At 40.7% G+C, this 144,179-nt stretch overlaps 7 protein-coding genes, 1 long non-coding RNA gene and 2 pseudogenes across 13 annotated transcripts in view; 8 read left to right on the top strand and 2 right to left on the bottom strand.

Annotated features, from left to right (window-relative positions):
* The first annotated feature begins 10,126 nt into the window (after positions 1–10,126).
* Positions 10,127–16,325, top strand: LOC146496896 (uncharacterized). The gene is made up of 2 exons (XM_085140929.1): positions 10,127–10,398; positions 15,230–16,325. The coding sequence occupies exons 1-2, from the start codon at positions 10,227–10,229 to the stop codon at positions 16,063–16,065; spliced, it is 1,008 nt and encodes a 335-aa protein (XP_084997055.1). The 5' UTR covers positions 10,127–10,226; the 3' UTR covers positions 16,066–16,325.
* Positions 16,326–22,270: 5,945 nt separating this feature from the next.
* On the top strand, positions 22,271–28,492 carry LOC146496897 (uncharacterized). 2 transcript variants are annotated; one of them, XM_085140932.1, is made up of 3 exons: positions 22,290–22,552; positions 25,216–25,394; positions 25,466–25,582. In XM_085140932.1, exons 1-3 carry the CDS (start codon positions 22,381–22,383, stop codon positions 25,478–25,480), a joined length of 366 nt encoding a protein of 121 aa, XP_084997058.1. In that variant the 5' UTR covers positions 22,290–22,380; the 3' UTR covers positions 25,481–25,582. The 2 variants fall into 2 exon arrangements, with proteins under 2 accessions (XP_084997057.1, XP_084997058.1); XM_085140931.1 differs by having other exon boundaries at positions 22,271–22,552; positions 25,216–28,492.
* A 4,763-nt stretch (positions 28,493–33,255) lies between these two features.
* Positions 33,256–60,535, top strand: LOC146496898 (uncharacterized). 2 transcript variants are annotated; one of them, XM_085141056.1, is made up of 5 exons: positions 33,256–33,472; positions 42,540–42,743; positions 52,150–52,157; positions 55,292–55,388; positions 58,830–60,535. In XM_085141056.1, the coding sequence occupies exons 1-5, from the start codon at positions 33,301–33,303 to the stop codon at positions 59,804–59,806; spliced, it is 1,458 nt and encodes a 485-aa protein (XP_084997182.1). In that variant the 5' UTR covers positions 33,256–33,300; the 3' UTR covers positions 59,807–60,535. The 2 variants fall into 2 exon arrangements, with proteins under 2 accessions (XP_084997182.1, XP_084997183.1); XM_085141057.1 differs by lacking the exon at positions 52,150–52,157 and adding an exon at positions 52,456–52,467 and having other exon boundaries at positions 33,267–33,472; positions 42,540–42,799; positions 55,244–55,388.
* Positions 60,366–61,449, bottom strand: LOC146496899 (uncharacterized). The gene is made up of 2 exons (XR_014870777.1): positions 61,359–61,449; positions 60,366–61,273 (listed from the first exon to the last, which is right to left on the bottom strand). It is a non-coding gene; the product is annotated as an uncharacterized LOC146496899 (long non-coding RNA).
* Positions 61,450–61,458: 9 nt separating this feature from the next.
* On the top strand, positions 61,459–79,830 carry LOC146496900 (uncharacterized; annotated as a pseudogene). The gene is made up of 5 exons (XR_014870657.1): positions 61,459–62,680; positions 66,239–66,432; positions 70,986–71,003; positions 73,375–73,471; positions 77,818–79,830. The product of XR_014870657.1 is annotated as an uncharacterized LOC146496900 (transcript).
* Positions 66,430–71,837, top strand: LOC146496901 (uncharacterized). The gene has a single exon (XM_085141054.1). The coding sequence runs from the start codon at positions 66,430–66,432 to the stop codon at positions 67,255–67,257; it is 828 nt and encodes a 275-aa protein (XP_084997180.1). The 3' UTR covers positions 67,258–71,837.
* Positions 79,831–82,143: 2,313 nt separating the features above from the next.
* LOC146496902 (uncharacterized) lies at positions 82,144–110,099 on the top strand. 2 transcript variants are annotated; one of them, XM_085140951.1, is made up of 4 exons: positions 82,144–82,450; positions 93,531–93,721; positions 106,282–106,414; positions 107,900–110,099. In XM_085140951.1, the coding sequence occupies exons 1-4, from the start codon at positions 82,279–82,281 to the stop codon at positions 108,877–108,879; spliced, it is 1,476 nt and encodes a 491-aa protein (XP_084997077.1). In that variant the 5' UTR covers positions 82,144–82,278; the 3' UTR covers positions 108,880–110,099. The 2 variants fall into 2 exon arrangements, with proteins under 2 accessions (XP_084997077.1, XP_084997076.1); XM_085140950.1 differs by lacking the exons at positions 82,144–82,450; positions 93,531–93,721 and having other exon boundaries at positions 106,125–106,414; positions 107,900–108,457; positions 108,710–110,099.
* A 5,772-nt stretch (positions 110,100–115,871) lies between these two features.
* LOC146496903 (uncharacterized) lies at positions 115,872–122,517 on the top strand. Its single transcript, XM_085140915.1, has 2 exons — positions 115,872–116,175; positions 117,667–122,517. The coding sequence occupies exons 1-2, from the start codon at positions 116,004–116,006 to the stop codon at positions 118,560–118,562; spliced, it is 1,068 nt and encodes a 355-aa protein (XP_084997041.1). The 5' UTR covers positions 115,872–116,003; the 3' UTR covers positions 118,563–122,517.
* A 2,984-nt stretch (positions 122,518–125,501) lies between these two features.
* LOC146496904 (uncharacterized) lies at positions 125,502–131,812 on the top strand. Its single transcript, XM_085140892.1, has 4 exons — positions 125,502–125,691; positions 125,849–125,923; positions 126,001–126,539; positions 130,480–131,812. The coding sequence occupies exons 3-4, from the start codon at positions 126,368–126,370 to the stop codon at positions 131,454–131,456; spliced, it is 1,149 nt and encodes a 382-aa protein (XP_084997018.1). The 5' UTR covers positions 125,502–125,691; positions 125,849–125,923; positions 126,001–126,367; the 3' UTR covers positions 131,457–131,812.
* A 9,359-nt stretch (positions 131,813–141,171) lies between these two features.
* LOC146496905 (caspase-1-like) overlaps positions 141,172–144,179 on the bottom strand; it is a 5,824-nt pseudogene continuing 2,816 nt past the window's right edge. Inside the window, exons 6-9 of the transcript XR_014870658.1 lie at positions 143,823–143,916; positions 142,610–142,678; positions 142,430–142,477; positions 141,172–142,270 (exon numbers count right to left, since the gene is read on the bottom strand). The product of XR_014870658.1 is annotated as a caspase-1-like (transcript). The remainder of the gene's footprint in view (positions 142,271–142,429; positions 142,478–142,609; positions 142,679–143,822; positions 143,917–144,179) is intronic.

Consider the following 144,179-nt stretch of genomic DNA (forward strand, 5'->3'; position numbering starts at 1 on the left):
AATAATTGATTACACAGCAGTGGAGAGTAGACTTTATCACAGTAGATGTCTTTCTGAAAGTGCTGTAACTAAGTTTAAGAATATAATCCACCCACTGTTATCATCGTCAATGCCCTGTACCAACACAGAGCAGAGCAGCTATCTGAACCCTGCTCCAACAGAGGTTGATCATCTTGTTAATAATTTTACCTCCTCACTACGTACGACTCTGGATACTGTAGCTCCTGTGAAAACTAAGGTCTCTAATCAGAAGTACCTGACTCTGTGGTATAATTCTCAAACACTGGGGTTAGTGCAAGTCTAATCCAAGGACCTGGAGTCTGTCCTTTTTCTGTCTTCATCTACTAAAGGTCGTTGGTTCGATCCCAACTGCTCCAGTCTGCTGACAAATATCTGTCATGGTCTGGGTGAGTCACAGTAATTTTCCACAGTTCCTGCTCTCCTCCTCTGGGTGGTGTCTTCATCATTTCTCGCAGGATCACCACTAATCAAGCTGTATTTAAGACCAGAGTTCACAACCAGCCTTCACCAGATTGTCTGCTAACCTAAGTTAGCGTATGGCTCCATGATGCTCATGTTTCTCATAGTTCATGTCCTTACCTCTGTTCTCTTGTGTCTTCAGTGGTTCCTTGGAAAACTCTGCCATCCTCGGAATAACCTGACTCACCTGGACGCTGGTCTCTCCTCACGTCTCTACAGCCGGTAAAACTCTGAGTTTTTCTTCTTGAGTCTCATCTCCCCGTCCTCCCGCCGTCTCCGTTTGGAATCTTGGATCATTAATCCTCTGGACTCACCCAGGCCTCCTCACCTCCCCCTCCTGTAAAACTCCCCCTGTGAACAAGTAAGGCTGTTTCATGCTTTAACTGTGGATCTGCTTAAGTCATATTCCCAAACCAACTCTGAGTCCGCTCTGCCTCTGTTTCACTGCCTCTACACCATCGGCTCCCGTACCACTGTTCCCCTTGCTGAGCTTCACATTAATCTCATAGTATTTTCCCATTCACGTTCATAGCATTGAATTCACTTTGTCTAAGACCTCATAGTTCATGTTCATTCAGCCTCATTCCTAGCCACGGCACCTGTAGATATTGTAACAATACCATTGTAAATAAAACTTTTGTTCACTTCACTCTGAGCCTCCGTTTGAGTCTGCTTTTGGGTCCACGTTCTGGCTTTGGCCTTGACAATATCACAGGGCAAGATACTGACCCCAAATTGCTCTCTGATGCATCAGAGTATGAATGTGGGAGAATGTTAGAAATGTAATGGCTAGTATTTGTCTTAGTTATGCTGTTTCGAGCTTGATTATTAGATTCCCCCTTGTGTCTTTGCCCTGTGTGCCTTTGTGTTTCTGTGAGGTCCCCAGAGTTTCCTGAACTTTCCCAGTTTTGTATTATTTTTCCATTCAGCCAATAAAGCTGTGTTTTTGAGTTAATGTTCTGCTAATGAGTCTGCATTTGGGTCCTATCCTACCTGAAGCTGAACATCCTTAAAATGGAAGAACTCTTGATGGAGTCCAGACGCTTTTCTTCCAAAGCTCCTTAGACTTCAATGACCTGGATGACTGAGAACCTTCACAAACAAATTCATAATGGACTTGAAGACATGTCCACTCCTCTCTCATTATAAATGGAGAACAGGTGAAATCTGCCTTTACCTTCAGATTTCTGGGCACCCACATCTCTGCTGATCTCACCTGGACCCACAACACCAGCTATGCATATATATGTAAGAATATACGTAGACCTTCAGGGTCACCTGATCAAGCCCAGCAGTAGCTGCACTTCCTCTGTGTCCTCTCCTCCTGCCTGGTTTTTGGTCCTCGGGGCCACAACTGAGAACAGAAAGGCTACACAGTGGGTCATTAACACCTCCCCTGAAGACCAGATCCTCCTGTTTAAGGTAACCCAGGGCCATCACAGATGAGCCCTACACCCCGCCCACTACCTGTTTGGCCTGCTGCCCTGTGGTTTGAGCCTCAGGTCAATCAAGTCCCACACCTCCAGACTCACTAACAGCTTCTTCCCCTGGGCCAGGTTAACAAGGTTAACAAACACTACCCACTACAGGAACACCATCTGCAGGTTTCCCAGCATGAAACTAAATTTCACAGACATAACCTGCCACTGAATACTGAACACAAGGACTCCCCAAGGTTGTGTGTTGATCCCCCTGCTCCTAACTCTGCTGACCCACGACTGCACACCATCACACAGCTCCAACCTCTTCATCAAATGTGCAGACGACACAACTGTGGTAGGTCACATCAGCAACAACGATGAGACCTACAACAGGAGTAAAGTTAACCACCTGGCTGAGTGGTGCAGCAACAACAACCTGTCCCTGAATGTGAAGAAGACTGAGGAGATCATCGCAGACTTCAGGAGAACCCTCACCCTGCACAACCATCAGTGGTGCTGCTGTGGAGAGGGTAAGCTGCACCAAATTCCTGGGTATGCACATCTCAGAAGATCTCTCCTGGTCAAAAAACACACCATCACTGGTCAGCAAAGCCCAACAATGACTCTACTTCCTCTGCAAACTGAGGAGAGCGAGAGCCTCAACCCCCATTATGAGCACCTTCTGCAGAGGAACTATTGAGAGCATCCTCACCAGCTACATCACTGTGTGGTATGACTGCTGCACTAGGTCCTGCTGGAAACAGCTACAACGAGTAGAGGAAGCAGCAGGTACTTCTCTTCCCTCCCTCCAGGTGATCTACTGCACCTCACCCGCAAAGCCCTCTGCATCACAGGTGACTCCACCCATCCGTCCAACAGCTTCTTCGGTTTGCTGCGATGAGGAAGGAGACTGAAGAGCCTCCCGGCTAGAAAAAGCAGACTGAGAGACTTCGTCCATCAGGCTGTCAGGATGCTGGAGTCTCTCCCTGCTCTCACACATGAACTCCAGACCTGCATCCACCTCTTCCCTCTGAACCCCCAAACATACAAACTCTGAACCACCACCACCCTTCACTGACTGTCCCACCGCCACTTGCACATGAACTTCCCACAATCACTATGATTGTGTTGAACACTGCTTTTTATATAGTATTGTATAGTATTGTATTGTGTTGTACATAAGACTATTTTCTTTTTATCTTTTTATCTTTAAATTGTCTTAGTGTACGCTGAGGGCCAGGGGAGCATTGCAGTTTCAGTTTGATATTAAAGCTGACTTTGCTGTTGGCTGGATCCTTATGCTACATTCAGACTGCCTGCTTGGCATATTCTGTTTGAAAGGACATGTTGGAGGAGACGTTTCTGATCTCTGCTGAATATTTCAGTCTTGTCTCTTCTGTAGTTCAGTAACATCTCGGCTCCTCCCTGAATCTCTGAGACTCCTCTGTGATCTTCATGTTCACATCTCTGTTTCACTTCTTGCTGCTGAACAGAGTAACATTGATAGGTTTGTAGCATGAACCTATTCGCTGGAACGTTAAGGACAATTCAACTACACAGCAAAAAGCATTAAACACCAAGTAGGCAAAGTTCTTCATGTTACTCATGCATGAGGGAGAGAACCACGACAAGCGCCGTTCCTTCGCTTGACCCCAGTCGCTCTCGTCCTCTACCTCGTAACACTGCTCTTTATTGAGGTTACATGAATATACATGTGTGTGTGTGTGTGTGTGTGTGGTCAGAGTGTGACCCCATAAAGACTTCCCTAAACCTGCTGGTTTGGAAGTCCAACAGTTCATCTAAACAAAAGGCACTTAGCCTAAAACAGCTATAGACACGTTTATCCGACCATAAAACAATAAGAGAAGGTACGACCTCTCCCATGCTCCCAGGATGTGGGTGTGAATGCCAGAACACTCTGGAATGCACACAAAGCCTTTGCACATTATTAAGGATCACACATCCTATCATTACACAATCGATTATACACCTCTAAGCATATATGGTTATATATTTCTAAGCATAAATGACAATCAACAATGCAAATCTAACAAACATCACTCCATGGTCTTGCTTGTTTCCAGAGTATAAACCGAGGAGCCTGAAGGTTACAATGACGTCTGTACCAGTAAAGGGCTGGATAACCATAACCAAGGTTCGGTGGGTGGGGCCAGTTACCTCGTGACATCACTGGGGCCAGTTTAATAGCTCAGCCAATCAAATAGTTTTGTGCTTCCAAAGCAGCTCTGTCTCTGTCTCTGATCTTTACTGCTTCATTTCTCTGTTGTCTTTGTCATCAGTCCAATGACACAAGAATCAGAGGTTTAACAGTGTGTGGCTCCCTCTAGTGGATGTTGTGGAGTATTCTGTTGTCTTTGCTCCAAAGGTTTTTGTACAGAGTTTTGCTGTTTCCTGTCACTGTGGGCCTCACAGCACAGTAGTAAACAGCAGAGTCAGACACTGCAGCAGAGGAGATCTGAAGATCCATTTTTGTTTCTTCCTTTCTGACTCCAACAGAGAGTTGGGAGCTGCTGGGAGATGTTAATATTTTTCCTGACTCCAAATGAGAGATCAGGAGCTCTGGTGTTTTTCCTGGATGTTGTCGATACCAGAAGAAATAATCAGCAGCACCTTTGGTGTACGTGCAGGTCAGAGTAACTGTGCTGCCCTCTAAACTGGACTCTTCATCTTTGACTGGAGTGAGCTGATCACATGTGACACCTGAAGGAAGAGAGAACGTTTTCAATCAATAATTGACGTTAATGAATCATTTGAATTGAACATAGTTTCCTGTGTAGGTGAGCAGACCTGTGAGAGTGAGAAGAATCAGAGGAAACACACAGTGATGTAATGACAGCATGTTGAGGAACATAAAGTTTGTTTTGTGTTGAACTCTGTTGAATGTGGAGGTTTTTCTCTCTTCTATAGTTCAGTAACAGCTCAGCTCCTCCCTGAATCTCTGCTCCTCCTCTCTGCTCTCAGTCACTCCTCCTCCTGTGGTTTGCAAACTTGAAACCCTGTGAGGTGGGAGGGTCACTGGAGTTAAAAATACAGGGATGTCTCCCCCCCCCAATTTGTCTTCCACTTTGAGCCAAAAATTATTTCCAGATTGTGTCACCTTTGAGCTGATATTGAAAAAACAGCTGGGGTAGAACATAAAGTACGATGTTGTCGGGTAAACAGTGGAAATAGATCCCAATAAATTTCAGCATCAGACAATATGTCAATAAAACATATCTATTTATGCCATGAAGTTGTTGTGCAGATGCTAATCATGGACGAGGTTTGGACCTAGCAGAGCTGTGACGTCAATTCATTCAGCATCCCTCTCTACAGTTATGAGCTGCTTAAAACTGTTCACCTTTTAAGCAGGTCTGGTGTGTTTCTTATTCACTCACTATGAGTTTTGATAACTGTCTCCATTTTAATCATTAGTTATTATTATACTCTGGCTCTCTTCAACAGCATTTCTTTATTGTGTCTTCCTCCCCCTTTACCAACTTGTTGCATTGGTTGTCTCAGGTGGACTCAGACGATAACTTTTCCTTCAGTATGTAAGGATGTGTCTCAAAGTGTGTTTAAAAGAGAAGAACGGGTTTATAAGAGGGCGGGAAATGTGTGGGAGGTTTTTATGGCTTAAAATATATAAAAATATCAGAATAAACATCTGGATTCTTCTTTTTGGATTTTAACCTATTGTTGGGGTTCCCAGAACTTAACCCCCACAATAATCGAAGGAATACTGTATAGATTTAGACAAAGATATATAGATATATATAATAGATATATAGATATAGATAACAATGAATTAAACTGACAAACACAAGCTTAAACATCTCACCTCAACAAGTTGATGAAGGCAAAATATTGGCTGTGGTATCATTTTAACATCTCAGACACGGAATAACAATTATTAAAGGACGGCAGCAAAATGATTTGCTGCTTCTGAAGGACTTTCCACAAAAGCTTCAACTTATTGCAGCCACTGCTTATCTGACTCTGATTTGACTCCAATAATTTTCTTTCTGATTAAGATTTGCACACCATTAGGCACAAAATTAGGCACATTTTAAATATGCTAAATCTGATACATTTGTTTATCAAATATAGCTTTTGCTGTTTGACTGTATTCCCTAATTTCTTTGTGCTTGAACGTTTCTGCAGTTGGTTTGTGGTTGATGTGGATTTGCTGCTCATGTGAATCCTCCCACAGTGTTTCATTAGCAGCTGTAACCACAGTGACTCTGATAAAACAGGAATTAGCAGAATCCATCTGATATGAAGCTGTGCTTTGAATACCACTTCCCTCCTCTTTGAAGAGTAGTCAGATATCTGTGTTCAGGTTTTTGTACAGCCTCTTCTACACTTTGTATCACTGTGTTTGTAGAGCACAGTAGTAGAGAGCTGTGTCTGCCAGGGTTAGGGCTGCTATGGTCAGATTAGTTGATCGATCTGATGTTTCTGATCTATATCGTTTATCAGGAATATACTGAACACCACTCTGTGATCTTTCCCCTTTCCAGAGTATAAACTGAGGAGCCTGAAGGTCAGAATGATGTCTGTACCAATAAAGCCAAACATCACTATCACTTGTCTCATAGCTACATGTGAGTTTGACAGATTCTCCTTCTGTTTCAGTGACTTCAGGTTGTTGAGGAGTGATTGAGTCTCCAGCTGTTAGTCCTGGAAAAAGAAAGAAGAAAAGTAGTGAAATGCAGTCTGTATATCTGCTTAATGCAGCAGCTTCAACTAAACTTTAATCCTGTTCTTAAACTCACCTATAATGTGAGATAGAAGCAAAAAGAGGTGCAGCAACATGTCTTTGGAGTTATTAAAGCCAGACAGACAGCACATGAACAATGTTCTTCCACTGCAGCACAATGACCAACAAATAATGTCATTGCTCAACTTCAGTGGGCGGGGCCAGTTTAATAGCTCAGCCAATCAGATAGTTTTGTGCTTCCACAGCAGCTCTGTCTCTGTCTCTGATCTTTACTGCTTCATTTCTCTGTTGTCTTTGTCATCAGTCCAATGACACAAGAATCTGAGGTTTAACAGTGTGTGGCTCCCTCTAGTGGATGTTGTGGAGTATTCTGTTGTCTTTGCTCCAAAGGTTTTTGTACAGAGTTTTGCTGTTTCCTGTCACTGTGGGCTGCAGAGCACAGTAGTACACAGCAGAGTCAGACACTGCAGCAGAGGAGATGCTCATCTTGATTTCTTTTCCCTCCACTTTAATCTTCAGTCCAGGAGTTTTTTCTTCTCCTACTAATCCTGATGGTGAGTGTGAGATCAGGAACTCTGGTGGTTTTCCTGGATGTTGTCGATACCAGAAGAAATAATTAGCAGCAACTTTAGAGTAAGTGTAGGTCAGAGTAACTGTGCTGTCTTCTACACTGGACTCTTCATCTTTGACTGGAGTGAGGTCTTCACAGCCGACACCTGAAAGATGAGATGACAGTATTAAATGTGGGGACGTTAATGAATCATTTGAATTGAACATAGTTTCCTGTGTAGGTGAGCAGACCTGTGAGAGTGAGAAGAATCAGAGGAAACACACAGTGATGTAATGACAGCATGTTGAGGAACATAAAGTTTGTTTTGTGTTGAACTCTGTTGAATGTGGAGGTTTTTCTCTCTTCTATAGTTCAGTAACAGCTCAGCTCCTCCCTGAATCTCTGCTCCTCCTCTCTGCTCTCAGTCACTCCTCCTCCTGTGGTTTGCAAACTTGAAACCCTGTGAGGTGGGAGGGTCACTGGAGTTAAAAATACAGGGATGTGTCTCCCCCCCATTTGTCTTCCACTTTGGGCCAAATATTATTTCCAGATTATGTCACCTTTGAGCTGAGCTTCTTCAAAAATATTTAATATATTTAAAAAACAGCTGCGGTAGAATATAAAGTATGATGTTGTCGGGTAAACAGTGGAAATAGATCCCAATAAATTTCAGCATCAGACAATATGTCAATAAAACATATCTATTTATGCCATGAAGTTGTTGTGCAGATGCTAATCATGGACGAGGTTTGGACCTAGCAGAGCTGTGACGTCAATTCATTCAGCATCCCTCTCTACAGTTATGAGCTGCTTAAAACTGTTCACCTTTTAAGCAGGTCTGGTGTGTTTCTTATTCACTCACTATGAGTTTAGATAACTGTCTCCATTTTAATCATTAGTTATTATTATACTCTGGCTCTCTTCAACAGCATTTCTTTATTGTGTCTTCCTCCCCCTTTACCAACTTGTTGCATTGGTTGTCTCAGGTGGACTCAGACGATAACTTTTCACTCAGTATGTAAGGATGTGTCTCAAAGTGTGTTTAAAAGAGAAGAACGGGTTTATAAGAGGGCAGGAAATGTGTGGGAGGTTTTTATGGCTTAAAATATATAAAAATATCAGAATAAACATCTGGATTCTTCTTTTTGGATTTTAACCTATTGTTGGGGTTCCCAGAACTTAACCCCCACAATAATCGAAGGAATACTGTATAGATTTAGACAAAGATATATAGATATATATAATAGATATATAGATATAGATAACAATGAATTAAACTGACAAACACAAGCTTAAACATCTCACCTCAACAAGTTGATGAAGGCAAAATATTGGCTGTGGTATCATTTTAACATCTCAGACACGGAATAACAATTATTAAAGGACGGCAGCAAAATGATTTGCTGCTTCTGAAGGACTTTCCACAAAAGCTTCAACTTATTGCAGCCACTGCTTATCTGACTCTGATTTGACTCCAATAATTTTCTTTCTGATTAAGATTTGCACCATTAAGCACAAAATTAGGCACATTTTAAATATGCTAAATCTGATACATTTGTTTATCAAATATAGCTTTTGCTGTTTGACTGTATTCCCTAATTTCTTTGTGTCTGAACGTTCCTACAGTTGGTTTGTGGTTGATGTGGATTTGCTGCTCATGTGAATCCTCCCACAGTGTTTCATTAGCAGCTGTAACCACAGTGACTCTGATAAAACAGGAATTAGCAGAATCCATCTGATATGAAGCTGTGCTTTGAATACCACTTCCCTCCTCTTTGAAGAGTAGTCAGATATCTGTGTTCAGGTTTTTGTACAGCCTCTTCTACACTTTGTATCACTGTGTTTGTAGAGCACAGTAGTAGAGAGCTGTGTCTGCCAGGGTTAGGGCTGCTATGCTCAGATTAGTTGATGTAGAAGATGTTTCTGATCGATATCGATCATCAGGAATATATTCACCACCACTGTTGTCCTTTGCTCCTTTCCAGAGTATAAACTGAGGAGCCTGAAGGTCAGAATGATGTCTGTACCAGTGAAGTAGAGGATAACTTGATGTTGTCTCATAGCTACATGTGAGTGTGACAGATTCTCCTTCTGTTTCAGTGACTTCATCTCGTTCAGGAGTGATTGATTCTCCAGCTGTTAGTCCTGGAAAAAGTAGAGAAATGAAGCCATCAGATTAACATTGTCCATGAGGCTGAGAGGAGAAGACAGTGGAAATGAAGAAAAGTAGGACAGAAGTATAGATCTAAAATCCTCCAGACCAATGATTCATTTCTAGCACAGAGTTCAGAGCAGAGAAAGAAATGTTGCGTTCTGAGAAAAGAGACAAAAGTTCACCTATGAACTGAGATAGAAGCAAAAAGAGGTGCAGCAACATGTCTTTGAGCTGCTGAAGCCAGACTGACAGCACATGAACAATGTTCTTGCACTGCAGCAGATTCACCAGGTTGTGCTTTTATATCTTGAAACATTTTGCTCTGCAGACAGAAATCATCTCATTGGTTGAGCTGGACGTATGTGGGCGGGGCCTGTGGATGATTTTGAACCTCCAACATCGAAGTGAGCGAAACAGTAAAATATACAGTGATGTTAAGTATTAAACATTACTGACAGGCCAGATTCAGTAGGATTGATCACTCTTTCTGTTAGCAAATACATGAATAAACCTTTTTCTATTTTACGCAGCTCGTGTACGCCGACACTAACACAAAAACTTGAGACATGAGTTGAATATCATTAGACAGTTTGCAAGATGAAATTCACAGTGTTTTATTCATGAACGATCTTTTTCGTCACTGTTTCATGTTTAGAATCTGTTCGGATGTATTTTTGTTATTAAGAAATCCAGAAAAAATATCCCAACTAAAACCTCAATGATAAGAACTTTTTTAAAGGCGGAACAACGAGTAAAATGTCCTGTTTTGGCGGAACTTTCCTTGTGCAACACTAGACGGAAGTGGACTACACAAATGCGGAAGTAGCATTAGCTTTGTTCCTATGTGACCGAGCCGAGTGTTGTTGTGTGTGAACTGTGTGAGCTGTGTCAGTAACAATGCCTTCAGTTCAGTATCTGAGAGAGTTTATCAACGAGCGACTAACTGCTGCTGCTGAACAAATATTCTTGGAGTTTGAAAAAACGATCGTCCAGTACGAGGAAGAGATCGACCGTCAGCGCAGACTGCTGGATATCACCTGGAAACCCGAAATCAAGCTGCACAGGACAGGTGAGTGTCCCTCTGAGGGAGGATCCTGATCACAGCTCTGCGGGACGTTTCTGATTGTGAGGACTTTTTGGAGATGTGAGCTAACAAAGAGCAAACAGAGGACAGGACTGCACTGCGCTCCATTCTTTGCTTGAAGTCGATTCTCCTGTGTGTAAGGGTTTCGGTCGTATACTTTCCATCTCCATGCTGAGAAAAACACCTCAATAGGGTTCAAAAGGGAGAGTGTGGTGGAAGAAACACACTGATAAAATGCTCATTGTGAAACCAGTTGCATGATTTTGAACCACATGGGATGCTCTGCCTGCTCGCGGTCGCTCTACTCAAGCAAAGCGTCCTGTAGCCCATCCAGGAATGTTGCTATAAGCTCGTTGTTGTACAGCCCAACAGTAACATGACTGTGGAGAAACTCACAGCTGCTGATGGCAGCACAGTTACATTTCCACCACGCTGGCCATGCAGTTCAATAGTGGCACATTGACCTCTGACATCGCAACCTTTTTTTTCTCCTTTTTGCTAGATTCAACATGTATGTTGTCTTCTATATTCTCTGCTGCATTTCATTCAGTCAAATTGCATTATTTTGACGGACCATATCCACAATAAGTGTCTCCTGGTGTTTAGGGCTGGGACGACGTCGACGTTAAAAAAAAACGTGCGTCGATGCGTCGTCACTTTCAAAACAGACATGGCGGCAGCGAGTAGCAGCAGCATGATTGAGGCAGCCGCAGTCGACTTAAATCAATCCACCCGAATACGCAGTTCTACAGTGTGAGGATATTTTAACAGAACAGGAAGTGTTTCAGTCATTTGCAGGTGTTGTGCCAAAAACTGATTTCCAATGTTTCCGTGTAGTTTTTTATGTGTAATATCTTTATGTATGTTGGTAAATAGACTTCGATGAACAGGGTTTACAAAGGGGTTATATATAGAATTTTAAAAATATCTGTTTTTTACAGCTGTATCTTTACAGCTCTGTGTTATTATACTTACATTATAACCAATCCGGTCCTTTATCCTCATTTAAAATATTTTTACAGAACTATTGTCATATTTGCTGCCATTTCTTCTCCTCTTGGCCAGCTTACTCTTACAAAATACATTTTTAATGTTAATGAGATTTTTTTTTAACTGCATAAATAAAGGTTATATAAAAGTCACTGCCAAAAACTGATTGCGGCTTCTACCTTGTTACACTAATGTTGTTTGTAGCTCAGTATGACTTTATGTCATCCATGAGGGATGCATTTAACATATGTTTCACATATTATAGCCCAACAAGTTACTTATAGCAGTTTAAATACGAGCAATCAGTTTTTAGCAAATACCAGAAATCACTTTTTGGCACAACATCGGCTTTGTAAGGTGGAAATGGCCTATCATAAAAGCACGGCGGCTATGCACCAGCACCTCAAACGACAGCATCCAGGAGCAGCTTCTGCAAAGGACAAACCACCGTATGTTTTCAACTTTTTTACCAACACTGCTTTTTACCCTTTAATTCATCCAGAAACCCCCCTCGTAGGCCTACACTCACTCATAGACACAGAGAAAAACACCCCACCTCCGTAAATGCAAAACTCATTTAAGCTGCTTAGCAGTAAGCTGCTGTTTAGTTGGTTTTTATTTGCGGCTGGCAAAATGAGTCGGAATGTGCGCAGGCTGATTATGGGAATCTGCGAAAGACAAAAATGTGAGACAGCGAATTGGCCGCAGGAAAACTGTTAACGAGGATAATGCACCACCTGCTAAACGTTGTCGTCGTGGACACTATTACAACATTGTTAAAGTGCTTATAATCGAATAAAATTAAAATAGAATCGGATTGTAAAATTAATCACTAGATTCATCGATTAGGGAAAATAATCATTTTGCCCAGCCCTACTGGTGTTTTAGCACATGCGTGTTCTTCCACCCTCATTTGGCCATCTTTCAATTCTAAGCAAAATACCATTTAGTTATAAGTATTGTTAAATCTCCCAAATCTTTGATCTTTGGGCTGAAGGAAGAACAACACCTGGTGTATAAATGCTCAATCAACAATTCTCTTTATTCCATCCAACACTTTGAGCGTTAAAAATGTCTAGACGGGAGATGTGGACAGGAAGGTGTCTGCCAGATCTCAAAGGCTACGTTCACTCTGCAGGTCTTAATGCTCAATTCTGATTTTTTGATCAAATCCAATTTTTTTTGTCTGCTTGTTCACACAATAAATAAAATGCGACAGCAAACGCGCTCTAGTGTGAACGCTCAAAGCGGCCGCATGCGCAAAAGAAGACGTCACACACAACACGCTCTGTTTAGACCCAGACCAACAGTGTTGTTTGACTGATGGCCTTAATATAAAGACTTCGGACTTCACGTTTCCCAATTTTTGCTTTAAGTTATTAGGTTATTTACATAATAATGTAAATAACCTAATAATGATCCTTATTGCTGTTTTAGAGGAGCGCTGCTTCAAAGGATAGTTGCAGATTTCTGTCAGAATCTGCAGATTATACAGACAAATAAAATGTTCACGTTTCTCCAACGTTGTCTTCCCAACAGTTTCACCGACATCTACACTGGATGTACAGGAAGCGTTCGCGATGTCTTCGCTGATAATTGGCGTCTGTCTTGTGTCGGTGACGTAAAAGACGTATTTAATGCGACATGACCATCAAAGAGCAGCTTTCTGAAACATCGGATATGTATCGGATTCAGGACCACATACGAAAGTGACCCAGATCAGATTTGAGAATATCGGATTTGTGCCGTTCACACTGTCATACTATGATGGGATATGGGTCGCATAGGGTCAAAAAAGTCGGATTTGATGCACTTTCGCCTGCAGTGTGAACATAGCCTTAGTGTCTGACCGTTTCTCACATTCTTATAGCTTTGGCCCCCCTTCCACAGTCATAAAACCTAAACATCCACATTCTTACTCTCTCTCAGTGAGCCTAAGTTCTGACCTTGGCTTCCTGTGCAGTATGTTCTGTTCTTCCTAATCAGACAAATAAGGCCATGATTCTCTGAAAACAGTATTTCTTATGAATCAGCAGTATAATGCATCATAAACAATGTAATTCATTCACAATAAATCAGCAGTCTCGTGTATTACAAATCAGTTTAATAAATGTAATAGTCAGGAGAATAATGCAAACTAAAACTACATAATGATTTCACAATCTTTAATTAGAGGTATAACGTGGCATAAGATAGTCTGATATACTTGCATAGCACATGTTTACATCATACTATTTCATTTACAGAGTTTGTTGTGTACAGAGAGTCTTTGAGCTTGACTCAATGGTTAGGCCTCATGAATACATCTTTGTGGATGAAGCTGGATTCAATCTAGCAAAAAGCAGAAGAAGAGGTTGCAACATGTTTTCAATTTTGAGTGGTAGTGTGTTAGTTGTGTTTTACTTCTGTTGCCTGTGTCCATCATTCTGGGTACAAGTGCACCACACTGCTAAATGTGTTTAGAGTTTTGGTAAATGGGAGATCCAGATCCAGATTTGCAAATGGTGTCCTGACCAGATGAATAGTGTTTAAGATTTTGGCATCTGTGGGATTGATTTAATGAAAGAGTTTTCATAGTTGGAAGTATAGTTTTTACAATGGGATTTAGTGTTTTAGCAATTCAGCGAAACTGTAATCGCCCGTCTATATGTCGGAGCCGAATCTTTAGCCTGTTTAGAATCCATGCAGACAGGGGTGGGACTTTATTTTGATGGGCACACCATGTGGCCAATCACATGGAAAGACAGACTGGGACCATACCATTACGTGGAAGAATGAAGGGGGGCAGACGTTTTGAAGACAGCATATGTAGTGCTACAGGCAGGCACACAGAGAGACGGGATTTCAATTCAAGCATGTCGGGAAAAAGTGAAGAAACATAGAACAAACATCTGGCTGCATTTCAGTGATACTGGAGACTGCAAAGCTGCAGAACTGATCCAACTAGGAGCTGCTTTTATTTTCAGCCATTTTTCACTGTGGAGGACAAAAGGTTTCAAACGTGTCTGCTCTTAAAATGTGCGTTCTCTCTATTAGTAACAAATGCACTAAATAAGACTTATGGAAACACAAAATGAAAAGTGCTTGAGAAAGACAACATTTGAATATTACGTAAAATAAACTATATATGACGTGTGTTTGAATAGCAGCGATGCAGAAATGTGTGCATATATCACAGAGCCATGGCTCAGTGTGTCTAAATGAGTCTCACAGGCCTGAATGTGCGCTTGAAGCCACTGGGACAGCTTGTGATCTGACGGCACTTTCTTTTGTCTTTTAGTTCTTTATAGGTCGTATAGGTCAAAAAATCAAAATTGTATTTAGAGAAAAAAAAATCAATGTGAAGATTAGTTGTTTCAAGACAAACTATTCTCTGAGTTAGTGAGGCCGTACTTGAAAATCAGTTTTAGTTAAAGGAAAGATGATGATGATTTGGCTTTCAGTTTATAAACTCAGGGCTGAAGAGATGGTACAGAAAGCTGTGCATGCTCAGAAGGAAAAAAAACAAACATGAAGGAGATTTACACAAAATGAAACAGCTAGTCATGGACAAATGTGAGGTCATCGGTGGTTACAGCCTCGTAGAGTAAAGAGGATCGATGTTGTCTCACAGGACTCATCTACACAAGGCATTTTATAGAGTACAGCAGCAACGGCTGTTTCTTAAAACATCTCCACATTTTGACTTTTTCTCAAAACGATCAATGACATATATATTTTTTGATATGTCCCTAATACTCCATTGCATCATTTTGCTTTCTCCACCCTTAAAATTAGTGACTTAGAGAATCTCAAGTGTATTTGTTTTCTCCTTTCGTCCCTCTAGATGTCCCACAGCAACACATCTCCTCGGAGGAGGAGGTTCTCCCTGAGCAGCAGCTTTGTAACCAGGAGAGGAGCTCCAGTGTGGACCAGGAGGAACCAAAAGCTCCACAGATTAAAGAGGAAGAGGAGGAACTGTGCAGCAGTCAGGAGGGAGAGCAGCTGGGACTGAAGGAAGAGACGGATACCTTCATGGTGACTTTTATTCATAAGGAAAGTGACCACAGCAAACCAGACCCAGTCAGCTGGGATCAACTTCTCTCTCACAGCTCTGATGTAACTGAAAGACAGCCTCAGGAAAGAAGCAAGACTGTAGATTCAGGATCAACTAGAAATAGAAAAAAAAGTCACAAGAATGCAGATAATTCACCTACATCAGGGAAACACTCTGACACAAGTAAAAGGGCTTTCAAATGTGATGTTTGTGGAAAAGCCTTTAAGCAGAATTATGAAATCAAAAGACATTATAGAATCCATACTGGTGAGAAACCATATCCTTGTAAAACATGCAACAAAATGTTTGCATGGAGTGGTGATTTACTGAAGCACATGAGAGTTCACACTGGTGAGAAACCATTTCCTTGTAAAACCTGTTTGAAAATGTTTGCAAGTACAAGTTCTTTATCGAGCCACATGAGAACTCACACGGGAGAGAAGCCATATGGTTGTAAAGCATGTGGGAAAATGTTTGCGTACAGTAGTGATGTAAGGAAGCACATGAGAACTCACACTGGTGAGAAGCCATATCATTGTAAAGCATGTGGGAAAATGTTTGGTTTTAGTTGTTCATTGTTGCGCCACATGAAAACTCACAAAAGTCAGAAGTCGTACTCTTTCTAGAGAGAAAATGATGTCATGGAAGCCAAGGTCTTCCAGTTTATTACATGTGAGATTGGTCTAACCTGTTCCAAAACTTTAAGTTTTGTTTTTTTGGAAATGTTTTCCTTTACTTGCTGTATATTGGATAACTGTCAATTTCTGTGTTGTGTAATTAAAGTTAGTATGTTGTGATAATGATATGAAATAATAATACAGTGGTCCCTCGCTATGTGGTTCACCTTTCACAGATTTCTTTTGTGCAATTTTACATGTTTTTTTTTTTTTTTAAAGCGTATTGTGTCCTGCATCCTGATTGGCTGTAGACCATTGTCAAGCAATCTCCTGCAGTGTTTCCTGTACAGTACAGAATGCTTTCAGCTTGTCAAATTTACCTAAATCTTCAGTCACTAGCAGTGTGACTCTAAAGTGTACTCTAATAATTGTAAAAAATAAAGTTGGCTACTTCGTGGATTTCACCTATCGCGGGTTATTTTTAGACGCAACTACCGCAATAAATGAGGGACCACAATATATAGAACTATTTGTGTGTCTACATACATTCATCGATTTTTCTTCCACTCTCCAGCGCTGCCTGGAGCTGCGTAAAGACTATCACAGCTCAATACCGCCTTGAACAGGTTGCCAGCCTATCACAGGGCTAACAGAGAGGCCGACAATTTGTGAGAATGACAGCCTGTGGCAGCAGCTCTGTTTCTTTTCTTTTTTTCATATTTGTTGCTAATCTTTTTTCTTTTTTTATGATTACGTTTTAATAAACCATGAATATATGTTGTTTTCTGCAATTTTATGGAACTCTGTCGTTTTTAAAAAAAAAATTATAACGTCATACTGGCCAGAGTTGCACTGTATTTACATATACTCGGGTGCTAGCACTCCCGAAACACTTCTGTTGTCCGGAGAAAGAACAATCATCCCGTGGGAACTCGAGCTGAGATGTCAAGGGTACTAATCCAGAGCAAGACTTTAACAATGGAGAAGGAAATATAAACCCTTAGTTTCATAGTGGTGAATGAGAGGTCTCTGGTTAATAAGATGGATGAGCTGTACTATCCAGGTGAGTATCATCTCATGGAGCATCACTTTGAAACACTGCCTAGCATGACTCTGAATTCACAGACCTACAGGTTACCTGAGCACAAGAGACAAATTGCATAAAAGGAATTGACTGAAATGTTTAGCTGGGAGTAACAGAAGAGTCGCACAGTGCTTGGTGTATCCCCATAGTTCTTGTAGTGAAGGAAGATGGTTCTCTGTGTGGACTACTGAAAGGTGAGTGAAGTGTCTCGCTTTGATGCTTATCCCATGCGCTCGGTCGACGAGCTCCTGGACCGGTTATGCACTGCTGGGTTTTTTTCACAATGCTGCATTTAACCAAGGGCAACTGGCAGATTCCCTTGTTTGCAAAATCTAAAAAAAACTGCCTTTTCCACGCCGTACGGGTTGTATTAATTCATCACACTTCAGTTCAGCTTATTTGGACTATTACTTTCTAGCACCTCATGGACCGGGTGCTGTGACTGCACGCTACATATGCTGCTGCCTACCTGGATGATGTTATCATCCAAAGCAACATCTGGGCAGAGCATGTGCAAGGATCGCTGGGGTCCTGGAGTCTTTGAGGGGGGCGGGGCTCAAGGCCAACCCGGAGAAGTGCGCATTTACACAGAGGGATGTATACTATTGGAGGTGGGCAGGTGCGTCCGCATCCCAAGACAAAAAGGAGGTGAGTCGGTTCTTGGGGGTGGACGGTTACTACTATTGGTTCATGCCTGGCTTTGTGGAGCTGACCAGCCCCTTGACTGATCTCACCTGAAAGGGTGCCCCACATCTGGTGTGGTGGATGGAGCAGTGCCAGGTGGCGTTTGCGCAGGTGGAGAAAGCTCTTTGAGGGGAACCTCTGCTACACACACCTAACTTGTCCCTCCCTTTTATTCTGCTGACCGACGCTTTGAACAGAAGGCTGGGGCCGTTTTGTACCAGCAGGTAAGGTGGGTTGACTGCCCCATCGTGTACATCAGCCAGAAACTCTCGGAGGAGGAGGCCAGGTTTTTGATATGTTTATGATGTGTTTTGATAAATTATGCATTTTCATATTGTGAAGCATACTGATATACTAACGTTGTTATTGAAATTATGTGTGAAAATAATGTTTAGTAGTTTTGTGGAGGATACACAGGTTAGTTTGCAGCATTGTGTTAAAATCACAATAAGGGATCGAAAATCAGAGAGGACAGCTGTGAAACATCTGCTGACATCTAAAATCTGTTGTTTAAATCGACAAAGAGCAGCAGGTCAGCTGATCATAGCCTGTACATTGACAGGTTCATGAGTATGTTCCAGGTATGTGGAGGGTGCTCGGGAGATGCTTTTGTCCCATTGTAATGAAAAAGAGGAGAACCTCTTCCACTATGTAGAAGAAACATATTTGGCAGGGGGAGGTTTGCCTGTGACACCATCCATCATTGCATGCAGGTAGTTTATATTCATATTTATCGATTGAGTGTGTATGGAAATATTACTGTTCTTCATCATACAGTAAATGTTCTTCTCCGTATGAGTGTAAAAATTCCTTGAAGTTTGAACTTTGAGATCCTTCAGTTTGGTGTGGATAAATCTCCATGTTGTGGGTCGTTAATTTATTATTGTTTTCATGACACTATGGATTATCCTTCATATTTATAATGTGCAAAGATTTCAACACTGCTTTATGAATTTGTATCTTGGTTTACAATAGATCTATGATTTCTGCGATTTCCTTTGGAATTAACCATAAGCATTGTTGGCTGTAAAATGCCAGCCAACTCTAATGTTCTTTACTGAGAACCATTCAAAAATGTGAAATACATAAAATTGACAAAAACCAACAGTAATATCTTATTCCCCTGTGGTTATGGTAAAGTTCTAGCAACCACAGCTGCCAGTATTTTATGGTAAATCTAACTACATTTTTTAACACATGACACCAGAGAAGACACTAAACTCTCATTTGTCAGAGTGTCCTGTGACCAGAGACACTAAAACTTTCACATTTAAATATCAGATTCTTTTCATTTCAGGACCAAAGACAGCGACGATGTTTCCTCCTGACTGTTGATGCTGATATAAAGTGTTGGTTTGTGGTTGATGTGGATTTGCTGCTCATGTGAATCCTCCCACAGTGTTTCATTAGCAGCTGTAACCACAGTGACTCTGATAAAACAGGAATTAGCAGAATCCATCTGATATGAAGCTGTGCTTTGAATACCACTTCCCTCCTCTTTGAAGAGTAGTCAGATATCTGTGTTCAGGTTTTTGTACAGCCTCTTCTACACTTTGTATCACTGTGTTTGTAGAGCACAGTAGTAGAGAGCTGTGTCTGCCAGGGTTAGGGCTGCTATGGTCAGATTAGTTGTTGTTGGTGATGTTTGGGATCCATATCGTTTATCAGGAATATATTGGCGATCACTCCGTGATCTTGCTCCTTTCCAGAGTATAAACTGAGGAGCCTGAAGGTCAGAATGATGTTTGTACCAGTGAAGGTAAACTATGTCATTACTTGTCTCATAGCTACATGTGAGTGTGACAGATTCTCCTTCTGTTTCAGTGACTTCAGGTTGTTGAGGAGTGATTGAGTCTCCAGCTGTTAGTCCTGGAAAAAGAAAGAAGAAAAGTAGTGAAATGCAGTCTGTATATCTGCTTAATGCAGCAGCTTCAACTAAACTTTAATCCTGTTCTTAAACTCACCTATAATGTGAGATAGAAGCAAAAAGAGGTGCAGCAACATGTCTTTGGAGTTATTAAAGCCAGACAGACAGCACATGAACAATGTTCTTCCACTGCAGCACAATGACCAACAAATAATGTCATTGGATGAGCTCAACTTCAGTGGGCGGGGCCAGTGCAATAGCTCAGCCAATCAAATAGTTTTGTGCTTCCACAGCAGCTCTGTCTCTGTCTCTGATCTTTACTGCTTCATTTCTCTGTTGTCTTTGTCATCAGTCCAATGACACAAGAATCAGAGGTTTAGCAGTGTGTGGCTCCCTCTAGTGGATGTTGTGGAGTATTCTGTTGTCTTTGCTCCAAAGGTTTGTGTACAGAGTTTTGCTGTTTCCTGTCACTGTGGGCTGCAGAGCACAGTAGTACACAGCAGAGTCTGTTACTGCAGCAGAGGAGATCTCCAGATTGACTCGATTTCTCTCCTTGTTCAGTGCAGCAGTCAGTCGAGGGTTTGGGGGGGTTGCTCTCACCACACTCAGCTCACTCGTATCAGTGATGAGGAGAAGGAACTGAGGAGCTGATCCAGGATCGTGTCGATACCACTGGAGATTATCAGCTTGAACTGAATAGTTACAGGACACAGTAACTGTACGGCCTTCTGATGAAAACACTTCAGCACTGCTGGCAGTGATATCATCTTCCAAGCTGTTACCTGCTGATGAAACAACATGTTATATTTACAGCTCTGTTCCACAGTCACATGTCCATCATTGGAAAAACACAGTGAGCTCAAAGAAAGTCCAAACTGGATCTGTAACGCTGTAAACGTGTCTTTGAATTTCAGGTGTTCCTGTCAGAAACATACGTACCTACGAGAGCTGCAAAGATCCAAATCACAGCCAGTTTTTCCATGTTTCCAGAGGAGAAATGTTGGAAGTGATGTTCACTGGGAGTTAGCTGTGAGTGGTCTGATGTTCACAGCTGGAGTCAGACAGGTTTCTGCAGTCAGGAGGAGGAGCTGCTTTTGTTCTCATGTGATGTGATGCTGCTCTTTAAAGTTTTCCTGCTTCAACTTTGTTCACACAGAGCATCTGGTTCTTCTCTCTGTGGTGTCTGAGCCAAAGAACATCCACTAAACACTCACGTCTGGGCTCCACTTTGAAAATAAAATGTTACATTTATGTAAATCTGTAAAAAATAAACATTTACAGCCTGTGTAATAATAAATGTAACACTGAGAAAACTGTTGGATTCAGATTTGAAAGACCTGAAAACTAACGCAGTGACACAGATGAAGGAGGTTTTGCTCCTTTTATTTGATACAGCAGCCAAAAAATACACTGCTGCAGTTTCTGCTCTTTTGTCTTTGATGTTTTTGTATGAGTATGATGGATTTATTTAGTTATGTATCAAAAATTAAATGAAAGTCAGCACTGAAAGCTAAACAGTGAAAATAATTTCCTTTGTTTTTATTCCACAGCCTGCGTGGAGTTTAATTCATTCATGGATCTGTTTTCTCTTCTCACTGCAGCCTTGCTGCTCACAATCATTTATTCATTTACTGCAACAAACCGAGACATCCTTCCACTGCCACGCAGATGACTGCCTAATTTACCTTCCTTTAACACCTAATAATCCAGGCTCCATACAACTCCTTTTAAACTGCCTTGAAGAGGTCAAAGCTCGGATGGCTCTGAACTTTTTGAGCTTCAATGAAAGCAAAACAGAAGTAATTATATCCAGCACTAATAATAACTCGTGCAATCTGCTTATTAATGGTGGTTGACTTGGGTCATACATCGAACAGCATGTCACAAATCTGGGAGTTATTGTGGACTCGGATTATAAATATAATAAAGAAATCAGTTCTGTGTCGTCTCTTAACTGGTACACACAGGCATCAACATATCTCACCCGTCCTCTCTTCACTGGCTTCCTGTTTATCACTGAATTAATTTCAAAGTCCTAACGTTGGCTCATAAATGCCTAAATAGTCTTGCTCCTACATACCTTTCTGATACCTTTGCCAGGTCTCTCTTGGAAACGAAAATTTTAATCTCAGTGAGATTTTTAACTGGAAAAATAAAGGACAAATAATATACTTCAGCCTCATATTCCCTTAGATCAGCCTCCGGCTGCTTTTTGGTTGTCCCCAAAAACTAGACTGGAACTTGGAGGAGAACGAGCTTTTTCAGTTGAGGCTCCCAAACCTGGAAAACGTTGCCTTCAAATATTAGACGGCGATCTTTGCTTCCAGCTTTTAATTCTCTTTTGAAACACATCTTTTCTTTCAATAGTGTTTGGACCGGTGTGAGCTGATGTAATCTTTTTATTCTCTTAGTTTTATTTTATGTGAGTGTCTTTATCTTTTTTTCTTTGTGCAGAACTTTGGGCAAACTTTCTGTTTTTTAAATGTACTTTAAAAATAAATTGGATTTGGACTGCCACAAGATTAGACTTTAACCAGGAACAAAAGGTAGCTATTGTCTACTGCCGGAACCTCACCATGTGACACAGGCGGAAGTAAACAAACAAAGGCGTCATTACCGTACCACGTGTGTGTGCCTAAGCACAGAGACTGTTGTGTGATCGCTGAGTGTGTGAGCTGTGTCAGCAACAATGCCTTCCGTTCAGTATCTGAGAGAGTTTATCAACGAGCGACTAACTGCTGCTGCTGAACAAATATTCTTGGAGTTTGAAAAAACGATCGTCCAGTACGAGGAAGAGATCGACCGTCAGCGCAGACTGCTGGATATCACCTGGAAACCCGAAATCAAGCTGCACAGGACAGGTGAGTGTCCCTCTGAGGGAGGATCCTGATCACAGCTCTGCGGGACGTTTCTGATTGTGAGGACTTTTTGGAGATGTGAGCTAACAAAGAGCAAACAGAGGACAGGACTGCACTGCGCTCCATTCAAACAGCAGGCGCTGAAATCAGCCTGGATTTGAGCCTTTAATCAGAACTTTCTCTCTTAATTATTTAGTGAAACAAAGTCAGGATTAGGAGATTTGTCTGGTTTACAGGGGGACCCATGTGCCGAAAAGCTCCCGGAAGTGTCGTGGTTGGAGTCCACCCTGGGCGTTTCCTCCCCGCTCTGTCCCTCTTTTCCTGTTTGCGCTCCAAAAGAATATTCCTATAGAATAATTCATGTAATGCTTTGAAATCAGGCCGGATTTGAGTATTTTATTCAACCTGAATCCATCATTGAATGAGTTTGTTTAGGGGGAATCATGTTAAACAGTTTCATGTTTCCTGTGAAACTTGTGAAAGTTGCAAACATCATAAATTTAAAAAAAGGATCCAGTTGAAGTCTTTCACGTGGCAGCAGCACTTCATTTGGTTCTTGCTGCTTCAGTTTTCTAATATGAGAATATTAATGAGGAGGATGAGGAGGATGTGGAGGATGAATGTATATATGTATATATATACATTCATCCTCCTCATCCTCCACATCATTAATATTCTCATATTAGAAATAATTAGAATAAAGGATGTTGTTGATGATGTTGTTTGTGGATGAGTCTGGAAGCAGGTGATCGAAGCAGTGAAAGAAAGTAAAAAAAGAAAGAAATCAAGGACAAGGGTTAGCAGCATAAAAACAAGAGGGGGGAGAAAGAGGGGGGGGGGGGACGAGAAAAAAAACCCCGGAAACATTGCAATTAAACCATTGACGGAGAGTGACGGAGTTCATTCTGCTATGAAATCACACTTAAGATGCGTTTTGATACCGGTAAGTTAAACAGATATTAATGCAAGTTAGTGTGAGTGGATGGGGAAAGGGTGTAGCGGATTCCTATCTGGTCTGAAGTTAATACAGCCACGGAGTGATGCCGGGGTCGTGGTAAAGCTGTCCTTCCACGTAGAGCCGGTCCACTGCGATGACAGCGTGTGAGCCCTCCTGGATGAAGCCGCGTCGGAATGGGAAGAAGACCCTGTGTCGTTCCAGGATCTTTTTGGGGAACTGGTCGTTCACGCTGAAGTCTGTTCCTTTGAATTCCCTGCCGCGACTTTTCACCTGTTCCTTTTGTTTGAAGTGGCCGAATTTGGCCACAATAGGACGTGGTCTCCCGGCCGTAGCCTGCATGGGGCCGATGCAATGCACTCTATCAAAGGTGATGTTCTTCACCGTGTCCTCCGGCAGCTTCAGGTGGGTTTTGATGAAGCTTTTTACCGTGGTCTCCGCGTCTTCTCCAGCGGCTTCTGGAATACCAGAAAATACAAGATTATCACGCATGCCACGAGCTTGTAGATCAATAACTGTCCGTTTTATTTTTTTATTTTCTCTATTTAGCTGAGTAACATTGTCTGTGAGACATTTCATCGACTCCCTTAGCGTGGCATTTTCAGCAGCGAGCGTTTCCACCTGCTACTGGCTGAACTCCAGGGATTCTCGACATCTTTTCGACAACGGTGTCTCAGATTTGGCCGGGGAAGATGCACTTTGAGCCTTCTTCATAACAAGATCCTGAAAGCACTGATCAATGTGATTTTAGAGAGCCTCTAAACTCTCCCCGTTGTTCTCCAGGGTGTTGGAGATGATTTGGACAAGTATTGTTAGTTATAAGACAATTGATAAGTGCATTTGGATAAGTGCATAATACTGAAGCTCAAAGGAACTTGTTCAATTCTAAACTACCATTTGCTTTAATTTTCCGCCAAAATCTCTGGCGTCTGACGTCACTTACAACATGAGTCGCTTACCTTGTCCGTCACTTCCGTCACTTACCTCCTCTTTTCACTCCCACATTGGGTTGGCAGCTGCGGGGGTTTGTCCATTCCTCTGCAGATGATCTGTTAGCTGTTTGACAATTACTCTGTCAAGGATGTTTGATATAAAGGAAGGTTGGAGATTGGCCTATAATTAGCTAAGACTGCTGGGTCTAGAGATGCTTTTTAAGTAAAGGTTTAACTACAGCCAGCTTGAAGGCCTGTGGTACATAGCTGAATATTAGAGATAGGTTGATCATATTTAAGATCGAAGAATTAATTAATTATTAATTAATTAATTAATTCTAATTAATTAAGAAAAAGAGTCTAACTTAACATCAATGGTACTAAGAGTAGCTTTAGATAATATTACATCTGTGGGATGGTTATTGGTCATTTTTTCTCTAAAGGTTAAAATTTTATTTGTGAAGAAGTTCATGAAGTCGTTACTAGTTAACGTTAAAGGGATGGTTGGCTCCACAGAGCTCTGACTGTTTGTCAGCCTGGCTACAGAGCTGAAGAGAAACCTGGGGTTGTTCTTATTTTCTTCAATCAGTGACGAATAGTAAGATGTTCTGGCTTTGTGGAGGGCTTTCTTATAAAGCAACAAACTATCTTCTACAGCAGCTCATAGTATAATGTGTGTCTATTCTTACTGCTGTACTTTTGCTGGTTTTTACAGTATATTTCCTCACATGTGTTTTTCTTGTATCATTTCTTTGTCTTGTCTCCTTTTGTCCCTCCAGATGTCCCACAGCAGCATGTCTGTAAGGAGGAGCTTCTCACTGACCAGCAGCTCTGTAACCAAGAGAGTCTCAACCAGAAGGAATCAGAACTTCCTCATATTAAGGAGGAACAGGAGCAACTTTGCAGCAGTCAGGAGAGAAGACAGGTTATACTGAAGGAGGAGACTGATACCTTCATGGTGACTGCTGATTATGGGGAAAGTGACCACAGTAAACCAGAACAAAAGAGTAACCAGCTTCTCTCTCACAGCTCTGCTGTAGGTGAGAGCCAATATCAGGAAATAAGGAAGAAGTTTGATTCAGGATCAGCTGGAAATAGAAACAAAAGTCTCAACAACGCTGAATATCCACCTACTTCAGGAAGTCATTGTAACTCTGATAAAAGTAAAAAGTCTTCAAACTGTGATGTTTGTGGAAAAGCCTTTAAGTATGATTATATAATGAGAAGGCATTATCGAATCCACACAGGTGAGAGGCCGTTCTCTTGTAAAATGTGTGGGAAAACGTTTATATCTGCTAGTTCTTTGTTGAAGCACACAAAAACTCACTCAGGTGTTAAGCCATTGTGTTGCACAACTTGTGGAAAAAGGTTTGCATATAACAGTGATTTACTGAAGCACACAATATCACACACTGGGGAGAAACCATATCATTGTGCAACATGTGGGAAAGTGTTTGGATATAGTAGTTCTTTAATGACGCATATGAGAATGCACACAGGTGTGAAACCATATAATTGTAAAACATGTGGGAAGACGTTCAAACGTAACTGTCATTTAACGGAGCACATAAAAACTCACACAGGTGAGGAACTCAGGACTTAGAACTCTTTTATTGTCAATGTATAGTTGCTTGCACACTGAAATTTGGAAGCAATACCACATAGTGTGAAAATAAAGACAACAATATACTAGGAAGAAGAAGAACAGACAATATAAGAACACTATGTACACTATAAACATGATGTACATGTCATAATAAAACATTGTAAATAATAAATAAGGGTGTAAGGGCTATGGTCATTAAGGGATGGAGATTGCACATATAGCTGAAATATTGCACAGCAGGAGCAGAATATTGTATGGGAACAAAAAGAAACTCACACACAAAGCAGCAGGAAGCTGTCCTTCTCAACTACATAAACCGGGGCCATGCCTTTACAAATGTAATGTGAGACGGCTCCTGTGATTTGTTTATGGCGCTGGGATGTTTTCTCATGAGGGACTTGTGTGAAAGACTGCTGTATCTTCAGCTGGTATAGTTTTTCTTTTCCCAACTTGCTCCCATCGTTCCACAACTTGGTTTAGCTTGGATTTTCTGGATTCTTGAGTATTCTTTTTTGTGGACCTTCTATAAGTGATAGAAGAGATTTGTTGTGTTGCCATCAGGTGCAGGAATAGTTTTATAGCATAGCTTGCAAATGGGCGTCTTCTGCTCCGTGTTGGTGCTGTTGAACCCAAAATGTCACCAAATTACAGACGTACCCCCTTTTTTCAGTAAAAGTGCTTCTTCTCGGGCTGCCTGTGTAGCTGTCTCTGCCTGTTGCATGTCCGGGCATGAAACTGCTACCTGTCACACGTCCATCATTTTGAGTTACCGTAAAGCATGTCGCAAATCCGGGTGCACGTAAAGCAGCACCATGTCGCAAAACCACAAGACGGAGTTTCTGTGCAAAAAATATCTTTTTTTTTAATACTTTATTTTCTCTTGCATAAAGTTAAGAGTATGTATAGTGAGAAGCGAACACTAATATATTTGCCACAGTCTATTTAACCCTTTAAGACCTATCATAGAACCAAGTCTGCCAGAGCTTACTTTTATATTTTTTACATGCTGTAGTGCCATTTGTGGAAGCATTTCAAGTTGCTATACATCAATACAACCATTATAGACCAAATTTTAAAAATATCATCATCATCATTTATTTGTATAGCACTTTAAGAACACACCAGGCAGACCAAAGTGCTGAACAACACAGATCAAAACTACTACCAAATTAAAAATACCATAAAATCATTACATACAATAAAATAAAATATGTCTGCATTAAGTCCATAGTAACTACATAAATTGCAAAAAAGTGCAATAAACTACAAAAAAATTGAAAATCATTTTTGTTTTTAACATATATTTCTAGTTAGAGAAATTTAAGAGGCTTATCCTTCAAAACTGTAAATACAAAAAAGTTGCACAAAATAGTTTCCCACCACAGGAAATTTATTTTGAGTGTCTTTATAATTTTATTTTTGAGATACGCAAAATTTTATATACTGCAGGAAAAATGAAAATAAATATTATATTGCAAATTTGCAAAAAGACCCAGCATGTGCATCAAAATAAACTATTTCCAGCAGTGCAATTTGAGTTCTAAGCATCCTAAAAATGATTCAGAAAAGCATAAAGACATACATGACTTTTAAAAACACCAGCATAGGCTTTTAAGGCCCTGAAGGTAAAAAAAACAACAACAACAAAACACTACATTTTCCTGGAAAATGACATCACTTCCAGTTTTGGGTAGGTAATGGCGGACATGCGATAGTTCGCGATGACATCTATTTTAACCTAGGAAGTGTTATGAACAGCTGATCAGATCGGCAAAACGTGTTTCTGGAATTTTATGTTTTTGTTGCTGCAAGTGCTTTTTATGCAGTTTTTGCAAAGCTATATGTGGAAGGAAACTGTGACCGAGGGCAAGCTGATGGCAACTCTTCCGGTTTCATATGCAAAAAAAATTATTGCGCTAGCTTACGTGGTTCCTGTTCTACTGGGATTTAAAAATAGTTTAGGCAAAATGGAGTGTGCCCACTTCGACCGTTTTTAAAGGGTTAATGGTATATTTTATGTAATTATTTATAAAATTAGGTTAGAAACGATAGAAGACAAATGGCACGATTGACACTTCTCTATCGTCCACACGATATATATCGTCATATCGCCCAGCACTAGTGGGGGTGCAGTCACTGGTGTAGATGGTGTACAGGAGTGGACTCAGCACACATCCCTGTGGTGAGCCAGTGCTGAGAGACAGGGTGGATGATCTCTGGTTGTGATCAGTTTCTAAGAAAGCTGTGGGATTATTGTTGCTGATTTGAGGCAATGCGAGACAGTAGCATGTGACAGGGAGAGGTTGAATAGTCTGGTGAACACAGGAGCCAGCAAGCGCAGGTTTTGAGGACACTCCCAGGTATTCCACTTGGCCAGTGGCTTTGTTGTCAAAGATGTGAAAAAAGGTTCAAAACCAGAACACAGTTGTGGCGCAATATGAGAACTCACACTGAGAGGTGGACTTTTGACACAAGGTTAATTGCTCAGTGAGCTGTGTTGAGCTAAAAGTCAGAGGTTTGTGTCACAAAAGTAGCTGTTTTTATCTAATTCGCTGTGGTAACTTACACTGAATAACCTGGTCAGGAGCAGGTAATGTGTTCAGAGTTTCACTTTAAAAGTGACTGTGCTGTTATACCTCATTCTAATCTGCTGCTAAATCTCTTTAACACTAATAAAATGGCAGCAATTAGAACACACGACACAAGAAAGTAATACAATTAATTTAGATTTGCAACAAGCTAAAGCAAATCTTTTCTTACTTTTTACTGCTGTAAGTTTCAGGTCTCTAATGTGCAGTTGTTCCCTTAATATCATCTTCATAATCTACCCCTCAGGTTAGAAGTCTTTTTAGAGAAAACAGGGTCTAGGTAGAGAGTTTCTAAGGGTTTGAAGTTAAACCACCTTAACGCAGTAGTATACCTGCTGTAACGGTCATTTTGCTCACCACCACGACCGTTTTTTTACAGAAACTTGTTGTACACCCACTGTTACGGCGCAGGAAGCCTCTGCATTATTTTCCTGAACAGTCAGATCAGCCTGACGTCTTCAGCTGTCAGACTGCGATGTGAACAATTTTTAATTTTTGTTGTTGTTTTATCTTTTCCATGTGTATCAAAAACTGAAATCTACTGTGTTGTTGAATTAAAGTTAGAATTTTACAATTATGATATAAATCAAAAATGCACAACAGCTGTTTGTTTTCTTTCTTTCTTTGTTTTTTATCCATGGGGTGGCTGTAGCTCAGCAGATAGAGCTGATCACCTACTGATCAGAAAGTTGGAGGTTTGATCCCTGGCTTCTCCATGCCAAGTATCCTTGGGCAAGTTACTAACCCCAAATTGCTCTCCGATGCATCCACACGAGTGTGAATGTGCACTTAGCACTTAGAAAATGTGCTTGTGCAAATAGGTGAATGCACAGGTTGGGTAAAGCACTTTGAGTGCTCAGAAGAGTAAAAAAGTGCTATATAAGAACCAGTCCATTTACCATTTATCATTTATCCATCCAAAACTCAAACATGTGATGCTGCCCACTGTGGTGATCACTGAGTAAGGGAGCAGGTTGGCCGTCTATCACAGATCTAACAGAGACAGAATATTCACACTCACAAGTTTGTCTGTGTGATTTTAAGTTTGACTTTTGTGATCTCACAGGTAAAACTGTTACAGCAGCAGGATGAGAAAGAGTAAAAACTGTACGGTATACAATAAACAACAAATAACAGAGTTAAAACAAAAGTGTCTGGTAAGGGTCTAACACTATGAGATACAACAGGAATGTAAGACTGGCATTGTGTACGACACTGGTGGAAATTGCATTAATAAATAATATTTGCAATGTAAATTACATTTTAAGTGTGACAAACACAAAAAACTGGAAAATCACGAAGCGGGCAAACACCTTCTCACACCACTGTATGCTGCCCTCCAGCAGAATAGATTCAGTCACTACCACAGACTGATGGAAGATGGTGGTGACTGCACATATTTAAGCACCTGAGCTTCCTTAGAAAGTAGAGTGATTGTGCTCTTCTCTCATCACTGTTGGTTCTTCAGTCCAGTCTGTCATTCAGGTCGACACCCAGGTACCTGCAGCCGTCCACTGTTTCCACCACCTCATTCATGATGTTGATGGGTCAAGTTGCAGGTTGTATTCACCAGAAGTCAAGCACTCTCTCCTTTGTCTTGCTGGAATTTAAAAGGAGGTGAGTTCTCACGGACCACTTCACAAAGTTCTTCGCCAGCTCCCTGTACCTTAACACACCCAACCACTCGAGTGTGATTAAGACTTCTGCAAGTGGCGCGTTCTGCTCTTGTACCGGAAATCAGAGGCGTACGCTGTAAACAGCAATGGAGATAGGATCATCTGCTGTGGTGTCCTAGTATTGCTGATCGCCACAGATATTTCTACTCTTAAGTAAAGATAAAAATACAAATTTGATCAATATGTTCACAAAAACCAGTCCGACTACTGAAATTCTCTATTCCATGTCTGAATTTTGTGTGTAGATATCAGAGACGTTTAAAATGAGAGCATGTTCACTTAAGAGGGCTGTCGCAATAAACATGAATAAACACGAACGCAAAGGAAAAGACAATGAATTGCTCAACTGCAGTCAATGAATTTAAACTTTATTGCTTGTTACAACTTGCTGCAGGATGTTAATTTACTTAGTTTGTAGCTCAACTTTCTGATTCATAGGCCCCTCTTTACCTCACTAAGCGTCTGACCTATCAGGGTGTGATTTGAGATAATGTATGAATTTGACATTGAGCCTGCATCCGTTATAACTGGTTTAAAGGGGATTGTGCTAAAATGATTTGCATAAAATGAAGGCATGAAATGAAATCGCTTTGCCTTAGTTAAAAGTGGGTGAAAGGGTGTGGCTGGATATCAGCAGATTTTATCTTAAAACAATGTTGGATATCTAAGGAGGAGAGGTGTAGACAAGCAGGCACTTGACAGAGCATAAAACGGGAGGTCTGCGGGCGTTCTGGGTCTGTTCCTGGCAGATGATCATATGATTGCATCTGAGAGGTCCACCGTTGGAAATCCTGGCAGAGACACTAGGAGGGAGCAGACCACCACTCAAATTGTGGCCTTGCAAATTGGACTTGGATTTGGCTCTATCGCCAAGCTTCTTGCTGATTCTCTCAACACTGAGAAGATGTGGGGTCTCTCAGTACTCCCGAAGGATCGAATATTAAAGAAATCCTGCTTTCCTGTTAGATTATTTCCAGTAACATGGGACACAGAGATGGGTGGCCAAGGCGTGTTCATCCTTTCCTCCCAAAGATAAAAACAAAATCAGCATTAGCTCAGAATAGGTTAATTAACCTACATTATTATTATTGTTGTTGTTGTTATAATCAGGGGTGCACATAAATGGTCCGCAGGTGCGCATTCGCTGTCAAAATAAAAGACGTGCACCAGATAAGAAGTTGCAACACGTGTTTGCGTACATAAGATTTTCTGGAGGAGGACAGACATTTGTTTAGAACTCTTAAAGATATCGAAGAAGCTCCTTTAAGCAATTACTTTGGTGTTCCTCCACCTCCAAAGAAATGTCAGGAGTCCAAACCACAAAAGAAGCGCGTATTTTCGGAAAAGTGGTTGCAGGAGGTGAGCTGGCTTCAAACAAATGATGAACGCACAGAGATGTGGTGCAGAATGTGCCGTGAAAATCCCACTCTAGCGGACAAAAACAGCCTTTTATATGGACGCAAACGCGCATTGCAACTTCTTATCTGGTGCGTGTCTTTTATTTTGAAAGCGAATGTGCACCCCTGATTATAAAGAAGTACAAATGATGTTGAACTTGATTATTGTTTTTTGAATATTAGTATTTTTTATTTCTGCTTTTGCTTTAACAACATTTCCTGCAATTAAAGTTTAAATTGTGGAGGTGCATGTTTTAACTCTTTATGAAACAGTAAAAGGACAAATCTGGGTATTAATTAATTTTAGTATAAATAGCTCTTGCAGGTTCCCGGCGCTACGTCGGGGCAAGACGGGGCAATGTCCACTTAAACAAACAACCTTAAATCAAACTTTTAGAAGGTGGAAGAAAATAATAGATTACCCACAAAATGAATATTGAGGAGATTTACTACAGTAACAGATTTGCTCCTTCGCTCTTCCCCTCCATGGTCTTGTCTATGCGCAGGCTCAGACAGCACTCGGCAGAAATCCCTCCCCCCAGCTCAACATCCAATCACTGTTAGTATGCAAACGACAGGCAGGTTTCTCAGTAGGCAGGGCAGAGCAAAATGAAGCAGCAAGTCAATAACAACTAAAAAAGTACAACCACATTTGTACAGTCAAAGGGAAACTAATCCATATATATATATATATATACATACATATATATATGTATATATGTATGTATATGTATATATATATATATATATGTATATATGTGTGTGTGTATATATATATATATATATATATATATATATATATATATAGCTGTATATATATATATATACATATATAGCTGTATATATATATGTATACATATATAGCTGTATATATATATATATACAGCTATATATGTATATATATATATATACAGCTATATATGTATATATATATATACAGCTATATATGTGTATATATATATATATACAGCTGTATATATATATATATAGCTGTATATATATATATATATACAGCTATATATATATATATATATATATATATATATATATATATATATATATATATATATATATATATATATATATATATATATATATATATATATATATATATATATATATATATATATATATCTTAGCTGTCCTGGGAACAGCTAAGATACTGCGCAGGACCCTCAAGCTCCCAGGACCCACCGGGTATATGGTTACATATGACAGCCAAACACTTTTAAATCTTTGTTCTTTCCATTCGTTTTGGGCCAACCCCTGCTGGAGTGTGGGCAGCGCTAACTTACCACAACTGGATTCGTCTTGCGAGTTAACAACAAAGCATCTCCAACTCATGTTTGCATTGAGTTGGAGATGCTCTGTATCTCATTTTACAACTGTTTAGTGACAATAAAGACATTCTATTCTAAAAGATGCTCCGATCCACACTCCAGTCCAGAAGGTGGCGGCAATGCACCTGAAGTTGTTTGCCAACCGCCAAAAAAGATAGAAGAAGAGATTCTGCCGGAAGTTCACTGGCACAGGCGGAAGTAAACAAATAAAAGGGCGGCATTGATATTACAGTCCCACGTGTGCTGTGTGAGTAACAATGCCTTCAGTTCAGTATCTGAGAGAGTTTATCAACGAGCGACTAACTGCTGCTGCTGAACAAATATTCTTGGAGTTTGAAAAAACGATCGTCCAGTACGAGGAAGAGATCGACCGTCAGCGCAGACTGCTGGATATCACCTGGAAACCCGAAATCAAGCTGCACAGGACAGGTGAGTGTCCCTCTGAGGGAGGATCCTGATCACAGCTCTGCGGGACGTTTCTGATTGTGAGGACTTTTTGGAGATGTGAGCTAACAAAGAGCAAACAGAGGACAGGACTGCACTGCGCTCCATTCAAACAGCAGGCGCTGAAATCAGCCTGGATTTCTCTCTTGATTATTCAGTGAAACAAAGTTAGGATTAGGAGATTTGTGAGTCTGGTTCAGAGGGGGACCCATGTGCCGAAAAACTCCCGGACGTGTCGTGGTTGCATTCCGTCCTGGGCCGTTTCCTCCCCGCTCACTCCCGCTTTTCCTTTCTATAGAATAATTCATGTAAAGCTTTGTAATCAGGCCGGATTTTAGCATTTTATTCAACCTGAATTCATCACTGAATGAGTTTGTTTAGGCGGAATCATTTTAAACAGCTTCATGTTTCCTGTTAAGCTTTTTTTAAGTGAACTTTATTCATCAACAACAATATAAACAAATACGGCACCATTAGTTGTGCAATACATCTGTATATACACAAGGCTGAGCACTACAACGAGAGAGAGAGAGAGGGCGCGATGCAAAGCATGAGAACACAGGCACCAACAGTGTGAACAAAAAGCGAATATTTCTTTTTTTTTTTTCAATATTTTATTTACATTTTTCCAGCATAGAAAACCCATCAACGAACAAATACAGCTCCAGCGCTCAGACAATAGGACAAGAAATAGCACAATAATAATAATCAATAGAGAAACACAAAAAAAGGGGAACATAGAAACTACCAGTATCCATGATGAATTAAATGTCATGAATATGTACTAAACAGGAAAATTGCAGTGCCATGGTACAATTTTATATAACGTGAGCCTTCTCAAGGTGAGTACAAAACGGAGTCCAGGATTTTGAGAAAATATTTGCTGCAGGTGTTTGCGGGTATCTAACCTTTTCCAATTGAATGACTGATAACATGTCATTGAGCCAGACACTGAAGGAGGGCGGAGCAGCGGACTTCCATTCCCTTAGAATAAGCCTTTTCGCAATCATCATTCCGAGATCAATTGGCACCCGCACAGTCGCAGGGATAGTTCTGGAACGTACACAGCCAAAAACTGCAATTTCTGGATTGGGTGAGATTAGGGCTGTGCGATATGACCAAAATCTCATATCCCGATATAAGACATCTATCGTCCAATAACGATATAAATCACAAAAATGTAACATTTTCTGTAAATTCTGTGAATCTCGGGCAGCTCGACTTGCGTGAAGTGTTTCCAGCTGGGCGTCGCGTACCTGGAGTCGAGTGTTTTAACTGATGCATGAAACGATACATTTTTAGACATAAGTTGTAACGGCCGCTGTTTTCTTTGTGAGTATTTATTACACGGCGTGCTGCGGGGAAAAGCCTGTTCTAACGTTTGAGTCTGAGGTTTATTTTTTAGCACCTGACGGCTCTTTTTTGCTTCTCATCTGTAAACACTCTGCATCTTTCACGTGATTCAGTTTATTTTGAAAAGTCTCAACAGGAACAAGCGGACACGCGGTGGTTTTACCGTTGTTGTTGCTAACGACAACGCATAAAAACAAACGCTTGTCTGTCTGTAGTGTGGTTATATTAAATGTAAGAGAAAGAGAGAACTTTAAGAAATTAATAACTACAGTGACCATCAAAATAATGAAAAAATATTGCCATAAACAGTTTATTTTGTTACACCACGAAACAAACGATAGCGTAAAATGAAACGATAGACGTTTTTATATTGTCATCCGATATATATCGTTATATCGAACAGCCCTAGCTGTACGTTTTCATTTGTTTCAAAACATGGTATGTCATGTTTAGGTGGAAACTAGAGAGCTAACTTCTAATTCCGTTAAATTTAGATAAATTAAATTTAAATAAATTCTGTTTTCATGGATGCCTGGATGTTAAACTTAATTGTTACACCTGGTAAAGCAGCAACGCTGATCATTTTATTAAAGATGAAAGAATTTAGACAGTTTTTAACTCTGTGTTCATTTGACTTTGGGACCTGAAGCGGACAGAGTTTTGGACCCAGATACTCGAAGATACGCGAAGCTCCGTACTATGGCAGATGTAATGCTTTGACAGTCCATCAAGCAGTGCGGCTTTGTAGCTTACCAAAGTTGTACTAAAGCATTTTATGACAGATTTCTGCACGCCGTGTACTACATAAAATCGGTTCGAGGTCAGTAAACACAACCAGATTTCATACATAAGGCGTACTCTAGATTTTTGATATATATACCGTGATATGGATTGTGGATCATATCGCCCAGCCCTAGTTAGTCGCCAAACCAACACCAACTAGATTTTTAAATCTTAATATACAATGAGTAACAGTAGGGTGGACATTAGGTAAGGCGGCACTTTTAGCAGCGATCTCTTATAGAAAACCTTTCTGCGCATATATAAAAAAGGTCAGCAGCTCCAAACCGTAGTAAAGGGACCTCTGGCTAATATGTCGGGTTCCTTGTTGGGCTCATAGCCAAAAACTAGCTTTAATATGTTGTCTGGGTCAACTTTGCTAGCAGAGACAGAGAGAGGCATTGAAAGGCTGCTCCAACAAAACGTATTGTTTTGGAGGAAAACACGAACACGGTGTACAGTCAAGTCCTAATAGCTTACTTACAACTGGGCTTGTCAGGCACTCTTTTTGGCTGCAGTGGTTATTATTATATTTACATGCTTCCAACTCCCGTTTCTGCTCGGTGACAACTCGTCAACTCTTTTCCCCTCTCCCTTTTCTCCCTCCCTCACGCTCACAGACATGGTGGCTGTAGCTCAGGAGGTAGAGGTGGTCACCTACTGATTGGGAGGTTGGTGGTTTGATCCCTGGCTCTTCCAGTCTGCATGTCAACATACTAACCCCGGAGTATGAATGTGTGTGAATATGTATAGATAAAGTGCTTGTGAGAATGGGTGTGATTGGGTGAATGAGGCATGTTGTATAGAGCGCTTTGAGCACTCCGTGAGAGTACAAAAGCGCTATCTAAGAATCAGTCCATTTACCATTTACATAACTGGTATGGCAGTTTGAATAATAATTAAAAAAAATATTTTAAATTATTAAAAAGTATTTCTTCACTTCATGGGCCGCAAGATTGAGACACAGGCATTAGAGCCTCTTAATGCGGGTTTAGTTTGGGTTTCCACCGATGTGGAATTACCAAAAATAGAGAGGGCATAGCCTAACATGAAACAGGAAAAGTGTAATCCATTTATTTCAACAAAGTAACTGTATTCTGAATAACTTTTTAAAAATGGTGACTGTAACAGAATATAGTCACTCAAATTTTGTATTTGAAACACACAATGCCAGTACATGTATTCCGTTACTCCCCAACACTGATTATCTGACTTACTGTGGCTTTTAAAGTAATGATTAAGTTAGCGCAGACCTGTGGTACAAAACTTACAAGTAGAGAGGTTTACCATATTTACCGCCAAGTCTTGTCCCATGGAGGTGTTCCGTGGAGGACCCAACTCCATGGGACAAGACTCAACGGTCAATCTGCATCTAAAGGACAAAGGTCACTCTTTCAGGGATACCAATGTACACATATTGAACAGAGAAGAATAATGGTTTGAATGAGGAGTAAAAGAAGCCATTTATATCCACTGTGCGCGACCATCTTTGAACAGAGAAGGTGATTTACGACACTGTGCCATCTATAATCCAGTTTTCAGATCCCTTCCCAGACACCTAAACACCCACTCACATCTTGGGCCATCTGACCTAAGGACATCACATGATAAGGTAGACCTACACCCATTTTTACACCTTGGCTCATGTGACTAGGTAGAGGATCATTAGGGGGTCCACTGTCCCTCTCAGTGAGGGGGGGGGGCACTCCCACAGGGCTGAAATCTGGGACTCCCCACCACTTGACCCTAGAACTGAAGAAGCTTCTCGGATGAGAGGTGAAACGTCTTCAAGCAACTTAAAGGAGTCCAGACACTTTTTTTCCATGCTCCTCAGACCACTGAGGCAGTTAAACAACTCCTTGGTGGCAGAGCCCCTGGGGTGGATGAGGTCCACCCCAGGGGCTCTAATGCTTCAATCTTAAATATGATCAACCTATCTCTAATAATCGGCTATGTACCACAGGCCTTCAAGGTGGCTGCAGTTAAACCTTTACTCAAAAAGCCATCTCTAGACCCAGCAGTCTTAGCTAATTATAGGCCAATCTCCAACCTTCCTTTCATATCAAACATCCTTGAAAGAGTAGTTGTCAAACAGCTAACAGATCATCTGCAGAGGAATGGTTTATTTGAAGAGTTTCAGTCAGGTTTCAGAGCTCATCACAGCACAGAAACAGCTTTAGTGAAGGTTACAAATGATCTTCTTATGGCCTCTGACAGTGGACTCATCTCTGTGCTTGTCCTGCTAGACCTCAGTGCAGTGTTCGATACTGTCGACCATAATATCCTATTAGAGCGATTAGAACATGCTGTAGGTGTTACAGGTATTGCACTGCAGTGGTTTGTATCATATCTATCTAATAGACTCCAGTTTGTGCATGTAAATGGAGAGTCCTCTTCACACACTGAGGTTAATTATGGAGTTCCACAGGGTTCAGTGCTAGGACCAATTCTGTTTACATTATACATGCTTCCCCTAGGCAGCATCATTAGAAGACATAGCATACATTTACACTGCTATGCAGATGACACCCAGCTCTATCTGTACATGAAGCCAGACAACACACACCAATGAGTTAAACTGCAGGAATGTCTTAAAGACATAAAGACCTGGATGGCCACTAACTTTCTGCTTCTTAATTCAGATCAAACTGAGGTTATTGTACTCGGCCCTGAAAAGCTTAGAAATATGGTATCTAAGCAGATTCTTACTCTGGATGGCATTACCTTGGCCTCCAGTAACACTGTGAGGAACCTTGGAGTCGTTTTTGACCAGGATATGTCCTTCAACGCACATATTAAACAAATATGTAAGACTGCTTTCTTCCATTTGCGCAATATCTCTAAAGTTAGAAATATCCTGTCTCAGAGTGACGCTGAAAAACTAGTTCATGCATTTATTACTTCCAGGCTGGACTACTGTAATTCATTATTATCAGGAAGTCCTAAAAACTCCCTGAAAAGCCTTCAGCTAATCCAAAATGCTGCAGCAAGAGTCCTGACAGGGACTAGAAAGAGAGAGCAGATTTCTCCTGTTTTGGCTTCCTGTTAAATCCAGAATTCAAAATCCTGCTCCTCACATACAAGGTCTTAAATAATCAGGCCCCATCTTATCTTAATGACCTTGTAGTACCATATCACCCTATTAGAGCACTTCGCTCTCGCTCTGCAGGCCTACTTGTTGTTCCTAGAGTATTTAAAAGTAGAATGGGAGGCAGAGCCTTCAGTTTTCAGGCCCCTCTTCTGTGGAACCAGCTTCCAGTTTGGATTCGGGAGACAGACACTATCTCTACTTTTAAGATTAGGCTTCAAACTTTCCTTTTTGCTAAAGCATATAGTTAGGGCTGGACCAGGGGACCCTGAATCCTCCCTTAGTTATGCTGCAATAGACGTAGGCTGCCGGGGGATTCCCATGATGCATTGAGTTTTTCCTTTCCAGTCACTTTTCTCACTCACTCTGTGTTAACAGACCTCTCTGCACTGAATCATATCTGTTATTAATCTCTGTCTCTCTTCCACAGCATGTCTTTATCCTGTCTTCCTTCTCTCACCCCAACCAATCACAGCAGATGGCCCCGCCCCTCCCTGAGCCTGGTTCTGCCGGAGGTTTCTTCCTGTTAAAAGGGGTTTTTTCCTTCCCGCTGTCGCCAAAGTGCTTGCTCATAGGGGGTCATATGATTGTTGGGTTTTTCTCTGTATCTATTATTGTACGATCTACTGTACAATATAAAGCGCCTTGAGGCAACTGTTGTTGTGATGGGGTGGTGGTTCCCATCTTTAAGAAGGGGGACCGGAGGGTGTGTTCCAACTGTAGGGGAATCACACTCAGGAAACAATATGACAATTGTTTGAAACAAAAACTAGCCACGAAATAACATACTAGTTTAAATCAAAAGCGACACTAAAATAATAAGTTTTAATAAGACTCGGAGGAACAAATATAAGGAGGGAGGTTATTCCAGAGTCTGGGAGCTACGACAGCAAAGGCCCGATCACCTCTGGACTTCAGACGAGACCTTGGTTGCATCAGGAGCATTTGATTGGAAGATCTAAGTGCCTTATTAGGGATATACAAATGAACGAGTTCGCATACATAGCTGGGATCCAAATTATTAAAAATTTTAAAGGTAAGCAAAAGAATTTTGAAATTGATACAATAATCAACAGGGAGCCAATGTAGGTTGGCTAAAACTGGTGTGATGTGGGCATAATTTCTAGTACCAGTTAAGAGACATGCAGCTGCGTTTTGAACTAACTGGAGCCGGTGAATAGAGAAAAATAGGAGGCCCAAGTAGAGAGAATTACAGTAGTCTAATTTGGAAGTGATAAAAGCGTGAATGAGCTTTTCAAGGTCCTTCAAAGTGAGGTATGGTTTTGCTTTAGATGTCTGACGCAGGTGGTAGAAACAGTTTTTTCCCACAGAAGAGATCTGTTTCTCGAGTTTAAAAGAGCTGTCCAGGAAAACACCAAGGTTTCTAACAGTGGGTGAGAGATGGCTAGCAAGGAGCCCTAAGGCATCAGTTAGTTGTTCCAGCGGGGTGTGACTATCAAAAACTATAACTTCTGTCTTATCCTCGTTCAGTGTGAGCGAGCTACATGATAACCAAGTTTCAGCCTCATTTAGACAGTCAAATAGGGGTTGCAAGGAAGTAGAGACATCCGATGTCAAAGGGAAATAAAATTGTATCTCGTCGGCGTAGCAGTGAAAGGAAGTGTAATCCCAACAGCAGCATGTGTTCTTTTTCTTTGTAATGGGTTGCACGACAGCGTGCTTAAACACTGACGGTACACAACCTGATGACAGTGATATATTCAGTAACAGTTGGATACAGGGACCAACAGTGGGCAAAGCTTCCTTAAGAAAACGAGAGGGAAGGATATCATGGGGGGAATTCGAGATTTTGAGATGATCAATTATAGCTGTTAAATCAGAATCAGACAGTGGCTGGAACTGTTGAAAGACAGTCAGGGACTGGAACAGGGTCAGAAACTAACAATGATTGAGATGAGAGAGATGCCCTCAGAACTGAAATTTTGTCGGTGAAATATTTAAAAATTTATTACAAAGTACAGGGGAGGCATCCCTATAAGTAAAGGGGCAAGGGTTTATCAAGAAATTAAAAATACTAAAAAGGGCTCGGGAATTATGGCAGTTAGACCTAATAATACCAGAGAAGAAGGCAGATTTAGCAGCATGTCCAGAGAGACATGGAGTTTAAATTTTTTTCCATTTTCGCTCAGTGCGCTGACATTCACACCCAAGGGCGCGGGTAGTGTCATTAAGCCAGGGTTGGCGTAACAATTTGGCACATTTTGTCCTCAGAGGTGCCACCGAATTAAGAATGTCGGCGCATCTAGTATTAAAAAGGTTGGTAAGTTCCTCCGCTGATAAATCCGCAATACCATTAACATCAGAAAGAGGGGAATCAAGAAAAGCAGCAGTGAAATGAGCAATTGACTGAGAGCTCATCGAGCGCGTTTGCCGTAGAGAACCATCACTATACAAATCAACATTGTTAATAACAGTATTAAACAAAATGGTCCGAAATCCTGAGGTTCTCCCAATTTAAAGCGATCACCGATCGGAGAAAAGAAAAGGATAATGTTTAATCGTTTCCCATACAACTTTATCCGTGATGTCCGTGATGCAGATAACCAAACCATTTGACAGTACCAAGTCGAGTGTGTGACCTTTTGTGTGAGTTGGATCACTTACCCACTGGGTGAGATTAAACGAATTAATAAGAGTAAGGAAGTCTTTGACTAGTGAGTCGTCTTTGCAACAAAGATGAATGTTAAAATCGCCAACAATTAAAATACGATCATAGCGTAAGACAACACTCCCCAGTAAGTCAGCAAATTCAGAAATAAAATCCTTAACAAATTTCGGGGGGCGATACACCACAGCACAAATAAATGAAGGGATGCGGTTCAGTTCCAATAACTGCACCTCGAAGCTGGGGTACAGAACAGATGACAGCTGCCGACATCGAAATTTGTTTTTAAAAACTGAAGCTAGCCCTCCACCTCTGCCAGTGGTCTGGGGTGAGCTCAGAACAGTGAAATTGGGTGGAAGCAGTTCTGAGAATGAAACTTGGCTTCACCAGGGCGAAGCCAAGTCCCAATCTGGGTTGGAGATTAGTTCTTGCCTCAAGTGGAGGAGTTTAACTATCTCGTGGTCTTGTTCACGGTTGAAGGGAAAAGGGTGCAGGAGATCAACAGATGGGATTGGTGCTGTGGCCACAGTAATGTGGACGCTGTACCGCTCTGTTGTGGTGAAGAAGGAGCTGACTGTAAAAGCGAAGCTCTAAATTTACTGATCAATCTACATCTCTACCCTCACCTATGGTCACGAGCTGTGGGTAGTGACTGAAAGAATATGATTGTGGATACAAGCGGCGGAAATGAGCTTACTCCAAAGGGTTGCTAGCCTCTCCCTTAGAGAGAGGATGAGATGGTAAAATGTTCTAAAAGAAAGAAAACAAGGATTGACCAAATAATGTTTTGTATTTTGGTAGTTAGCAGTGTCCATGTGCTGCTCTTCTACTGCGACTCCTGCGCTGCTGACTTTTGAAATCATTCTGCTCACTAACTGTGGGGCAAGGCCATTGATACATGTAAAACTCAGTTTTTAAAAAAAGAGCAAAAGGAATCATTGGCTCAACAGTGCTTGCACTTTTTGTCAGGCAGGCTACAGTGCTAAAGAGAAACCGTTCATTTTATTCTCAGGTAAATAATGCAATGTTCTAGCTTCATGGAGTGCTCTTTTTAAAGAGTGGAAACATTTTTTTTCCAACATCAGCTTGTACTTTAATGTTGGTTTACCCTTATTGCTGTTCTTTAGTTGATTTGACAGCAAATTTGCTTCTGTTTTTCTGATATCATATCAGTTTCTTTGTGTTGTCTCCTTTTGTCCCTCCAGATGTCCCACAGCAACATGTTCTTAAGAAGGAGGAGGTACCGACTAAGCGGCAGGTCTGTAATCAGGAGAACAACTCCAGTCTGGAACAGGGGGAATCAGAATCTCCACAGGTTAAGGAGGAACCGGAGGAACTCTGCAGCAGTCAGGGGGGAGAGCAGCTTGTACTGAAGGAGGAGACGGATACCTTTATGGTGACTGCTACTTGTGACAAAAGTGACCAAAACGAAACAGGTGGGCAGCAGCTCCTGTTTCTAAGCTCTGCTGTAGCTGAGAACCAAGATCAGGGACAAAGCGAGAAACTTGATTTACAATCAATTCGATTTACGAACAAAAGTCACAAGAATGAAGAAGACCCGACAACATCAGGGAGTAGGTGTAACTCTGATAAAAGTACAAAGTATCTAAAATGTGATGTTTGTGGAAAAGTATTCCGGTATAATTATGAAATGACAAGGCATTATAGAATCCACACAGGCGAGAAACCGTATTCATGCATTATTTGTGGCAAAGGTTTCGTGTCTACTGGCTCTTTGGCAAAGCACAGAAGAGCTCACACAGGTGAGAAGCCTTATTCTTGTGTAACATGTGGGAAAATGTTTGCTTATAACAGTGATTTACTGAAGCACCTGAAGACGCACACTGGTGAGAAACGACATCATTGTAAAACATGTGGGAAAATGTTTGCTTATAATAGTGATTTACTGAAACACATGAGGACTCACACAGGTGAGAAACCATATGGATGTAAAACATGTGGGAAAATGTTTGCTTATAATAGTGATTTACTGAAGCACACAAGATCTCATACAGGTGAAAAGCCATATCATTGTAAAACATGTGGGAAAATGTTCGGATACAGTAGTTCTCTGCTAAAACACATGGGAATTCACACAGGTGTGAAACCACATCATTGTAAAACATGTGGGAAAATGTTTGCTTCTAATAGTGATTTAGTAAAACACACGAGGATGCACACTGGTGAGACACCATACCATTGTAAAACTTGTGGGAAAGTATTTGGATATAGTAGTTCCTTATTGAAACACATGAGAATACATACAGGTGTTAAACCATTTCATTGTAAAACTTGTGGGAAATCGTTCACCCGTAACTCTATTTTGACAGAACACATAAGAACGCACACAGGTGAGAAACCGTATGAATGTAAAACATGTGGGAAAAGGTTTAACTCTAGAACTCATTTGTTGCGCCACATGAAAACTCACGCCAAGCGGTGCACTATCAATACAAGATTACTGGCTCAGTGAGCTGCATTGAGCTAAAAGTCAGAGGTTTGTGTCACAAAAGTTGCTTTTTTTAAATCTGGTTTTAATTACCCTATTCAGCTATGAATAATTGAAAGAGGTATGAATATAAATATTGATTTAAAAATTATGGTAACTTACACTGAACACACAAGCTGTTAAAGAGCAGGTAAAGTTGAGAGGTTTAACTGGAATGTGCATATATTCATTAAGTATGCAGAAAACGTGGAAATGTTGTTGTACTTGATTCTCTGCTGAATCTGCTGCTAAATCTGTTGCACTAATTTAATTGTAGCTATTAGAAGATGGATCACAAAAAACAATACAATTAATTTAGTTTGCAACAAAGTAAAGCAAATATTTTCTTGGGCTTTGGAACTATAAGCTTTAACATTTAAATGGGTCCAGTTTAAAGTATCAGAGCTCTAGTGAGAGCCGAGCGCACACTCTTGTCATATTTTCAGCAAGTGTTTTATTGGTATATTTTCTTTATGTTTTCTATAAATTTTTAATCATTTTATCGACATCTGATAATGTCTGTTTATTCTGACTGAGATTTTAGTTTTGTTAATTCAGTTTATATAAAGGAAGCCTGGTGTGTTGATCTTCAATGATTGTATATGCTTTTTTTTTCTAAAGAGGGGTGCTCTGTATCGTAAAACTGAAATCTGGGAGCTGTTTCTATGTTTTTCCATCTAAATCTTAAACATGATGCTGTCCACTGTGGTGATGATGTGGTTGACAGTTTATCAGAGAGTAAACCATTTACACTCTCACCTGTGGTAAATATAATCACTGTTTAGAACAACATTCATGTCTTTGGACTGTGGGAGGAAGCTGGAGTACCCAGAGAGAACATGCAGACTCCACACAGGGAGGCCTGAGCCCACCAGGACCTTCTTACTGTGATGGGACAGTGCAAACCACTGCGACAACGTGCTGCTAGTTTGTTTTTGAATAAATAGAAGATCTTTGTTTTGTTTTAATTGGAGTGGTCTTTTGTATTCATATTTGTTTTCTTTATTTAGCTCATTTAGTGCATTTATATTAATTTACTGTTAATTTTAAGTTGTTTAAGAATCCAGACTTGCTGTGAGAACCTCAGGTTCAAAGATAGATTGGTGTAAGCGTAACATTTTCATTTGTTGTTCTGCACGCATTAAATAAAGCACTAAACCTGTAGTTAAACTCTCCTGTACTTATTGTATATGACCAAAATGTTTCTTAAATGTCTGTCTTCAGTAAATACAGATTTTTTTCTGTCTAAATCAGGTCTTTATTTGAGGCTTCTAAGCAGTAAATTGCTAAGCCTTTTCCTGCTCTCTCTCTCTCTCTGTATGTATGTATCTATGTATGAAAGCCATAATAAAAATGTGGAAATATAGTGTATATACAGTATCATGTATATTTTACAAAGCCTCTTGTTCATGGTTTTGGTTTTCTTTAGTTCTTTGTAATTCTAGTCCTTCCTTACTTAGTATTTATCTTAGCCTGTGTTTAGTCTCTGGTCCCATGTCTACTCGGGGTTTTCAGCCTTACACAGTCTTAATGGTCCACAAGGGCCACGGACCCCATAACCGCTAAGGCCGGAAGTGCGAGGCTTGTGAAATGGGACGGTCTAGCCTTGGTCGCGCTGCCCAGGTTGCCTAGCAACCATCATACTAACAGCTGGAAATGTTTCACACAGCTTTGTTTGACAGAAATGAAGGAGAAAACCTTTTGTTCATTTGTTTCTACATGAGCTTTGTGTGATTTTAATAAGTAACTGAGGCTGAGACCACGGGACTGTGAAAACATGATTATTGGGCTTCATTACTGCACTGAACACCCATTTTAAGATTAGCTAGTAAATAACAATTAGCTAATGTTCATGAGACTAAAGTCATCTCACTTTGGTAATGTGAATATAATATGGCCAATATTAAAGTTTTTACAGCAGTGAACTTGGACTCTGTGTCAAATACTGAGCTTCAGTAAAGATTCAAGTTGCATTTATTCAAATTTCCCATCACCTTAAATCTTTACTCAAAGATAAGTATCTTTGACAGTGTATGTCTAGATGTATTATATAGAAGAGACAAATATATTGTTCATTTAATATGTTGCCATTATTACATTTGGCTCAATCCTTACATATATGTGTAAAAAGAAAATGTACGAGCTGTGATAACTGTTTCTGATAGAATGAAGAGTAGACTGATATATTAAATATTCCTTTATTGGGTGAGAAAATCATGCCATGTCATAACTAGGGATGGGTATAGTTTACGTTTTATCCGATACCAGTACCAAACCGGTACTTTTGAAACGGTGCCGGTGCTTAAACGGTGCTCGAACCGGTGCTTAAAGAATGAAGAACACAAACTTTGTCCAAAAACCTCTTATGTTTAACTGTTTTTTTTGTAAAAAGATAATGTTAGCCTTTTCTGCAGCAATAGGGGATTTATGGTATCACTCTTGGCTGGAAGCAGTGCTTAAGCAATGGGGGGGAAAAAAACACCAACTTTGTCCAAAAACCTCTCATGTTTAGCTGTTTTCCACTTTTTCTTTGGTCATTTTAGCCTTTTTGGCCAGGGTGAAGGGAGTATCTGCCATCAAACAAGAAGACAGCTGCATGTAACTACGACGGTGTTTGCTAGTTCACCTTACATGCATTAATGTAATAACGTGGTTAGCCTACTCAATGTAAATTACACACAAACAACATTAAGCTACTCACGCAGAGAAGAACGGCTGCTGCTGCATCATCATCCTCATCATTTCTGCTACACTGGCAGGGCTAGGGGCTAGGACTCTCCTCTTCGGGTTTTTGGGGGATGTTGCTAACTCCGGGTCCGATAACAGGCACCACACCCGCAGTAGATGTGCTCGGTGTGAGGTCTCGCAGCAAGCTATCAAATACGGTGCATTTCTAGGCTTTTAAAAAAACACTATGCGTCGCCAGGTGTTTCATCAGATTTGAGGTGTTACCTCCTTTGCACAGTATCAGCTTAAAGCACTTGTTGCAGGCTGCTGAGTTTGCATCTTTTGCTGTGAAGTACAGCCAGACTTTTGACCGCTTCGCCTTGGGCATTTTTAATCTGTAGCTCTGCTCTAAAAGAACGTACGTACCTGGGCCCGCCTACTATCCTCGGAAAGGTTTATGTCAGAACCGGTGGCATAATGGCACCGGATACCGGTACCCATCCCTAGTCATAACTAGAGATGGACCGATCCGATATTACGTATCGGTATCGGTCCGATACTGACCCAAATTACTGGATCGGATATCGGTGAGAAATAAAAAATGTAATCCGATCCATTAAATATCAAAAAAGCACCTCACAAAACTTGCTACACGGCGTAACTCGGCTCATAACCGTAGCACGTAGCAGCAGTATGCATCACGTGATAGAGCAGCTGTGTGTATTTGTAGCCTTGCTAGCAAACCAGCATTTCATCTCCGAGGAAGTTATCCCAGAGAGAAGTAAAGCAAGTGTGTAAGTTCATCTCTGAATGGTTGTAAAGCATTCCCGCGTTAAGCTTAACAACCGAGATATGGAGCGACTGCCTCTCTCTCTCTCTCCTGCTGCTGCTTCAATCGTGAAACTGCTTAATGATCAGCTGATCGGCTTTTCTGTCGCGAGTCCGTCTCTCTTGTTTGTTTTTGGCCCACTTCTCACCAGAAAGAGGAAACCAGCGGCTGAACAACAGCAGCACGTTTAAGCTTGATATGCTGTTGTTAGAATTTATTTAATATTACTTTCTACACCAGGATCCTTTTCTAGCAGCTGACCGCTGGTAACTGTGCAGGGGCGGATCTAGCAAAGTGTAGCCAGGGGGGGCCGATAGGGCATGAACAGGAAAAAGGGGGCACAAAGACATACTTTTCTTTCTTATTCTCATTTAAAATATCTAGCTTTTAATAAATAATTATCTGACTCTTACACCCAAAGTTTTAATCTGATGTAAAATATATAGAAGTCCATTACTGTATATAGTAACTGTTAAGTCTAATATAGTAAGCTATACTACTTTTTCCTTCGGGAAGATACCATCCGTGCAGTCTGCAATTCTGCTGAAGAAAGATGTTGAATCTATTTAATTATTCTTGAAAAATAATTTATTTTTGTGCATTTTCCCCCCTGCATCAAACTAATTTTGATTACATCCATTAAGCATCATGAGGTGGAGGGTGGTTCCCTTTTTTTTTTTTTTGCTGGGAGTTTGCAACCCTATTAGTATAGTACTCATACCAGAATAGGGAGGATGGAGCAGGTTTAAGTTTATTAGATTGATCAGTATTGCTGAACTATGAAATATTTTGGGCGCAGTGTATTTTTTACATACAGGTTTAACAGAATAGCTTTAGTGTTGTCATTTATTTAAACTTGAGTATAAACTTATACAAAATGCAGCAAGATATTAAAAAAACGTTTTATTGATTAAAAAACACACTATATCGGATTCGTATCGGTATCGGCAGATATCCAAATTTATGATATCGGTATCGGTATCGGACATAAAAAAGTGGTATCGTGCCATCTCTAGTCATAACTGCTTTAAGTCATACAGAATAGATATCAGAGCCTTAAACAGGCTGACTTCTGCTAAATGGGTCAAACTGGGCAGAAAGTCTACAAACACATAACATCCTTATAGAATATGATGTAACACTATAGATCAACTTAGCTCAGAATATATAAAGCATATAAACAATTACAGCAATATGATGCAACAAACACAGCAGTACTACTAATCCAAAATACTCAAAGCTTCATAGAACTGAAACAAACATTTATTTTTAGCTCCATTCTGCTGCTGATACATACTTTAGGTTTCTGAACATTAAACTTGTTGCTGCCTTTCATAGTGTGTAACTTGAAGGCCCTGAGTACTTTCTCCCACACTGAAAACACTGGGATGATAAAATTATTTGAACATTACCTAATAAGACTGATTCAAGACAGACAATTAGTTATGTTAAACTTTCCTATCAGTCCTTCACAAACAGGGAACAGTCTGTCTATTCTCTCCATCTGTCAGCTGCTGCTGGCTCTTCCTCCTCCTCTTCCTCACACACTGCTGAGTTTGTCCTGGTGGATCATCAGGGGTGCAAAGCCTCACAGATGATGTGCAGAAGTGGGTCCCTCAGTCTGTCCTCACTCTGGACACTTGCAGTCGTCACACATGGAAATCAAATGTGTGATAAGCTGCAGGATTCAAACACAAGTGTAACTTATAAACACATGTTCATACTTTTATTCCACAATCAGAGAGAAAGAAAAAGAGAGAGAGTGCAGGACAGACAGACAGGTGACAGTCTCAGGTGTACACACTGCTACAAACAGGAGGATTTAGTGTTTGTGTTATTACGAGTGCTAAACAAGAAGAGTTCCCAGCTGGTACAGTGGACACATGTGTGACTGCTGTGATTAAAGCATCTTTCTTTCAGCTTAACGAGTGAACCGTCAGCTCGTTCAAACACACGTTAAAGTCCGTTTGGCTCGATGCCACCGGCCTTTGAATTGGGACAGCCTTCGTTGCGTCGCTGTGATGTAATCGGCCTTAAAATGTGGCCTTTAAGGCTGCAGACCCTGAATTGGGATACAGCCTGTAAGTTGTCCTGGTGAGCCTCATACACATCTTGAGCGAAATCCAAGCGTTTCCAGAAAGCTGGGCAGGGAGGCAGGCAAGTGAGTGCAGCAGTGAAGCAGCACAACAAACCAGCGACTTAATGGAGGTTAGTTATGGCAGGATGGAGAATTACTGTGAGCAGAGAGGTAAAGCAGGTGAGAACGAGCAATACTATGATACATTAACTTCAACTATGACGTCCGACACTAAACATGGTTAGCAGACGATCTGGCGGGGAGTGATTGTGAGCGCTGGTCTTAAAAGCCAGCAGCCAAATTACTCACAGGGGCCGTGGCACGTGGAGATGCGGCAACTCCACCTAGGGGATGAGATCACTGGCACAATGGAAAACTCTAGCACTCACCGTGACCATGACACACACACTGTTAAACTTCTCTGCAGCAGGATTACAGTCTACTTTGCTTTCACTTGTGTGACCGCCTTGATGAAGATCTTTAAGGCCCTTCATGTTTAAAGGTCTTCCTCTTTCTTCTGCTCTTAGTTTTCATTTCAGTGTCAAATCAAAGCAACCTTTATCTAACTTCCCACGTCCACTTTTCATCAAGACCATAGTCTGTGGGTTCTTTCAATATTTGTCTGTTTGTTTTTTAATTTATTTCAATCATGTAAACGATATACAAAGTACATTTAGCAAAGAAAAGAAGAGAAAAATATATTCTGTATTCTGTTGTCTTTCCTCCATAAGGTTTTGGTGTTTGGTAATGTCCTGTGAAGTTCAACATCAAATCTGTTTTGAGAGCTCTTTGGCATTACCCCTGCAACAAAGTGGGTGAGAATACCATTTGTCCATATTAGTTAACATTCTTGTTTTGATTGAACCATATTTCATATGTAGTCTGCAATAGGCAAACATCTACTATCCCAGGTTTGTTTATGTTTTGCACTTTTACAGATTATATAATATAACATCTTGGTTTAAATCAATTCCTACAAGTTTGTTAAGTTAACATGTTCTTTATTTCAACTGTTAATTTGTATTGTTTAAACTTACCTTACTTACCTGTCTTCCAGAAACAAAAGGAGGAAATGTAGTTTTACTTCCTATTTATAGCTTCTGGGTTAATCTGATGTTTGAAGAAAGGTTCAGGTCAGTGTAGCTCTGTGCAGTTTGACCTTAATTTCCGTTGATTTGAGTTCAGTTATGTTTTATGTTTTTTGTTTGGGTCACAAAATGGTGAATAAATCACTTGCTACACTGGACAGCATCAGTTTCCTGCACTTCTTTGGCCGCTTAAGTCAAGTCCTACCACAGCCCCCATCTTAGCCGATACTCAAAGACCCAGTGCATCATGGGAGTCCTCCAGCAGTCTATGCCTATCTCAGCATAACTAAGGGAGGATTCAGGGTCACCTGGTCCAGCCCTAACTATATGCTTTAGCAGAAAGGAAAGTTTGAAGCCTAATCTTGAAAGTAGAGATAGTGTCTGTCTCCTGAATCCAAACTGGAAGCTGGTTCTCTGTCAGGACTCTTGCTGCAGCATTTTGGATCAACTGAAGGCTTTTCAGGAAGTTTTTGGGACATGCTGAAAATAATGAATTACAATTGTCCCGCCTAAATGCATGAACTACTTTTTGAGCATCACTCTGAAACAGGATGATTCTAAAATTGGAAAAACTGTAAAAATAGACCTCAGAATAAAGAAACTATGCAGTCTCTCTGCTGCAGTCCTTCTCAATATCAGGATGGTTGTGCTTTGAATCCTGCAGACAGAAATCATCTCATTGGTTGAGTTCAACATCAGTGGGTGGAGCCAAAAACATTATCAAGCCTGGAATTTAAATCTGTGTGAATATGTGTAGCACTCTTTGGAGGAACTTTATTTTGGAAAAAAAAAGAAAGAAAGAAATGCTTTTATCCGAGTCACTGTGGTGACTCGGATAAAACAGGAATTAGCAGAATCCATCTGATATGAAGCTGTGCTTTGAATACCACTTCCCTCCTCTTTGAAGAGTAGTCAGATATCTGTGTTCAGGTTTTTGTACAGCCTCTTCTACACTTTGTATCACTGTGTTTCTAGAGCACAGTAGTAGAGAGCTGTGTCTGCCAGGGTTAGGGCTGTTATGGTCAGATTAGTTGATGTAGAAGATGTTTTGGATTCATATCGACTATTGGGAATATATTTGTCACTCCATGATCTTGCTTCTTTCCAGAGTATAAACTGAGGAGCCTGAAGGTCAGAATGATGTCTGTACCAGTGAAGGCGTACATACTCTGATGTTGTCTCATAGTCACATGTGAGTTTGACAGATTCTCCTTCTGTTTCAGTGACTTCAGGTTGTTGAGGAGTGATTGAGTCTCCAGCTGTTAGTCCTGGAAAAAGAAAGAAGAAAAGTAGTGAAATGCAGTCTGTATATCTGCTTAATGCAGCAGCTTCAACTAAACTTTAATCCTGTTCTTAAACTCACCTATAATGTGAGATAGAAGCAAAAAGAGGTGCAGCAACATGTCTTTGGAGTTATTAAAGCCAGACAGACAGCACATGAACAATGTTCTTCCACTGCAGCACAATGACCAACAAATAATGTCATTGGATGAGCTCAACTTCAGTGGGCGGGGCCAGTGTAATAGCTCAGCCAATCAAATAGTTTTGTGCTTCCACAGCAGCTCTGTCTCTGTCTCTGATCTTTACTGCTTCATTTCTCTGTTGTCTTTGTCATCAGTCCAATGACACAAGAATCAGAGGTTTAACAGTGTGTGGCTCCCTCTAGTGGATGTTGTGGAGTATTCTGTTGTCTTTGCTCCAAAGGTTTTTGTACAGAGTTTTGCTGTTTCCTGTCACTGTGGGCTGCAGAGCACAGTAGTACACAGCAGAGTCTGTCACTGCAGCAGAGGAGATCTCCAGATTGACTCGATTTCTCTCCTTGTTCAGTGCAGCAGTCAGTCGAGGGTTTGGGGGGGTTGCTCTCACCACAGTCGGCTCACTCGTATCAGTGATGAGGAGAAGGAACTGAGGAGCTGATCCAGGATCGTGTCGATACCACTGGAGATTCTGGGCTTGAACTGAATAGTTACAGGACACAGTAACTGTGCGGCCCTCTGATGAAAACACTTCAGCACTGCTGGCAGTGATATCATCTTCCAAGCTGTTACCTGCTGATGAAACAACATGTTATATTTACAGCTCTGTTCCACAGTCACATGTCCATCATTGGAAAAACACAGTGAGCTCAAAGAAAGTCCGAACTGGATCTGTAACGCTGTAAACGTGTCTTTGAATTTCAGGTGTTCCTGTCAGAAACATACGTACCTACGAGAGCTGCAAAGATCCAAATCACAGCCAGTTTTTCCATGTTTCCAGAGGAGAAATGTTGGAAGTGGTGTTCACTGGGAGTTAGCTGTGAGTGGTCTGATGTTCACAGCTGGAGTCAGACAGGTTTCTGCAGTCAGGAGGAGGAGGAGCTGCTTTTGTTCTCATGTGATGTGATGCTGCTCTTTAAAGTTTTCCTGCTTCAACTTTGTTCACACAGAGCATCTGGTTCTTCTCTCTGTGATGTCTGAGTCAAAGAACATCCACTAAACACTCACGTCTGGGCTCCACTTTGAAAATAAAATGTTAAATGTAATTAAATCTATAACCAATGAACATTTACATCTTGTGTAATAATAAATGTAACTCTGAGAAAACTGTTGGAGTCAGATTTGAAAGACCTGAAAGGTTTTACTCCTTTTATTTAATACAGCAGCTGAAAAATAAGCTGCTGCGGTTTCTGCTCTTTTGTCTTTGATATTTTTATATCAATATGATGGATTTATTTAGTCGTGTATCAAAAACTAAATGAAAGTCAGCACCAGGGTTTTAATAGTTTTGCAATTTTCATTAGTTTTTATTTTTATTTAGTTTTGACTTCAGATTTTCAATTTTATATCAGTTTTAATTAGTTTTTACCAATTGTTTGCTAGTTTAGTTTAGTTTTTACTTTTTGAAAATCCTTAGTTTCAGTTTAGTTTTGATTCGTTTCAGTTATAGTTTTAGTTGTGTTTGCAATAATTAAGTGTAACAAAATCCCAGTTTCATCATATCAGTCATTCTGCTCATCCTTGGGTATGTTGCTATTCCAGCTACCATACTGCACCCTGGACAGGTCGCCTGTCTGTCGCAGGGCTAACACGCAGAGACAGACAACTCACATTCCCACCTATGGGTTCTTTAAATAAATAAATAAAGGCAGATGAACAACCATTGATACCAGGCAACTATAAAATGTATATCTTGGCCCCAATGAGACTATTAACTCTCGCAGCACCGGGTGTTCGTAATTGTGGTTCAAGTGAATTGATAAACTTTTTGAAGGCAATTGACTCACACAGTTGTGTAGATATCCCCGTCCTGTTGTCTCGGGATGCATCACGCTGCCTTGCCTGGGGTTAGCTTCTGTTTTCTGGGGATGAGGGTTGAGTGTGCTCCCTTACCTTCTCAAGCTAAGCTAGGTTAGCCTTCTCGTGTGAGCTTTTCAAGTGCACTTTAAGGTTTGTGGGATTTTTTTCCCTTTAGAAATGTCTCTCATAATTTGTCTGTTTCCACTACAAGACACTTGCTTTATCCAAAACACAGTCATATTCAAAGTAATCCCAAATTGGACTCTGGCTCCCGACTTTTCCTGACATGATTCTGCGCGTGGACGGAGCAGCAACACAGACTACTCGACTAACGTGCTGCCACCTGCTGGCATAATGAGACACAGCAAGAAAAAAATCTGGAAACTAAACTTCTTTTTCACCCTTGACTATTGTATGACACGCACACATCAATGAAAACTAAACACATTTTTGCTATAAATTCAGTTAATTTTAGTTAGTTTTGTGAACACTCATTATAGTTTTAGTTAGTTTTCCTTTTTTGTTTTTATTTTTATTTCCGTTAACGAAAATGTTTTTTCACTTCTAGTTTTCGTTATTTCGTTAGTTTTCGTTAACGATAATAACCTTGGTCAGCACTGAAAGCTAAACAGTCAAAATAATTTCCTTTATTTTTATTCCACAGCCTGCATGGAGTTTAATTCATTCGTGGATCTGTTTTCGCTTCTCACGGCAGCCTTGCTGCTCACAATCATTTATTCATTTACTGCAACAAACTGACACTTTAAAGAGGAAATAAAGGCAACACTCGTGTACTGCCGGTGTTGTGCCAAAAAGTGATTGTCTGCCAAAAACTGATTTCCGGTATTTGCCAAAAACTGATTGCTCGTATTTAAACTGCTATAAGTAACTTGTTGGGCTATAATATGTGAAACATATGTCAAATGCATCCCTCATGGATGACACAAAGTCATATTGAGCTACAAACAACATTCATATAACAAGGTAGAAGCCGCAATCAGTTTTTGGCAGCGACTTTTATAGAACCTTTATTTATGCAGTTAAAAAAATCTCATGTCTTTTGTAAGAGTAAGTTGGCCAGGAGGACAGCAGAAATGGCAGCAAATATTACAATAGTTCTGTAAAAATATTTTAAGTGGGGATAAAGGACCGGATTGGTTATAATGTGAGTACAATAACACAGAGTTATAAAGATACTTGAAAAAAACAGATAATCTTTTAATTGTATATATAACCCCTTTGTAAACGCTGTTCACCGAAGTCTATTTACCAACATACGTAAAGATATTACACATAAAAAGTACAAGGAAACATCGGAAATCAGTTTTTGGCAGGCAATCACTTTTTGGCACAACACCGGAACCTCACCGCGCGACACCAGGCGGAAGTAACTAGGAAAAAGCGGAAGTAGCGTTAGCTTTTCTTCCGAGCAGAGAGTGTGTTGCTGTGTCAGTAACAATGCCTTCAGTTCAGTATCTGAGAGAGTTTATCAACGAGCGACTAACTGCTGCTGCTGAACAAATATTCTTGGAGTTTGAAAAAACGATCGTCCAGTACGAGGAAGAGATCGACCGTCAGCGCAGACTGCTGGATATCACCTGGAAACCCGAAATCAAGCTGCACAGGACAGGTGAGTGTCCCTCTGAGGGAGGATCCTGATCACAGCTCTGCGGGACGTTTATGATTGTGAGGACTTTTTGGAGACTTAAGTAAGCAAAGTGTACTTATGTACCACTTTTCACAGAAGATTATGCAGTTTAATGTACAGCTGGTAGATGTGACCGTTATATATCGGATCACGACATGGAAACATCAGCTGTTTCACATTACACGCTATCGTTTGTTTCGTGGTGCCACACAGTTTGTTTTTTCATCGTTTTGATGGTCACTGTAGTGCCTATATTCATTCTCTCTTTCTCTTATATTTAAAATAACCACACTTTGGACGGACAAGCGTCGGTCCGTTAGCGACAACGACAGTACAACCATCGTGTGGCTCTGCCGGTGTTGTGCCAAATTAGGTATCCCCGACAGAATTTGTTTCCCCTGCGTCGGGAGCACACGCTGGACTGTCCAAATCACGGACAAATAGTATCCCACGTTGTTGATTTTTCGTTCACAAACACTTCTTATTATGACCCATTACTCCTGAAACTTTGGAGGATTTAGCTCTTTATATAGTAAAGTTATAGGAGAATAAAAATAGTTATCAGCCAAAACGTTAATGGTTTGTTAAAAATAATCCCATCTGATACCCGTGAGCAATAAATATATAATTTTCTGTTGTAACCCTCAAACTGAATGGTAATGTAACGATACTAATTTTTCACTTTTTCACAAAATGAAAACATCAGTACTTCTTGGTGCTCCCAGCACAGGGGAAACAAATTCTGTCGGGGATACCTACTTTGGCACAACACCGGTGTTCCAGATTAACTGGCGTTTAGATCAACTGGCGTTGGTGGAACAGATGTGTGGCAGACTTGCGTTTCAGGAGCTGCTACCGACAAACGAGCAAAAAAAAAAACGCCAAATGTGTCATCTGCGACACTTGTGAGGTTATCTCAAACACACTCCGTCAGTCCTGATGCTGTTGAACAACAAAATGTTTAAAAATGTGGCGAGTTTACCTGGTGATTGTCTCATGCGCGACGCGATCGCGAAAACAGCAAACAATTAACACCACGCCGATGTTGTTCACAGGACAGCAAGAGTAAACGATCGGGAGACTCTTGTCGTCGTTGTCGTTTTATTTCTCCGGTTTCAGCGTTTTTGCTTCACAACTACAGCGAGCAGTTTACTTTGTGCACTAACATGGAGTCGAGTCAACCAGCGCCACCTCTGGCCAAGTGCCACAGCCTACAGCCAGACCAGCCTGTGACACACATCTGCAGCACGTTTGGATTAGTTTCATGCACAACACATTTGTACCTTTCAATTGTGTCTGTTTGTGCGTCATGCAAATAAACCTTGAAGAATGAAATGATATCATATATTTATTATTGGCCTACATTTGTACAAAATTCCAAATTATATACACAAAGCCATAGAAATCACCACCCCTGTTCATCACGATTTTAATATTCTCTTTTTCCATAACAATGAAATACGCCTTGGACAAATGTGACACATCAATAGTTCATTAGTGTTGTCACATCACATCCTGTAAGCATCTCCTGTCTGTGTCTTTCCTCTGGAAATGAATATTTCCAGCCAATATAAGCAATCCATCAACATGGCTGGAGAGTTGGTAGTTATATACAGTCTGTATAAGTGTGGTCAATCTAATGAACATTTGTAAGGAGACGGCAGTTACTGTGAATTTACAGTACTTTCTCTGTTCATGGGCTAACTTGTGGAGTAGGGTCTGTATTCTCTCTGTAATCGTTTGTGGCCTTTTTTCTTTGTAGCTGATTTTTAATGAGTTTATTTTTAATGAGAGTTTATTTATCTGTTAACTGTGAGGATTCAGCCAACATTTCTGCATTGATCTCGTATCTTCAACAGCTGATGTCAGTCATCATCAGCACTGACAAGAGGTGTAAACATTCTGTGTTTTTCTGACTGACATTCATACTTTTAAGCCTTGTTTTAACAGTATGCACTGCTCGAAAAATTAAAGGAATGCTTTTTAACCAGAGTATAGCATCAGGTCAGTCAAACTACTGGCATATTGATCTGGTCAGTTAAGTAGCAGAGTGGGTTAGGGACGGGAATCCAAGGACCTGGACTGCTGGGCACTGGCTATCCTAAAGAACTGGTTCCTGGTAGTCCAATTCAAGTAATTCAATTGTTAGTCTGTCTGGTTATTGATCCCACTGTTCTTGCACTACAATCAGCTGATTTTAGTTGGCGTGTGAGAGGAGTGAAATAGCGGCGCACTCTGCAACATGGATATGGACATTACATTTATTTTTATTGCACAAAAGGACGAGAACATGATGGTAAAGTAGAAACTGCATCCAGGACAAAACGGCTGCTAACACAACTATGGCTCTGCAAGCACCTGTGCAGTCAGCATGCTAATGCTAAGCTAGCCGAGAGCCCAGAGTGATGCTGCAGTTGAGAGCTGACCCCATTAACATTAAAGTTTTGTAATGACTAGTACAATGAGTTACTTTCTTCTAGAAGTAAATACTGCAGTACTGTACTAATTCAAATGAATTTTAAGTGCTCCATGTAATATGTGTAGCAACGTTTTGTTTTGTTTTTGGGGTTTTTGTCATTTACCACCCCAGCACTAATCACAACAGAGGAGAAATGCCTCTTACATGCACAAATTAATTTGTATGAAGTAATGTCTTTGATATGCTGCTTTATGATAGCGGTGACTCTCAAAGCAGAGGCAATAAGGATCGAAGACAGAATTGATACAAAATTGGAACATTAAGCGTTATCAATAATCAGTTGGAATCACTAAATTCTTCTCAATTTCCATTCATATCTGGGACGTTATGTTTTATTCCATCTGGTACTACGAGGTTACAACTCTGTCCAGGAGCTCAGTGGTGGGCAGATCTAGGGGGGGATCCCCCAGGACGCATCTGTCATTTCATGCCCTACAACAGGGGTGTCCAACTCCAGTCCTCGAGGGCTTCTATCCTGCAGCTTTTAGATGCATCCCTACCCCAGCACAGCTTAATCAAATGGTTAGAATACCTCTTCAGCACGCCATCAAATTTGGCAAAGGCCTGGTAACAAGTCATTCATAAGATTCAGTTGTGTTGGAACAAGGCTGCATCTAAAAGCTGCAGGACAGAAGCTCTCAAGGACTGGAGTTGGACACCCCTACCCTACAAGCAAATAGGGCCAGTTGAACTACTGAGTACCATTTTGAGTTGCAGTAAAATTTTTAGGGAGTCCTTGAATTCAGCCACATGGCATCCTTTCATTCCCAACACATACCCAGTCCGTGGCACTATAGATATCAAGCTTAATTTAATTTTCCATTGTGATCTGATACATGTTCAAAGTCTTCCTTTATTTTTTGTGCAGTATATTTGCTCAGTATGATTTTATTTTTCTATTTTCACATCACCTTTCTTTTAATTGTCTCCTTTTTCCCCTCCAGATGTCCCACAGCAGCATTTCTGTAAGGAGGAGGAAGTTATCGCTGACCAGCAGCTCTGGAACCAGGAGAGGAGCTCCAATCTGGACCAAGAGGAACCAGAAGCCCCACAGATTAAAGAGGAACAGGAGCAACTCTGTAGCAGTCAGGAAGGAGAGCAGCTGGTACTTAAGGAGGAGACTCATACCTTTATGGTGACTGCTGCTGAGGAAAGAGACCACAGTGAACCAGAACCAAAAAGAGACCAAGTCAACTGTGTCAGCTCTGCTGTAGCAGTGAGACAATATCAGGGAGGAAGGAAGAAAGATTCACAATCACGAAGAAAAAAGAAAAAAAACCACAATAATGTAGAACACCAACCTACGCCAGACAGTGAGTGCAAGTCTGACAAAAGTAAAAAGTCTTTAAAATGTGATGTTTGTGGAAAAGCCTACAAATATAATTATGAAATGGAAAGACATTATAGAATCCATACAGGGGAGAAGCCATTTTCCTGTAAAACATGTGGGAAAATGTTTGTACGTAGTGGTTCTGTAGCGAAGCACATGAGAATCCACACAGGTGAGAAACCATATTCTTGCAAAGTGTGTGGGAAAAGTTTTATACAGAAAAATGGTTTGACTGTCCACATGATCACGCACACAGGTGAGAAGCGACATCACTGTGAAATATGTGGGAAACTGTTTGCACATAGTAATGGCTTATTGAGGCACAAAAAAATTCACACAAGTGAGAAACCTTACTGTAAAACATGTGGGAAAACATTTCCACTTAGAAGTTTGTTACTGATGCACACAAAACGTCACACAGGTGAGAAACCATATCATTGTAAAACATGTGGGAAAATGTTCACCCGTAACAGTCATTTAAAAGAGCACATAAGAATACACACAGGTGAGAAACCATATCATTGCAAAACTTGTGGGAATGCATTCAGATATCGTACTCATTTGTTGCGCCACATGAAAATACACATGTAGATGCGTACTCTTAACAAGATTAACAGTTTAGCAAGCTGTGTAGAGCGCAAAGTTAAACACGAGTCAGCATGGGAACTAATGGTAAACACAGCATGGTAGTGAGGAGGTTATGGTTAGAGTTTCAGTTTAAAAGCAGGTGGAAGTGGCACATTTTTACAAATTATTCTATTTACAAAATGTTTTAAGTGCATTATCAATTCTTTGCCCAAGGAAAAGTTATTGCCATTGCTTTTTTCAGTAATTAGTAATCTAACTAATTACTATTTCTATCGTTATAATGCTGTTGCTGTTACTGTTACTATGAAGAAAATGCAGTGCTGACATGTTACAGTTTCTCAACACACAGATGGTTGAAGCTGTGTTCATCTTGCCGGGAGCTAGTGGGGCGAAACAGTCACTCAAGTCCTGCTGTTTGGCTGAGGAAGATTAAAGTAGTCATGATACCCAATAACACGACCAGTTTAAGATAACATGGTGGCACAAATAATTTGTGTGGCATCTTATTTCATGCAGAACCCGAGTGTTCTGTAAGTACTTTGAAATGGTTGTTTTTAAAAAAAAAAAAGTCTATGTCATTTTTAGGTAGATCGTTGGATATAACTTTTTTTTATTTGCAAAACTCTTGCATAGGTTATTAAAATGTACAATTTCTATTTGCATTTCATGTTATGAAAATGATTTGTTAAATGTTTGTTGTTGTTGTTGTTACAGTAAAAAATATATATCTGATTTCATGGTTGTTTGTTTTTGTTTTTTAATTTTGTTTTTTTTTAGATCAGTTGTATTAATGACTTTTTTTCTAAAGTAACACAATAGTTACTTTTCCTTGTATTTAGTTACTTTTATAATATTGTAACTCTGTTCATAACTAAGTTACCCCCTAACCCTTTTTTTAAAAGTAGTAACTATAACAAATTACTTTTTCAAAATAACTTGCCCAACACTACTAAGGAATACATTTTCTATGTAGAAGTTGTTAAACTGTTTCCTAACTGAAGTGCAAACCAGAACGTACGTGTGTTACTTTAATTATGCAGAAAACGTTTGGTTTGTGCTCTTATCTCTTAACAGTGTGTGGCTCCCTCTAGTGGATGTTGTGGAGTATTCTGTTGTCTTTGCTCCAAAGGTTTTTGTACAGAGTTTTGCTGTTTCCTGTCACTGTGGGCTGCAGAGCACAGTAGTACACAGCAGAGTCAGACAGCTGAAGCTTCTGGATCTTCAGAGGAACTGATCTGATGCTGGAATCCAGTGTGGATGAAAATCTGCCTCCAGCCTCTGTTTTCCCCTCACCAACTTTAAAGCGACTCAGGATGAATTTGGGGCTTTTATGTCCATCCTGTTTGTACCAGTAGAGATAATGATTTGATGAGCTGGTGTTATAGAGACAGCCAAGTGTTACTGTGCCTCCTTCAGCAGCAGTCTCTTCTCCTTTTGCTTGCAGCACGTTGTCTTTTTGTGCTCTGCATTCTGTAAAACACCAACAAACAGTATCAGTGTACTGTTAAAGAATCATGTCAATGTTGATATCAAAGAAACAGAGTTGTGTTCATACCGAGGCACATAGCAGCCAGCAGCACTGAGATGAACAGAGGCGTCATATCTGCAGTGTAGAGTAACTGTGAGCTACAGCAAGTATAAAGAAGTTGTGATCTCTCTGTTTAGTCTTCATCAACACTAAGTTGGTGGATTAGAAGGAGGAGCCTGATCACAGTGACAGGACTCATTCACAGCCCTGTGTTATTCCCCCTGCTGACAGCTTTACACTCAGCATGTCTTTCTGCTGCTTTGCTTTCAGTGGAGATCTTGTAGCAGGAAGTCTATAAACTGAAATCTATCCGTTGGTAGTTTGATCTACTGCTCCTTCAATGCACATGTTTAAGAGTCCTTGGATAATACACTTAAGTCGATCACCAGTGTGTGTGAATAGGTGAATGTGGCTTGAAGTGTTCGGCACTGTGTGTTTCAGTGTGTAAAACTAGAAAATCTAGAAACACAGTTAATACTCTGCTGAAAGCCAAGATTAGGTAGGAAATAATAAGCATTATACTCAGGATCAGCTAGAAAAGTCAAGTCTGTCACTGCAGCAGAGGAGATCTCCAGATTGACTCGATTTCTCTCCTTGTTCAGTGCAGCAGTCAGTCGAGCGTTTGGGGGGGTTGCTCTCACCACTCTCGGCTCACTCCTATCAGTGATAAGGAGAAGGAACCGAGGAGCTGATCCAGGATCCTGTTGATACCACTGGAGCTCATCAGCTTTAACCGTTTGACAGTTTTTCATGTTTTCAGAGGATAAATGTTGATCTGATGTTCATAGCTGTTCTTTCTGTCAGCTCCAACCTGTCTGATCGTTCTCCTCTGAGCTCTCTCATCATCATCAAACTAAAGCTCACATTATCAAACGATGGTTATGGCAAAAGGATACTAAGTTTAATTTGAGCACTTTAATTTGTTTTTGATGGAACTGTTTTCTCTTCGCACTGTAGCCTTGCTGCTTAGAATCTGTTAATTTACTGCAACGGTGAGTTTAAAAATGTACACATAGGAACTAAAGGCAACACCTGTGCTCTGCCGGAAGCTCACGACGTGACACCAGGCGGAAGAAAACAAAGGAAAGGCGCTAATACCGTTAGCTTTTCACGTGTGTGACCGAACAGAGAGTTTGTCGTGTCGTGTTGTGTTATGTGTGAGCTGTGGCAGCAACAATGCCTTCAGTTCAGTATCTGAGAGAGTTTATCAACGAGCGACTAACTGCTGCTGCTGAACAAATATTCTTGGAGTTTGAAAAAAACGATCGTCCAGTACGAGGAAGAGATCGACCGTCAGCGCAGACTGCTGGATATCACCTGGAAACCCGAAATCAAGCTGCACAGGACAGGTGAGTGTCCCTCTGAGGGAGGATCCTGATCACAGCTCTGCGGGACGTTTCTGATTGTGAGGACTTTTTGGAGATGTGAGCTAACAAAGAGCAAACAGAGGACAGGACTGCACTGCGCTCCATTCAAACAGCAGGCGCTGAAATCAGCCTGGATTTGAGCCTTCAATCAGAACTTCCTCTCTTTATTATTTAGTGAAACAAAGTTAGGATTAGGAGATTTGTGAGTCTGGTTCAGAGGGGGACCCATGTGCCGAAAACCCCCCGGAAGAGTCAGGGTTGGACTCCGTCCTGGGCCGTTTCCTCCCTACTCTGTCCGTCTTTTCCTTTCTATAGAATAATTCATGTAAAGCTTTGAAATCAGGCCGGATTTTAGCATTTTATTCAACCTGAATTCATCACTGAATGAGTTTGTTTAGGCGGAATAATTTTAAACAGCTTTGTGTTTCCTGTGAAATTCTTTTTTTAAGTGAACTTTATTTATCAATAACAATATAAACAAATAAGGCACCATTAGTTGTGCAAAACATCTGTATATACACAAGGCTGAGCACTACAAAGAGAGAGAGAGCCTAACCCTACTTTTAAATACTCTAGGAACAACAAGTAGGCCTGCAGAGCGAGAGCGAAGTGCTCTAATAGGGTGATATGGTACTACAAGGTCATTAAGATAAGATGGGGCCTGATTATTTAAGACCTTGTATGTGAGGAGCAGGATTTTGAATTCAATTCTGAATTTAACAGGAAGCCAATGAAGGGAAGCCAAAACAGGAGAAATCTGCTCTCTCTTTCTAGTCCCTGTCAGGACTCTTGCTGCAGCATTTTGGATTAACTGAAGGCTTTTCAGTGAGTTTTTTGGACATCCTGATAATAATGAATTACAGTCGTCCAGCCTGGAAGTAATAAATGCATGAACTAGTTTTTCAGCGTCACTCTTGAGGCGACATTTGTTGTGATTTGGCGCTATATAAATAAAATTGAATTGAATTGAATTGAACTCTGAGACAGGATATTTCTAACTTTAGTGATGTTGCGCAAATGGAAGAACGCAGTCTTACATATTTGTTTAATATGTGCGTTGAAGGACATGTCCTGGTCAAAAATGACTCCAAGAAACCTGGGGTTGTTCTTATTTTCTTCAATCAGTGATGAATAGTAAGATTTTTCTGGCTTTGTGGAGGCCTTTCTTTTAAAGCTATTAAAAAAAACTATTTCTCCAGGCTAAATGATGATCCTCTAAATTTGTGACACGCCATTTCCTCTCCAGATTACGAGTCATCTGCTTTAGGCTACGTGTTTAAGAATTATACCACGGGGTCAGGTACTTCTGATTAGAGACCTTAGTTTTCACTGGAGCTACAGTATCCAGAGTCGTACGTAGTGAGGAGGTACAATTATTAACAAGATAATCGACCTCTGTTGGAGCAGCGTTCAGATAGCTGCTCTGCTCTGTGTTGGTACAGGTCATTGAAGATGATAACAGTGGGTGGATTATATTCTTAAACTTAGTTGCAGCGCTTTCAGAAAGACATCTACTGTGATAAAGTCTACTCTCCACTGCTGTGTAATCAATTATTGTAAATGTAAATGTTATCAGGAAATGATCAGACAGGAGAGGGTTTTCAGGAAACACTGTTAAATGTTCAGTTTCTATGCCATATGTTAAAACAAGATCTAGAGTGTGATTAAAGTGGTGGGTGGGTTCTTTTACATTTTGAGAGAAGCCAATTGAGTCTAATAACAGATTAAATGCCATGTTGAGGCTGTCATTTTTAGCATCTACATGGATGTTAAAATCACCCACAATAATTATTTTATCTGAGCTCAGAACTAAATCAGATATAAAGTCTGAGAAATCAGATAGAAACTCTGTGTAAGCTGCCAAACAAACACACTAAAGGGGAAGTTGGAATGTTGTGTTTCAGACACTTTGAAAAGTCTTCACATATTTCGTGCCAAAACTTTTGAACTGGTGGACAGAACCAAAGAGCGTGGATACACGAGTCAGTGATGTGGTTTCTCTGACTTCGTTATGATGTTTGATGTGACTCAGCGTCTTCAGTTCACTCTGTTTGTAGCAGACTGACAGCAGGTCTCAGGTCTCCAGGCTGGTTTCCAGTTAAAGTTAACATTCGACTTCTGTAACACAGTTGTGTCATGGACCCAGCTTGACTCACACCCCTGAACTCACTGCACCACCCTCCTCTGCAGCCACAGACCACACCCAGTGTTAGCTGATGGAGCTGGGCTGACAGCACCTGTCACCTCCATCATAAACAGTGGGTGCATTTGTTCTGGGGAGCAAAGACAGAGCTCAGACTCAGCACAGCCCTTCAGTTTTTAATTTGCTTCATAACAAGCAAAAATTATCTTTGAACTAAACGCTGTGTCGTCTGTCAGAGCTCCACTTTAGTCATGTGTTACATTTACTGCATGGAGAATCTCTCTCTTACACTGTGATAGTTCCATCTGAGGCATGAAGCACAGACGTGTAGCCCACATTAGCACCGGGAACTGTGACGACACAAAGACAGAGCACCGACTAACTCACTGTCGTTTCACTGTTATGCCGATGAATCTCAAATCTACTTTCCTTTTTAAAAAAATCTACACACTCTTTAACGTTTTGCTGGACTGCCTTGATAGTAGCTAGTTCAGGATGCTGCAGCCCGACTCCTCACAGGCACTCGTAAACACGACTGTTAAGTCAAATTGTTGAATGTTGTCATTGTGTTTCTTAAATTTGTAAAGTCTAAGTTCAAACTATAAGATCATTCCTTTGTCTCTGACCACCTCTCCAGCCACTCTGTGCTGGGGGAGGTTTATTGTAGATACATTCTATCTGAAAGATCTGTTTCTTGTGTTGTAAGCTTCCTGCTTTTATGATCCTTTTGGTGATCAGGAGGTCACACACACACACACACACACACACACACACACACACACACACACACACACACAATAACTAATAACAGAAGATACATGGGGATGCACTTTATCCTCTTAGCTGGTTGATGTAAACAGCCCACAATAAAGTAGGCTGGTTTACATTAGTGTCCACAGATTTGTTTTTGTTTCAGCCATTGTTTCACCTGGGAATTAAAAAACGCGGATCTGTTGACATTTAGGATTAGGAAAACAAGAATTGACCAAATAATGTTTGGTATTTTGGTAGTTAGCAGTGTCCATGAGCTACTCTTCTTTTTGTGACTCCTGTGCTGCTATTAAAATCATTCTGCTCACTAATTCTGGGACAAGGCCATTGATACATGTAAAACTCAGTTTTTAAAAAAAGAGCGAAATGAATCATTGGCTCAACAGTGCTTGGACTTTTTGTCAGGCAGGCTACAGTGCTAAAGAGAAACCGTTCATTTTATTCTCAGGTAAATAATACGATGTTCTAGCTTCATGGAGTGCTTTTTTTAAAGAGGGGAAACATTTTTTTTCCAACATCAGCTTGTAGTTTAATGTTGGTTTACCCTTATTGCTGTTCTTTAGTTGATTTGACAGCAAATTTGCTTCATATCAGTTTCTTTGTGTTGTCTCCTTTTGTCCCTGCAGATGTCCCACAGCAACATGTTCTTAAGAAGGAGGAGGTACCGACTAAGCGGCAGGTCTGTAATCAGGAGAACAACTCCAGTCTGGAACAGGGGGAATCAGAATCTCCGCAGGTTAAGGAGGAACTGGAGGAACTCTGCAGCAGCAGTCAGGGGGGAGAGCAGCTTGTACTGAAGGAGGAGACGGATACCTTTATGGTGACCGCTACTTGTGACAAAAGTGACCAAAACGAAACAGATGGGCAGCGGCTCCTGTTTCTTAGCTCTGCTGTAGCTGGGAACCAAGATCAGAGACGAAGCGAGAAACTTGATTCAGAATCAATTCAATTTACGAACAAAAGTCACAAGAATGAAGAAGACTCGACAGCATCAGGGAGTAGGTGTAACTCTGATAAAGGTAAAAAGTATCTAAAATGTGATGTTTGTGGAAAAGTATTCCGGTATAATTATGAAATGACAAGACATTATAGAATACACACAGGCGAGAAACCGTATTCATGCACTATTTGTGGTAAAGGTTTCGTATCTACTGGCTCTTTGGGGAAGCACAGAAGAGCTCACACAGGTGAGAAGCCTTATCCTTGTACAACATGTGGGAAAATGTTTGCTTATAACAGTGATTTACTGATGCACCTGAAGACGCACACCGGTGAGAAACCATATCATTGTAAAATATGTGGGAAAATGTTTGGATATAGTAGTTCTTTATTTAAGCACATGAGAATGCATACAGGTGAGAAACCATATCATTGTAAAACATGTGGGAAAGTATTTGGATATAGTAGTTCCTTATTGAAACACATGAGAATGCATACAGGTGTTAAACAATATCATTGTAAAACATGTGGGAAATCGTTCAGCCGTGACTCTATGTTGGCAGAGCACATAAGAACACACACAGGCGAGAAACCGTATGGATGTAAAACATGTGGGAAAATGTTTAACTCTAGAACTCATTTGTTGTGTCACATGAAAACTCATGCTAAGCGGTGCACTATCAATACAAGATTATTGGCTCAGTGAGCTGCGTTGAGCTAAAAGTCAGAGGTTTGTGTCACAAAACTTGATTTTTTTAAATCTGGCTTTAATTACCCTGTTCAGGAATGAATAATTGAAAGAGCTATGAATATAAATATTGATTTAAAGGTCATGGTAACTTAGACTGAACACATAACATATTAAAGAGCAGGTAAAGTTGAGAGGTTTAACTGGAATGTGCATGTATTCATTTAGTATGCAGAAAACATACAAGTGTTGTTATACTTGATTCTAATCTGCTGCTAAATCTTTTGCACTAATTTAATTTGAGCTATTAGAAGATGGATCACAAAAACAATACAATGAATTTAGTTTGGAACAAAGTAAAGAAAATATTTTCTTAGGCTTTGGAACTATAAGCTTTAACGTTTAAATGGGTCCAGTTTAAAGTGTCAGAGCTCTAGAGAGAGCCAAGCGCACACTCTTTTGTCATACTTTCAGCAAGTGTTTTATTGGTATATATTTTTTTTATGTTCTCTAAAAAATTTTATCATTTTATTGTCATCTGATAATGGCAGCGTTTATTCTGACTGGGATTTTAGTTTTGTTAATTTAGTTTATATAAAGGAAGTCTGGTCGTGTTAATCTCCATTGATAGTATATGCTTTCTTTTTCTGGGGGGGGGGGGGGGGTGCTCTGTTTCGGCAAACTGAAATCTAGGAGCTGTTTCTATGTTTTTCCATCTAAATCTTAAACATGATGCTGTCCACTGTGGTGATGATGTGGTTGACAGTTTATCAGAGAGTAAACCATTTACACTCTCACCTGTGGTAAATATAATCACTGTTTAGAACAACATTCATGTCTTTGGACTGTGGGAGGAAGCTGGAGTACCCAGACAGAACATGCAGACTCCACACAGGGAGGCCTGAGCCCACCAGGACCTTCTTACTGTGAGGGGATGGTGCTAACCACTGCACCACCATGCTGCTAGTTTCCTTTTGAATATATAGAAGATGTTTGTTTTGTTTTAATTGAGATGGTCTTTTATATTGATATTTGTTTTCTTTATTTAGCTCATTTAGTGCATTTACATTAATTTACTGGTATTTTTAAGTTTAAGAATCTAGACTTGCTGTGAGAACCTCAGGTTTGGTAGGCAGGTATAAGTGTACAATTTTCATTTGTTGTTCTGCAAGCATTAAAGTATTAAACCTGTATTTATACTCTCCTGTACTATTCTTCACTTCAAGTTCTGTACATAAAATAAGTTAAAAACAATAGAATAACAGAAAACAGCAAAAGTAAATAAATAAAACACATAATACATAAAAATTAAAACAGCCCTATATCAAAAAAGAAAACCAGATAAAACAGCATAGAATCAACTAAAACAACTAAAATAAAACAAAAAAATAAAAACCAACATCTCACGTGGTGTCAAAGGCCAGGGTAAAGAGGTGGGTTTTCTGGAGTGACTTAAAAACAGGTAGGGAAGTGGCCTGTCTAATCTCTAAAGGGAGATCGTTCCACAGTTTGGGAGCTGATACAGCAAAAGCACGATCTCCTCTAAGTTTACACCCAGTCCTGGGTACATTCAGGAGGAGCTGATCAGCTTACCTGACAGAGCCGGTAGGTGTATAAGGCTGTAGCAGCTCAGAGAGATGAGATGGGGCTAGGCCATGGAGAGCTTTAAAAGCAAATAAAGGAAGTTTAAAATGAATCCTAAAAGAAATGGGCAGCCAGTGAAGTGAAGCTAAAATAGGGGGAAATGTACTCAAACTTTTGAGCGCCCGTTAAAAATACTAAATGGCCTGCATTTACTATTTACAAAGCGCTTTACACTACATTCAGTCATTCACCCATTAACGCACACATTCACACACTGGTGATGGCAGCTACATTGTAGCCACAGCCACCCTGGGGCGCACTGACAGAGGCGAGGCTGCCGGACACTGGCGCTACCAGGCCCTCTGACCACCACCAGTAGGTAACGGGTGAATTGTTTTGCCCAAGGACCCAACGACTGAGACTGTCCAAGCCGACAACCTTTCGATTACAAGGCGAACTCCCAACTCTTGAGCCACGATCGCCCAATCGGGCGATACAGACTGAAATATTTGTATATTACAAGATTAAACAGATTAAACAAGAATATTTCAAATACACAGTAAAGATGAAAAAACAATATTTTCAGATGTTCACACAGGATTAACCTGAGTGACCTGTTCCTGGACCGTTTCTTTAACAACTGTAATAGATTACAGGAAGTCTCTGGCAGTGTTGCTGTATCTGCCCGAGCAAGATCAGACGTGGATGGGCTACTGCAACTGAGACCTGCGGTTTGTCTTTTCTGGCCGGCGAGTGGGGAATCACACAGGGTGGGTCTGCAAAGATATTTAGTTTATATATTTTATATGATACAGTACATGTGTAAGAATGACCGATGTTGTGCCAAAAAATGATCGTCTGCCAAAAACTGATTTCCGGTTTTTGCCCTAAACTGATTGCTCGTATTTAACCTGCTATAAATAACTTGTTGGTCTATGATACGTGAAACATGTCAAATGTTTCCCTCATTAATGATATCAGGTCACTTTGAGCCACCAGCAACATTCCTGTAACAAGGTAGAAGCTGCAATCAGTTTTTGGAAGTGACTTTTATATATCCTTTATTTATCCAGTTCACAAACAATCTTGTTGACATTGCAAATTTATTTTTTAAGTGTAATCTGGCCAAGAGGACAGCAGACAGCGCAACAAATATATCAACTGTACCTACATTATAACCAGTTATAAAGATACTTGAACAACAGCTAATTATTGTATATATAAAACCCCTTAGTAAACCATGTTCACCGATGTCTATTTACCAGCATACATAAAGATATTACACACGGAAACATTGGAAATCAGTTTTGGCAGGCAAACACTTTTTTGGCACAACGCCGGCTTTTAAGACCAGCGTTTAAGACAATCACTCCTCGCCAGATCGCCTGCTAACCATGGTTAGTGTTGGACGTCATAGTTGTATCACAGTATTGCTCGTTCTCACCTGTTTCAATCTCTGCTCACAGTAATTCTCCATCCTGCCATAACTAACCTCTATTAAGTCGCTGGTTTGTTGAGCTGCTTCACGGCTGCTCTCACTTGCCTGCCTCCCTGCCCAGCTTTCTGGAAATGCTTGGATTTCCGCTCAAGATGTGTATCAGGCTCAACGGGACAACTTACCCCTCCACGAGTATTCTGTTGTCTTTCGTCCAAAGGTTTTGGTGTTTGGTGGTGTCCTGTCAAATCTGTTTTGAGAGCTCTTTGGCATTACCCCCATCTCAGCTGATACTCAAAGACCCAATGCATCATGGGAATCCCCGGCAGCCTACCTCTATTGCACCATAGCTAAGAGAGGATTCAGGGTCACCTGGTTGAGCCCTAATTTTATGCTTTAGCAGAAAGGAAAGTTTGAAGTCTAATCTTAAAAGTAGAGATAGTGTCTGTCTCCTAAAACCAAACTGGAAGCTGGTTCTCTGTCAGGACTCTTGGTGCAGCATTTTGGATCAACTGAAGGCTTTTCAGGGAGTTTTTAGGACAACCTGAAAATAATGAATTAAGTAGTCCCACCTAAATGCATGAACTACTTTTTCAGCATCACTCTGAGACAGGATGATTCTAACATTAGAGAAACTGTAATAGACCTCAGAATAAAGAAACTATGCAGTCTCTCTGCTGCAGTCCTTCTCCTCAGCATCAGGCTGGTTGTGCTTTAAATCCTGCAGAAGGAAATCATCTCATTGGTTGAGTTCAACATCAGTGGGTGGAGCCAAAAACATTATAAAGCCTGGAATTTAAATCTGTGTCAATATGTGTAGCACTCTTTGGAAGAACTTTATTTTGTGTAGCAGTCTTGAAAGAACAGAAATGCTTTTAATATGAAAATGTCACATTTGAACGTTCCTACAGTTGGTTTGTGGTTGATGTGGATTTGCTGCTCGTGTGAATCCTCCCACAGTGTTTCATTAGCAGCTGTAACCACAGTGACTCTGATAAAACAGGAATTAGCAGAATCCATCTGATATGAAGCTGTGCTTTGAATACCACTTCCCTCCTCTTTGAAGAGTAGTCAGATATCTGTGTTCAGGTTTTTGTACAGCCTCTTCTACACTTTGTATCACTGTGTTTCTAGAGCACAGTAGTAGAGAGCTGTGTCTGCCAGGGTTAGGGCTGCTATGGTCAGATTAGTTGATGTAGCTGATGTTTGGGTTTTGTAATGTTTATTAGGTATGTATTCACCACTCCATGATCCTTCTGCTTTCCAGAGTATAAACTGAGGAGCCTGAAGGTCAGAATGATGTCTGTACCAGTGAAGCCTAAAACCAGTTGCACTTGTCTCATAGTCACATGTGAGTGTGACAGATTCTCCTTCTGTTTCAGTGACTTCAGGTTGTTGAGGAGTGATTGAGTCTCCAGCTGTTAGTCCTGGAAAAAGAAAGAAGAAAAGTAGTGAAATGCAGTCTGTATATCTGCTTAATGCAGCAGCTTCAACTAAACTTTAATCCTGTTCTTAAACTCACCTATAATGTGAGATAGAAGCAAAAGAAGGTGCAGCAACATGTCTTTGGAGTTATTAAAGCCAGACAGACAGCTCATGAACAATGTTCTTCCACTGCAGCACAATGACCAACAAATAATGTCATTGCTCAACTTCAGTGGGCGGGGCCAGTTTAATAGCTCAGCCAATCAAATAGTTTTGTGCTTCCACAGCAGCTCTGTCTCTGTCTCTGATCTTTACTGCTTCATTTCTCTGTTGTCTTTGTCATCAGTCCAATGACACAAGAATCAGAGGTTTAACAGTGTGTGGCTCCCTCTAGTGGATGTTGTGGAGTATTCTGTTGTCTTTGCTCCAAAGGTTTTTGTACAGAGTTTTGCTGTTTCCTGTCACTGTGGGCTGCAGAGCACAGTAGTACACAGCAGAGTCAGACAGCTGAAGCTTCTGGATCTTCAGAGGAACTGATCTGCTGCTGGAATCCAGTGTGGAGGAAAATCTCTCCTTGAACTCGTCTGCTGTGTTTCCATCATCCCTGCTAACACGACTCAGGATGAATTTGGGGCTGTTGTTTCCATCCTGTTTGTACCAGAAGAGATAATTACCTGTTAAACCGCTGGTGTTATAGAGACAACCAAGTGTTACTGTGCCTCCTTCAGCAGCAGTCTCTTCTCCTTTTGCTTGCAGCACGTTGTCTTTTTGTGCTCTGCATTCTGTAAAACACCAACAAACAGTATCAGTGTGCTGTTAAAGAATCATGTCAATGTTGATATCAAAGAAACAGAGTTGTGTTCATACCGAGGCACATAGCAGCCAGCAGCACTGAGATGAACAGAGGCGTCATATCTGCAGTGTAGAGTAACTGTGAGCTACAGCAAGTATAAAGAAGCTGTGATCTCTCTGTTTAGTCTTCATCAACACTAAGTTGGTGGATTAGAAGGAGGAGCCTGATCACAGTGACAGGACTCATTCACAGCCCTGTGTTATTCCCCCTGCTGACAGCTTTACACTCAGCATGTCTTTCTGCTGCTTTCAGTGGAGATCTTGCAGCAGGAAGTCTATAAACTGAAATCTATCCATTGATAGTTTGATCTACTGCTCCTTCAATGCACATGTTGAAGAGTCCCTGGATAAGACTGATGTTCATAGCTGTTCTTTCTGTCAGCTCCAACCTGTCTGATTTCTCCTCTGAGCTCTCTCATCACCAAACTAATGCTCACCGGTTTTAGTTTCACACAATGCAACAATGGTTATGGCGAAAGGATACTAAGTTTAATTTGAGCACTTTAATTTGTTTTTGAGGGATCTGTTTTCTCTTCGCACTGTAGCCTTGCTGCTTAGAATCTGTTCATTTACTGCAACGGTGAGTTTAAAAATGTACACATAGGAACTAAAGGCAACACCTGTGCTCTGCCGGAAGCTCACGACGTGACACCAGGCGGAAGAAAACAAAGGAAAGGCGCTAATACCGTTAGCTTTTCACGTGTGTGACCGAACAGAGAGTTTGTCGTGTCGTGTTGTGTTGTGTGTGAGCTGTGGCAGCAACAATGCCTTCAGTTCAGTATCTGAGAGAGTTTATCAACGAGCGACTAACTGCTGCTGCTGAACAAATATTCTTGGAGTTTGAAAAAACGATCGTCCAGTACGAGGAAGAGATCGACCGTCAGCGCAGACTGCTGGATATCACCTGGAAACCCGAAATCAAGCTGCACAGGACAGGTGAGTGTCCCTCTGAGGGAGGATCCTGATCACAGCTCTGCGGGACGTTTCTGATTGTGAGGACTTTTTGGAGATGTGAGCTAACAAAGAGCAAACAGAGGACAGGACTGCACTGCGCTCCATTCAAACAGCAGGCGCTGAAATCAGCCTGGATTTGAGCCTTTAATCAGAACTTTCTCTCTTAATTATTTAGTGAAACAAAGTTAGGATTAGGAGATTTGTGAATCTGGTTCAGAGGGGGACCCATGTGCCGAAAAGCCCCCGGAAGAGTCAGGGTTGGACTCCGTCCTGGGCCGTTTCCTCCCCGCTCAGTCCCTCCCTTCCTGTTTGAAATCAGGCCGGATTTAAGCATTTTATTCAACCTGATTTATATAGCACCAAATCAAAATAGCCACCTCAAGCCACTTTATATTGTAAAGTATAGGTCCTGCAGTAATACAAGGAAACCCCAGCAATCATATGACGCAATTTGAGCAAGCGCTTTGGTGACAGTGGGACAGAAAACCAACCTTTTAACAGGAAGAGACCTCCAGCAGAACCAGGCTCAGGGAGGGGCAGCCATGTGGGAGTGAGGGGAGGAAAACAGGACAAAGACAGCTGTGGAAGAGAGCCAGAGATCAATAATTAGTAGTTGTTGTAATAATAATCATAATGATGATAATAACGACCAATGATTGAGAAAGCTAGAGATGATGATGATGATGATGATGAAGTAAAACAGTGTTTAATTGGAAAGTGTTGGAAACTTAATATGAGCTGCAATAATAAAATGTGTTTGGTGATTTATCTGCAGGCTGTTTCTCTTTTAACATGTTTAGAATTTTCTTCAGTTTACTATTTCGTACCCATTTTTCTATTCAGCACCACAAAACTGTCAAGTGGTTCAGCCGAATGTTCATTAAAATAAATAACGTCCCTTTGATTGTCTACAGTGCAGATCACATTATTTTCTGTTTGATTGTTTTTTGGAAATTGTAATAATTGTGTTCTAATGGTAAATATTTCTGTTTTTATTCTTCAATGTAGTATTTAAACACAGAAAAATACAAATATAAATGCATAAATTATTGTAGAGAGTACAAAAAAACTATTATTTTGTGATTTTAATTAATATTTTATTTGATTACACCACCTGACAATTATTAGCTCACGCTATGAGAGTTTGTTTGTGTGTGTGTGTGTGTGTGTCCCCTCCCCCTTTGGGCTTGATGAGGCGTTTCCAGGGAAACTGGACTCACCTAACTGCATTGTGTAACTCTGGTGAAGGAGGTTGTTTTTCAGGAGTTGGGTTTTGCCCTTTAGTTCCAGTCAAAGGAACTTTTATTTCTTCAACATACAGGACGAGACCTGTATGTTGAAGACATACAGGTCGGATAATTTCATGCTGGTACCATGGAAGCTCTTCACTGTGAGTGAAGACACAACCATCGCCAAAGTAAACCACGTGAGGACCTAAATGAAATTGGTATCAACAAACTTGATCTGATGCTTAAATCTCCTTTAATCAGCAAAATATGAGAAAGAATCTAACAAAGGCAAAGTGGCTAAAGCTAAAGCTAGCCAGAGCTCAGAGCCGGCAGCCTCGGTATGTCCTGTTATTTTAACTGACATTATACACATGCTGAAAAATAATGGAAGTACCTGTAGTTTGTTTTTCTATAAATAAATTCAAATTCAAATTTTATTTGTCACATATACAATCATACACAGTACGATATGCAGTGAAATGCTTAGACATCTGCTCGTGACCTAAATTAAAAGACTATCAATTGGATAGGGAATAAATATGAAAATTCAAATGAAGGGTAAATTTAACTAGGAAAGAATAAAATAAAATAGAACAATAAGAGCAGCTGTACGAGTAATAAATGGTAATGAGAGAAATGTAATGTCCAGGGTTGTGCAATACACATATTTAAGTGTCTTGTGCAGTGCAAATATGCTTAAAAGTGATTTATTTAAGTGACTTGTGACTAAGTGAGTGATTTGATTAGATGACCACGCAGTGTAGTTGTGCAGTGGCCACTAGTGTAAACAAATGTCCAGAATGTCCAGAGTGTGTGTAAGAACCATATGTGTGGGTCAGTGCTGTGTGGTGGTGTGATTGAGAGACCGTATCACCTGCGGGAAGAAGCTCCTCCTCAGTCTCTCTGTGTTGGTCTTCAGGGAGTGGAATCGCTTTCCTGACCTCAACAGAGAGAACAGTCCGTTGTTGGGATGGCTGAGGTCCTTCATGATCTTCCTGGCCTTGGTCCAGCACCGCCTGCTGTAGATTGAGTGCAGGCCAGGGAGCTCGGAGCAGATGGTGCGCTCAGCTGATCGCACAACCCTCTGTAGAGCTCCTGCATGGTGCTGTTCCCGAATCAGGTTGAGATGTTTCCCGTCAGGATGCTCTCTGTGGTGCAGGAGTAAAAGTTCCTGAGCACCTTGGAGGGCAGTCAGAAGTCTCTCAAGCGTCTGAGGTGGTAGAGATGCTGTCGGGCCTTTTTCACCACGGTGATGATGTGATGTGACAGGACCATGACAGGTCCTGCGTGAGGTGAACTCCGAGGTATTTGAAGCTGTCCGTTCTCTCCACTGGGCACTCGTTGATGACGGGGGTCCGGTAGTTCCTCTCCTGCTTAGTGCTGAAGTCCACTATCAACTCCTTTGTCTTACTGACGTTTAGAAGGAGGTTGTTCCTCTGGCACCAGTTCTACAGATTCCTAATCTCCTTCAGGTAGGCCGTCTCGTTGTTATCAGAGATCAGGCCCACCACGACGATGTCGTCAGCAAACTGTCTTACCTGTCCTGTTTTTTGTGTTATTGATGATGTTAACTTTGCTCCATTTTGTGTCTACTTTGATGATTTATGATTGCCCAACTCTCCTCCACATCCGATCCTCTGTGGACACATTGTCCTGGTAGCTCTAAGAAGATGTCTTCCAAACTGTTCTGGTGGCCGTTCCCGAGGATCTTTGCCGCCCGGCACGGGTTGCTTCCCAAAGGCAACACCGCAGGAGATTGGGGAAACAGTCAGGCATATCGGTGAGGTTTCCTCGACAGCTGATCCTCGCTGCTTCCTGGATGGTCTATCTTCGGATCATGCTTGGTTTGTTTTCTGGCGCTCCCTGGCGCCTCGCCATCAATGGATTAAGATATTACCTGACCTGACCAACTTCTATGGCGTTGTGCACTTGGCCTCCGTAGAGGTGGTGTTGTCCCCGGGAATCTCCATCCGCTGGGTCGTGCATCCCAGCCAGTCTCTGGTTCGATCTTGATTAGCTTGGCTCTGGTGAACGCCAGATCGCTAGCTAACAAGACCTTTGTGATGTCTTCACCTCCCGGGACTTGGATTTCTTATTTTTGACTGAAACTTGGCTTAACCCTGGTGAGTTAAGCGCTTTCTCTGAACTCATTCCCTCTAACTGCCAGTTTTTCAACTCCCCGCGGGAAACTGGTCATTGTGGAAGTTTTATGCAACTTCAGGGGGTCCTTTTGTCCCTCTGTGGGGGGAAACTCCCACTGGGTTTAAATCTGGGACTCCCCACAATTTGACCTTAGAACTGAAGAAGCTTCTCGGATGAGAGGTGAAACGTCTTCAAGCTACTTAAAGAAGTCCAGACGCTTTTCTTTGCAAGCTCCTTTGACTACGATGACCTGGATGACTGAGAACCTTCACAGAGATTTCTCCTTGTATATGTTATCAGTAATAGTTTTTAGAAAGAAAATTGAAATCAGTAATAAGTCTGTATTAACAGGTCACAAAAATCAGAATCTGTCCTCCTTTTACTTTATAATCCAACTGTGACTGTTTGCTGTAATCATTTGTTCAGGATGATCGTATCCTGGAGGAACAAAATGGCCTGCATTTGTATAGCGCTTTACAGTCAGTTATTTCCAAATCACAGCCTCTTAATACTCTGCAAGCTTCCCGCCCCTCCCTCTGTCTCTCTATCTCTCAACTCTGTACACGCAACATCTGAGTGCCTGTGTGTCCGTTCTTGGTTTGATTTAGCAGCTCACTACAGTAAATGTATTAACTAACCTCACTTGACCCTTATTGGTCTTATTGGTCTAATGGTGAGCTTAACTCTACAGTAGGATGTGTATTCTCAGTTGCAGCCTTCATTTGTGGTCTTTCTCCTTGTAGCTGAATTTTCTTTAACTGTGAGGATTGTGCGAACATTTCTCCAGTGTTTTCAAAAGCAGACATGAGTGATTGTCAGCACTGACGAGAGATGGCAACTTTCTGAGGAACATGTTCTCACTGTAGAGCCTTCTTTTGATGGTATATTTGCTCAGATATGTTTTTCTGTTGTCACATCACTTTTCTTTTTTTTTTTTGTCTCCTTCAGTTCCTCCAGACGTCCCACAGCAGCCTGTCTGCGAGGAGGAGGAGGTTCTTCCTGAGCAGCAGCTCTGGAACCAGGAGAGGAGCTCCAGTCTGGACCAGGAGGAACCAGAAGCTCCACAGATTAAAGAGGAACAGGAGGAACTGTGCAGCAGTCAGGAGGGAGAGCAGCTGGGACTGAAGGAGGAGACAGATACCTTTATGGTGACTGCTGCTGAGGAAGGAGACCACAGTGAACCAGGAGGAGACGGGGAGCAGCTTCCCTCTCCCAGCTCTGCTGGAGCTGAGAACCAGGATCAGGAAAGAAGCAAGAATTCAAGATCAAGTAGAAAAAGAAATAAAAGTCACAAAAATAAAGAAGGCCCCACTGCATCAGGGAGTCGGTGTAACTCTGGTAAATGTAAAAAGTCTCTAAAATGTGATGTTTGTGGAAAAACCTTTGAGTTTAATTATCAAATTAAAATCCATTACAGAATCCACACAGGTGAGAGGCCGTTTGCTTGTAAAATGTGTGGGAAAATGTTCAGATGTAATAATTCTTTGTCAAAGCACATAAGAACCCACACAGGTGGTAAGCCATTTTCTTGTACAATATGTGGGAAGATGTTCAAACGTAGCTCTCACTTAACAGAGCACATAATGACTCACACAGGTGAAAAGTGTTGTTCTTGTCCAACATGTGGGAAAATGTTTGCATATAATAGGGATCTACTAAAACACTCAAGAAGTCACACAGGTGAGAAACCATATCATTGTAAAACATGTGGGAAAGTGTTTGGATATAGTAGTTCTTTATTCAAGCACATGAGAGTTCATGCAGGTTTGAAACCATCTCATAAAACATGGAAAAATATTCAGAAGTAGCTTTAATCCTCCAGAGTCCCGCCCCCTTTACTTTAGTGTTCCCAGTCAGACTTGACCGGTCTGTTTTAACAGCTCTTAAATTAGCATAAAGCATTTGTATGTAAAACACAATATTTATGAGTGCTTTAAGTTGTAAATCTGTCAGATTTGACCCCAACATGACAGGAACACAAAAACACACATGCTGTAAAACATGAGAACATTTGTTGCACCACATGAAAACTCACAGAGAGAAGTGTATCCTCAATCAAGATTATTGGCTTAGTGAGCTGCTTTGAGCTGAAACCACATGTTTGTGTCTCTAAAGTCTTTACCTGGCCAGTTTTTACCTGGCTAAATCACCGTGGTAACTTACATTGAACATGTAAATAAACTGGTCGAAAGCGGGTAATGTTCAGAGGTTCATTTTAAAACTGGCCAGAATGTGACCCCGTATGTGTAATTTAATAATGCAGCAAATGTAAAGTATGTTGTTGTACTTGATTCTAATCTGCTGCTAAGTCTCTTTCACACAGATTGAATTGTAGCTATTACAAAAACACAAAAACAATAAAATGAATTTCACTTTGCTACAGACTAAAGCAAATCTTTTGTCAGGCTTTGGGACTGTAAGCTTTAATGTTTACATGGGTCCAGTTCAGAGCTCTAATGAGAGCTGAGCGCACACTCAAAGAGAAAATAATTATCACATTAAAATGTTTATTTTACTGCTCAATGCACTAGTTTTCCGCTGCGTTAACCTTTTATCATATCTTTACGTCGTATTCTGTTTAACTTACATTTTTATGTTCTTTATAGATTTTTTAAATCACTTTATCGCCATCTGTTCATGTCTGATGGAGTAGGTTACACTCACACTATGGAAGAAATGAGCAGGCTCAGAGTCTGAAGCAGAAAGCCCGGCTTAAATAAAAGGTTTACCTCGACTGTCGTAAAACTCATTTCTCTGCCTGGGATTTTACTAGTGATGGTGAGATGAAGCCTCGTGATGAACTGAAGCTTTCCATCCAACTGGTCGACTCATGGTTCGAAGCATTGTGATGATTCATTTGCTCTACTTCGCCATCAAGTGGATGATTCAAGTGAAACAGGCTCTGTGATTCTAATGATGTGACGTGTAAACCTCTAAACTGAATAAATAAATAGTTTTCATGATTATTTATCCCGAATATTGTCTCAGTATGTCTGATACAAAAGAGAAAGTGGAAACTATCAGGACAGAGTTTTGGTATGATTGTGTAACTGTTAGAGCTGGGTATCGTCACTGATTTCTAGAATCGATTCGATTCCGATTCACAAGGTCCCGAATCGATTCGATCCATGATTTGATTCGATCTGATCTGGGGAAATTTTGCCTCAGACAGTCAGAAATGTTATATTTCAGATCACGGATCAGTACATTTCCATAATTTAATATCTATAAAAAGAAAGATGACATTTGCGAGACTTTATCAAAGGTGTAAACATCACAGCAGATGCCTTTGTATCAAAGTAGCTGAGGCTAAAACAGAAAAACGATTTTATAAAAATATTCTGCAGTAGATCAAAAACAAAAGAAAACCATTAATCAACATATGAACGTTACCTGATGCTGCTGAAGTGAAGCAGAGAAACGTTACAGAGGTTTAGAGACACAGCTAAGCGTTTTACAATTTTGCATAATTTTGAAAAAGTTTAAATTTGTTCAGAAGCCTACTGAACAGCAGAAATCAGGTTTTCTTTTCAGAAGTAAGTAAAAGGGAAAAAAAACAGCGGCCAACAGCGCTGTAAACAACGGTAGACTTGTGCATAACAAGCAAGCGAATAATGCAGAAAACAGATTTTAGACAGGAAACTGTTCTTGAAGTAAAGAGAGAGAGAGCTGTGCATGAAGTGTGATTTTATCATGGTGGAAGCAAAATAGCAAAAGTCAGAGTGAATTCATGGCTATGTTTATGTGAAGCGTAGTTTGGATCTTCTTTTGCTGCTGGTTCAGTCAATATTGTTTGCAGAGGTAAAACCTACAGCTTCAGAATCAGTGCAAAAAGGGCGTGAACACAAAGCCCGCCAACGGATCATAATCAGCGAGCTGTCGGCTTTCGGCCCTGACCGTGTCCGTGCCGTCGGGTGAGAAAGGCGACATCTCACTGATTCTGATGTGTCAGCGGGTCCGCGCTTTGTGTTTACGTCTTTGTGCATAATAGCCCACGTGTATCTGCTGTCATTTACTGTTTTAGCTGTTTGTTGGTTGTTGAAATTTAGTGAGCTTTAACCTGAGATTCTGGCGTTTGGGGCAAAATGAATTTATATTAGATTTTAATTAATCAATATCACGTTATCCAAGCTAGAATAGATTTTAATCGATAATCAAAACCCGACCCTGGTAACTGTGTAATCATGCTTATGTACATCTGGATAATGACACAAACTGTGTGGCGCTTCACTTTTTAATAAACTAAAAGACATAAGTCAGGTTATGGGATCTGTAGTGTTGTTTATTTATATTATGGTGCTTATCATTTGTGATATTTATTACTGTGTGCATACTTTATTAGAAGAGAAAAAAATCTCTTCCTTGCTGGTTCCATCGAAGAAGAAATGCTCAAGTAACTATGTAGCACTTACGTAATCCAATTCCACAAAACAGTGGCTGTATCCCAATTCAGGGTCTGCAGCCTTAAAGGCCGCATTTTAAGGCCGATTACGTCACAGCGACGCGACGAAGGCTGTCCCAATGCGAAGGCTGCTCGAAATGCGGCCCTCAAATGCATCCTTCATTTCCCTGAATTTTAAGGACGTGGCGGTGTAGACTTCGTGGCCCAACATATCCCAGAATGCATAGCGCGGCGGTGGGTGTGGATAATTTTGCCGAAAAAAAAACGGCGGATGAGGGGCGCCTGAAGAGTAAACTTTAAGTAAGTACTGAATATTATGTCACTTATTTATGTGCAAATGTTTAATAACAAAGAACATTAAAACATTACTGTTGGCCACATGTCGGCAAAGTTATGTGACATTAGTGACGTTTGTACTAACTTGGTTTTAAAGCCTTTAGTTTAAAATATACGCCGTTCAATAGCTGAGCTTAATCAGAGAATGATCAAAGCTCACGTAGAAACAAACAAACAAATGAACAAAAGATTTTCTCCTTCATTTCTGTCAAACAAAGCTGCATGAAACGTTTCCAGCTGTTAGTATCATGGTTGCTAGGCAACCTGGGCAGCGCGACGGAGGCTAGACCGTCCCATTTCACAAGCCTCGCACTTCCGGCCTTAGCGGTCTTTAAGTACGCGGCCCTTGAGGATCGTTGAGGCTGCGTACTTTAAGGCTGAAGACCCTAAATTGGGATACAGCCAGTGTGATGGGGGAATCAGCTGTGTTTTGCTGCCCATTTTATTTTGAATCTGGCGCGAACCGGCGAGCCAATTCCCGAATCAGTCACGTGGTACGGATTGCCCACAAGGCCTCTAACGTCACTGCATACGTAATCAAAGCAAGCCTTGATACGCGCTTCACAAAAACTCCCCCGAGATTACTCGACACACGAAGCTTCGACACACAGGACACATCACTAGCTAATACCGTCCCACGTGTGTGACCGAGCAGAGAGTGTGTTGCTGTGTCAGCAACAATGCCTTCAGTTCAGTATCTGAGAGAGTTTATCAACGAGCGACTAACTGCTGCTGCTGAACAAATATTCTTGGAGTTTGAAAAAACGATCGTCCAGTACGAGGAAGAGATCGACCGTCAGCGCAGACTGCTGGATATCGCCTGGAAACCCGAAATCAAGCTGCGCAGGACAGGTGAGTGTCCCTCTGAGGGAGGATCCTGATCACAGCTCTGCGGGACGTTTCTGATTGTGAGGACTTTATGCAGTTTAATGTACAGCTGGTAGATGTGACTGTTATATATCGGATCACGATATGAAAACATCTGTTGTTTCACGTTATACGCTATTGTTTGTTTTGTGTGCCACCCAGTTTACCTTACTTTTTCGTCGTTTTGATGGTCACTGTAGTGCAATGGTTCCCAGACTCTTTTCGCTGGGCCCCCCTTTGTTTTACAGAAAAATGTTCGCACCCCCTCCCCCCCTCGCGCGCACGCACGCACTAACACATCCTCCAACCACACACACCCATATTTTGCTCAATTACGGTTTATTTCACACCTCAAACATTTAGTAAACAATTAAGCAAATACAATCTGCAGGTAGTAAGGAAATAAACTACTAACTGTTTTACGCTGCGTCCGCACCTACACGGGTATGAAAACGCAGCTGTTTCGTCCACGTAAACGACGTTTCCAATTACCGAAAACTGAGATTTTTTAAAACTAATTTTTTTGCGTTTACCTGTGGATGAGGAATACAGAGTTTGTCATGCAAAGTTAAAGGTATGTGCCTTTTTTTCACGTCAGCTATGCGCCACGTTATTGCTTACATGAGATGAATTGCAGGATAGCAGATAGTCAGATTAACAGTATTTTGTCTCTGTCTTCAGGTTTTACACGCTTGCATATAAACAAGCAGTTACTGTCCCTCTATTTACAAAGGCAGAGGCGTCAAGGTGTAATTATATTACATGTAGTTTTTTTCCTGTGTATTAATACATTTTTCAAAAAAAAATGCCTCTCTGTGCAAAATGGGTTTAAAAACATAAACAGCTGTGGGATCCTGTTTGTCCGTGATTTGGAGAACCCAGCGGTGCTCCCTACACAGGGAAAACCAATCCTGCAGGGGAGACCTACCTCGGCACTTGTGCAGGTGAAGCCAAAGGGAAGATTTGCTTCACCATATTTTCTAGTCTTTGGCTTAGAATGAAGTTGGTTTGGAAACATATTCAGCGATGCTTCATCTCCTGCTTTGCGTTTGTGTAGGCGCCCCATGCTAGCAGCGTTTTTTTGTTTTGTTTTTTCCCTTTTCATTCCGCGCCCCCCAAACTACTCTTTGGACGGACAAGCTACTGTTTTTACGCGTCGGTTTGTAGCGACAACAACAGTACAACCATCGTGTGGCTCTGCCGTCCACTTGTTTGTTTTCTACATACACCTTTCAAAATAAAGCTAAAAATCCTGTTGAGATTTTTCAAATAAACTGAAATGATGAAAAAACACATTATTCTCAAACATCAAAATTCAGAATATGCATTAAACAAATTACCTCCAATAAAAACATGAAGTGACTGTAAATGGTACTTACAGTCACTGCGTGACTGAAGGGACAAAGAATCCCAGCATGACCAGTAAAGACGAGGCAGAACCAGGTATCTCAAACAGAAGGACCAGTCTAAACAAATCCAGGACCTTATTCCTAAACGAGGGGCTGCCTCTGTAGCAGGGACATGGTTTGGTTATGAAAAGTCTGACATGGACCTGAAAACTGTACAAGGCAAGTTTATTTATATAGCACAAATCAACAACAAGGTGATTCAAAGTGCTTTACAGAGACATTTACAGAACAAAAACAAATAAAAAGCTTGATTTAAAAAAAACAGTAGATACAGTAGTTTTGAAATTTAAGCTTAACAGTGTGGATTTGGTGTTTTATTTAAATGCAGCTGCGAATAAGTGAGTCTTCAACCTGGATTTAAATAAACTGAGTGTTTCAGCTGATCTGAGGCTTTCTGGGAGTTTGTTCCAGATATAAGGAGCATAAAAGCTGAATGCAGCTTCTCCGTGTCTGGTTCTGACTCTGGGAACTGATAAAAAACCAGATCCAGATGACCTGAGGGATCTGGAAGGTTCATACTGGGTCAGGAGGTCACTGATGTATTTTGGTCCTAAACCATTCAGAGCTTTATAGACCAGCATCAGAACTTTAAAGTCTATCCTCTAACGGACAGGCAGCCAGTGTAAAGACCTCAGAGCTGGACTGATGTGGTCCACTTTTTTGATCTTAGTGAGGACTCGAGCAGCAGAGCTCTGAATGAGCTGTAGTTGTCTGACTGATTTTTTTTTAGGTAGACCTGTAAAGATGCTGTTACAGTAATCAAGCCTACTAAAGATGAATGCATGGACTAGTTTTTCCAGGTCCTGTTGAGACATCGGATCTTTTATCCTTGAAATATTCTTGAGGTGATAGTAAGCTGATTTTGTTATTGTCTTAATGTGTTTTTCTAAGTTTAGGTCTGCATCCATCACTACACCTACATTTCTCTCCTGGTTTGTGGTTTTTAGGTGTACAGATTGAAGTTCTCTGGTGACCTGTAATCGTTTTTCTTTGGCACCAAACACTATTACCTCAGTTTACCTCAGTGACTTTCATTGTTACACCTTATCTTCCATTCTTAATTGCCTTTTTCTTGCCAACACTCTACTTTCTGCAGTACAATACTGATCAACTTGATCAACCTCCATTGCCGCAGAACAGCTTTAAATTGTTAACCAATTTTGTGTACATTATTTTTCAGTTTTGGTTACCTTACCTTTAAAAAAAACCAAAACCTCTAGCAGTTCACCACTTTTGTACCACTTCGAGCTATTCTTTGGACTCGAACAACTTAAATTGCAATAAATAACTGAAATTATTGAAATTAGGCTGTTTTAAAACTTTTGACGAGTAATGTATGTGTTTCCTGTTTGGTGTTTACACCACTCAAATACACCATGTGAACAGTTGTGATCATGTGGTTTCATAAATTAGGCTTTGGGTAAAAGGAAATGTATCTGGTACAGTTCATCTTTAAAAAATCCAGTACAGCTCTAAAAGTGTCTTTTAAATAAAACAATAATAAAACTGCAATAATTTAATTATTTTAGAAATCAGAATCTTAGAACTTTAAAGAACATCATTCTTTTAATTACATGGCTGTGGTTGGGTGTGGTTTGTGGTTCAGCTACAGGAGAGGGGCGGAGCTATGGGTTCAAGGTGATGCGTCAGAGGAGGCCGACCCACACAGCCGATCATGTCTCCCACATTTGAGTGAGTCTCCAGGACATGAAGACAGAACTTTGTGCAGTGTGTGCTTTCAGGAGCCTGTTCTTCTCTAGTAATGCAGCAGCTGAGTACATCTTAGGTACTTGGAGTCAAAAAGCTCCCTCCTGAATCATCTAAGCACTTGGTGAATCGCTGGTTTCCAACTAGGAACCTCCTTGTTATAAGACAACACTGCCACTACCATGCTGTCAGTGAGCACTGAATTCACTTTCACCAGTTACTGGAGTCGAGCTAAATATCTAAGTTAGAAGGTATGTAAATGCTATATAAAAGAGCGCCCGCTTGTGGCTCTGAAGCTTGAGTTCCTCTGTGTGAGTTCTTGGTTTAGTGATTCCTCAGCTCACTACAGTATATTTATTATCTACAGCTTTTCAACTGCAGCTTGTAGTTAAACCCTCCTCTGTCCTTATTGCTGGACTTCCTCTGTGGAGTAGGCTCTGTATTCTCTCTGTATTCATTTGTGGCCTTTTTTCCTTGTAGCTAATTTTTAATGAGAATATATTGGTAAATGGTAAATGGTCTGCATTTGTATAGCGCTTTTCTAGTCCTTAAGCACCTCAAAGCGCTTTACACTACATTCAGTCATTCACCCATTCACACTCACATTCACACACTGGTGATGGCAGCTACATTGCCACAGCTGCCCTGGGGCGCACTGACAGAGGCGAGGCTGCCGGACACAGGTGCCACCGGGCCCTCTGACCACCACCAGTAGGCAAACATGGGGTTAGTATCTTGCCCAAGGATATTTGGCATGCAGCCAGGAGGCAGCCTGGGATCAAACCACCGACCTTCTGATTAGTGGCTGACCTGCTCTGCCACCTGAGCTACAGAATATATTTATTTGTTAACTCTGATGATTCAGCCAACATTTCTGCATTTCTGTGGTATTTTCAACAGCTGATGTCAGTCATCATCAGCACTGACAAGAGGTGTAAACTTTCTGTGTTTTTCTGACTGACATTCCTACTTTTAAGCCTTGTTTTAACAGTATGCACTGCACAAAAAATTAAAGGAATACTTTTTAACCAGAGTATAGCATCAGGTCAGTCAAACTACTGGCATATTGATCTGGTCAGTTAAGCAGCAGAGTGGGTTAGGGACGGGAATCCAAGGACCTGGACTGCTGGGCACTGGCTATCCTCAAGAACTGGTTCCCAGTAGTCCAATTCAAGTAATTCAATTGTTAGTCTGTCTGGTTATTGATCCCACTGTTCTTGCACTTGCACTACAATCAGATGATTTTAGTTTGCGTGTGAGAGGAGTAAAATAGCGGCGCACTCTGCAACATGGATATGGACATTACATTTATTTTTATTGCACAAAAGGATGAGAACATGATGGTCAAGTAGAAACTGCATCCAGGACAAATCAGCTACTAATATGGCTGTTCGATATAACGATATACAGGGTGTGCCATTTATATGGATACAGCATAATAAACTTATGGTGAAACCAAGCACACCATTGTTTTTCTTGTGACATTACCAATAAGTTTGATGTGTCACATGGCCCTCTTCCTATTGAAGAAACAAAAGTTGTATCCAAGATGGCCGACTTCTAAATAGTCACCACCCATCTTGAGGAGTTTGCCCCCTCACATATACTAATGTGCCACAAACAGGACTTTGATATCACCAACCATTCCCATGTTATTACAGTGTATCCATATAAGTGGCACACCCTGTATATCAGATGACGATATAAAACGTCTGTCGTTTAATTTTACGCTATCGTTTGTTTTGTGGTGTCACAAAATAAACTGTTTACGGCAATATTTTTTTTCATCATTTTGATGGTCACTGTAGTGGCTATATTACTTTCCTAAAGTTCTCTCTTTCTCTTATATTTAATATAACCACACTATAGATGGATAAGTGCCTGTTTTATGCGTTGTCGTTAGCAACATCCATCCATCCATTTTCATCCGCTTTATCCGAGGCCGGGTTGCGGGGGCAGCAGCCTAAGCAGAGAGGCCCAGACCTCCCTCTCCCCAGCCACCTCCTCCAGCTTATCCGGGGGAACACCAAGGCGTTCCCAGGCCAGCCGAGAGATATAATCTCTCCAGCGTGTCCTAGGTCTGCCCCGGGGCCTCCTCCTGGTGGGACATGCCCAGAACACCTCACCCAGGAGGCGCCCAGGAGGCATCCTTGTCAGATGCCCGAACCACCTCAGCTGGCTCCTTTCGATGTGGAGCAGCAGCGGCTCTACTCTGAGCCCCTCCTGGATGGCCAAACTTCTCACCCTATCTCTAAGGGAGAGGCCAGCCACCCTTCGGAGGAAGCTAATTTCTGCCGCTTGTATCCGCGATCTCGTTCTTTCGGTCACTACCCACAGCTCGTGGCCATAGGTGAGGGTAGGGACGTAGATCGACCGGTAAATTGAGAGCTTCGCTTTTACACTCAGCTCCCTCTTCACCACGATGGACCGGTGCAGCGTCCGCATTACTGCAGCTGCAGCCCCAATCCGTCTGTCGATCTCCGGCTCCCTTCTCCCATCACTCGCGAACAAGACCCCGAGATACTTGAACTCCTCCACTTGGGGCAGGAACTCATCCCCGACCCGGAGTGGGCACTCCACCCTTTTTCGGCTGAGAACCATGGCCTCAGATTTGGAGGTGCTGATCCTCATTCCCGCTGCTTCACACTCAGCTGCGAACCGTTCCAGTGCAAGCTGGAGGGCCCCACCCAATGAAGCCAACAGAACCACATCATCCGCAAAAAGCAGAGATGAGATTCTGAGGCCACCAAAGTGAAAGCCCTCCGCCACTTGGCTGTGCCTAGAGGGTCATTCCCCTCATCCCCAGACTCTGCTTCCTCCTTGGAAGATGTGTCAGTGGGATTAAGGAGGTCCTTGAAGTATTCCTTCCACCGCCTGACAATTTTCTCAGTCGACTTTTCAATTCAATTCAATTCAATTTTATTTATATAGCGCCAAATCACAACAAATGTCGCCTCAAGGCGCTTCATAGATACAGAGAAAAGCCCAACAATCATATGACCCCCTATGAGCAAGCACTTTGGCGACAGTGGGAAGGAAAAACTCCCTTTTAACAGGAAGAAACCTCCGGCAGAACCAGGCTCAGGGAGGGGCGGCCATCTGCTGCGACCGGTTGGGGTGAGAGAAGGAAGACAGGATAAAGACATGCTGTGGAAGAGAGACAGAGATTAATAACAGATACGATTCAATACAGAGAGGTCTGTTAATACATAGTGAGTGAGAAAGGTGACTGGAAAGGAAAAACTCAATGCATCATGGGAATCCCCCGGCAGCCTACATCTATTGCAGCATAACTAAGGGAGGATTCAGGGTCACCTGGTCCAGCCCTAACTATATGCTTTAGCAAAAAGGAAGGTTTTAAGCCTAATCTTAAAAGTAGAGATAGTGTCTGTCTCCTGAATCCAAACTGGAAGCTGGTTCCACAGAAGAGGGGCCTGAAAACTGAAGGCTCTCCCTCCCATTCTACTTTTAAATACTCTAGGAACAACAAGTAGGCCTGCAGAGCGGGAGCGAAGTGCTCTAATAGGGTGATATGGTACTACAAGGTCATTAAGATAAGATGGGGCCTGATTATTTAAGACCTTGTATGTGAGGAGCAGGATTTTGAATTCAATTCTGGATTTAACAGGAAGCCAATGAAGGGAAGCCAAAACAGGAGAAATATGCTCTCTCCTTCTAGTCCCTGTCAGTACTCTTGCTGCAGCATTTTGGATTAACTGAAGGCTTTTCAGTGAGTTTTTTGGACATCCTGATAATAATGAATTGCAGTAGTCTAGCCTGGAAGTAATAAATGCATGAACTAGTTTTTCAGCGTCACTCTGAGACAGGATATTTCTAATTTTAGAGATGTTGCGCAAATGGAAGAACGCAGTCTTACATATTTGTTTAATATGTGCGTTGAAGGACATATCCTGGTCAAAAATGACTCCAAGGTTCCTCACAGTGTTACTGGAGGCCAAGGTAATGCCATCCAGAGTAAGAATCTGGTTAGATACCATATTTCTAAGCTTTTCAGCGCCGAGTACAATGACCTCAGTTTTATCTGAGTTAAGAAGCAGAAAGTTAGTGGCCATCCAAGTCTTTATGTCTTTAAGACATTCCTGCAGTTTAACTAATTGGTGTGTGTTATCTGGCTTCATGGACAGATAGAGCTGGGTGTCATCTGCATAGCAGTGAAAATGTATGCTATGTCTTCTAATGATGCTGCCTAGGGGAAGCATGTATAATGTAAACAGAATTGGTCCTAGCACCGAACCCTGTGGAACTCCATAATTAACCTCAGTGTGTGAAGAGGACTCTCCATTTACATGCACAAATTGGAGTCTATTAGATAGATATGATACAAACCACTGCAGTGCAATACCTGTAATACCTACAGCATGTTCTAATCGCTCTAATAGAATATTATGGTCAACAGTATCGAATGCTGCACTAAGGTCAAGAAGGACAAGCACAGAGATGAGTCCACTGTCAGAGTCGACGTCAGCAGCGCTCCACCAGCACTATACACAGTGCAGGCAGAGCACCGGTTTCCCCTCCTGAGATGCCTGACGGTTTACCAGAATCTCTTCGAGGCAGTCCGAAAGTCTTTTTCCATGGCCTCTCCGAACTCCTCCCACACCCGAGTTTTTGCTTCAGCCACTGCCCGAGCCGCATTCCGCCTGGCCTGTCGATACCTGTCGGCTGCCTCCGGAGTCCCACAGTCTAACCAAGCCCGATAGGACTTCTTCTTCAGCCTGGTGGCTCCCTTCACCTCTGGTGTCCACCATTTGGTTCGGGGATTACCACCATGGCAGGCACCAACCACCTTGCGGCCGCAGCTCAATGCAGCAGCTTCGGCAATGGAGACGCTGAACATGGTCCATTTTGGACTCAATGTCTCCAGTCTCCCTCGGAATGCTGTTGAAGCTCTGCCGGAGGTGTGCGTTGAAGATCTCGTGGACTGGGGCCTCTGCTAGACATTCCCAGCACACCCTCACTACGCGTATAGGTGCACCGGGTCTGTCCAGCGTCCTCCCCCGCCACCTGATCCAACTCACCACCAGGTGGTGATCAGTTGACAGCTCAGCCCCTCTCTTTACCAGAGTGTCCAGAACATATGGTCGCAGGTCTGGTGATACGATTACAAAATCAATCATCGACCTACGGCCTAGAGCGTCCTGGTGCCACGTGCACTTATGGACACTCTTATGTTCGAACAAGGTGTTCGTTATGGCCAAACTGTGATTTGCACAGAAGTCCAATAACAAAACACCGCTCGGGTTCAGATCAGGGAGGCCGTTCCTCCCAATCACACCGCTCCAGGTCTCGCTGTCGTTACCCACGTGAGCATTGAAGTCTCCCAGCAGGACAACAGAGTCTCCAGTCTCCAACAACGACGGTAAAACCATCTTGTGTCTGCTTGTTTATTTTCCACATAAACCTTTAACAATAAAGTTCAAGATCCTGTTGAGACTTTTCAAATAAACTAAATCACATGAAAGAGTATCCAGAGTATTTTCAGATGAGAAGCAAAAAAGAGCCGTCGGGTGCTAAAAAATAAACCTTAGACTCAAACGTTAGAACAGGCTTTTCCCCGCAGCACGCCGTGTAATATATACTAACAAAGACAACAGCGGCCGTTACAACTTATGTCTAAAAATGTATTGTTTCATGCATAGGTTAAAACACTCAACTCCAGGTACACGACACCCAGCTGGAAACACTTCACGCAAGTCGAGCTGTCCGAAAATCACAGAATTTACAGAGAATGTTAAATTTTTGTGATTTATATCGTTATAGGGATATGAGATTTTGGTCATATCGCACAGCCCTAACTGCTAACACAACTATGGCTCTGTGCATACAGCATGCTAACGCTAAGCTAGCCAAGAGCCCAGAGTGACGCTGCAGTTGAGAGCTGACCCCATTAACATTAAAATTTTGTAACGAGTAGTACAACAAGTTACTTTCTTTTCGGAGTAAATACTGCATTAATTTTAAGTCCTCTATGTAATATGTGTAACAACGTTTTTTCGTCGTTGTTGTTGTGGGTTGTTTGTTTGTTTTTTGCAATAACGACCTCAGCACTGATCACAGCAGGGGAAATGCCTCTAACATGCACAAATTAATTTGCATAAATGTAATGTCTTTGATATGCTGCTTAATGGTAGCAGTGACTTTAAAAGCAGAGGCAATAAGGATCGAAGACAGAATGATACAAAATTGAAACATTAAGCGTTATCAATAATCAGTTGGAATGACTTAATTCTTCTCAATTTCCATCCATATCTGGGACGTTATGTTTCATTCCATCTGGTACTACGAGGTTACAACTCAGACTGTCCAGGAGCTCAGTGATGGGCAGATCAAGATCTAGGAGGGGATCCCCCAGGACACCTGTCATTTCATGCCCACACGGGTGTCCAACTCGAGTTCTTGAGAGCCACTGTCCTGCAGCTTTTAGATGCATCCCTACCTAGGGATGGGTAGCATTTAGGTTTTATCCGATACCAGTACCAAACCGGTACTTTTGAAATGGTGCCTGTGCTTAAACGGTGCTGAAACCGGTGCTTAAAGAATGGAGAACACAAAATTGGTCCAAAAACCTTATGTTCAGCTGTTTTGGGGGGTTTTTTTTTGTGAAAAGACAACGTTAGCCTTTTCTGCAGATACAAGGGATATATGGTATCACTCTTGGCTGGAAGCAGTGCTTAATCAATAGAGAAAAAACCCCACAAACTTTGTCCAAAAATCTCTCATGTTTAAATGTTCTCCACTTTTTCTGTGGTCATTTTTGCCTTTTTGGCCAGGGTGAAGGGAGTATCTGCCATCAAACAAGAAGACAGCCACATGTAACTACGACGGTGTTTGCTAGTTCACCTTACATGCGTTAATGTGGACACTCTTAATAACGTGGTTAGCGTACTCAACGTAAATTACACACGAACAACATTAAGCTACTCACTCAGAGAAGAACGGCTGCTGCTGCCATCATCATCCGTCATCATTTCTGCTACATTGGCAGGGCTAGGGGCCAGGACTCTTCTCTTCGGGTTCTTGGGGGATGTTGCTAACTCTGGGTCTGATAACGGGCAACCCACCCGCAGTAGATGTGCTCGGTGTGAGGTCTCGCAGCAAGCTATCAAATACGGCGCATTTCTCGGCTTTTAACAAAATGCTATACGTCACCAGGTTCGAGGAGTTACCTCCTTTGCGCAGTATCACAGTATCACCTTAAAGCACTTGTTGCAGGCTGCTGAGTTTGCATCTTTTGCTGTGAAGTACAGCCAGACTTTGATCGCTTCGCCTTAGGCATTTTTTATCTGTCGCTCTGCTCAAAAAGAACGTACGTACCTGGGCCCGCCTACTACGCTTGCAAAGGTAAAATGATCGGCTAGAATTCAAAGTGTATGACATTTCAGGAAAAAAAGCACCGAAATAAAGCACCGAAATGTGCGCTGCTTTTCGGTCTTGTTACCGTTTATGTCAGAACCGGTGCCATACCGGTACCCATCCCTATCCCTACCCCAGCACTGCTTAATCAAATGGTTGGAATACCTCTTCAGCACGCCATCAAATTTGGCAAAGGCCTGGTAACAAGCCATTCATTAGATTCAGTTGTGTCTGAACAAGGATGCATCTAAAAGCTGCAGGACAGAAGCGCTCAAGGACTGGAGTTGTACACCCCTGCCCTACAAGCAAATAGGGCCAATTAAACTACTGAGTACCATTTTGAGTTGCAGTAAAATTTTTAGGGAGTCCTTGAATTCAGCCACATGGCATCCTTTCATTCCCAACACATACCCAGTCCATGGCACTATAGATATCAAGCTTAATTTAATTTTCCATTGTGATCTGATACTTGTTCAAAGTCTTCCTTTATTTTTTGTACAGTATATTTGCTCAGTATGATTTTTTTTCTATTTTCACATCACCTTTCTTTTAATTGTCTCCTTTTTCCCCTCCAGACGTCCCACAGCAGCATGTCTGTAAGGAAGAGGAGGTTTTCGCTGACCAGCAGCTCTGGAACCAGGAGAGGAGCTCCAATCTGGACCAGGAGGAATCAGAAGCTCCACAGATTAAAGAGGAACAGGAGCAACTCTGTAGCAGTCAGGAGGGAGAGCAGCTGGTACTGAAGGAGGAGATTCATACCATTATGGTGACTGCTGCTGAGGAAAGAGACCACAGTGAACCAGAACCAAAAAGAGACCAACTCAACTGTTTCACCTCTGCTGTAGCTGTGAGACAATATCAGGGAGGAAGGAAGAAAGATTCAGAATCACCAAGAAATAAAAAAAAGGGTCACAATAATGTAGAACACCAACCTACGCCAGACAGTCAGTGGAAGTCTGACAAAAGTAAAAAGTCTTTTAAATGTGATGTTTGTGGAAAAGCCTTCAAACATAATTATGAAATGAAAAGGCATTATAGAATCCATACAGGGGAGAAGCCGTTTTCCTGTAAAACATGTGGGAAAATGTTTGCATCTAGTGGTTCTGTAGTGAAACACATGAGAATCCACACAGGTGAGAAACCATATTCTTGCAAAGTGTGTGGGAAAGGTTTTAGACAGAGAAACGATGTGAATATCCACATGACCACGCACACAGGTGAGAAGCGATATCACTGTGAAATATGTGGGAAAATGTTTGCACGTAGTAATGGCTTACTGAGGCACAAAAAAATTCACACAAGTGAGAAACCTTACTGTAAAACATGTGGGAAAACATTTCAACTTAGAAGTTTGTTATTGATGCACACAAAACGTCACACAGGTGAGAAACCATATCATTGTAACACATGTGGGAAAACGTTCGGCCGTAAAAGCTATTTAACAGAGCACAAAAGAATACACACAGGTGAGAAACCATATCATTGCAAAACTTGTGGGAAGGCATTCAGATATCGTGCTCATTTTTTGTGCCACATAAAAATACACATGTAGAAGCGTAATTTTAACAAGATTAACAGTTTATCAACCTGTGTAGAGCGTAAAGTTAAACAGAAGTCAGCATGGTAACTAATGGTCAACACAGCATGATAGCGAAGAGGTTATGGTTAGAGTTTCAGTTTAAAAGCAGGTGGAAGTGGCACATTTTTACAAATTATTCTATTTACAACATGGTTTAAGTGTGTTATCAGTAATTAGTAATCTAACTAATTACTATTTCTATCGTTACAGCGCTGTTACTGTTACTATGAAGAAAATGCGGTGCGGACATGTCACGGTTTCTCAACACACAGATGGTTGAAGCTGTGTTTATCTTAGTCCTGCTGTTTGGCTGAGGAAGAATAAAGTAGTCATGATACCCAATAACACGACCCGTTTAAGATAACATGGTGTCACAAATAATTTGTGTGGCATCTTATTTCATGCAGAACCTGAGTGTTCTGTAAGTACTTTGAATTGGTTATTTTAAAAAAAAAAGTCTTTGTCATTTTTAGGTAAATAGCTGCATAAAACATTTTTATTTGCAAAACTCCTGCATAGGTTTTTAAAATGTACAATTTCTATTTCCATTTCATGTTATGAAAATGATTTGTTAAATGTTGTTGTTGTTACAGTAAAATATATATATATATATATATGATTTCATGTTTGTTTTTGGTTTTTTTAATATTATTTTAGATCAGTTGTATTAATGAAAACATAACTATAACCTCAGATGTGAGGTTTTGATACCAAACAAGGTAAGATGAATAGTTTCTAAAGGTGAAATGTGAGGTCAAATCAACCCAGGACCTCAGAGGGTTAAACTTTTTTCTAAAGTAACACAATAGTTACTTTTCCTTGTATTTAGTTACTTTTATAATGTTGTAACTGCGATCGTGGCTCAAGAGTTGGGAGTTTGCCTTGTAATCGGAAGGTTGCCGGTTCGAGCCATGGCTTGGACAGTCTTGGTTGTTGTGTCCTTAGGGAAGACACTAAACCCGTTGCCTACTGGTGGTGGTCAGAGGGCCCGGTGGCGCCAGTGTCCGGCAGCCTCGCCTTTGTCAGTGCGCCCCAGGGTGGCTGTGGCTACAATGTAGCTTGCCCTCACCAGTGTGTGATATTATTATATTTATATATATTGTTATATTTGTTGAAGGACATGTCCTGGTCAAAAATGAGTCAAACGTTCTTCACAGCATTACTGGAGGCCAAGGTAATGCCATCCAGAGTAAGAATCTGGTTAGATACCATATTTCTAAGATTTTCGGGGCTGAGTACAATAACCTCAGTTTGGTCTGAATTAAGAAGCAGAAAGTTAGCGGCCATCCAGGTCTTTATGTCTTTAAGACATTCCTGCAGTTTAACTAATTGGTGTGTGTTATCTGGCTTCATGGACAGATAGAGCTGTGTGTCATCTGCATAGCAGTGTAAATGTATGCTATGTCTTCTAATGATGCTGCCTAAGGGAAGCATGTATAATGTAAACAGAATTGGTCCTAGCACTGAACCCTGTGGAACTCCATAATTAACCTCAGTGTGTGAAGAGGACTCTCCATTTACATGCACAAACTGGAGTCTATTAGATAGATATGATACAAACCACTGCAGCATAGTACCTGTAATACCTACAGCATGTTCTAATCGCTCTAATAGGATATTATGGTCGACAGTATCGAATGCTGCACTGAGGTCTAGCAGGACAAGCACAGAGATGAGGCCATAAGAAGATCATTTGTAACCTTCACTAAAGCTGTTTCTGTGCTGTGATGAGCTCTGAAACCTGACTGAAACTCTTCAAATAAGCCATTCCTCTGCAGATGATCTGTTAGCTGTTTGACAACTACTCTTTCAAGGATTTTTGATATGAAAGGAAGATTGGAGATTGGCCTATAATTAGCTAAGACTGCTGGGTCTAGAGATGGCTTTTTGAGTAAAGGTTTAATTACAGCCAGCTTGAAGGCCTGTGGTACACAGCCGATTATTAGAGATAGGTTGATCATATTTAAGATCGAAGAATTAATTAATGGCAGGACATCTTTGAGCAGTTTTGTAGGAATGGGGTCTAAAAGACACATTGATGGTTTGGAGGAAGTAATTATTGAAGTTAACTCAGAAAGATCAATTGGAGAAAAAGAGTCTAACTTAACATCAATGGTACTAAGAGTAGCTGTAGATAATATTACATCTGTGGGATGATTATTGGTAATTTTTTCTCTAATGATAAAAATTGTATTTGTGAAGAAGTTCATGAAGTCATTACTAGTTAACGTTAAAGGGATGGTTGGCTCAAAAGAGCTCTGACTGTTTGTCAGCCTGGCTACAGTGCTGAAGAGAAACCTGGGGTTGTTCTTAGTTTCTTCAATCAGTGACGATTGAAGAAACTCTGTGGGGGGATACTCCCACTAGGTTTATATCTGGGATTCTCCACCATTTGACCTTAGAACTGAAGAAGCTTCTCGGATGAGAGGTTAAACGTCTTCAAGTAACTTAAAGAAGTCCAGACGCTTTTCTTTGCAAGCTCCTTTGACTACGATGACCTGGATGACTGAGAACCTTCACAGACAGATTGAAGAAACTATTTCTCCAGGCTAAATGATGATCCTCTAAATTTGTGACACGCCATTGCGACTCCAGCGAGTTATCTGCTTTAGGCTACGTGTTTGAGAATTATACCACGGAGTCAGGTACTTCTGATTTGAGGCCTTAGTTTTCACAGGAGCTACAGTAAATCCTTAGGTGATGGCTAAGCAGAAAACAAGGTCATAATTCTCTGTGTGCGGGAGGAGGTCTAGTCCCCCCCCCTCCCCCCATGAGAGGGGCCAACATGTAAGAGTTTGAGGAATGTTCTTTGTCTGTGTGTCCGTATATAAGATGAGAGGGCGGTGGCCACAATTCAGAGATTGTCCTGGTGTTTCACTGGGATGCTCTCTCCACATTGCAATGTGTTTATTAAACCCACTTCAAATCAAGCTCACTGGGTGTGTTGCAGGTTATTGTTAAAATTTCCATAACATGGTACAGGGCATTGAAGATGATAACAGTGGATTATAACAGTGGATTATGTTCCTAAACTTAGTTACAGCGCTTTCAGATAGACATCTACTGTGATAAAGTCTACTCTCCACTGCTGTGTAATCAATTATTGTAAATGTTATCAGGAAATGATCAGACAGGAGAGGGTTTTCAGGAAACACTGTTAAATGTTCAGTTTCTATGCCATATGTTAAAACAAGATCTAGAGTGTGATTAAAGTGGTGGGTGGGTTCTTTTACATTTTGAGAGAAACCAATTGAGTCTAATAAAAGATTAAATGCCATGTTGAGGCTGTCATTTTTAGCATCTACATGGATGTTAAAATCACCCACAATAATTATTTTATCTGAGCTGAGCACTAAATCAGATAAAAAGTCTGAGAAATCAGACAGAAACTGTGTAAGCTGCCCAACAAACACACTAAAGGGGAAGTTGGAATGTTGTGTTTCAGACACTTTGAAAAGTCTTCACATATCTCGTGCCAAAACTTCTGAACTGGTGGACAGGACCAAAGAGCGTGGATATAATTGTCCAGTGTATTGGTTTGACAGTGTGAGCAGTTGTTGGTAGACGTATAACCCATCTTGAACATCCGATGACCTGTATAGTGCACTCTATGTAGTATTTTTTATTGAATTAGTTGAAGACTGGGATTTCCAATTAGATGAAAGGTTTTCAAGCAAATCTGAGACCAGAAGTTTTGGTCTAAGTTAACTGATAAATCCGCTTCCCATTTTGCAATAGGAAGTGATATTGATTCATCTGTTTTAGAAAGCATTCTGTAAATTTTGGAAAGTAATTTTGGGGTTTTAAGAGTAAGAAATTGTACCACACTTGGTGGTGTTTGTAGTTCAAGTTGACCCGGTTTAAATTTTTTACTATGGATTTAATTTGTTGATATTCTAAAGATCTTTTGTTGTTGATCCCATATTGTGTAACTAGTCTGTCAAATGGAATAAATTGTGTTCCTTCCAATATTTGTGCTAAGGATTTGATTCCTTTACCACTCCAATCTGGAAAGTTTATTATAGTATTGTTTTGTAATATGTCAGGGTTGTTCCAGATAGGTGTACGTTTGCATGGGATTAATGAAGACTCCGTCAATTTTAGAAACTCCCACCATGCTGTCAGAGAAGAGCTGATGTTGAAGCTTTTGAAGCATTCATGTCATTGGATGTTTGAGCTGATAAATGGTAGATCTGAAATCTCTAGATTATTGCAAAGTGCTTGTTCTACATCTAGCCAAGGTTCGTCTAAGAAGGTATGTTTTAGCTATCCTGAGATAAACTGAAGCCTGTTGGCTAAGAAGTAGTGCTGCATTTTAGGTAGTTCTAATCCTCCTTTATCCTTGGTCTTTTGTGGTGTTTTTAAGCTTATATGTGGGGGTTTATTTTTCCAAAGGAATTTGGACGTATATGAATCTAGAGATCTGAACCAATCTTGTGGTGGTTTAGCTGGGATCACTGAGAATAAATAATTTATTTTTTTGGTAAGACCATCAGTTTTATAGCGGCAACCCTTCCCATGAGTGATATAGGTAAACATTTCCATCTAGCCAGCTCGCCGTCTACTTTTTTTTAAAAGTGGGATATGGTTTAACTTAGCTAAATCTGCAAGCGTAGGAGAAACATTGCAGATTGCAGAGGGGTAGAAGAAGAAGAGTTATGGAGGAGCAATTAATTGGAAGGACTGTAGATTTCGACCAGTTAATTGAATAATCTGAGACTCTTGCAAAAGAGTTTATCAATTCAATCATCCCAGAGAGATTGGTTTGTGAGTTTTGGAGAAAAAGTAACACATCATCCGCATAAAGGCTGATTTTATGTTCCACGTTCTTGCACTTTGTGCCCTTAATTACTGAATTCTGTCTAATTGCTGCTGCTAGTGGTTCAATAAAAATTGCAAACAGTGAAGGGGAGAGTGGGCATCCCTGCCTGGTACCCCTAAGGAGACAGAAGCTGGAGGATGTTTGATCGTTTGTTTTGACACAAGCTGTTGGGGAATTGTATAATATTTTTAACTAGTTAATGAAAGAGGTTCCAAAACCAAATTTGTGAAAAGTTGCAAATAGAAATGTCCAGTTAACTCTGTCAAATGCTTTTTCTACATCTAAAGAAAACTTTGTAGTTTCAATGTTTTTACTGCATGAGTAGTCTATAAAATCAAGTAATCTACGTGTATTTGTTGATGAGTGCCTACCTTTTATGAAACCAGTTTGATCTTTGTACTAAGAATGTCGTTTTTTTTTGTTTTTTTTTATAAATTAATGATTTCTTTTAATTCTAGTTTTGTTTTGCGTATTTTGTTCAATGTTTCCTGATCTTGGTGGGACACGTAGGCTTCTTCTAGGGATTTGATAGTTTTTTTTCTAATTCTTGAATATTTTTGTCGTCTTCTTTCTTTTTATGTGACAAGAAGGAAATTATTTTACCTCTAATCACAGCTTTCCCTGCTTCCCATTGAACAGAAACTAATGTTCCAGGAGTGTCATTAAAGTCTAAATATAGAGTCCACTCTTTTTTTAAAATATTTAATAAACTCTTCATCTTTGAGCAGTGATGTATTAAATCTCCAGTTTTTACTTGGTGTAGTATACTTCTTATGTATCTGTGTTAAAGATACAGGAGCATGATCGCTGACAGCTACAGGGTGAATCTCAGTGTCTGAAATATCACTCAGCAATGAGCTACTGACTAGGAAATAATCCGGACGAGACTAGGAGTGATGAACATGTGAGAAAGTCTACAGACCGGGACACAATGAGGGCTGCTTCTAACAGCTTGGACAAGTTTAAGAACACTGTCACCTCCTATATCCACTTCTGTGAGGACAGCATTGTGCCATCACGCACCAGGGTGAGTTATAACAATGACAAACCCTGGTTTACTCCTAAACTCAAAAAGCTGTGGCTGGAAAAGGGAAAGGTGTTCAGAAGCGGAGACAGGGACTGCTACAGAGAGGCCAAGTACAGGTTCACTAAAGAAGTGGACATTGCTAAACATCAGCACTCTGAGAAGATGCAGAAGCAGATCTCAGAGAATGACTCGGCCTCTGTGTGGAAAAGTTTTAGGAATATCACCAACTACAAGCCTAAAACCCCCCACTCCACTGATGACTTGCTCTTGGCCAACACCCTTAACGACTTTTACTGCCGTTTTGACGAGCCATCAAGCAGCCTTCACACCTCCAACGGCCCCAACAATAGAGACACTTTGGACACTCATTCCCCCACCTCTCCCCGCTCCATAGAGCCATCACCACCATCAAACACTTCACCTACAACATCTCCCTCCACACCACCTTCTCCCACTACAACTCTTCATATTCATGAAGCAGATGTGAGGAAGCAGTTTAAGAGTCTGAATGCTCGAAAAGCTCCTGGCCCAGACGGTGTGTCTCCTGCCACCCTCAGACACTGTGCAAACGAGCTGGCCCCAGTGTTTTCTGGCATTTTCAACTCCTCACTGCAGGCATGTCATGTGCCTGCCTGCTTCAAGTCCTTCCACCTCATTTCATTTCTGTATTTTATTTATATAAGTTTAGATTAGTTATTTATAGTTGGTTTACACAGCTTTGTGTATGTATGTGTATGTATGTGTAATGTGTATATATAGACGTGTGTGTGTGTGTGTGGGAGATTTACATTGCTGTGCTTGAGAGCCACCATCTACCGGAACCAAATTCCTTGTATGTGTCTGCACATATACTTGGCCAATAAACACGGTTCTGATTGTGATTCTGATTCTACCATAATCCCTGTCCCCAAGAAACCAAGGATCACTGGACTAAATGACTACAGACCTGTGGCTCTGATATCTGTGGTCATGAAGTCATTTGAGCACCTGGTTCTCTCCTACATCAAGACCCTCACGGCCCCCCTCCTGGGCCCCCTGCAGTTTGCATACAGAGCCAACAGGTCTGCAGATGACGCTATCAACATGGCTCTACACTTCATCCTGCAGCATCTGGACTCCCCAGGAACCTACGCCAGGATCCTGTTTGTGGTCTTCAGCTCTGCCTTCAACACCATCCTTCCAGACCATCTCCAAGGCAAGCTTTCCCAGATGAATGTGCCTGATCCCATCTGCCGGTGGATCACTGACTTCCTGACGAACAGGAAGCAGCATGTGATTGATTGATTGATTGATTGATTGGTAATTTATTTCAACATGTGAACAATATACAAGTACATTTAGAAAAGAAAATAAGAAAGAAAAAAATATATATATATATATACTGTACAAATTACATACAAAATTTTTTTTTATTAATTTACATGTTGAAAGGGAGTGGGAAGAAGTAAACACTTGTTTAATCCCACCCCTTTGCCATAAATTATCAGTTAATATTTAGTCAGCTTCCTTACTGATATAATTTGTAATAAAAATAGTGAACAGATTTCTGATATACTATATACTATAATATCACATCATGAGTTGTTTTTTGTTTTTTGTTTTTTTTTAAATAGAGACATTCACTTAATTTAAATATTTTCCTTTTCTTTATAGTTCGAGAAGATCATATTTTTGAACAGTTTTATGTTTGGACATTGCTTTAATTCCATATTCAGACAGTTCCATAGTTTCACTCCATGAACAGAAACACAAAAGCCTTTTCTTGTAGTACGTACCTTCATTGTTTTGAAGTTACAAAAACCCCTTAAATTATAACTTCCTTCTTTCAAAAAAAACATACTCTGAATATTACCTGGCAGTTCTTTATTTTTTGCTTTAAATAGAATTTGTGCTGTTTGGAATTTCACTAGATCGTCAATTTTCAATATTTCAGACTGCAAAAATAGTGAGTTTGTATGTTCCCTATAACCTGCATTGTGGATGATTCGAATTGCTTTTTTTTGAAGAGTAAAAAGTGAATGTAATGTGGTTTTATAGTTATTGCCCCAGACCTCTGCACAATAGCTTAAGTACGGTGAAACTAGTGAACAGTATAGAATATGAAGTGATGTTCTGTCGAATACCTGTTTTGCCTTGTTTAGTATTGCAATGCTACGTGATACTTTGGAATGAATATATCTTAAGTGAGCTCTCCAGTTAAGTTTTTCATCTATTATTACCCCCAGAAATTGTGAAGCTGGGAAAGAATGTCTTGGACTCTTTCTCCTCTGCTCTTCTCCCTGTACACTAACTGCTGCACCTCCACCCACCAGTCTGTCAAGCTAATCAAGTTTGCAGATGACTGCACCGTTATTGGACTCATCTCGGACGGGGATGAGTCTGCCTACAGAATGCCTGGTGTCCTGGTGCAGCCACAACAAGCATTACACTGTATATATAACCTGGTCAGGAGCAGGTAATGTGTTCAGAGTTTCACTTTAAAAGTGCTGTAAGTTTCAGGTCTCCAATGTGCAGTTGTTCCCTTAATATCATCCTCATAATCTACCCCTCAGGTTAGAAGTCTTTTTAGAGAAAACGGTGTCTAGGTAGAGAGTTTCTAAAGGTTCAGAGTTAAACCACCTTAACGCAGTAGTATACCTGCTGTAACGGTCATTTTGCTCACCACCACGACCGGTTTTTTACAGAAACTTGTTGTACACCCACTGTTACGGCGCAGGAAGCCTCTGCATTATTCTCCTGAACAGTCAGATCAGCCTGATGTCTTCAGCTGTCAGACTGCGATGTGATCAATTTTTAATTTTTGTTGTTGTCTTGTCTTTTCCATGTGTATCAAAAAACTGAAATCTACTGTGTTGTTGAATTAAAGTTAGAATTTTACAATTATGATATAAATCAAAAATGCACAACAGCTGTTTGTTTTCTTTCTTTGTTTGTTTTTATCCAATGGGTGGCTGTAGCTCAGGAGATAGAGCTGGTCATCTACTGATCGGAACGTTGGTGGTTCGATTCGTTAACTGAGTTACAATATTCTAAAAGTAATTAATTACTTGAAAAGTAACTATTGCGTTATTTTAAAAAAAGAAAAAAAATGTTTAACCCTCTAGGGTCCAGGGTATAATTGGGAATTTTTAACTACTTTGGATTTTCCCTCCACATTTTACCTTTATAAACTATTTGTTTTTCCTTGTTTGGTATCCCTAACCTCACGTGTCTGAATTTACAGTCATGTTTTTATTTTGACAAACTGTATTAACACAATTGATCTAAAATCAGACAAAAAACATAAAATCAGAGTAGAAAAAGTTATATTTTTACCGTAACAACCACAAACATGTTTAATGATCATATTTCATAACTTTAAATGCAAATATAAACTGTCAATCTTTAAATCATATGCACAGGTTTTACAAACAAAGTTATTTGCGTCCATTTACCTTTTACCTCGATTTTTTAAATAACCATTTCAAACTATTTATAGAACAATCAGCTGTTCTGCATTCGATAAGATGCCACAAATTATTTGTGCCACTCCAAAAAAAATACTTTCTGTCCACTATAAAGGAAACATCACAGCCTGATACCTGCAGGTCTGACAGCAGCAGGTGTGTCACTCCTGTTTCTACCTGGAGACAGCAGTCGCCTCATTGTTCTGACACACAACACAAAACTATCCACAACACTACACACTAACTACACAAGACAACACATTAACTACACACTCCAAACACGCTAAACGTCACAAATCTCTCACATCTCAAAACTCGCTCTCTCTCTTTTTCTGCTCTCTCTCTCTCTCCGTCACTCCTAAAACTTCCCCTGTTTTTTTTGTTGTTGTTCTTGTTTTTTGCTCATAAGCAGAGAGTGCTCCCTGCGCTGTCCTTAGACAGTAAACGTGACGAAACTATTGAGGAAATAAACTGGTATATATCACCTTGTTGCTTTGTCTTTAAGTGGTCATGTGATTGACCACGACTCCTTTATTCTTCCTCAGTCAAACAGCAGCACTCATGCGATTGTTTTGCCCCCTTAGCTCCAGGTGTTGTGCTAGACAGTGATCGTGATTGCCGTCCGCGGGAGCGCGCAGCTGCTTAAAGCTGTAGCGTCCAGATTACTTACAGCTACTTCCTGCAGCTGATATAAGATGAGGCTGAACACAGCTTCAACCATCCGTTTGTTAAAAAATAGTAACGGACCGCATTTTCTTGTTAGTAACTGTAACGGCGTTGTAACGATAGAAATAGTAATTAGTTAGATTACTCGTTACTGAAAAAAGTAACGCCGTTATTCCCATCTAGAGAAAACAGTGTCTGGGAAGGCGAGGCTGAAAAAACATGTACAACTTTATAAAGGACCAGACTCAAACAACCTTTGAGGTTCAGTTTCTTATGTTTTTGTATGTTTTGATGTCAAGTTGAAACTCGTCAGTTAAACTACCATCCACGTGTTTGGACTGTGAGAGGAAGCTGGAGTACCCAGAGAGAAGCCACAAGGACCTTCTGTCTGCGAGGGGAGAGTGCCAACCACTGCACCACCTCTGTTTCTATTTTTAATGAATAGAAGGACTGGAGTATAATTTGGTTTAAAAGGTTTATGATGCAGGAGTCAGACCCATTTTTTGTGCACTGAAACAAATCTTTTCACAATAAAACTACACAGGAAGGCTTTTATTTTGAATTTGATTTATTTATACAGCAGTGATTTTAATTCAACATAACTCCGACTAACAGTCTTTACTGCACACAGGGTCCAATGCACACTGCTACCAGAGGATGTTTTACTTCAGAGCACCAAATAATGACATCACAAATGTGCGCACTGAAAAAAATATGACTTATAAAGTCAATTTCCTGCTGCCTATTCTACTTCCAGAATCGGAGTGATTTCCAACTCTTCACAGTGTTTCTCTCTTCTTGAGCCCACATTAGACTCCTGTAACTCTTTCCCCTAACCCTGTTCTTAAACTCACTTATAATGTGAGATAGAAGCAAAAGAGGTGCAGCAACATGTCTTTGGGGTTATTAGCTATGAGCTGTGAGTGGTCTGGTGTTCACAGCTGGAGTCAGACAGTTTTCTGCAGTCAGGAGGAGGAGGAGCTGCTTTTGTTGTCATGTGATGTGTCCTGTTGAATCCTGATGACAGCTTGTGTGTCTTCAGGAGGTCCTGCACAGTTTGTGCTTCATGCTGCTCTTTAAAGTTTTCCTGCTTCAACTTTGTTCACACAGAGCATCTGATTCTTCTCTCTGTGGGGTCTGAGCCAAAGAACATCCACTAAACACTCATGTCTGGGCTTCACTTTGAATGTAAAATATTACATTTATGTAAATCTGTAACCAGTAAACATTTATAGCTCGTGTAATAATAAGTGTACCTCTGAGAAAACTGTTGGAGTCAGATTTAAAAGACCTGAAAGGTTTTACTCCTTTTATTTGATACAGCAGCTGAAAAAAGCTGCTGCGGTTTCTGCTCTTTTGTCTGTGATATTTTTATATCAATATGATGGATTTATTTAGTTGTGTATCAAAAACTAAATAAAAGTCAGCACTGAAAGCTAAACAGTCAAAATAATTTCCTTTATTTTTATTCCACAGCCTGCATGGAGTTTAATTCATGCATGGATCTGTTTTCTCTTCTCACTGCAGCCTTGCTGCTCACAATCATTTATTCATTTACTGCAACAAACCGAGACGTTAAAGAGGAACTAAAGGCAACACTCGTGTACTGCCGGAACCTCACCGCGTGACACCAGGCGGAAGTAAACAAAGGAAAGGCGCCATTATCGTCCTTTATTATCGTGTGTGTGCCTGAGCACAGAGACTGTGTTGTGTGTGTGAGCTGAGTGTGTGAGCTGTGGCAGCAACAATGCCTTCAGTTCAGTATCTGAGAGAGTTTATCAACGAGCGACTAACTGCTGCTGCTGAACAAATATTCTTGGAGTTTGAAAAAACGATCGTCCAGTACGAGGAAGAGATCGACCGTCAGCGCAGACTGCTGGATATCACCTGGAAACCCGAAATCAAGCTGCACAGGACAGGTGAGTGTCCCTCTGAGGGAGGATCCTGATCACAGCTCTGCGGGACGTTTCTGATTGTGAGGACTTTTTGGAGACTTAAGTAAGAAAAATGTACTTATGTACCACTTGGTGATATCCTCATGCGCGACGCGATCGCGAAAACAGCAAACAATTAATACCACGCCGATGTTGTTCACAGGACAGCAAGAGTAAACGATCGGGAGACTCTACTCGTCGTTATCGTTTTATTTCTACGGTTTCAGCGTTTTTGCTTCACAACTAAAGCGAGCAGTTTACTTTGTGCACTAACATGGACTCGAGTCAACCAACGCCACCTCTGGCCAAGTGCCACAGCCTACAGCCAGATCAACTTGTGATACACATCTGCACCACGTTTGAATTCGTTTCATGCACATTTGTACCTTTCAATTGTGTCTGTTTGTGCGTCATGCAAATAAACCTTGAAGAATGAAATGATATCATATATTTATTATTGGCCTACATTTGTACAAAATTCCAAATTATATACACAAAGTCATAGAAATCACCACCCCTGTTCATCATGATTTTAATATTCTCCTTTTCCATAACAATGAAATACGCCTTGGACAAATGTGACACATCAATAGTTCATTAGTGTTGTCACATCACATCCTGTAAGCATCTCCTGTCTGTGTCTTTCCTCTGGAAATGAATATTTCCAGCCAATATAGGCAATCCATCAACATGGCTGGAGAGTTAGTAGTTATATACAGTTTGTGTAAGTGTGGTCAATCTAATGAACATTTGTAAGGAGACGGCAGTTACTGTGAATTTACAGTACTTTCTCTGTTCATGGGCTAACTTGTGGAGTAGGGTCTGTATTCTCTCTGTCAATCGTTTGTGGCCTTTTTTCCTTGTAGCTGATTTTTAATGAGAGTTTATTTTTAATGAGAGTTGATTTATCTGTTAACTGTGAGGATTCAACCAACATTTCTGCATTAATCTCGTATTTTCAACAGCTGATGTCAGTCATCATCAGCACTGACAAGAGGTGTAAACTGTGTTTTTGTGACTGACATTCATACTTTTAAGCCTTGTTTTAACAGTATGCACTGCTCAAAAAATTAAAGGAATGCTTTTTAACCAGAGTATAGCATCAGGTCAGTCAAACTACTGGCATATTGATCTGGTCAGTTAAGTAGCAGAGTGGGTTAGGGACGGGAATCCAAGGACCTGGACTGCTGGGCACTGGCTATCCTAAAGAACTGGTTCCTGGTAGTCCAATTCAAGTAATTCAATTGTTAGTCTGTCTGGTTATTGATCCCACTGTTCTTGCACTACAATCAGCTGATTTTAGTTGGCGTGTGAGAGGAGTGAAATAGCGGCGCACTCTGCAACATGGATATGGACATTACATTTATTTTTATTGCACTTTATTTTTTGCACAGTATATTTGCTCAGTATGATTTCATTTTTCTGTTTTCACATCACCTTTCTTTTAATTGTCTCCTTTTTCCCCTCCAGATGTCCCACAGCAGCATTTCTGTAAGGAGGAGGAAGTTATCGCTGACCAGCAGCTCTGGAACCAGGAGAGGAGCTCCAATCTGGACCAAGAGGAACCAGGAGCCCCACAGATTAAAGAGGAACAGGAGCAACTCTGTAGCAGTCAGGAAGGAGAGCAGCTGGTACTGAAGGAGGAGATTCATGCCTTTATGGTGACTGCTGCTGAGGAAAGAGACCACAGTGAACCAGAACCAAAAAGAGACCAACTCAACTATGTCAGCTCTGCTGTAGCAGTGAGACAATATCAGGGAGGAAGGAAGAAAGATTCACAATCACGAAGAAATAAAAAAAAAGGTCACAATAATGTAGAACACCAACCTACGCCTGACAGTGAGTGCAAGTCTGACAAAAGTAAAAAGTCTTTAAAATGTGATGTTTGTGGAAAAGCCTACAAATATAATTATGAAATGGAAAGACATTATAGAATCCATACAGGGGAGAAGCCATTTTCCTGTAAAACATGTGGGAAAATGTTTGTACGTAGTAGTTCTGTAGTGAAGCACATGAGAATCCACACAGGTGAGAAACCATATTCTTGCAAAATATGTGGGAAAAGTTTTAGACAGAGAACCGATGTGAATATCCACATGACCACGCACACAGGTGAGAAGCGACATCACTGTGAAATATGTGGGAAAATGTTTGCACGTAACAATGGCTTATTGAGGCACAAAAAAATTCACACAAGTGAGAAACCTTATTATTGTAAAACATGTGGGAAAACATTTTCACTTAGAAATTTGTTTTTGATACACACAAAACGTCACACAGGTGAGAAACCATATCATTGTAAAACATGTGGGAAAATGTTCACCCGTAACAGTCATTTAAAAGAGCACATAAGAATACACACAGGTGAGAAACCATATCATTGCAAAACTTGTGGGAATTCATTTAGATATCGTGCTCACTTGTTGCGTCACATGAAAATACACATCTAGAGGTGTACTCTTTTAACAAAATTAACAGTTTAGCAAGCTGTGTTGAGTGCAAAGTTAAACATAAGTCAGCATGTTAGTGAGGAGGTTATGGTTAGAGTTTCATTTTAAAAGCAGGTGGAAGTGGCACATTTTTACAAATTATTCTATTTACAAAATGTTTTAAGGGCATTATCAATTCTGTACCCAAGCAACAGTGATGGGGATAACGCCATTGCTTTTTTCAGTAATTAGTAATCTAACTAATTACTATTTTTATCGTTATAATGCTGTTGCTGTTACTGTTACTATGAAGAAAATGCGGTGCGGACATGTTACAGTTTCTCAACACACAGATCGTTGAAGCTGTGTTCATCTTGCTGGGAGCAAGTGGGGCGAAACAGTATCACAAGTCCCATTGTTTGGATGAGGAAGAATAAAGTAGTCATGGTAAACCAATTACATGACCAATTTAAGATAACGTGGTGGCACAAATAATTTGTGTGGCATCTTATTTGATGCAGAGTGTTCTGTAAATAGTTTAAAATGGTTATTAAAAAAAGTCTTTGCTGCATTTTTAGTTAAATAGTTGCATATAACTTTTTTTATTTGCAAAAACTCCTGCATAGGTTTTTAAAATGTACAATGTCTATTTTCATGTTATGAAAATGATTTGTTAAATGTTTGTTGTTGTTACAGTAAAAAAAAAAAAATGATTTCATGGGGGTGGGGGGTTGTTTGTTTTGGTTATTTACATATATTTTTTTAATCAATTGTATTATTGAAAACATAACTGTAAATTCAGATGTGAGATTGTGCTGAAAAGAATGATACCAAACAAGGCATGATAAAAAGTTCTTGAAAGGTGAAATGTAGAGGTCAAATCAACCCTGGACCTCAGAGGGTTAAACCTTTTTTCTAAAGTAACACCATAGTTACTTTTATAATATTGTAACTTAGTTAAGAACTTACTTTTTTCAAGAAGTAACTATAGCTAATTACTTTTTCAAAGTAACTTGCCCAACAGTACTGAGGAAAACATTTTCTATGTAGAAGTTGTTAAACTGTTTCCTAACTGAATGAAGTGCAAACGTTTGGTTTCTGCTGTTATATCTCGTTTGCAGTGCTGTCATTGCAGCTACTACATCACAGAACAGAACATAAACCGAGAAGACCTGCTTCATCAATGAAATTAATTTCTTTTAAATTTTATTTCATTTCAGGTTGTTTGTTTGTGCTCTGGTTCTGGACAGTAACCTTTCATGTTTAAAGGTGTCTTATAAAAAATTCAAAGTTGCATCCATCATTTTAAAAATAAACAGCAGCATGGAAAGGCCAGTGAGTGATAAAATAAATGGAAATAAAATATTTATTTTAGATTTGTGTTTCCGCAGAGTACAGCTTTACCCTGTGTTCTAGTTTGTTGCGTGTAATCCTGTGAGATCAGCCGAACCTCCAGCTGTCAGACTACACTGTGATAAATTTGAGATTTTTTAAAAATGTGCTAACCACTGCACCATCATGCTGCTTTTCCAATTCTTTTAATAAGAATAACTTGAAAGCTATTTTAGATATGATTTTTTAATGTTGATGTTTATATCATTTATTTGTCTCATTTTCTTTTGGTCATTTAATTCATTGACATTAGTTTTCTGATACTTTTAGCTTTTTTGTAGAGTTTTAGACTCAAGGCGTGGTGGGACGCTCATATATAGAGGTTGTTAGCATTTTCATTGATGATTTCTGTTCCTCTGCAAGTATTAAATTAAACATTTCACCTGTTAAAATCTCCTGTACTTACTGTATTTGAGAAAAAAGTTTCTTGTCAGTCTATCCTCAGTGAAGAGACAATAACTCACATCCTTATTTATTGGGTTGGGTTTTCTCTGGCTTCCTCCATGCAGTTAGTGGGGTTAGATTCATTGTATTCTTGCAGAATGTGGGCAGCAGCTTTTGCAGAAACATCTGTGGTCATGTGACACAGTTCTGTCTTTCTGTTTCATCCTTACCTCTGCTGCTGTGTGAACAAACATTTTTAAGAAGCAGGAAGTAGATTCATCACAAAATAATAGACATTAAGTTTCTGTTGTATTTGAAAGTATGACATTAGCTAGCTGTTATTGTATTTCAGTGAGTAGCTTGTGTCACATGACTGATTATCTTGAATAATTTCTGTTATTTTACACAATAAACATTATTCGCTCAAATTGTCACTACCACAAACCCAACTGGGCAGAGGTTTAACAGTGTGTGGCTCCCTCTAGTGGATGTTGTGGAGTATTCTGTTGTCTTTGCTCCAAAGGTTTTTGTACAGAGTTTTGCTGTTTCCTGTCACTGTGGGCTGCAGAGCACAGTAGTACACAGCAGAGTCAGACAGCTGAAGCTTCTGGATCTTCAGAGGAACTGATCTGCTGCTGGAATCCAGTGTGGAGGAAAATCTCTCCTTGAACTCGTCTGCTGTGTTTCCATCATCCCTGCTAACACGACTCAGGATGAATTTGGGGCTGTTGTTTCCATCCTGTTTGTACCAGAAGAGAGAAGGAGCTGTTAAACTGCTGGTGTTATAGAGACAGTGAAGTGTTACTGTGCCTCCTTCAGCAGCAGTCTCTTCTCCTTTTGCTTGCAGCACGTTGTCTTTTTGTGCTCTGCATTCTGTAAAACACCAACAAACAGTATCAGTGTGCTGTTAAAGAATCATGTCAATGTTGATATCAAAGAAACAGAGTTGTGTTCATACCGAGGCACATAGCAGCCAGCAGCACTGAGATGAACAGAGACGTCATATCTGCAGTGTAGAGTAACTGTGAGCTACAGCAAGTATAAAGAAGCTGTGATCTCTCTGTTTAGTCTTCATCAACACTAAGTTGGTGGATTAGAAGGAGGAGCCTGATCACAGTGACAGGACTCATTCACAGCCCTGTGTTATTCCCCCTGCTGACAGCTTTACACTCAGCACGTCTTTCTGCTGCTCTGCTTTCAGTGGCAGCAGGAAGTCTACAAAGTGAAAAGTCAGTGATCCTTAAACACATCAGTGTGTGAAGGGCGAGTGTGGCTTGTAGTGTTCAGCACTTTGAGAGTCTGAGAGACAAAATTTTTTAATAGAAACACAGTTAAAACTCTGCTGAAGCTGAAAGTCAAGATCAGATAGGAAGTGAATATTAGACTCAGGATCAACTCCAAATGTAGAGCTGTACGTGTCCAAGCCAAAAAGAAAACATCCCTGCCTACATATTCAGTGTGACAATGGAGATAGGGAGTTGATGTGTTTCTGACACATGGGATATTTGGGAATAAATCTGAAAGAATAAGTCCTGAATATAAATACACAGCTCAGAGTCCACACAGGTAACAATGATCACTAGGGCTGGGTATCGTCATTGATTTCTACAATCGATTCAATCCACGATTCGGTTAGATTTGAATCTGGGAAATTTTGCCTCAGACAGTCAGAAATATTATTATTCAGATCAGTACATTTATATATTTTTGTATATAAAAAGGAAGCTGACACTTGCGAGAGTTTATCAAAGGTGTGAACATCACAGCAGATGCCTTTGTGTCAAAGTAGCTGAAGATAAAACACAGACACATTTTGCATAATTTTTAAAAGTTTAAATTTGTTCAGAAGCCTACTGAACAGCAAAAATTCGGTTTTCTTTTCAGAAGTAAGTAAAAGGGAAAAAAACAGCGGCCGACGGCGCTGTAAACAACGGTAGACTTGTGCGTAACAAGCAAGCAAATAATGCAGAAAACATTTTTAGACAGGAAACTGTTCTTGAAGTACAGAGAGAGAGAGAGCTGTGCATGAAGTGTGATTTTATCGTGGTGGAAGCAAAACAGCAAAAGTCAGAGTGAATTCATGACGATGTTTATGTGAAGTTTGGATCTTCTTTTGCTGCTGGTTCAGTCAATATTGTTTGGAGAGAGATAAAACTAACAGCTTCAGAATCACACACAAAGCACAAAAAGACACAAAGTGCGGACCCGCTGAAACATCAGAATCAGCGAGCTGTCGGATTTCAGCCCCGACCGTGTCAGTGCTGTCGGGTGAGAAACGCAACATCTCACTGATTCTGATCTGTCGGCGGGTCGGCGCTTTGTGTTTACGACTTTGTGCGGAATCCGTGTTCCTGCTCTCATTTACTGTTTTAGCTGTTTGGTGGTTGTTGAAATTTTGTGAGGTTTAACCTGAGATTCTGGTCTTTCGGGAAAAATAAATTTATATTAAAAAGTCGATTCAGGATTTTAATGAATCGATTTTACGTTATCCAAGCCAGAATTGATATTAATCGATAAATCGATTATCAAAGCCCACCCCTAATGATCACCTCTTCTGTGACAACAGCAGAATGTGTACTGGGGAAAAATCGTACGATTGTAACACCTGCGGGAAATATTTTACTGACTCATCAGCACATAAAATCCACACAGGTGATCAGCTGTATTCCCATAAGCCACATTCCTGGTGACACCAACAAACTGAATAAAGTGATGAGGAAGGCTTAATGCAAACTGGATATATTGGAATCTGTGGTGGAGAGAAGGTCACTGAACAAGCTGTTATCTACAGTTATCTTACAGTAAGAGCTCCTTGTCTAACAGGCTGCTTCAGCTCCACTGACACAAGCACAGATACAGGAAATCTTTCACACTTCATGAAATAATTCTTTACGACACAGAATCAGCTGTTTGTCTCAGCCGGCACCAGTGTTGGTCAAGTTACTTGAAAAAAGTAATCAGTAACTAATTACTGATTACTTCCCCCAAAAAGTAATCCTGTTACTTTACTGATTACTTATTTTCAAAAGTAATTAATTACTTAGTTACTTTTTAAAAACACGATTTACAACCTGAATAGGTGATAAAGTGATAGATCTTTCAGCCCAATTCTTTTTCTGCATAATCCATCATACAAAATGTAATCAAATGGAAAAGTCTCTTTTTTTAAACTTGTTTTTGTCACGGTCTGGCTGGCAGACCGTGGGGATGTGGGGTAGGAGGACCCAGGCGCGGTGCTCTGTGTATAAACAGTGCGTGTATTTACAGTGTGTGGAAATAACAACAATAAATCCCCATGCTTTCCCCTGACTCCCGTGTCGTGTCTCTCCGTGAACAGTCCGTGTCTCAGCACTCCTCGTGCTGGCTGCGATCTGGCACTCCACACTTCTCCTGGGGACACAATAGAAGCAGCCGTCAGGACACATACAACTGCGGGCGGGCATACACACACACATACACACACACACACACACACACACACACACACACACACACACACACACACACACACACACACACACACACACACACACACACACACACACACACACACACACACACTAACTAGGCTCAACTGGATGACTAACGTGGAGTCTCACACAATGATCCCGCGTCAGTGGGAGTTCCAAGACTCTCCTAAGTAGCTCCTCCGACGAGGCCTGATCAGGAGCAGGTGTGTGGCTTCGGGTGTGGCCAGTCCACCAGCAGGGCCACACCCACCAGGCCTGAAGGCGCCCGCAAACCGGTGCTCGCAGAAACACATACACACACACATCCGCAAACAGGGAGAAGAGGGACAGCAACACCAAATATACATATAATATAACCAGTCCATAACTGCTCAGGGATCCTGGGTTGCTCAGACCCAGAACCCTGACAGTTTTATTAGTTTTAATCTTTTAACTTTATGCATCAAGCAAACATTTAATTATCTGCAACATTCTCTGTCTTGAAGAAATTAGTTTAACATTTAAACCTATTATCTGCACATTCCAGCACATAAAATAAAGTCTTTTTTTGTGTTTACACTCAGTCTTTCAAATAGATGCAAGTAAAACACAGCAGAAAATAAATAAAGTCAAAGACTAGCGGTCCTGTTGCTCTATTTTCACCTGTAAAGCAGGAGTGGGGTAGGCGGAGGTTTACCCTGGTGCAGGTGTGCAGCGGTCAGTGGAAGAATCCGCGAGTTTCTCTGTGAGTTTCCCATTACGTCGTAGCTACTCGGTGCTTGTTTGGAATTTTAGGGGGTTTTTTCGCTGTAAAAAGAAGTTTTCTTCCCACGCACAACGGACACTAATGTTTTTGTCACTTTTTATGGAATCAAACTCAAAGTAAGGTCAGTACTTCCACGCTTTAAACGCTGCACGCTCATACTCTCTCTGCACTCGATATATGATCCATTGTTGTTAACTCACATATTGACTAGTGTAATCCTCTCTTGCATGGTCTCCCCCAAAAATATGTCCAACTTCAACTGGTTCAAAACTCAGCTGCATTATTACAAGAACCCCCTCCGATCAGAACATCACCCCTGTTCTCCAGGAGCTTCACTGGCTCCCTGTGAAATTCCAGATAGTGAACAAACTTCTTCTATTCACCTACAAGGCCCTTCACAACCTCGCTCCTGCCTACCTTGCTGACCTGTTAAGCACTATCTCTTCGATCAGCTTCTTCTATCCAGCTTGCTGTGCCTTCTTTCCACCTCAGCACCATGGCAGGCATCGCTTTCAGCTGCTCTGCTCCCAGGCTGTGGAACTCTCTACCCCCAGATATAAGAAACCTTGATTCTCTCCCCCCGGTTTAAATCCCTCCTACTACTGCCCACCTATTCAAATCTGCATATTCACTGTGAACCTGTTTATTTTATCTTGTGCTTTTGTTTTCTTATTTTTAAGCACTTGAACTAAAGTGCTTCACCAAGCCAGCACACAGTTAAATATATTTACGTGGGGAAAATTTAAAACAAAACAATAAAAGGAAAATCTGTTATTCTTATGGAGCAGCTGAACACAAAGTGAGTCGACCAACCAATAATCGATTTCTCTTATAAAAATGAGAAGAACTCAAACTAACAATCAGTTTTCAGTTTAAACAGAGAATTTTTCAAGTTGAAATTCAACTTATTATGGTTAAAATAATGTTTTGTTTTTGTGAAATGCGGTGAAAACAAATAAATATATAACTTCGTACTATAACCTGATTTGGGAACGAAACCTGTCCTTCTCTGTCGGAACTTTGCTGTGTAACACCAGGCGGAAGTAAACAGGAAAGAGCGGAAGTTCCGTTAGCTTTTCTCCTGTGTGATAGAGAAGGAAGACGGTCGTATTGTTGTCGTCTCTCAGCTGAATCTTTGAGCCGTTTGAGCAACCATGTCTTCAATTCAGTATCTGAGAGAGTTTATCAACGAGCGACTAACTGCTGCTGCTGAAGAAATCTTCTCAGAGTTTGAAAAAACGATCGTCCAGTACGAGGAAGTGATCGACCGTCAGCGCAGACTGCTGGATATCACCTGGAAACCCGAGATAAAGCTGCACACAGCAGGCGAGTCTCACTCTGATGGATGGATGAACTCACACATGAACGAGTCTCACTCATTTTAAAGTTATTTGCTTTGTTTTATATGATCATATTATTGCTTCGGGATGTTCAGCTCTTCTTCACTCCCGCACTCGTCATCACCTCTGCTCTCTCTTCATGTCCTGGTTGTAAAAATAGTGCAGTAATTTTCTAACGTGATGATTGGTTACTTAGCATCAGATTATTTTTTCATTGAGTCAGCTAATTATTTAAAAACATTGCATAAAGGGAACATATTTAGACAGTATTTCCTACCATAAGAGCTGAACAGTCGTCAGGTCCGCTGCCGACTACAGGCCAATATTTCATGCAGCTACAGATGTGCATCCAACACATCTGTTGCTTTTTATTACCGGGTCCTTTTCCATCCAGTGAAATGTGTCTTCACAGCTGCATCACTTCCTCTTCTGTTTCACACACATCTTATGTATTTTATTTTGAATCAATCACATTTTTTCAAATAAAGGGCTTATTTTTTTCTTCTAAAGTCACATTATTGTCACAGAGTGCACACTGACTTTGTAAAGTAATATGCACTATATACATGCACAGTATATTAGTTACTCGGCTAGACAACAGTGGTACTTGTGTTCTTTCTTTTGCATGCAAATAATAACCTGAGAACGGTTACCATGGTTACCCACTACAATGCGTGTCTGTGTGCACACTGAGAGGAGAAAATGAGAGCAGTGGTGCTGCTTTTTGAGCCCGACGTTACTCTCGGTAGCATCCACTTATCCCCCTGGTGCTCTCAGTGACTCTCAGAGTGAACGAGAAATGATCAAATAAAACACATGAACAGATGATGGAAATATTGATCTGCAATAGCACTTCAATTCACTTTGGTTTTATTTATATAGCACCAAATCACAGCAACAATTGCCTCAAAGCGCTTTATATTTAATGTCAGGTCATCACCGGGGAGATTTTTTTTAAAAAGTACAGCTCTGCTTCAAAGCAAAAACACACAGAAGCAAGAAAACAAAACAAGAACAGCTGATGACTCTCACAAGGTCGTCCATACTTTCATTTTTTAAAAACTTTTTTAACTGTCTTCTCAGCTGATTCAGAACGCCCTGCCTGGATTTTCACTGACACCAAGAAATAAGAATATAAAAGGCCTTTTCCTTATGTGCCTGGGCATATAGTTATATTAGTGAGTTTGGTTCTGTAGGTTTCTTTGAGTTTTAATATATTAGAAATGTAATTTTATGAAGCTCTTTACTACCTTTTTAACCCTGTGTGTGGGTTGATTGAGGTAATGCTGTAAAATAAACAGTTTATCCCCACAAAAAAAACAAATAAACCTTTTTCCAGACGTGATTTTTAGCTTTTTTTACACATCAGACCAGACTTTTAGAAGAAGCGGAAACATTGTGTGTGTTTATTTTAATGATTGCTCAGAGGAGTTTTCCTGTCATCACATCAGTTTTCTTTATGTTGGCTTCGCTCTAGGCCTCCAGCAGCAGCATGTCTATAAGGAGGAGGAATTTCTCATTAACCAGCAGCTCTGTAATGAGGAGAACCGCGGGGAACCAGAGCCTCTCCAGATCAAACATGAACAGGAGGATTTCTACAGCAGTCAGGAGGGACAGCAGCTTGCACTGAAGGAGGACATTGATACCTTTATGGTGACTGCTGCTTATGAGGAAAGAGCCCACGGTGAACCAGGACCAGACAGGGAGCAGCTCCTCTCTCACAGCTTCCTGATAGCTGAGGGTCAAGATCAGGGAGGAAGCAACTATGTAGATTTAGGATCAGCACATAGTGAAAACAGAAGTCACAGTACCGATGCAGAAGACTCTCCCACGTCAGAGGGTCAGTGTAACACTGGTAAAAAGTCGGTAACATGCAATGTTTGTGGAAAATTGTTTAAGAATAAATACAAAATACACGAACATCACAGAATCCACACAGGCGAGAAGCCCTATCTTTGTGAAACGTGTGGGAAAAGTTTTACTCAAGGCGGTAGTCTGTTGGTTCACATGAGGACCCACTCGGGTGAGAAACCGTATACCTGTAACACCTGTGGTGAAAGATTTTGTTACTTATTAGCACTTAAAAAGCACAAGGCGGTGCACACAGGTGAAAATCCATTTTTTTGCACAACGTGCGGGAAAACGTTCACTCAAAGGGGCAGTTTGTTGGTCCACATGAGAATCCACTCAGGAGAGAAGCCGTATTCTTGCAAAACATGTGGGAAAAGTTTCACTAAAAAATGTACTTTATTGGTGCACGTGAGAATTCACACCGGTGAGAAGCCGTACACTTGCAAAGTATGTGGGAAAAGTTTTACCCAAAGAGGTGGTTTGGTAGTCCACATGAAAACTCACGCAGGGAAAAAGTTTTAGTTCTGAATATTTAGCAGGGAACGGTGTATTTATGAAGCCGAGCTTGACAAAAGTATTGAACTCGTTAACAGTAAAGCTTTCCCAATCAGAGCTGGCTTTACACACTTCCTGCTGCTCAATAAAAGGTCTTTAAAAGTCTGAAATTAAGGTCATGACTGATCTCAAAAGCTCATATATGTTCCATAAATGTGATGAAATAATGAAATCTGGTAAACAAAAAAACATCGCAATTTAAATCTCAGTTTTTCTGCGTGTTCTCGGCTCTCACCGGTGATGATGCAGATTTATGTATATTAAGATGTAGTGATGTGAACCGGCGCTAACCTAATAGCTTACTTGTAGTCTTCTGATATTCTGCTATTCAACAGCAGCCTGTAGACGATAGCACTTAGTATGAACACTGTAGATGCTCACGTCTGTTTCAGAAATGGGAAAATAGGAGGCGGGAAGTAGAGTCCCATATCCATACTGGCACTTAACATGTCTTTAGTTCAGATGACGAATGATCTCATTCTGTAAACATATGAAGGTAAAACAGTATTAGGAACTAACATTTGTCTGATTTTTAACTTTACAGTTATTTATGTTTTTTATATATATATGTGTGTAAAAGCAGAAACAGTAGGTGAAGAAAAAGTGTAAGATTTCGACTAATGTGTTTCCCACTTTAACACACACTCACTCCTCTTCATGATGAAAACAAAGATTGCGTCTGCAGCAGAGTTAATCCTCATTTCTGCAGCCGTGACCGAACAAACAAGTAAATCTAAAATTGAAAATGAATCTTTCTCAGCAGCAGATCTCAAACAAACAGTAAAATAAATATGAAATGACTGTTGGCCATTAAAGAGCATTTGGCTAGTGTAGGTGACTAAGATGCAGCTGAGTTAAAACTATTGTTTTTGCAGTGAGGAGAACAGCCGTGGTGCTGTGAGTATCAACATATGACTAACAAAAGATCTAAACTGTTTGTTGTGGAGATTTTTGCACTGGTGAGTCGATTTAGGACCGCACGATTCTGGCAAAAATAATTCTCCTGATTTTTTTGATCAATATTGTGATCATGATTAATTGTTGTGATTATTCATGTATTTTAGTGACAAAAGGCATTTACTGCATGTAAACATAACACTGCTTTTACATCCATAATGCAACATTCCTAATATTATTCACCCACATTCCAAAAAATATATATATATTAACAAACTAATTTAAAACACTTTTCCAGACCGATATGGTGCAAGCCTGATGTAAGCGCATCCACTTAAAACTAAATATAAAGTCTTTCCCTGCATTCACTGTACCTGCATGATGGATGTAGATGACACTCTCAGTAACGTATTCGACAGCTCTGACCTCCCTCCACGTTTCCCTGCGTGCTTTTGCATGCAGTGCAGGTATCTCCTCCTTTATTGTGGACATGACGAGTCAATGTCGGATAATTCACGTTAGTAACCATTTCTTTATTTTTTTTAGCCTTTGTGCGTCAGTCGTGCTGCAGTTCGTGGATTGTTTAAAGCCATCTTCACACGTGATTTCATCTTCATTACGTCTCTTCCGTTAAATTCAAAGTATTTCAAAACAACAGAGTATGATGCTGAACGACAAGCTCCTCCCCCTCTGCTGTACAGGACAGCTCAGTTTTGTTATATGTGTCTTTTAACACAGTGTTACTCGTGCAGACTAGTTCAGGAAACCTTCAGAGAACAGCTGTGATTCAGGAAGTGCTTGATGTGCTTTTGTGTTCTGTTTGTCGAGCACACAGTTTCAGTTTTGTTCCATGATCATCATTTCATAGAAGGAAGCCAAAATCAAATTCAAGGCTGAAATCTGATCATTTCTCTGCCCTACAAGCTACTGATCAACATAATGTGACAATTTTATATGTTATTACTCTTATTTTCTCTCATGTGCAGCAGAGACGCAACTTTAGACGACTCAGTGTCGCTTCTGTGTCACACTGTGGCACTCTCATGATGAGCGTTTTTATTCTCCAGTGAAACATGATGAATCTCACACAAGGTCATTTTTTGTTTGAATTGTGTTAAGTTTGTTTGTGCAGTGTACCATTGGATGTACGGACTGCGACTGAATTAAGTTGGTGTTTTATGATATAAAATCTTGTTAAAGCCGACCGTAGAAAGAAGTTCATTTGTTCTGTTTTATTATAAAATCTGTGTTTTCCAGCACTCACAGACTCTGGAAGAAAAATGTGTGTAATATGAACCGAAGTGTTTCCTGTTGTTTCTAAGTTCTGTGAGTTTGCTGCAGTTTTCTGTCACAACAATGTAAATGTAAAAAGGTACGAGTGGAGACGTTGCTCGGCAACTCTTAGTTTTTAAAGCAGCTTCTTTCCCTCCAGAGTTAGACTGACTTTGTTTCCCTTTTACCGCCATCAGTTAAGTTTGTGTGTGTATTTGAACTTGGTTGGAAAATTGGATGTATGAAATGTTTCCATTGTATTCTGTCATATTCTGATCTATGTGTGATTTTTCCCTTGTTTTTACTCTACCTCGGATATTTGGATTGTGACCTGAGATACTGAAGCTGAGAAATCCTGTAGTGCTCACTGACAACACGAGTCCTTTATTTGTGGAAAGCATGTATCACTTTTTGTTCTTCTGTTTTGTGTTCAACTAATTTCGATTGTTCAGGATTTAGAAGTGAAACTAGGAAGTTGTAGATTTTCACCCTGCTCTTATAAAAAGCTCTTTCTAAAGTTTTTTTTGTCTGTTTCATGATTTATAAATGAAAGCTGCAGTAAAGATGCAGAGCTGAAGATGAAGACACAGTGTGTCAGAATTAATACTGAATTGTTAACTTAAATCAGGAAGTGAAATTCTGGAGATGAAGAATGTCTTTTGTCAGAGTGTCCTGAGCTCAGAGAGACAGAAACCCCTTAGTTTCATGACATTTACATTTCAGATGCTTTCCATTTCAGGACCACAGACAGCGACGATGTTTCCTCCTGACTGTTGATGCTGATATAAAGTGTTGGTTTGTGGTTGATGTGGATTTGCTGCTCATGTGAATCCTCCCACAGTGTTTCATTAGCAGCTGTAACCACAGTGACTCTGATAAAACAGGAATTAGCAGAATCCATCTGATATGAAGCTGTGCTTTGAATACCACTTCCCTCCTCTTTGAAGAGTAGTCAGATATCTGTGTTCAGGTTTTTGTACAGCCTCTTCTACACTTTGTATCACTGTGTTTGTAGAGCACAGTAGTAGAGAGCTGTGTCTGCCAGGGTTAGGGCTGCTATGGTCAGATTAGTTGATGTAGAAGATGTTTTGGATTCATATCGTTTATCAGGAATATATTCAGCACTGCCTCCTTTTCCTTTTTTCCAGAGTATAAACTGAGGAGCCTGAAGGTCAGAATGATGTTTGTACCAATAAAGCCAAGCATCACTATCACTTGTCTCATAGCTACATCTGAGTGTGACAGATTCTCCTTCTGTTTCAGTGACTTCAAGTTGTTGAGGAGTGATTGAGTCTCCAGCTGTTAGTCCTGGAAAAAGAAAGAAGAAAAGTAGTGAAATGCAGTCTGTATATCTGCTTAATGCAGCAGCTTCAACTAAACTTTAATCCTGTTCTTAAACTCACCTATAATGTGAGATAGAAGCAAAAAGAGGTGCAGCAACATGTCTTTGGAGTTATTAAAGCCAGACAGACAGCACATGAACAATGTTCTTCCACTGCAGCACAATGACCAACAAATAATGTCATTGGATGAGCTCAACTTCAGTGGGCGGGGCCAGTTTAATAGCTCAGCCAATCAAATAGTTTTGTGCTTCCACAGCAGCTCTGTCTCTGTCTCTGATCTTTACTGCTTCATTTCTCTGTTGTCTTTGTCATCAGTCCAATGACACAAGAATCAGAGGTTTAACAGTGTGTGGCTCCCTCTAGTGGATGTTGTGGAGTATTCTGTTGTCTTTGCTCCAAAGGTTTTTGTACAGAGTTTTGCTGTTTCCTGTCACTGTGGGCTGCAGAGCACAGTAGTACACAGCAGAGTCAGACACTGCAGCAGAGGAGATCTGAAGATGAAACTCCTTTTTTTCTTTGTCATGTATAAACTTCAGCTTTTCTGTTTTCTCTGAATGTTCTGCTATGAGAAGCTGTGGATGTGAACCAGACTTCTGATGGTACCAGAAAAGTGTCTGAACATAACCTGAATATTTGCAGGAGAGAGTCACAGTGTCTCCTTCCAAACTCATCACTACATCTTTAGATGGTGTCAGTAAATCCTCAGAGGATCCTGAAAACAACAAAGACATATTTCACCATCATGTTTCTGCATCTTTAAACTTAGTTTATAAAAAGTGAATCAATTCAAACAACATCCAAATATTTTCATGTCCATCATCTCCTTTTACATCTCACTCCATCTTTTGATGACTCACCAGTCTGAAAGGAGACGATCATCATCCAAATGAAAAGCAGCAACATGATTTTCTCTTGGACTGAATGAACAATAGAGAGAACACAGCAGCTCTTCAGCTCCTAAATGAAGCCTTTCATATTCACTGCTGTAGCTCCTCCTCCAAAGGCAGCTTCTTCTGGATCGGCTTGGCCCTGGTTTCTGTGGAGCCTGTAAATAAAGAGAGCTTTGAATATTTGAAATATTTAGCAGAATGTAGAATAATCTCACTCATGTATTAAACAGCAGAAGTGCACGTGTAAACCAGCATCAACACTGGACTTTAAAGATTCATTTGTAGCTGATTGGTTTCAACAACCTGACACAAGTTTATCATATCAAAGCCTGATTAGAAACACCCATGGTCTTCCTGGTTGGACTTTTAGCTTCATGTGAGAGATTTTAACTTAAAGAGATAAACCTCTGTTACTCTGTTTATTTTGCTTCTGCTGCATTTTTGCATGTCCTCATCCACTAAATATAAAATAGTGTAAATGAGCAGCTTTTGATGTTTGACAGTTTTTATTGTGTCTGAACGTTCCTGCAGTTGGTTTGTGGTTGATGTGGATTTGCTGCTCATGTGAATCCTCCCACAGTGTTTCATTAGCAGCTGTAACCACAGTGACTCTGATAAAACAGGAATTAGCAGAATCCATCTGATATGAAGCTGTGCTTTGAATACCACTTCCCTCCTCTTTGAAGAGTAGTCAGATATCTGTGTTCAGGTTTTTGTACAGCCTCTTCTACACTTTGTATCACTGTGTTTCTAGAGCACAGTAGTAGAGAGCTGTGTCTGCCAGGGTTAGGGCTGCTATGGTCAGATTAGTTGATCGATCTGATGTTTCTGATCCATATCGATTATCAGGAATATACTCAGCACTGCCGCCTTTTCCTTCTTTCCAGAGTATAAACTGAGGAGCCTGAAGGCCAGAATGATGTCTGTACCAATAAAGGTTAGCATAATTCGATGTTGTCTCATAGCTACATGTGAGTTTGACAGATTCTCCTTCTGTTTCAGTGACTTCAGGTTGTTGAGGAGTGATTGAGTCTCCAGCTGTTAGTCCTGGAAAAAGAAAGAAGAAAAGTAGTGAAATGCAGTCTGTATATCTGCTTAATGCAGCAGCTTCAACTAAACTTTAATCCTGTTCTTAAACTCACCTATAATGTGAGATAGAAGCAAAAAGAGGTGCAGCAACATGTCTTTGGAGTTATTAAAGCCAGACAGACAGCACATGAACAATGTTCTTCCACTGCAGCACAATGACCAACAAATAATGTCATTGGATGAGCTCAACTTCAGTGGGCGGGGCCAGTGTAATAGCTCAGCCAATCAAATAGTTTTGTGCTTCCACAGCAGCTCTGTCTCTACAAAGGTTTTTGTTAGGGGTGGGTTTTTATAATCGATTTATCGATTAAAATCGATTCTGGCTTGGATAACGTAAAATCGATTCATTAAAATCCTGAATCGATTTTTTAATATAAATTTATTTTGCCCGAAATGCCAGAATCTCTGGTGAAATCTCACAAAATTTCAACAACCACCAAACAGCTAAGACAGTAAATGAGAGCAGGAACACGGATTCTACACAAAGATTTAAACACAGCGCGACCCGCGGATCAGAATCAGTTAGATGTCGCCTTTCTCACGGTCGGGGCTGAAAGCTCGCTGATTTTGAAGCGTCGGCGGGTTGAGCTTTGTGTTTACGTCCTTTTTGTTAGTTGTTAGTTTGATGTCTCTCCAAACAATATTGACTGAACCAGCAGCAAAAAAAGATCCAAACTACGCTTCACATAAACATCGTCATGGATTCACTCTGACTTTTGCTGTTTTGCTTCGACCACAATGCACAGCTCTCTCTCTGTACTGTTTTCTGCATTATTCGCTTGCTTGTTACGCACAAGTCTGCCGTTGTTTACAGCGCTGTCGGCCGACGTTTTCTTTTCCGTTTTATATACTTCCGAAAAGAAAACCTAATTTCTGCCGTTCAATACTGAACAAATTTAAACTTTTTAAAATTATGCAAAATGCAAAATGCTTAGCAATGTCTCTAATAAAACCACTGTAACTTCAGAGGTAATGTTCATGTGTCGATTAATGGTTTTCTTTCGTTTTTGATCTACTGCAGAATATTTTTCATAAAATCCAGGCCAGGAAAATCACCTTCATGTTTGTCTGTGTTTTATCTTCAGCTACTTTGACACAAAGGCCTCTGCTGTGACGCTCACACCTTTGATAAAGTCTTGCGTGTGTCAGCTTCCTTTTTATAGATAGAAAAATACGTAAATGTCCTGATCTGAATTATAATATTTCTGACTGTCAAAATTTCCCAGATTCAAATCGAATCGAATCGAATTAAAACGAATCGTGGATCGAATCGATTCGGGACCTTGTGAATCGGAATTGAATCGATTCTAGAAATCAGTGACGATACCCGGCTCTAGTTTTTGTACAGAGTTTTGCTGTTTCCTGTCACTTTGGGCCTCACAGCACAGTAGTACACAGCAGAGTCTGTCACTGCAGCAGAGGAAATCTCCAGATAAAAATCGCTTTTGTCTTGATCTTTTCTAAACTTCAGCTTTTCTATTTTCTCTGAATGTTCATCTATGAGAATCTGTGGACGTGAACCAGACTTCTGATGGTACCAGTAGAGGTTCCCTGCAGGTTTTAGATCTCACCCTGGGTCAACACACCTGAATCAGGTGAATGGAGGTGAGCTGAGGTGTTAGTCCTTTTGGCCACGTGCTCCATAAAGTGTGAGATGTGATGTTTGATGGTGGGATGTAAGAGGAGGCAGCCTGCACAGGTACAGCTTACTCAGCAGAGAGCATCTTATTCTTTTTTATATTCCAAACCCTGTTCACCACAGAGATCCACAGCATGTGATACCAAACAGTCTCTGGAGCCACTGGATTCAAACTGGGAATCAGATTTTAGCATCAAGGTGGGAAAAATCCACTTATGATGTTACTGAAACCTTTTATTTTTCAGGAATGTGTAACTAATATTCCCTCCTACTAGAAACTGAGATGTTACGTAAACGAAGTGGAACGGAAGCCCTTGTCTGCCGGAGCTTGACCGTGTGACACCAGGCGGAAGTAAACAAAGGAAAGGCGGAAGTAGCTTTACTCCTGTGTTGAATCAGCGGCGAGTGTGAGCTGAGTGTGTGAGCCGAGTGTGTGAGCTGTGTCAGTAACAATGCCTTCAGTTCAGTATCTGAGAAAACCGAGACGTTAAAGAGGAACTAAATGTAACACTCGTGTACTTCCGGAACCTCACCGCGTGACACAGGCGGAAGTAAACAAAGGAAAGGCGCCATTATCGTCTTACGTGTGTGTGCCTGAGCACAGAGACTGTTGTGTTGTGTGTGTGAGCTGTGTCAGTAACAATGCCTTCAGTTCAGTATCTGAGAGAGTTTATCAACGAGCGACTAACTGCTGCTGCTGAACAAATATTCTTGGAGTTTGAAAAAACGATCGTCCAGTACGAGGAAGAGATCGACCGTCAGCGCAGACTGCTGGATATCACCTGGAAACCGGAAATCAAGCTGCACACAGCAGGTAAGTCTCACTCTGATGCTGCTGCTGTCAGGGTGAGCACAGGGACCCCACACCGAGGCTCGGGAAACCTCAGTGGGCAGACAGTCTGTCTCTCAGCCGGTGAGAGTTGATAACTAGCCCTGTGATACCCGTTATCTCTGATTGGAGTTTAAAGTTTTGGTGAGTCAGCTAACACACAGACAGTCCGGCTAATGCGAGCTTGATTTGTGGTTAAAGCTCTCAGCTGATTTTGTAATGGTGTGTTGTCATCAGCTGGGTGTAGAGAGCATCTGGCAGACGTTACAGGAGGCTGTCTGCTCGGACTACAAGACTTAAAAACAGTTTCTACCATCAAGCCATACGACACCTCAACCACAACACTTAAACACACACAGCACAGTCCACGGGACGCACTCAGAAACTGCCCTGCAGCATCACAAGTTCTCTGTTTAATCTGCACTGGTCACTCCACTGTATTGATATTTATATTTTTAAAAAAGTGCAATACTGTAACAACTGCCACAAAAAAAACAAACAAAACTTTTGTACTGTTCAGTTGGTACTGCTGCTCATTCCTGTGCAGTGTCCAATCTGCCCCCCCCCCACACACACACACATTCCTATTTAAGATTTACTTTATTTAATCACTAGTGTGTACATATATTTATATATACATACATATATTTAGTCAGTTAACTGGAAATCTCTCTCTTTTTTCCTTTACTACATCCTATTAATATTTTGCTCTTTACTATTTTTCTATTTATTTTATTTATTTTTTCTTCTACTGTACCATTCTGCTGAGTGACTGTCTTCTGCTCGTCAAATACATTTCATTGCGATGTTGACCCTGTGCTAACTTGCATATGACAAATAAAACTGAAAACTGAAACTGAGCTGTCAGCTGATCACCACCACCTGCTGAGCTGGCATCTCTTCAGTCTTCACAGGAAGGTCAGTGCCAGGGTACTCGATCTGTCCTTCAGGAGGGATCTGTTAAGATTTGTAATGGACAGTAGGGGTGGGCGGTATAAACGGTAAACGGTAGAAACGATATAAATTTGGCCAACGGTACAGATTTAACCCACTTTTGGAATATGGGGAAAGCCAAAAACTGCGCTTCCTCCACCTCCCCTCCATTGATTCATTACTGCTGAATTCTCTGGCAGCGGCTCTATTCCCATGTTGTTGCAGTATATTAATGACTAACCTCGTATTGTGGATGGATTATCTCAGTTGTTCTCCTGACTGAAGTTTGGTCCGTTTACAGCATCCTGCCATGCGATTGCATTTGTCCCTAACCACCGGAAACCCTCACGTTAACTTTTATTGAGTGGAAAAACGTTTGCGTTCATCCTTCAGCTTCACCGAGATAATGTTATGCTAACATAGCTGTTTTGCTAGCGATCACGTAGCACATCATTATAAACCAGCTAGCCCAACTTCAGTAACCCTACAAACGTCACTGCTGTTTAGTTTTCTCTATTCATTTATGTTGGAAGTGATAGCAGAGCTGTACGTTTGAATTTCTCCAGAAATCTCTCAGTCAGAACATGCTATATCATGTTTAGGTGGAAGCTAGCGAGCTAACTTCCTGCTAACTTCTAACTCTGTTAAATTTAATACATTCCGTTTTCATGGATGCCTGGATGTTAAACTTCATAGTTACACCTGGTAAAGCAGCAACACTGATAATTTTTATTAAAGACGAAAGAATTTAGACAGTTTTTAACTCTCAGTGATGCTGCAGTGTTCGTTTGACTTTGAGACCTGAAGCTAACGGAGTTTAGGACCCACATTACTCCACGAGGCTCCTGACTGCGGCAGCCGTAATGCTCCAACAATCCATCAAGCGGTGCGGCTTTGTAGCTACCAAAGTCTTACTAAAACATTTTTGACAGATTTTTGAGCGCAGTGTACCACATAAAATCAGTTCAAGGTCAGTAAGCACAACCAGAATTCATACATAAGGCGCACTGATGATTTTTGAGAAAATTAAAGGATTTTAAGTGCACCTTATAGTGTGTAAAATACGTTATACAGAAGAAAATAAAATATCGTGATATATATCGTTACCGCACATGCTTCAAATTAAATCGCGATATGGATTTTAGGCCATATCGCCCAGCCCTAATGGACAGAATTTCTCCTCTGATCTTTTAATATATGTATTAGATCTTACTAAAATTATAATTATTACTTTTTCTCATTTTACTGCAGCATTAAAAAAATTTCCTTTATATGTGATGCTGATTCCAAGCGTACTCTTCCTGCTAATGTAGAGATCAGGCAAGAGAGCAGTCTGTAGAATGTTAGCCCTGAATGTTAATGTAACCGGAAACAGTGCTTTTATTTTAGAGTACATGCTGAAGGGCGCTAATGCAAAACAATCACCACAAGCTTTCCATTTAACATCCACACATTTCATGTTGATTATTCAGTCATTGAACATATATATTTTTTATTGCCTGCAGCTTTTCAGCTCTATCTTGCATTTTAACTTCCCTCTCTTACTGCTGTACTTCTGCTGATGTTCCTCTGTTGATGAGCCTGAGTGAACCGCTAGCAGAGGAGATAAATTGCTTCTTCACCTGCTCCGAAACACCACAACAGCAGCACTCACCTGCTTCAGCCCTGTTCCCATCCTCATCCTGACCTTCACCTGGTTCCTGCACCGCTCCACTCACTGTACCAGAGCACGATGTCAGACAGGAGTTCCAAGCAGTGAAGCCCAGGAAGGCTGCCGATCCAGACAGAGTACCTGGCAAGGTGCTAAGAGCATGTGCCCACCAGCTCACCCTCATCTTCACAAGAATCTGCAACCTCTCACTAGATCAGGTAGCCATCCCTTCTTCTACAGAGAAGAAGTCCTGAAGTTGGCAGCATGGTGTTCAGAGAACAACCTGACACTGAACACCAAGAAAACAAAAGAGGTCATTGTCGACTTCAGGAGCCACAGCACTGACTTAGCCCCCCTTTACATCAACGCAGACTGTGTGGAGAGAGTCCATACCTTCTGGTTTCTCTGCGTCGTCATCTCCACTGACATCTCCTGGACAGACAACATCACAATGGTCATCAAGAAGACCCAACAGCGACTACACTTCCTGAGGGTCCTCAGGGAGTACAAACTGGACTCCAACCTGCTGCTGACCTTCTACCGCTCTTTCCATTGAGAGCCTGCTGAGATACTGCATCACAGTATGGTTCAGCAGCTGTACTAAGGCAGACAGAGCGAGGCTTCAGAGTGTAGTTAAGGCAGCATAGAAGATCATTGACTGCCCTCTCGCCTCCCTGATGGACATTTATTCCTCCTCAGCAGAGCAGCAAACATTATCAAGGACAGCTCCCCCCCTGGCTTTGACCTCTTCAGCCTGCTTCCCTCAGGGCAGCACTACAGGTGCATCAGCACAAAGACCGACTGACTAAAAAACAGTTTCTTTCACAGAGCCATAACCAGCCTGAACTCACACAAGCACTGACCACACAGTTCCACCCCCCAATTCAAGGACTTCTATACACAGACTACAACTCAACTAACATCACCACTGTGCGATATTTAATTTATGTGCAATAGCCCGCGCTGTAAATATATAGCAATACTTTTTTCCGATATTTGTATAATTGCTATTTTTTAATACACACTGTTCATTGTACATCTGTATTATGACAATAAAAGGCAGTCTTTTCTATTCTTAATTGTGGAGTAGGGTGTGTATTCTCAGCTGTGGCCTTTCTCCTTCTAATAATCTTGATGCGACTTTCTCACTTCATAACTGACTGTGAGGATTCCAACATCAACACTCATTCTCCAATATTTTTAACAGCTGACAGCAGCGATCATCAGCAGTGACGAGAAGAGCACATTTTCTTATGGATTTCTTTACTGACTCACACTGTGGAGCCTTATTACAATCGATATTTTAATATGCATTTTTCTTTTCTCCTTTCATCCTTGCAGACCTCCAACAGCAACACATTTTTAAGGAAGAGGAGGATCTCACTAATCAGGCACTCCAGCCAAGTGTGGACCAAGAGGAACCAGAACCTCCACAGATTAAAGAGGAACAGGAGGAACTGTGCAGCAGTCAGGATGGAGAGCAGCTGGGACTGAAGGAGGAGACTGATACCTTTATGGTGACTGCTGCTGAGGAAGGAGAGCACAGTGAACCAGACAGAGAGAGGCAACTCCCTCACAGCTGTCCTGAAACTCACACCCAGGATCAGGAAGGAAGCAAGAAAGTAGATCCAGGATCAACTGGAAATACGAACAGAGGAGCCAATAACAATGCTGAAGACTGTCCCATTTCAGGGAGTCAATGTAAAACTGAAACAGGTAAAAAGTCTTTAAAATGTGATGTTTGTAGAAAAAGCTTTAAGAGAAGGTTCCAAATAAAAGAGCATTACAGAATCCACACTGGTGAGAAGCCACATTCTTGTGAAATATGTCAGAGAAGTTTTTCTCATAGGAGCAATCTGTTGCGCCACATGAGAATCCACACGAAAGAGAAGTTACATTCCTGCCAGACATGTGGAAAAACCTTCAGTCAGAACAGTCATCTGCTGGTTCACATGAGAATCCACACAGGTGAGAAGCCGTATCCTTGTAACACATGCGGGAAAAAGTTCACATGTAGTAGTCATTTGTCAGTGCACTTAAGAATACACACAGGTGAGAAACCCTTTCATTGTAAAAGATGTGGGAAAATGTTCACACGAAGCAGTAATTTGCTGGAGCACATGAGAACACACACAGGGGAGAAGCCGTATCCTTGTAACACATGCGGGAAAAAGTTCACATGTAGTAGTCATTTGTTAGTTCACATAAGAACTCACACAGGTGAGAAACCATATATTTGTAAAATCTGTGAGAAAATGTTCACACGTAAAAGTGTTTTGTTGCGCCACATGAAAACTCACACAGATGAGACGCCATAGTCTTGAAATTGTTCTAGAGAAGACATCCAAAGCGACTCCAAACTAGGAAAAAAAGGGATTCATGGTTAGTGTTATTATTATTCAAGGTTTATTAGAGTGCACTCCAACTGTGATCATGTGAGTTTTGTTCCATCTGTGTCACACTTCACTGCCATCATGAGGATGAAAAAAAACTCCAAATGAAAAACATAATGAATATTAAAATGATCTCATTGCCAACTGGATACAAGTCATATTATGAACATTTTTTTCCAACTCTCATATGTAACAAAAGCAGAATAAAGATGTCCAGCATGTTGTTGTAAAAGACTCTGTATAAAAAAAATAAATAAATAAAATGTATTTTTAATGATGAATGATGTCAGTGTTCTTTTTTTTTTTCAAGCTGATGAGTTAAAGGCTTTTTCTCAGAGCATCATTAGTGTTAGTAATCAATACAGTTATCAGTGCCTGTTGTTTTTGTGATGTCATGTATTCATTCTAAACATAAAGTCTTTGTAAAGTTGTAATATAGAAACGACAGATTGACACTGAAGGCTGCAGAGAGCTGTGACTGATCATAAGTGAAAGCGATCACAGAGGAGAGTTCAGTTCAAACATGTAAGATATGCTTTAATCTCCAGCTGACCTGCTGCAGGTTAAAGTTTGATATGATGGTGCTCTGATCAATGTAAACATGTCATACTGAACCTACTTTTTTTTTTTTTTTTTTTACAATAGTGCATATAGCACATTTACATTAGCACTCTAAAGTACATCATGATTGTCCTCCGGTGGCTCAGATTAATGTTTCAATTCAAAACATGAAACACTTAATTTGAAAGTATCTAAGTTATTGTGTTACTCTTATGTTTTACTATAGTTCAACTTTTTGAAATGTTTTATTTATATGTACAAATTTAAATGTACACTATAAATAAAGATTAAATGTGCTGCCAGCTGCAGGCTGAGCCCACGGTTGGTTTGTGGTTGATGTGGATTTGCTGCTCATGTGAATCCTCCCACAGTGCTTCATTAGCAGCTGTAACCACAGTGACTCTGATAAAACAGGAATTAGCAGAATCCATCTGATATGAAGCTGTGCTTTGAATACCACTTCCCTCCTCTTTGAAGAGTAGTCAGATATCTGTGTTCAGGTTTTTGTACAGCCTCTTCTACACTTTGTATCACTGTGTTTGTAGAGCACAGTAGTAGAGAGCTGTGTCTGCCAGGGTTAGTGCTGCTATGGTCAGATTAGTTGTTGTTGGTGATGTTTCTGATCCATATCGTTTATCAGGAATATATTCACTTCTGCTGCCTTTTGCTCCTTTCCAGAGTATAAACTGCGGAGCCTGAAGGTCAGAATGATGTCTGTACCAATAAAGGTTAGCATAATCTGATGTTGTCTCATAGCTACACGTGAGTTTGACAGATTCTCCTTCTGTTTCAGTGACTTCAGGTTGTTGAGGAGTGATTGAGTCTCCAGCTGTTAGTCCTGGAAAAAGAAAGAAGAAAAGTAGTGAAATGCAGTCTGTATATCTGCTTAATGCAGCAGCTTCAACTAAACTTTAATCCTGTTCTTAAACTCACCTATAATGTGAGATAGAAGCAAAAAGAGGTGCAGCAACATGTCTTTGGAGTTATTAAAGCCAGACAGACAGCACATGAACAATGTTCTTCCACTGCAGCACAATGACCAACAAATAATGTCATTGGATGAGCTCAACTTCAGTGGGCGGGGCCAGTTTAGTAGCTCAGCCAATCAAATAGTTTTGTGCTTCCACAGCAGCTCTGTCTCTGTCTCTGATCTTTACTGCTTCATTTCTCTGTTGTCTTTGTCATCAGTCCAATGACACAAGAATCAGAGGTTTAACAGTGTGTGGCTCCCTCTAGTGGATGTTGTGGAGTATTCTGTTGTCTTTGCTCCAAAGGTTTTTGTACAGAGTTTTGCTGTTTCCTGTCACTGTGGGCTGCAGAGCACAGTAGTACACAGCAGAGTCAGACACTGCAGCAGAGGAGATCTGAAGAGTCATCAGTGTTTTGTCTTCACTCACATTAAAAGTAATTCCAGGAACTGGATCTGACATTTTCCCTCCTGTTCCAAAATGAGAGATCAGGAACTCTGGTGGTTTTCCAGGATATTGTCGATACCAGAAGAAGTAATCAGTTCCAACAGCAGCTTTGGAGTATTTATAGTACAGAGTAACAGCGCTGGCTTCTAAAGTAAATTCTTTTTCTTTGGTTGGAGTGAGTTCTTCACACCTGATAACTGAAGAAAAAGGAATATCTGTTATTAATCAGTTACACAAAATTTACAGTAATCATTTGAATTGAACATAGTTTCCTGTGTAGGTGAGCAGACCTGTGAGAGTGAGAAGAATCAGAGGAAACACACAGTGATGTAATGACAGCATGTTGAGGAACATAAAGTTTGTTTTGTGTTGAACTCTGTTGAATGTGGAGGTTTTTCTCTCTTCTATAGTTCAGTAACAGCTCAGCTCCTCCCTGAATCTCTGCTCCTCCTCTCTGCTCTGTGTTTGCTCTGCTCTCAGTTACACTTTGGGATTCATTCACATCATTAAAAACTGTGCCTATGCCTTTTGGTCAAAGACAGTAATTAGTTCAGGACATGATTTAGTTACATAAAGGTAATAAATAAGTGTGTAATTAATAAATATTGTAAGTAAATTTATTTTAAAATGTTTTGGCTTTGAAATCTGATCAGAGGAAGTCGTGTATCACAAATGATCTCTGTTGTGTTGTGCATTGAGCAACAGTAGCGTTCTGGCCATGAACCTGTCTTTGGCGTATCTTCTCCAGTAATGTTGTGAACAAATGTTTCAGCAGGAATAAAAGAGGAAACAGCTCATGTACATGCTTGTGCCTCGGGAAACTTTCATCTTTGTGAGTATTAATGTGTTCAGATAGAACGTGGATAAGTCTTTGACACCACCTTTTAAGTCGTGTAATGTAATGTGCATGTTTTTAAAGCAGGTTAATTATTAAGTCTGGCTAAGACGTGTGTATTAGCGAGTAATTTATTTTTCATTTTTCATACAAAAGAAAAAAGCCTTAAGAAGGAAAAGGTTTATAAAGAGCTTCAGTAAAATGAAGAAAAACAAGAGTTGCTCCATTTATCAGCTTTAGCTTGCTGGTTCTCATAAAGCACTTTTCTACTTTACTTGAGCAGTCAGAGTGCTTCATACAACAGCCTCATTCACCCTTTCACACACATTTATACTCAAAGAGCAATTTCAGGTTAATCACAGCCTCCCGTAAAAATATGTTTTCTAGTTGTAATCTGCTGAATGAATCATCTGCAAGAGATAAAAACATCTATTAAAATATTCTTAATATTCTGTGAGCAAACAAAACAGAGAAAGGTGAGTGTTTGGTTTGAAACTGAAATGTTCCCACAGCTGTGTTTCTGCTGCTGTATGACAGGCTTCACCCTGAGATGAACACTTTAATTACAAGACTGAGAAGGAGACTCATGTGACATTATTGTAGCTGCTGAAGTTCGCTGTCACAGCTGTGTCTCATTCTCTCAAAGAGTCTACAGAGCAGTTTAACAGTGTGTGGCTCCCTCTAGTGGATGTTGTGGAGTATTCTGTTGTCTTTGCTCCAAAGGTTTTTGTACAGAGTTTTGCTGTTTCCTGTCACTGTGGGCCTCACAGCACAGTAGTACACAGCAGAGTCAGTCACTGCAGCAGAGGAGATCTGAAGGTTCAGACCATTTCTGTCATCGACCATTCTGACAGAAAGTTTGGAATTTGTTGTGTTTTGTGTTCCCAAATGATAGATCAGGAACTCTGGTGGTTTTCCAGGATATTGTCGATACCAGTAAAACTCGTCACTTCCAGTTGCCTTTTTTGAGTATCTATAGGACAGAGTAGCAGTGCTGCCTTCTACACTGAACACTTCTTTGTTGGTTGGAGTGAGATCTTCACAGCTGACACCTAAAGGAACAGAAACATGTTTTATTCTTTTATAAATCATCACAATTCAAATGTCTTTCTTTAAACACACAGATTGTAACGTACCTGTTAGAATGGTGAGAATCAGTAAAGAAAGTGCAAAATAGTCCAAAGACAACATGTTGAATGAAGGTAAAGTTTATGGTTTGTGTTGAACTCTGTTGAATGTGGAGGTTTCTCTCTCTTCTAGTTCAGTAACAGCTCAGCTCCTCCCTGAATCTCTGCTCCTCCTCTCTGATCTGGATTTGAACTTCTCTCACTTCCTCCTGCTTTACACACTAGTAGCAGCATCTTCACTTTCAGGTGGGAGGAGCTCTAATGTTTTTTTGTAACTTCATCTCAGCCAATCAAATAGTTTTGTGCTTCCACAGCAGCTCTGTCTCTGTCTCTGATCTTTACTGCTTAATTTCTCTGTTGTCTTTGTCATCAGTCCAATGACACAAGAATCAGAGGTTTAACAGTGTGTGGCTCCCTCTAGTGGATGTTGTGGAGTATTCTGTTGTCTTTGCTCCAAAGGTTTTTGTACAGAGTTTTGCTGTTTCCTGTCACTGTGGGCCTCACAGCACAGTAGTACACAGCAGAGTCTGTCACTGCAGCAGAGGAGATCTGAAGGTTCAGACCATTTCTGTCATCGACCATTCTGACAGAAAGTTTGGAATTTGTTGTGTTTTGTGTTCCCAAATGATAGATCAGGAACTCTGGTGGTTTTCCAGGATATTGTCGATACCAGTAGAACTGATCACTTCCAGTTGCTTGTCTGGAGTATCTGTAGGACAGAGTAGCTGTGCTGCCTTCCAAACTGGACTCTTCAGTTTTGCTTGCAGTGAGTTGTTGACAGCTGACACCTAAAGAAACAGAAATCTGTAAATATTATACAAAGAAATCATGAATAATAATTAAAATATTAGGATGAAGTTTTTTCACATGTAGATTGTCATGTACCTGTTAGAATCATGATGATTAACAGAGAATATTCATAACAGCCCAACAACAACATGTTGGACTGAATCTTCTGTGTGTTGAATGTGGAGGTTTCTCTGTCTCAGCAGCTCAGCTCCTCCCTGAAGCTCTGTATCGCGTCTGGTTTTTATTTTCTGATCAAATCTCATCACAATGAGACTTTTCTGTGTTCTAACACTCACCTATGCAGTGAGAGAAAAGTACGAACAGGTAAAGGAACATGTTTCAGGTGCTGAAGTCACAGCAGATGAACAAAGTTCAGCAGAATGAAAAGACTAAGCAGCCTCTCTGCTGCACAGCCTTCTCCTCATCAGGCTGGCTGTAGTTCTGCAGGAAGAGACCATCTCATTGGCTGAGTTCAGCATCAGTGGGTGGAGCCAGACAGAAACCTGTTTAGAGTCTTTATGAACAGCGAAACATCTGCTGGTGTTAAAAGAAACTAAAGAGGTGCAGTTACAAGTACAAGTACATCCAGACAGTGACTTTTACGGCTGGCTTCACCACATCAGTGTCTGCACAAGTTTCCCGTTCAGACTGTAAAATTTGGGGAGGAGAGGATTCACTGGAATCATCCAGTGACAGTGAATTCACTGATAACTACACAATTATTTGACAGCAGGGAAAAAAGCATATCTGAACCTGTGTTTATGTTCAGCTGTGATAGTTGTAGCAGTCAGACAGTGAGTGCCTGAAGAGAGAGAATCTCCTGTGTACTTAGAAGCCATTTTTTCTAATCCTGTTCTGATTCTGAGAGTTAATTTGGGTTTGGGTTGTGATTCTTTAGCTTAACAGCGCAGTACAGCAGCACAGTAATGCAACCACAGGCTTACAGAGGATGTACAAGAACTTGTAGGTGGGGGGGCTGTTAGCTGTTAGCTAACAAGAGCAGAACATATACAAAATACTGAATATAATAAACATTTAAGTCATGAATTAAGATTCATTAGCTTTCTTCCAGTCTGACCAGAACTACAAATGGAAATTCCGATATGAAGATCTCCATGAACTCAGAAAACCTTACAGTCCATCACATTAGTTGCCAATACACCCAACAATACTATATCACAAAACACCCAATCAACCAAAGCGGTTGCCCCATGATCGTAAGGTCGGGGGTTCGAATCCCCTGATCGGCTACCCTGAGGTACCCCTGAGCAAGGTACCATCCCCACACGGCGCTGCACTGGTGTCTGCCCACTGCTTCACTGAGTGAATGGGTTAAATGCAGAGAAGAATTTCCCCACAGGGATCAATACAAAGTGTACATTATTATTATTGTGTACGACATTAGCAGCATGAACTAGCCACATAGTTGAACAGGTCAATACACTTTGCACTTCTACATCCACTAAATGCCTAAAAGACTAAAGCTGTCCTTCCCAGGCAGGGCTCCACGTCTACTCAGTTCTTTAGCAACGCGCACGACTCACACCGTGTGTAGACATCGCCTGCTGAGTCGGTCTGCTCAAACTCTGATCCCTGGAACATGTGTTCAATAGTGCAACTGTGCTCTCTCGCCACAAGGGGGCTCCCACACACAGTTGACAGCCTTTCCAACACAGAGGACAGATTCTGTTTAATGATCTTGGGTCTGATTATTGTAGCGTCTACCTTACAATATAAAGCACCTTGAGGTGACTGTTGTTGGGATTTGGTGCGATTAATAAAATTGAAGTGAGTGTTTGAACTTTTAAGGTTGTTCAACATTCGTAGTTCTGTTTTGCATTTTGGAACATTTAGTTGTTTATTATAATGCAGTCTTAAGGCCTTTACATTACATATTTTGACTTTTTGTATTTGTGTTGGTAGGCAGGTTGGACTCAAATATATGATTTGTAAAGTTCATTGGAGGCGTATAGTGCTCCAGGGACTCCAGGGAGCAAAGGAGTCCACACAACACTCTCTCAACTCAGGGTTTGTCTTACCACACACCTGGGAAGATCGAAACCAGGTGTGTGGTAAGCAGTGTTGGTCAAGTTACTTGAAAAAAGTAATCAGTAACTAATTACTGATTACTTCCCCAAAAAAGTAATCCCGTTACTTTACTGATTACTTATTTTCAAAAGTAATTAATTACTTAGTTACTTTTTAAAAACACGATTTACAACCTGAATAGGTGATAAAGTGATAGATCTTTCAGCCCAATTCTACTTTTTCTGCATAATCATCATACAAAATGTAATCAAATGGAAAAGTCTCTTTTTAAAACTTGTTTTATTAGTTTTAGTCTTTTAACTTTATGCATCAAGCAAACATTTAATTATCTGCAACATTCTCTGACTGGAAGAAATTAGTTTAACATTTAAACCTATTTTCTGCACATTCCAGCACATAAAATAAAATATTTTTGTGTGTTTACACTCAGTCTTTCAAATAGATGCAAGTAAAACACAGCAGAAAATAAATAAAGTCAAAGACTAGCGGTCCTGTTGCTCTATTTTCACCTGTAAAGCAGGAGTGGGGTAGGCGGAGGGTTACCCTGGTGCAGGTGTGCAGCGGTCAGTGGAAGAATCCGCGAGTTTCTCTGTGAGTTTCCCATTACGTCGTAGCTACTCGGTGCTTGTTTGGAAGTTTAGGGGTTTTTCGCTGTAAAAAGAAGTTTTCTTCCCACGCACAACGGACACTAATGTTTTTGTCACTTTTTATGGAATCAAACTCAAAGTAAGGTCAGTACTTCCACGCTTTAAACGCTGCACGCTCATACTCTCTCTGCACTCGATATATGATCCATTGTTGATCTGCACACAGCTGTTTTCACGAACGTCGCACTCGCTTACGTCACTGTCATGAGACATTCTCGCAAGAAAATCACGGTTTTAGTAACGCAGTAACGCAGCGTTCCTACGGGAAAGTAACGGTAATCTAATTACCGTTTTTGCAATAGTAATCCCTTACTTTACTCGTTACTTGAAAAAAGTAATCGGATTACAGTAACGCGTTACTGCCCATTTCTGGTGGTAAGACAATCTAAAAACTTATGTAGGTTTAATAAGTTTTTAGATTGAGTTTAATCATTTCAGTTTAGTTTTCAATGTTTAAAAATATTTATTTTTAACTGTCATTGTCTGTTTTAGTCTTTATTAATTATTATTGCCTGGATGGCAAACGTCACATAAAGCCTCATAAAGCACATTTTGAACGTTTTGATCAAATTCACAAATATTTAAATTACGGGGATTTCCACCGTTAATCTTTCTTCTCTTTTTTCCAAGTTCACAAAATAATTTCAGGTCTAGTTTTTATTTTTGTTTTAGTTAACCAAAATGCTTTTCACATGCAGATTATATTAGTTCACTATAATAACCGTGATATATACACAGTAAAGGTGTTCCTCAAAAATGCACTGTAAGTGTAAGAAGTGGACATGAGTGATGATGAGCAGGTCCAGATGCTTCTGAACACGGAAAGAAAGAAACGAACATTTTGGCTTCATCTCAGGAGAAAGTAGAGTTGATTGATTGTTGCGTCCTGCAGTGGTCTGAATGGTCCGATCTGTTAACCTACAGCAAAAATCATGAAATTTGAAAAATACGAAATCCAAATAAATTAGTTAATCCTGTGAAATTACACTGTCAGTGTGAAGGGCTGCATTAAAATAGGTGACTCTGAAAAAATATTTGTAACACAAAGTATTTGCAGTAATTTTGTTCACCTGGTTCAGAGTTTAATTTGTTCTTATCCTCTTGTGTCAACTCCCCTAGTTAAAGGTTCTGACGTCCTGACAGTTGCTTGTCTAGTTTTACCTTCTGTCTCATTGCTTTTGATGATCCTGCGTCTTGTTACACTCTTGTTTCTCCTAATACCTCTAACCCTCGGTGTTTAAATAGTGCTGTTTATTCCTCAGTGTCTGTGTCCGTCTATGTTGACCTACCATCATGTGTTCCCTGGTTGACTGGAGATGAATTTTCTGTTGCTGCCTTCTTAATCAGCAGTCTTATTGCACCCGTCACCAGGTCAACACCATCACCGCTGCCACCCAGCATTCAAGCTTTGACGCTGGTGCCCAGCTTGTAAGAGCTCCTGTTATTCGGCAGACAGTTCCATGAATAAACCAGCTTCATCATTGGTGTGGTTGTGGTCGGAGGATGAGGAGCCATGCTCCCTCTTCCAAGAGGAAGCGTGTTCTTGTCACCGGTTCTCCCCGTGGCTCAGTCCTGCCTCCTTGCCTGGGTGCCCCAAGGACAGCAGATTAAGTCAGTGAATCTTGTGCCTACGTTTACCCAGACTAGCTCAGTTAGGCACAGCGAGAGCAGGCAAACCCTGAGAGTTTCCTGATCCCAGGCAACCAGCACAGTGTCAGCAGCCTATCAATAAACACTGTTCCAGGTTTATGTAGACGACTTAGTTAGCTGCTGTTCTTCTCATTCAGTATTATTAAAGTGAAATGAAATTCTGTAGTCTGCATTTCATGCTGTGCAGTCTCATTTAACTAAAGTTGGTGCTACAAGTTGTTGTATAAACGTCCTGAGATTAAAACCACTCGTGGGTCTGATCATGTTAATGACTATTACATATCTGGACTTCATATGATTGTTGGGTTTCTCTCTGTATGTATTATTGTAGGGTCGACCTTACAATATAAAGCACCTTGAAGCGACTGTTGTTGTGATTTGGTGCTGTGTAAATAAAATAAACATCATGATGAATTTCTCATCTAAAGCTCTCGTTGAAAGGCTCCAGGTGAGGAAAAACGTGGTTTTTGTATCAGTAATTTTAAAATACTCGAACCAGAAGAAATACACTTCACACAAAGCACATCAGTAAAGAAAATTGAATATCAATATATATTTAGTCTTTATCACACAAAGAACATTGTTCAAGCAGGAATTTCTCTTTCTGATCAGCAGTGCAAAATATTTTACAGACCCATGTCAGAAGATCTTTGGTCCTGAGTTCAACTTCACCTTCATGTGTGGAGTTTGTATGTTCTCACATTGTTTGTTTGGATTGTCTCTGGGTGCTCCAGCTTCCTCTCACAGTCCAAAGACATGCAGTTAGTGGAATAAAGTTAATGTCAGCCCTGTCCCAGATTTGTGACCTGTCCAGGTTGTACCCTGGCTCACACTCTACGGTTGCTGGAAGCTTCAATCTTCAACGGATTGAAATTAAGAAGGAATCATTTAGAGGAGTTTAAAACATTAAATCATTGAATCCATGAATCTGAAAGTGTTTTTGAGTGCAAGATGCAGACTGAAAGGTCTATTTAGCAGAGCTTTTCAGAGTTTTATACTGAACTAAGCACAGACTCACTGAAGAATTATGAAACCAAGCTTCAAATCCAGGATAGAGGTTGTTTGCAGTGTCAGAGGAAAAGCTGTGCCAGCAGGACGGTCCACATACACTGCTACTCTGTTGGAGGATAGCAGTGCACATGGACTGGCTTCATTATTCTCACTGAAGAATTATGAGACCAGACTCCAAATCCAGGATACAGAGGTTCAGTGAATGTGGTGCTGAAGGTGTGGAGGTGGATCAGAGAGTCCAAGAAGATATTGTAGAAGGACAGAGTGCCAGCAGGATGGTCCACATACACTGCTACTCTGTTAGAGATAACGTCTTTGGGGATGAAGGTTTCTGTGTTATCATGCAAGACAGAGTAAGAGTAAGAGCAGTCCAGACTCCAGGACTGACTGTTCAGTCCAAACAAGCAGTCATCACTGTGTCCTCTCCGTTTGATTCCTTTGTAGCTCACTGCTATAGAAACATATCCACTCCACTCCACCTCCCAGTAACAATGACCAGTCAGCCCGTCTGTGCACAGCAGCTGAGGGCGGTCAAATCTCTCTGGATGATCAGGATACGGCTGCTGTGCATTCAAACGCATCAGCTTTCTGTTGCTGTCAGACAGGTGGATCCATTTGTACACTGTGTTTGGGTCGATTGTGAGCTGATAGGAATCTGATAGAGAGAACAAATAAATCCAGCTGCAGTTATTGATCGATCATCTATTCATTGATCGGCTCTTTGATGGTGACTCCTGATATCAGAGATATAAATGAGCGACACAGTAGTTTAAAGATGGTTTTGTTTCCAAGAATCATCATAAATCAAACTTACACTTCTTCAGATCCGAGCGCACCCGTCGGACGCCATCAGGCTCCACCCTGCAGGGAGAGGAGGGGTCAAACCAGCACAGTCGTTGCGAACATGCTAACATGGACATTGCATCACTCATACTGTGACAGAGGGAAGACTTCATGTAACTCTTACATCTGCATAAAACAAACAGGCTGAGTGAAGGGATCTGTTCATACCTGTTTAGAGACTCCTTTCCTGCAGACCACTGCTTCACTTCTTCAGGTGCATCTTGAATCAGAATTGCTCTTTTAAAATCAAATATTAAAATTTTCACAACACCTACATGTTTTGTGTTTTTGAATGAAATAGAACAAAAGTAGGAACTCAAAGTGTTTTTTCCTCATATATCAGCTGAGTGAAAGCAGTAAAGCCACCAAGAGACTTTGATGTGCTGACATTCGTCCTCTGCTTGTCATGGTCATTTTTAGTAATTATATTCTTAAACTACTGAAGAAGATTGATGGATTCAACGCATCCATCAGAATATAAATATGTGTGCATGTTAGATAGAAAGCTCTTATATAGAATAGGTGAATGAGGCAAGTTGCATAAAGCACGTTGTGTTGAGTTGAATAAGAACCAGTCCATTTACCGTTTATTCAATCTAAGCTGCTTTGGAAGACGGCGACTGGACCTCATTAAGTTTTTTGAAGAGGTTTCTCCTTTGGTATTTAAACTCTAGTGGGAGTTCTCCACTTAAGAGGATCATTAGCACACTATTGATCATGTGCCTCATCACAAGATCCAAGTTATAAAAAAAGGTGTGGGTCATTATCAGCAGAGGTTTTGGATGAAACTATGGGGAAACCTTGCCTCACTCTATCATGTGACCCATTGAGATCACCGGACGCGAGATGTGAGTAGGGGTTGAGGTGCCTGGGAAGACTCAACATAATTGGAGCATGGATGGTACAGTTGTTGACAGCTGGTGTGTTGATCAGGTGAACTGTGAACTCAGAAAAGTTCCATCAGATTTTTCAGCCACCTTAAAGTAGCATCAGGAAAGCTTCCGGTTGTCAATGGTTTCATTTTTCAGCATGACAATAGCCCCAAACACACTGACAATGCAGTAAAAGCATAGCTGGATAGAAAACACAAACACAATGAAACACTGTGAGCCATGCACCGGCTTCCTGCCCTGTGGGATCATGGAGGTCTCTCATATGGACTGATGCCACACAGAACTGTCCACTGGGAAATTAATGTTGTGGGATACTTTCTGTTTTGTTCATCATCATCATCATCATTACTTTTTAGTTCCATCAGTCGCTCATCGATGTGAAAAAACCACACTGAACATTTCATGCAGTCTCATGTGTCCTGTCATCCCAAAACAACACAATATCTTAAAGTCACATCAAAAATCTGCAACACTAACTTTGAAACATGTAGAAGCGCTTTGTCAGAGTGTCTCTCTCTTTGGTTGGCATCTGTTCAGATGGGAATTCTTCAAAGCTTTGCATGACCTGTTGGTTAGAATTTATTGAAAGCATTACAGGCTAAAGGAGTGCCTGTAATGCTTTCACACACACACACACACACACACACACACACACACATAGATAGATAGATAGATAGATAGATAGATAGATAGATATTAGGGGTGCAACGATACTCGTATCGATATCGAACCGTTCGATACAGTGCTTTCGGTTCGGTACACATATGTATCGAACAATACAACATTTTTAATTTATTTTATCAACTTTCCTTCTGACGGTGCTGTCTG

The sequence above is a fragment of the Neolamprologus multifasciatus genome, chromosome 18, assembly GCF_963576455.1.
Source record: "Neolamprologus multifasciatus chromosome 18, fNeoMul1.2, whole genome shotgun sequence".
Taxonomy (NCBI): domain Eukaryota; kingdom Metazoa; phylum Chordata; class Actinopteri; order Cichliformes; family Cichlidae; genus Neolamprologus; species Neolamprologus multifasciatus.

Coding starts and splice junctions, on each gene's coding strand:
- LOC146496904 (XM_085140892.1), top strand. CDS start 126,368: ATGCCTTCAGTTCAGTATCTGAGAGAGTTTATCAACGAGCGACTAACT. Junction 126,540..130,479: donor AATCAAGCTGCACACAGCAG/GTAAGTCTCACT, acceptor TCATCCTTGCAG/ACCTCCAACAGCAACACATT.
- LOC146496898 (XM_085141057.1), top strand. CDS start 33,301: ATGCCTTCAGTTCAGTATCTGAGAGAGTTTATCAACGAGCGACTAACT. Junction 33,473..42,539: donor AATCAAGCTGCACAGGACAG/GTGAGTGTCCCT, acceptor TTGTCCCTCCAG/ATGTCCCACAGCAACATGTT. Junction 55,389..58,829: donor AATCAAGCTGCACAGGACAG/GTGAGTGTCCCT, acceptor TTTCCCCTCCAG/ATGTCCCACAGCAGCATTTC.
- LOC146496897 (XM_085140931.1), top strand. CDS start 22,381: ATGCCTTCCGTTCAGTATCTGAGAGAGTTTATCAACGAGCGACTAACT. Junction 22,553..25,215: donor AATCAAGCTGCACAGGACAG/GTGAGTGTCCCT, acceptor TTGTCCCTCCAG/ATGTCCCACAGCAGCATGTC.
- LOC146496901 (XM_085141054.1), top strand. CDS start 66,430: ATGGTGACCGCTACTTGTGACAAAAGTGACCAAAACGAAACAGATGGG.
- LOC146496903 (XM_085140915.1), top strand. CDS start 116,004: ATGTCTTCAATTCAGTATCTGAGAGAGTTTATCAACGAGCGACTAACT. Junction 116,176..117,666: donor GATAAAGCTGCACACAGCAG/GCGAGTCTCACT, acceptor GCTTCGCTCTAG/GCCTCCAGCAGCAGCATGTC.
- LOC146496902 (XM_085140951.1), top strand. CDS start 82,279: ATGCCTTCAGTTCAGTATCTGAGAGAGTTTATCAACGAGCGACTAACT. Junction 93,722..106,281: donor AGGAGATTCATACCATTATG/GTGACTGCTGCT, acceptor TTTATCAACGAG/CGACTAACTGCTGCTGCTGA. Junction 106,415..107,899: donor AATCAAGCTGCACAGGACAG/GTGAGTGTCCCT, acceptor TTTCCCCTCCAG/ATGTCCCACAGCAGCATTTC.
- LOC146496896 (XM_085140929.1), top strand. CDS start 10,227: ATGCCTTCAGTTCAGTATCTGAGAGAGTTTATCAACGAGCGACTAACT. Junction 10,399..15,229: donor AATCAAGCTGCACAGGACAG/GTGAGTGTCCCT, acceptor TCGTCCCTCTAG/ATGTCCCACAGCAACACATC.